General features: G+C 45.2%; 1 protein-coding gene across 1 annotated transcript; it reads right to left on the bottom strand.

Annotated features, from left to right (window-relative positions):
• Positions 1-70,862: 70,862 nt before the first annotated feature.
• Positions 70,863-136,087, bottom strand: dhx8 (DEAH (Asp-Glu-Ala-His) box polypeptide 8). The gene is made up of 23 exons (XM_070864388.1): positions 135,864-136,087; positions 129,634-129,719; positions 126,690-126,765; positions 126,406-126,491; positions 125,256-125,356; positions 119,710-120,039; positions 118,299-118,443; positions 117,301-117,504; positions 116,721-116,808; positions 115,744-115,841; positions 114,502-114,649; positions 113,615-113,796; positions 110,553-110,747; positions 103,854-104,039; positions 103,002-103,212; positions 101,627-101,808; positions 99,980-100,120; positions 98,759-98,914; positions 85,845-85,982; positions 84,822-84,950; positions 83,970-84,166; positions 80,957-81,136; positions 70,863-72,263 (listed from the first exon to the last, which is right to left on the bottom strand). The coding sequence occupies exons 1-23, from the start codon at positions 135,970-135,972 to the stop codon at positions 72,044-72,046; spliced, it is 3,588 nt and encodes a 1,195-aa protein (XP_070720489.1). The 5' UTR covers positions 135,973-136,087; the 3' UTR covers positions 70,863-72,043.
• Between the last annotated feature and the right edge of the window lie 8,092 nt (positions 136,088-144,179).

Here is a 144,179-nt window from a genome sequence, read left to right as displayed (position 1 = left end):
CCTCTGCCCTTTCCCCGTAGCCCTGCAAATATGCACCTTTGACTTCCCACAATGCACACCATATGAAAGTAGAAGTGGGGAAACAGTCCTTGAGGGATTGAGTTTGGGATCCTCCTGGTCTGTTTCACGGTGAGGAATATATTTACCAACTGAGCTATTGCAGCCTTCATCACGTGTTGTTGGGATTTAAAATTATCACAGAGTACAGTTAAAGATGTTTAGATAAGGCAGTAATTAATTTGTCTTTCTTAAAAAAAATACGCACTTACAATTAAAGGCAAATATTTTTTTTCCAAAAAGTAATCCTTAACTTAATCTATGAGAAAGTATGTGGACACATTTAAAATCCCATATTATTTTTCATTGATGTTTTGGCTGGAGAGGCACTACTCTCAATAAAGGAAACACTGTTTGAGTGTTTGAATATCCATATAATGATGGTTTTACAAAGTCAATTTTCCGTAATTTGTTACAGATTATATTACTGTCCTGTGTGAGCTGGACAGAGTTTAGGCTGCCATTTAAAGGGTTAGTGTCCCTGTCTGTGGCTCTGTACATGTCGAAACGTGCCTGAGCAGATCCACAACATACATTTTTATGGACCAAATCAAACGAGTTTCAGTGCATTCCACACGACTGGCTTTCAGGACAAATTTAAGTAAATTGATTTTTCCCTGGAGACTGGAAGAAGCTCAGATATTTTTGTGTGGCAGCCAGGATTAAACAGTGTCTCTCCGCTACATTTTTACAGTGACAACTTTTAATCGTTAAAAAAAATCTTTTAAGCTCGAGGGAGAAGTTCGAGAAGTCTGTTTCATGGGTATTTTCCGTCCAATTAGATTACTGTCTTGGAAAAAATTATCTTGCAGACCAGAAACTGCACCAAGCCTTTTTCGGTGTCCTGTGTAGCCTGCTGTTGTTTGGAGTTTGACATTTTTGAATAATCTCAAAGATACAATCGATATTACTTTCTTTTCTCCTAAAAAAGGAGACTGATTCATGCTGGGGTTTGATTCCATGGCCTTAGGCTGCTTTTCAGTACCTCCGTGTAATTGGCTATTCTTCACGTATGAGCCCAAACAGTGAACATTAGGTCATTCAATCAAGGGGTGCATCACAATCAATTCTAGTTGATTTTTTCCTTTCCTAGCCCAGGAGTGCCAAGGTCAATTGTCATCATCATCATCATCATCATAGGCGGTCCCTCGAACAAGGATGACTTGCTTCCACGAGTTCACAGGTGTTTCGATGAAGGACCCGATGTTCTAGCCCTGAACTCCAATTGAGAGGGTGGAAGATGCCTGTGCGTGGATTTTTTTAACGTGTAGTGACCGTTGCACACCAGCCACCACACGGGCTTGACAGATCTAGGTCTTGGTCCAGTGGCAAGGATTAATCAAGACGACTGCAGACCTGCTCTGCCGCACAGACCTAGCGCGCGCACACATAGCGCAGTGTGGGCTGGGCCCGTGCTGCCCCTGGGCCCTCGGCTCTTCTGGGCCCCGTACCCTCATCTGTTGCACCTCCGCCACGATCTCTCGCCGCTCATCCGCCCCGACCTTCCCACTCCTCTGTACCTGGGCCCTGCCGATGTTCCTGCCCACGCTACAAAACGGCGACCGGGGTTTTGATGAAGCCAATTGTAGCACACCTACCACTATGTCTGGTAAGGCTGAAATTGGCTAACTCTGCACAGTTGAAGGATTGAGTTTGGGATCCTCCTGGTCTGTTCCACAGTGGGGAGTGTATTTACCAACTGAGCTATTGGAGCTGTCATCGCTTGTTGTTGTTATAACCCTAGGAAGGACTACAGGGCTACCATGTTGGAGATTTATGCATCAGCCCCACGCAGCGCCTTGGATGAATTTCCAGCCGCAAAACAGGAAAGTAGACTCAACATCCACTGTCCCCTTTCATGATGGCAGTGGGAGGTACTTGATAATGTTACAAGGAAAAGAGGAGTCATTCTGTGGCTATGTGCAGTGGGCCTGCTGAAAGCACATATTGGAAACGTGAGCATGTGCAGCACATGATTTTCCATCCATTATCATTGTTAATGATTGGAAAATAGTGGGCAGTGTGAGTCCGGATTCCCGATATATGATCCCGCCAGGTGAGGCTTCCCCCACTAGCAGTGCAAAGTGGTACAGGGACCAAGTTTCAGTTATGGCGGATATCAGAAGGGAGGCACGGCCAATTTTTATGGTTGGACCGCATTACCATTCCATCAGTGAGCTGCTGATGCGTTTCAGCCAGCTCGCTGATTGGAGGGGCCCAAAAGTCCAACAGTTCCACCACAGGGCACAGCCAGTCCAGGTAAGTCCACGGCCCCACAAAAATCATTTTTCTGAGCATCCCCTTTAAGAACCACTGACTAGACTGTCCAGTGCCAAGTACCAATGGATGAAGCCTGCACCATGCATGCTACACCTATTGGTACCTGAAAATTGCACTGGGGTCCTATTGACATCATAGGACCCAGACTTGCATGGGCTAACAAGGCGCCCGCTGTGTACAGTGGGTGGCTGGGCCGCCTATATCAGGGATCCCACCAAAATGGCAGCATCCATTGGGGATAGTGCAGGAAAGTGGAGTTGAGGTAGAAGATTAGCCATGATCTCATTGAATGGCGGAGCAGGCTCAAGGAGCCGAATGGCCTACTCCTGCTCCTAATTCTTATGTTCTTATGTTCTTATCTCAGGGCCAGCACGAAAAGAGCAGTAAGCACTGCGCCAACATGACTTTCATCAATCCATCACTCTATTCCCAGCAGGCGGTCACGCTAATAACCAGGGTGGGCGGAACTCAAGCAGGCTTCCCACTCCTGGTTGCTAACCAGGAGCAACAGGAGTGAGGCACCATTCTGGGCTGCTGCAATATCTGATGGCTGCTTGGACTTTGCTTTCAGCATTGCCACAGTTTACTAGTGACAGCCTGGTGGGAAAGTAAAATCAGCAGTGGCTTACGGCATTTGGAATTCCACCAAAGACTCAGGCTTTTCCTGGAACCACTTGCTTACTAGGGTAAACAGGAGCCAAATTATAGGTCAATTTGTTCCTATTTAGTGACATAAACAAATAAAAAGCAACTGGCCACAGTCTTACTCTAGTGCTTAAAATAAAGAACAATTTAACAGTGCACTTCAAAAAACTGCTTAAAACATTGACAAATTCAGAATTTATTAAAAGTTACTGTTGATAATGATCTGCTTCCCTCTTTTAATATAAATTGTTCCACTGGTTCCACTTGGGTCCTGGATTTAAAAACTTTAGAATGTTATAGTTCCCACAAGTTATCCATTAATTATTAGAATGCTGCACACTGGGTATCAGTAGTTTCGGACAAGCTAACTAATTGTTGGAAAAAGCTCAAGTGTCTGATTCAGGGCAGTCAGCCACAGTTGCTGTGAGTATTTATGCCTTTAAAAGGTTATGAAGTAAAGCATTGCAAAGATTCATGGGAGTAATTTTCTGTGTGTCCACAATCTTTTTTTCATGAAAGTCACCCATGCAGTATATACTGACCAGCACATCAGGAAGTTAAACCATCAAACCAGCTATTGGCCGCCATGATCACCCAAGGCAGCAGGGAAAGAGCCACTTTATCCCGAGAAACCAACCAGTTCTCCTGATGTGCTGATTAGAAAATCACAGAGTGGCGCACAAAACCAGGAAAGCACATGTCACGGGCCCAGTGCGCCTCGATTTTATAGGTATAGCACCACATGTGCCCTCCTTCAACCATAAGTTCAACCAACCAACCTACTCTGGGCAATGGGCTCTTCATGATCATCAGTAATGCGGGTCTCATCAATGGGCAAAAACACAAGAGCGGGGAATTTTAACCTGGAGGAGAGCATGTTTGGGTGCGGGTGGGAGGGTAAATCTGGCAAAAATGTCAGCTCGGCGATGAGCCGGCTCCTACCCGCCAACTGCCGCGTTTAACTCGACCGCTTTAGACCGGTTGTACGTAACCCCCTCGGGAGAGGCGGCTTGTCTATTAACATATGCTAATCACTCAATTGAAGCGATATTTCAACACACTTGTATTTTTAAGGTCGCATCCGAGAGTTTCCCAGGCTTCCCGAAACGCACCGGTGAAAGCAAGGTGGGAACACAACAGCAATTGAGGGGGCTGATTAAAACGCGTGGACTTACTGCAAAATATACTCGGTATTCACAGCAGCCTTCTCACCTATGAGTGGGAAAGGGTTGGTTCACAGTACTTTTGCTGAGAATTTTACTTTCTTCACTCTGGAGTTTTCCTGAATCACACCGGGAAGGGTGGTGCCTTGGCTCCTTAGTTTGGAGCTCGGGCAAGGAGAGTATTTCAGCTGGACAGCAAAGAGGGGAGCGGCCCAGGGGTGCAGCTCGCAGGAGGCACTACCCACGACGCAGGGTGTACCAACAGAGGCTGAGTTTCCTTGACATGTCGGAACAGCAGTGCAACCGGAGGCTCAGGTGGTCACGCTGAGCAGAGCTTGGAGAGAGCTGTGCCTTCCGACGCAAACTCGCCACAGCTGTTCCAGTCACCAGTGTCTGCTCTTGCTCACTTGTGAAGTGAGAGTCACCAGGTGAAAACACAGCTTTCTGTCTAACTGGTCCCACTGAAGTGTGAGTTGCTAAGCGTGGGCCCGATATTGGCGGCCTTACCGCCTGTTGCCGCCGACTGCCGCTGAGTTTTGCCTCCGGTTTCCTCTCTCTCCCAGTTTCCGCTTGGGCTGGAGCGGGCGGGAGGGGAGTACCGCCAGGAACCGCCTGCTGACGTCCTCTCGCGGCAAATGGCCTCCCGCCCGTCGAAATGCCAGGTTGGTGCGGGAGGGAGTCAGCGCCAGCAGGGGGAAGGACCGCTAAAGTGGGGGCTGTTCTAACCCCGACGGTAGGTACAAAGAAGGGGAAAAAAAGGTTAGTGAGAATAATTTTTTTTTAATTTTCACAGTGACTTACCTGGATGGGGTCCACTGAAGGTGTTCCTGTGGTTTTTTTTTTCGTTTCCTATGATTTTTATTTCCAGCTCTTCCACCCTCCCTGGGCCCGACTCCATTCTCGATGGCACTTGGGCGGCAAGAACCTTTGCTGCCGAGATTGAGAGCTCCTGCCCACTGCCACCCAGATTGACGGCGTAAGCCGTTGTTTGGCCGCCGGGCGGTACTGCCACCTCTTTTAGAGGAATCTTCCAGGCAAAGTACCGCCCGGTCTCTCGGCGGCCATCGGCGCTACTTTGGGCGGCACTTGGGCGGGCCTTGGCCTTCACCGATTTCGACCCCCATGCGTCCTGTGATGGTACACCCTCAGAACGTATCATCCCCTGTGAGGATTTTCATCATCTGCGAAGGCCTAGCTGGAAATAAATGACATGAATTAGTACTGGCAAGTTAAGAGTATTGCAACTTATCATTATGAAGATGATCACATTTCACTCACTGTTGAAATCAAGTCAACATGACTGAATGTTGTATGACATGCGTGTGCATTATATTTGATTCTGCCACCAGGTAGCTGCACAGTGCCCATCCCCACTGCCCAGGGATGTAGGGCTGTCACTGATCTCCAGCGCTTCCTCCTCGCCTCTTGACAATGTGGAGGTTCACCTCTTGTTCTCTCCCTCTCCCTTGTGTTTTGCGCTCTTTTCTTCTGCAACAGGGGAAAGAGCAGGACCTATGACTGGCTGTAGTGGCATATGTTCACCCAATGGATGCAGTGCATTTGCTGAGAGTGACTATCAGGGAGAAGCCTCAAGTTTCATAAGGACGAGGGCAAGCGGCAGATGGGGATGTGAGGAAGTGCATAGAAAGAGAAAGGTGGGTGCAAGGTAATTGGGTGACCAGGCTTGACAAGGCAGAGTTGGGTGGGGGGTGGGGCGGCGGTGTGATATGCATAGCAGATGTAGGTGAATGTGCAACTGTACTCACCTTGCCTAATCTGGTTAAGTCATTAAAGCACTTCTTGCACTGAATCCAGGAACGTGGCACGATGCCCCTGCTGCTGACCTCCTGCGCCGCCTCCAGCCACACCTCCCTTGTGGCAGCAGCAGGTTTCTTCCTCCCATTGCCGGGGAAGAGTATCTCTCTCTGGCTCCTCACTAACCCCAGCAGTACATCAAAAGAGGTGTGATAGAAACAGGAGGCAGTCTTTTACACTCCTGCATCCATTCGTACAGTTTGTCTTCCCTTGCTTCTCACTCCCAACTCCTCCAAATTCCGTCTTTAGATTGGCCCTTTAAATACCAGAGTTGAGATCACGTCTTGTGGGACCTCATCACACCCGCTGCCACGCAATTGGCACCAAATCTGGAAGTAACATGATAATGAGGTGGCTGTGTTAAAATGCCACTGGCAAACGCACTTTCGTGCTTATCACGCAATATTGGACCCCACCCCACCTCTAATGTGCCTCCTAGTTATTACCGGGACCACAGCCGAGGTGTCAGTTGCATCACATCTCCCACACTCTCAAAAGGTTTGTCTCGCCTCTGAGTCAGAAGGTTGTGGGTTCAAATCCCACTCCAGGGAATTGAGCACAAAAAAAAATCTAGGCTGACACTCCAGTGCAGTGCTGAGGGAGTGCTGCACTGTTGGAGGTGCTGTCTTTTGGATGAGACATTAAACCGAGGCCCCGTCTGCTCTCTCAGATGGATGTAAAAGATCCCATGGCATTATTTCGAAGAAGAGCAGGGGAGTTAATCCTGATGATCTGGCCAATATTTATCCCTCAATCAACATAATAAAAAAACAGATAATCTGGTCATTATCACATTGCTGTTTGTGAGAGCTTGCTTGTGCCTGCCGGCTTTCCTACATTACAACGCTGACTACACTCCAAAAGTACTTCATTGGCTGTAAAGCACTTTGAGACGTCCGGTGGTCATGAAAGGCTCTATATAAATGCAAGTCTATCTTTATTGCTTTTCTTTCTCCACACAGTGCTGGCAATAAAACAGCCCTGGCAAAAGTTAATGAATCTCACTTCAATGTGGTTGTTGGTTAGGAGTGACAGGCAGCCTAACTCCTTGTTCTATCAGGCCAGCAATAGATTGTACACCATGATGTCACTCCTAACCAATTGGAAACAGTGGTAATGATCATGAGGACACTTTCCCTTTGAAACATTTTACACAAGGTTAAAATTAGGTGGCACATGCATTATTTTGCATAATTCTGCACCTTATTCTGTACCTCATACATCCCACCAACTGCTATTAGTCATCATTTAGCTGTTAAAGTTACATTTTGTCAACAGTCTGCTCTATGACGCACACCTATTTAAATAATATTTCAAGGTTTTATTTTCCAATTTGCTCCCGAGGGTGCTGACTCTTGCTGGCATCCATTTCCAGAGGTGAGCATGTCTTGCAGTGCTTTACCCCAGAGGCCATCTATCAGCACAGCAAACCCAATCCTGTCTTCACCGTATATGCACATGTGCACTCTTCAACAGGGATCACTGGATAGCGATGAGGAACGGAAGTCCTGGCTACTTTACTCTCTCCCTAGCCCACAGGAATTAAGGCCAATTATCGCCACCCAACTGTTGGCTCAGCTGATATTCACTAATTCAGCACAAACGGTGAATGAAACCCAGGACCTTCTGATCCGTAGGGCTCAGTATTACAGAGAGCATGGCCTTTATCTGCTATTACAATATTTTTGTTTCTCTGTGACACAGCAAGTAAATCGGATACATTGGGAAGAAATCCAAAATTCAGATTCGGTGCATATTCCTTTTTGCTACATAACTATGGAACAAACTGTGCAAAAGGTCAACAACTGCCTTGTCTCCTGTATTATTTCCCACTTTAACAGAAATCAAAAAGTTAGATTTTAAACTTTCTTTTTTATATCACAAATGAGATGTTATTTTTTGCCTAGCATTCGGTTTAGACATTTGGAACGTTGCCAATCCAGATTTCATCAGCATTGGCTCCATGTTTCCCTGGACTCTAACAGCTTCCAAATCAGAAGTACAGCAAGACAAACAAATGATCATGGAGGGAAATGCAAAGTCTAAAGTGAAAGTGCATTGTACTTTATTGTCCAATAATGAAACAGCTCTTGCCAGCCCACAACAGGATCTGGAGAATGTCCACATTTTAGGGAGACAAGTGGCAGGTAACATGCACGCAACATAAGTGCCAGGTAGTAACCATCTCAAACAAAAGAAAAGCCAGCCACCTCCCACAACCTTCATCACTGAGTCCACAACCATCAATATTTTCACCATTGACCTCAAATTGAACTGAACCAGGAATATCACACGATTGCTCCAAAATCAATGCAAAGGCTGGAAACGCTGCAATCAGTGGCTCACCTCTGACCACTCAAAGTCTTTGCACCATCTACAAGGCTAGTGCACCTGTGAGTATGCTCACAGGTTTGTAGAGCTGTTGCAATATTTAAAGGGGCTACTCCTCAATTTCTGGCTGCACTTCAGTCCCACACTCCTGATCTTTGGGCACCCTGTGCGGAGGGGAGCGGGTAGGTCCGAGGGCCTCCTCGTAGGACTGCTCCTGGGCACGGCCAAGGGGGCCATCAGCCGGTCCAGGCAGCGGGCGGTCAAGGGGGTCGTTCAGCCTGACTGCCTGCCTCTCTTCCGTGCCTACATCCGGGCCAGGGTGTCCTTGGAGATGGAGCACGCGGTGTCCACCGGTACGCTCGCGGCCTTCCGCGAGAGGTGGGCGCTGGAGGGACTGGAGTGCATTATCACCCCCGGCAACCAAATTTTAATTTGATTTTATGTTTTAAAGTTTAATTTGTTTTCATTGCCGGGTTTTAATGTCCCCCTCCCCTTTTATAGGGGGCACTTGTAAATCATATGATTTTAATGCCCCAAAAAAAATCACAAAAGAAAAAAAAAAATTTTTTTTAAAAGAGGGCAGTTATAAGTGTCTGGAGTGTCCCCCAGATCAGGGGGAACTCGATCTAATGTTTATTTTGTACCCCCCCCCCCAAAAGAGTTGTACACTCGCGGCCTTCCGTGAGAGGTGGGCGCCGGAGGGACTGGAGTGCATCATCACCCCCGGCAACCAAATTTTAATTTGATGTTTTTTTTATCTAAAGTTTGATTTTTTATTGTGCCAGTTTTAGTGCCCCCCCTCCCCTTTTAGTCGGGGGGCACTTGGATAATTTGTGCTTTTAGTGCCCTCAAAAAAAAACAAGGGGGCACTTGTTTGAAAGTATTTGGAGTGTTCCCCGCACCCCCCCCACCTTTAATCAGGGGGGAACTTGATTTAATGATTTAATGGTTCACAACAAAATAGTTGTATGTTCACGGCCTTCCAAGAGAGGTGGGCACTGGAGGGACTGGAGTGCATCATCACCCCCGGCAACCAAATTTTAATTTGAATTTAATAGTTAAATTTAATTTGTTTTAAGTTGTCAGTTTTTGTATCCCCCTCCCCCCTTTTAGCCAAGGGGCACTTGTATTATTTGTGTTTTGGTGCCCTCAAAAAAAACAAAAAAACAAGGGGGCACCTGAAAAAGGTTTTGGAGTGCACGCCCCCCCCTTTAATCAGGGGGCACTTGATTACTGATTATAACAAAATAGTTGTAGAGCTGTTGAGTTGGGAGTGGCTTAGCCAGTCACATGTTGTTCAATAAAACCCCAGTTCAGGGAATCCACGATGAGGCAGGTGGTTGTGAGCCTGGTGGATGAACTGGTAATGTGCAGTGTGATTGTTAAACCTTTGATAATAAATAAACTAGTTCTTAATAGCAATGTGTTGCTATGAATTCTTAAGCAAAGAACCCATGAAGCAAATATATTACACCACTGAACCCAATATACACCCTCTTCATCATCAGTGCAATGTGGCTGCAGTATATCTACAGGATGCATTGCAACAACTCACCGAGGTTATTTTGAAAGCACCTCCCTCTCCTACAAACTCTCGCACCAAGAAGGACAAGAGCAGCAATGCCATGGGAACCAAGCTACAAACCATCCTGACGTGGACATTAACACATTTCTTCATTGCCATTGGATTAATACCCTGGAATTCTGGACCGAACATCCTTGTGCCAGCAACATCACTAAAACGACTGCAGCGGTTCAAGGAAAAGGCCCACCAGCACCTTCTCAGGTAAGCTTGGGATGGACAATAAATGCGATTGTCATGTATTCAACTGTCATTGTAACCCATGTATAAGCTGACCTAAGTTGTACACCTTGAGAACACTGACCACGGGGGGCGAACGTGTGAGAGACACTCCTAACCTGGACTTTCCGGTATAAAAGGGGAAGCTCCACCCACTGTCGGTCTCTTGAGGTCTTGGTAATAAAGGTAACAGGTCACAGAGTGACCTTCTCTCAAGTATGCGCCTCGTGTGCATTTGTACTGTATAGTAAGGACATATTATTGGCGACGAGAAACTGGGATTTAAACCACGCGAGCATGGCCACTAGCAGCACAGAAGAGAGGTACTGTGTTGGTGATGATTGGGACGACTTTATTGAGAGACTACAGCAAAGTTTTGTCACTAAGGAATGGTTGGGACAGGATTCGGCCGATAAACGCCTGACGGTTTGTGGATCCAGAATGTACTCCCTGATGAAGGAGCTTCTAGCACCAGAGAACCCGGCAGTTAAGACGTTCGAAGAGCTCAGTAAGTTGATCGGGGAACACCTTAAACCAGCGAGCAGCATGCACATGGCGAGACACCGGTTTTACACGCACCAGTGGCGAGAAGGGCAAAGTGTTCCAGACTTCGTGGCAGATCTCCGGCGACTGGCGAGCCTATGTAAGTTCCCAGATGCATGCAGAGCGGAGATGCTGCGAGACTTTTTTATTGAGGGCATCGGGCATGCTAGGGTTTTCAGGAAACTGATTGAGACCAAAGACTTGACCTTGGAAGCGGCAGCTATGATGGCCCAGACAATTATCTCAGGGGAGGAAGAGACCAGAATAATTTATGGCAATAATCTTGGCTCAAATGCGGCAAACGACCAGGGAGTCAACAATGTTAACGCGGCACACAGTTCTCTAGGCAGACAAGAGCAATCGGACATGCCCCAGCATGCAGTTGAACCCAAAGGGGGCATTCCACAGAGACAATGGCTTGCTGAACAGCGATTCATGCCATCGCAATGGACAATGCGGCCAGTAATGGGGCCATCAACACCTGTTATTGGTGCGCTAAAGGACAGTTACAGAGACAGTCAGAGACGATCGACTGGTAATGGAACTTTTGTTTCCGACAATGGGGCCTCTAGCTCATGCAGAAACTGCAACGTCAGCTGTCACTTGGCGCGTATGTGCAGGAAGCCTGCAACCAGGTTGATGTACAAGGAGGATGGGCCCGATGTAAGCCCTACGAGGCTAAATGAATACTGGAGGAAATCGCTGGAAGCTGAAGTTCAGCGAGTTCATGTGGAGCACATATACAGTTCATATACCAGGACGCCACCGATAATGATGAAAGTGCTCCTCAATGGCATCCCAGTACTAATGGAGCTAGACACGAGGGTCAGCCAGTCCCTGATGAGTATCAAACAGTTCGAAAGGTTGCAGGTGTCCAAGGCCAGGAGGCCAAAATTATTGCTGATTGATGCACTGCTCCCGACATGCACAAAGAAGATCATTCCAAAGGAAATTGTGTTGGGGAAATTAATGGGATTGAAGGCCGATAAATCCCCAAGGCCTGATGGACTGCATCCCAGAGTACTTAAGGAGGTGGCCTTGGAAATAGCGGATGCATTGATAGTCATTTTCCAACATTCCATTGACTCTGGATCAGTTTCTATCAAGTGGAGGGTAGCCAATGTAACCGCACTTTTTAAAAAAGGAGGAAGAGAGAAAACAGGGAATTATAGACCGGTAAGCCTGACATCGGTAGTGGGTAAGATAATGGAATCAATTATTAAGGATGTCATAACAGCGCATTTGGAAAGAGGTGACATGATAGGTCCAAGTCAACATGGATTTGTGAAAGGGAAATCATGCTTGACAAATCTTCTAGAATTTTTTGAGGATGTTTCCAGTAGAATGGACAAGGGAGAACCAGTTGATGTGGTATATTTGGACTTTCAGAAGGCTTTCGACAAGGTCCCACACAAAAGATTAATGTGCAAAGTTAAAGCACATGGGATTGGGAGTAGTGTGCTGACTTGGATTGAGAACTGGTTGTCAGACAGGAAGCAAAGAGTAGGAGTAAATGGGTACTTTTCAGAATGGCAGGCGGTGACTAGTGGGGTACTGCAAGGTTCTGTGCTGGGGCCCCAGCTGTTTACACTGTACATTAATGATTTAGACGAGGAGATTAAATGTAGTATCTCCAAATTTGCGGATGACACAAGTTAGGTGGCAGTGTGAGCTGCGAGGAGGATGCTATGAGGCTGCAGAGCGACTTGGATAGGTTAAGTGAGTGGGCAAATGCATGGCAGATGAAGTATAATGTGGATAAATGTGAGGTTATCCACTTTGGTGGTAAAAACAGAGAGACAGACTATTATCTGAATGGTGACAGATTAGGAAAAGGGGAGGTGCAATGAGACCTGGGTGTCATGGTACATCAGTCATTGAAGGTTGGTATGCAGGTACAGCAGGCGGTTAAGAAAGCAAATGGCATGTTGGCCTTCATAGCGAGGGGATTTGAGTACAGGGGCAGGGAGATGTTGCTACAGTTGTACAGGGCATTGGTGAGGCCACAACTGGAGTATTGTGTACAGTTTTGGTCTCCTAACCTGAGGAAGGACATTCTTGCTATTGAGGGAGTGCAGCGAAGGTTCACCAGACTGATTCCCGGGATGGCGGGACTGACCTATCAAGAAAGACTGGAATAACTGGGCTTGTATTCACTGGAGTTCAGAAGAATGAGAGGGGACCTCATAGAAACGTTTAAAATTCTGGTGGGTTTAGACAGGTTAGAAGCAGGAAGAATGTTCCCAATGTTGGGGAAGTCCAGAACCAGGGGTCACAGTCTAAGGATAAGGGGTAAGCCATTTAGGACCGAGATGAGGAGGAACTTCTTCACCCAGAGAGTGGTGAACCTGTGGAATTCTCTACCACAGAAAGTTGTTGAGGCCAATTCACTAAATATATTCAAAAAAGAGTTAGATGTAGTCCTTACTACTAAAGGGATCAAGGGGTATGGTGAGAAAGCAGGAATGGGGTACTGAAGTTGCATGTTCAGCCATGAACTCATTGAATGGCGGTGCAGGCTAGAATGGCCGATTGGCCTACTCCTGCACCTATTTTCTATGTTTCTGTTTCTATTCCGATGCCAGGCAGCGCCACGGTAGTCATGACCCACAAAGATTCGGAGAACAGGTTGCCACTCTGTATTATCCCAGGGGATGGTCCCACACTACTGGGGAGGAGTTGGCTTGCTGTCATGAACTGGAAATGGGGCGATGTCAATGCAATTTCTTCTGTGGAACGAGTACCATGCTCACAGGTCCTGGACAAATTTGACTCATTATTTCAACCCGGCATCGGCACTTTCATGGGGACCAAGGTAGTGATTCAGTGATTCACATAAACCCGGACGCCAGGCCAGTACACCACAAGGCCAGAGCGGTGCCGTACGTGATGCGGGAAAAGATAGAATGCGAATTGGACTGCCTGCTGAGGGAAGGCATCATCTCGCCAGTCAAATTCAGTGACTGTGCCGGTGCTCAAGGCGGATGGGTCGGTCAGGATATGTGGCGATTACAAGGCCACCATCAATTGGGTGTCACTCCAAGACCAGTACCCATTACCGAGAGCGGAGGACCTCTTTGCGATGCTATCCGGTGGCAAACTTTTTTCAAAATTGGACCTGACCTCAGCTTACATGACCCAGGAGCTGACGAGTGAGTCGAAGAAGCTGACCACCATCATGACACACAAGGGGTTGTTTGAGTATAACAGATGTCCGTTCAGGATTCATTCGGCCGCCGCGATCTTTCAGCGAAATATGGAAAGCCTCCTCAAGTCGATTCCAAGGACAGTGGGTCCTCATCACGGGTCGCGATACTGAAGAACACCTCCACAACCTGGAGGAGGTGCTACGCAGACTGGACTGGGTAGGGCTGCGACTGAAAAAGGCGAAGTGTGTCTTCTTAGCTCCAGAGATAGAATTCCTGGGGCGGAGGGTAGCAGCAGACGGGATCAGACCTACTGCGTCTAAAACGGAAGCAATCCAGAGAGCACCCAGACCCCGTAACACGACGGAACTGCGTTCGTTCCTGGGGCTCCTGAACTATTTTGGCAACTGTCTTCCCAAATTGAGCACGCTGTTAGAGCTGCTACAAGTGCTCCTATGCAAAGGTCACGATTGGATCGGGGGAACAGCCAGGAAAGGGCTTTTGACAGAGCACACAATTTGTTATGCTCCAACAAATTGTTAACGTTATATGACCCGTGTAAGAAACTAGTTTTAACGTGTGATGCGTCGTCCTATGGGGTCGGGTGTGTGTTGCAGCATGTGAATGCCAATGGTCAGTTACAGCCGGTAGCTTATGCCTCCAGAAGTCTGTCCCAGGCAGAAAGGGGCTACGGGATGGTAGAAAACCAAGCGCTAGCATGTGTATATGCAATATAAAAAAATGCACCAGTACCTGTTTGGCAGGAAATTTGAGCTGGAGACAGATCACAAACCCCTAACATAACCCTTTTGGCCAACAACAAGGCCATAAATGCGAATGCATCGGCCCGCATACAGAGGTGGGCATTTACGTTAGCCGCCTATGACTACACAATTCGGCACAGACCGGGCACCGAAAACTGCGCCGATGCACTCAGCAGGCTCCCACTAGCCACCACTGAGGGGGCAGCTGAGCATGATGCTGAGATGGTCATGGCTGTTGAAGCTTTTGAAAGTGAAGGCTCACCTGTGACAGCCCATCAGATTAAAGTCTGGACAAATAAAGACCCGCTACTGTCTTTAGTTAAGAAATGTGTCCTGAATGGGGACTGGGCAGCCACGTATGGAGCATGCCCTGAGGAGTTTAAACCATTTCATAGGCGCAAGGATGAACTCTCGATTCAGGCCGATTGCCTACTGTGGGGAAACCGAGTAGTCATGCCCCAGAAGGGCAGAGAGGTGTTTATCAGAGAACTTCACAACGAGCACCCGGGCATTGTCATGATGAAGGCAATTGCCAGGTCACACGTTTGGTGGCCAGGGATAGATGCAGACCTGGAACTTTTGTGTTCGCAGGTGCAACACGTGTGCTCAGCTGGGCAACGCACCCAGGGAAGCCCCCCTTAGCCCCTGGTCCTGGCCCGCCAAGCCATGGTCACACATCCATGTGGACTGCTCAGGTCCTTTCATGGGAAAAATGTTTTTGGTTGTAGTAAATGCCTATTCCAAATGGATTGAGTGTGCCATTTTAAATTCAAGCACATCCTCTGCCATGGTAGAAGGTCTACGGGCAATGTTCGCCACCCATGGTCTACCGGAGGTCTTGCTCAGCGACAATGACCCGTGCTTCACAAGCACTAAATTCCAGGACTTCATGGCAGGCAATGGAATCAACCATGTCAGAACGGCACCGTTCAAGCCGGCCTCAAACGGCCAGGCAGAACGAGCAGTGCAGATAATCAAACAGGGGATGCTCAGAATCCAAAGGGATTCCCTACAAAGCCACTTATCACGCCTTCTGTTGGCCAATAGATCCCGACCACACTCGCTCACAGGGGTTCCAATGAAAAGGACGCTCAAAAGCAGGTTATCCCTTATACACCCTACTATGAAATAAATTGTTGAGAGCAGGCGTCAGACACAATGTGACTACCATGACAGGAATGCGAGGGCGCGATGTATTGACGTCAATGATCCTGTTTTTGTCCTTAATTACACTGCAGGGCCCAAATGGCTTGCAGTCACTGTGATTGCCAAAGAGGGGAATAGGGTTTTGGTAGTTAAACTTACCAATGGACAAACACGTGGATCAAACTAAAAGGAGGTTCAACAACCCCTTAGAAGAAGCAGAGGAAGAACACGACGTAGAGTTTACTCCACCACAGGTGACCGAACACCGGAACCAAGTGGAGGAGAGCCCAGTCACTGTGGGCAGTCCGGACAGGCCCGAGGCACCGCAAACAGCAGACACTCAGGCCAGAGCCCAACAACCGGAGCCCCAACTCAGGCACTCTACAAGGGAGCGTAAACCACCAGAGTGACTTAACCTGTGATCCCAATAAGACTTTGGAGGGGGAGGTGATGTCATGTATTCAACTGTCATTGTAACCCATGTATAAGCTGACCTAAGTTGTACACCTTGAAAACACTGACCACAGGGGGGCGAACTTGTGGGAGACACTCCTAACCTGGACTTTCCGGTATAAAAGTGGAAGCTCCACCCACCGTCGGTCTCTTGAGGTCTTAGTAATAAAGGTAACAGGTCACAGAGTGACCTTCTCTCAAGTATGGGCCTTGTGTGCATTTATACTGTATAGTAAGGACATATTAGCAATCTTGTCAGCATCATCCCTATCCGAAGAATATACAGGAGGCTTCCTCTTAACTATGCAGTTTACATCTTCCCCATCCCTTCACTAATTGCTATCACCTTGCAGCCCTTCCTGTGTGCACCAACTTCTGAAGCCCCCTTCCCTGAAACTTCGCGCACACAGCATCCAGACCTTCCCAAAAAAAAACGTCTGCACCCACAAAAACGTTACCGCCACCATTACGCATATCAAAGCCTTGGAGAGGGTGCAGAGGAGGTTTACCAGAATGGTACCAGGGATGAGGGACTTCAATTACGTGGAATGACTGACGAAGCTGGGATTGTTCTCCTTAGAGCGGAGAAGGTGAAGGGGAGATTTAATAGACATGTTCAAAATTATGAGGGTTTTTTTTTTATAGAGTCAGTCAGGAGAAACTGGCAGGAGGGTTGGTAACCAAAGGACACAGATTTAAGATAAATGGCAAAAAGACCAGAGGCGACACGAGGAGAAATGTTTTTACGCAGCAAGTTGTTATGATCTGGAATGCACTGCCCGAAAGGGCAGTGGGAGCAGATTCAATGGTAACTTTCAAAAGGGGATTTGGATATATATTTGAAAAGGGAACATTTGAAGGTCTATGGAGTAAGCGCAAGGGAGTGGGATTAATTGGATAACTCTTCCAAAGAGCCGGCACAGGCATGATGGGCTGAATGGCCTCCTTCTGTGCTGTAAAATTCTATAATAACTTTATTATCTACGATAACAAATATGTTAAAAATCCTAAATGGAGATAAGTGACACAGCAGGGAACATTGGCTCCCAGTTAAGCAATGCCTCAATTTCAAAATGTTCATCCTTGTTTAAAACCCCTCCATGGCCTCGCCCCCCCCCTCCCTATCTCTGTAATCTCCTTCAGCCTTACAACCGCCCCACCCAGAGATGTCTGCGCTCATCAAATTCTGCCCTCTTGAGCATCCCTGATTATAACTGCTCAACCATTGGTGGCCGTACCTTCAGCTGCCTGGGCCCTAAGCTCTGGAACTCCCTCGCTATACCTCTCCGCCTCGCTACCTCTCTTTCCTCCTTTAAGATGCTCTTTAAAACCTACCTCTTTGACCAAGCTTTTGGTCATCTGCTGTAATTTCTTCTTATGTGGCTCGCAGTTAAATTTATTTGTTTTGTCTTAAAACACTCCTGTGAGGTGCCTTGGGATGTTTTACTGCATTAAAGGCACTATATAAATACACGTTGTTGTTGATCCATGTTCAATCCTTGATCTACTCTGAGTTGGCTCCTATAAGGGCACTGTGATTGACCTCTGCATCCCTGAGTTAGAAAGGGTAAAGTGCCATTGGAATTTTAATTCCAATGGAAATCAATATCTTGAAGAAAGATGCAACAAATTAAAAAGGAAAAAAATATAGTGATACCTTTAAACTTAGCAGCACCTCTTCATTTACGAATTGCAGGTTACACTTTGTGCAGAATTTCTGCTCCTATGGCATTCTGAAGCTTTGTCCACTGGTATTATGATTGGGAAGTCTACCCAGAATGTACTGTCTTCATGCATGGTACTAAGAGGAGTTCTATACAAAATGGTCACTCATAGGCTGACTATACCAGAAAGAGGAGGAAAAGAGCATTCTAACCGAGGTTCAAGTGGAGGACACAATTATGTTGGACGAGGATAGTGAAATGCATCTGGATGGACCAAAGATGGAGACTGACTGTAAGCAGCCCACCAAAGAAAAGGTGAAGACTGAGAAGATGGATACGACTGAAAATACGAGCGGGACGGAAAGTTACCAGAAGAGGCAGAGGCTGGGAGCACGGAGAAAGAACCACAGCCAGGACCTGAGGAATGTAAAGACGATGCAAGGAGACTAGAAGGTGAAGGTTCTGATGAAGCAGCTAAGAAAGAAGCTTCGATTGTAGAGGGAAGTGATCAGAAGAAGAGGTTTGTTGTTTATTAGTTCTAGACCAGATTTTCATTGATGCTAGGATGACTCCAAACTTGTCTCGTGAATTAGCCTGTGCAGTGGTGGTAATTTTAGTTGATTTTATTTTTATTTGAAAGCTCTGGATAATCTTTTCCCTGTACCATTAAAGGGTGTTGTTTTTGTTTATTCTTCCCACTCTCCACCGACCTGCCGAGAATGCTTACAAACAGGGACTTTGCTCTGTGTGTACTCTTCACTGATGGTATCAAAATATAATTGAGGCAATTCCTGTTTGTAACTGGGTCTAAAATGTCATTGATGTTCACTTGCAAACAAGTTTGTAAGTGTTTCATTCACTTTTTTGAGGATGTAACTAGTAGAGTAGACAAGGGAGAACCAGTGGATGTGGTGTATTTGGACTTTCAAAAGGCTTTTGACAAGGTCCCACACAAGAGATTAGTGTGCAAAATTAAAGCACATGTGGTATTAGGGGTAATGTATTGACGTGGATAGAGAACTGGTTGGCAGACAGGAAGCAAACAGTGGGAATAAACGGGTCCTTTTCAGAATGGCAGGCCGTGACTTGTGGGGTATCGCAAGGTTCAGAGCTGGGACCCCAGCTATTTACAATATATATTAATGATTTAGATGAAGGAATTGAATGTAATATCTCCAAGTTTGCAGATTACAATAAGTTGGGTGGTAGTGTGAGCTGTGAGGTGCTCAGAGGCTGCAGGGTGACTTGGACAGGTTAGGTGAGTGGGCAAATGCATGGCAGATGCAGTATAATGTGGATAAGTGTGTGGTTATCCACTTTGGTGGCAAAAACAGGAAGGCAGAATATTATCTGAATGGTGACAGATTAGTAAAAGGGGAGGTGCAACGAGACCTGGGTGCCATGGTACATCAGTCATTGAAAGTAGGCATGCAGGTACAGCAGGTGGTGAAGAAAGCAAATGGCATGTTGGCCTTCATAGCGAGAGGATTTGCGTATAGGAGCAGGGAGGTCTTGCTGCAGTTGTACAGGGCCTTGGTGAGTCCACACCTTGAGTATTGTGTGCAGTTTTGGTCTCCTAATCTGAGGAAGGGCATTCTTGCTATTGTAGGAATGCAGCGAAGGTTCACCAGACTGATTTCCAGGATGGCAGGACTGACATATAAAGAAAGACTGGTAGGCTTATATTCACTGGAATTGAGAAGAATGAGAGGGGATCTCATAGAAGCATATAAAATTCTGACGGGATTGGACAGGTTAGATGCAGAACGAATGTTCCCGATGTTGGGGAAGTCCAGAGCCAGGGGTCACAGTCTAAGGATAAGGGGTAAGCCATCTAGGACTGAGATGAGGAGAACCTTTTTCACCCAGAGAGTGGTGAACCTGTGGAATTCTCTACCACAGAAAGTTGTTGAGTTCAGTTATATTCAAAAGGGAGTTCGATGTGGCCCTTACAGCTGAAGGGATCAAGGGGTATGGAGAGAAGGTGGGAGTGGGGTACTGAAATTGTATGATCAGCCATGATCATATTGAATGGTGGTGCAAGCTCGAAGGGCCGAATGGCCTACTCCGGCACCTATTTTCTATGTTTCACTGAGATGTACAGCTAATGGTAGCTGCAGTACTTCGGCAGTCATCCAGTCACTCTCCTCGAAGCTGTTACCCTCCTGGTGGCACGCTGCTGCGATGTCCAGGGCCGCCACTCCACTCCTCCTCTTGTAACCCCAACCTGTGGCTGGTGCGTCACCAAAACCCAGGTCTCCGATTGGAATGTGGGCAGGACCACTGGCGGGGCCCAGGTACAGCAGAGGAGCGGGGAGGTCGGGGCGGAGGAGCGGCGAGCGATCGTGGGGGGAGAGATCAGGGCCCCAGAGCGTCATGATCGGGGCCCAAGAGAGGCGAGGGTTCGGGGCCCAGAAGAGGCGAGAGCTCAGGGGCAGCACGGGCCAGCCCACACTGCGATCTATGGGCAGTAGGAGTATGTGTGCGCACTAGGTCCGTGCAGCAGAGCTTGGTCTCCAATCGTCTTGGTTAACCCTTGCCACTGTATCAAGACCTAGCTGTCAAGCCCATGTGATGGCTGGTGTGCAATGGCCACCCCACGTTAAAAGCATCCACACACAGGCATCTTCCACCTTTTAATATCTAGTTCGGGACCTGGAATATCAGGTCCCTTATTGAAACACCTGTGAACTCATCCCTTTTGGTGCGGAAGCGGGAGGGACTGCCTAATACTATACTATAACCAACAATTTCAAAATGTAAAACAGAACAAGAGGTTACTGGAAATCAATGTTTGCAGATGGCATGTGAAAACAACAAGCAAAGCTGAAAAATGTCCTTAATACTTTACGGGCTAAATTATATTGTAAGATGGACCTTTTCTATATAGAAGTTCAGAAACTCTAGTTTTCCAGCGATTGCTGGCATGTGGTCCCATAGACACCATTCACTTAAAAATCACAAGGCTTTCCTAAAAGATTGGTATTTGTTGCAGAATTACTCTTTGATCTCTGCGTTGAACACACTTGAGTAGGCTGTGCTTCTTCACCAATAAACTTTATTAGAGATAAGGCAAGTTCAGCCATGTGAAGAAGGCAGGATAAATGTGGGAGGAGTGGATCAGGTAGTTATCATTCGATGATGACTTTGAACAATGACTGAATATTCATATCTGCTGTCTATAAAGACACTTCAGGGCAGATCACTGAGTAGGAGTGGGGAGCAATTTGTATCCTTTATTCTTGCACAGACCACAGTTTACTTTTCTCTAGAGCATCTCCAGCAATGGCTTCCGTTTCTACCCTGCACCGTTTTCCCCAAGGATCTATCCTAGGTTTCCTCCTCTGCCCCATCTACATGCTGCCCATTAATGGTATCATCCGCAGATCATAGGGTTAGCTTCCACATGCATGCTGGTAACATCCAGCTGTGTCTCTCCACCGCCTCTCTCAACCCATCCACTGCCTGTATTGCCTGACATCTTGTCTTGGATGAGCCTCAATTTCCTCCAGCTAATATTGGGAAGACCAAAGCCATCATGCATTACAACATGCTGAGGTGCAGAGGGACCTGGGGGTCCTTGTGCATGAATCCCAAAAAGTTAGTTTGCAGGTGCAGCAGGTAATCAGGAAGGCGAATGGAATGTTGGCCTTCATTGCGAGAGGGATGGAGTACAAAAGCAGGGAGGTCCTGCTGCAACTGTACAGGGTATTGGTGAGGCCGCACCTGGAGTACTGCGTGCAGTTTTGGTCACCTTACTTAAAGAAGGATATACTGGCTTTGGAGGGGGTACAGAGACGATTCACTAGGCTGATTCCGGAGATGAGGGGGTTACCTTATGATGATAGATTGAGTAGACTGGGTCTTTACTCGTTGGAGTTCAGAAGGATGAGGGGTGATCTTATAGAAACATTTAAAATAATGAAAGGGATATACAAGATAGAGGCAGAGAGGTTGTTCCCACTGGTAGGGGAGACTAGAACTAGGGAGCACAGCCTCAAAATACGGGGGAGCCAATTTAAAACCGAGTTGAGAAGGAATTTCTTCTCCCAGAGGGTTGTGAATCTGTGGAATTCTCTGCCCAAGGAAGCAGTTGAGGCTAGCTCATTGAATGTATGCAAGTCACAGATAGATAGATTTTTAACCAATAAGGGAATTAAGGGTTACGGGGAGCAGGCGGGTAAGTGGAGCTGAGTCCACAGCCAGATCAGCCATGATCTTGTTGAATGGCGGAGCAGGCTCGAGGGGCTAGATGGCCTACTCCTGTTCCTAATTCTTATGTTCTTATGTTCTTGTGTTCATCGTCTTCAGCTTCCACTACAAACTTAATTCCCTTGTCACTAATTTCATCCCGACCTTGACCACTGGCTCAGGATCTTCATAACCATTGCATCCTATTTCACCCCGAGCTGAACTTCTGGCCCCATTTCTGAGGGTATGGCTGAAATACTAAATACTTTGCATCTAGCTTTAAAAAAGAATATGCTGCCAAAGTCATACTGAAAGAGGAGGTAGTTGGGATACTGGATGGGATAAAAATTGTTAAGGAGCAGGTTATAGAAAGGTTGGCTGTACTTAAAGTTGCTAAGTCACCAGGACCGGATGGGATGCATCCTAGGATGCTGAGGGAAGTAAAGGTGGAAATTGCGGAGGTACTGGCCATAATCTTCCAATGGCTACAAGGCTGGTGTCAGAGGACTGGAGAATTGCAAATGTTACACACTTGTTCAAAAAAGGGTGTAAGGATAATGTTATCTATGTAAACTTGTACTTTGTACTTTGTACAGCCACCAGAGGGCTCATCCCCTAAAGTCCCAAGAGATCCCATAATCCCTGAGGAGCACAGATACATAAGGAGGCCTCACAGGCTGGAGAGGCACTCTGGAGACCTGCAATAAAAGACTACGGTCACACTTCACTTTGAGCTCACAATATCCAGTCAGATTCTTTATTCATATATAACAACTGGCGATAAGATATAAATGACAGACCCAACGATGCAGAGAACAGTGGGCATCCTGGACAAATTCTCGGAGGGAGATGATTGGGAAACCTTCGAGGAGCAAGTTGAACAATACTCCGTGGCCAACGAGCTGGAAAGAGAAGCGAATGCTGCCAAACGAAGGGCGATCCTCCTCACCGTCTGTGAGGCACCAACGTATGGCCTCATGAAAAACCTGCTTGCTCCAGCGAAACCCACAGAGAAATCGTACAATGATTTGTCCACACTGGTCCGGGAGCATCTGAACCTGAAGGAAAACATTCTGATGGCGAGGTACCAGTTCTACACCTACAAAAGGTCTGAAGGCCAGGAAGTGACGAGTTATGTCGTCGAGCTATGACGCCTTGCAGGACTTTGTGAATTTGAAGGACATTTGGAGCACATGCTCAGAGACTTTTTCGTGCTTGGCATTGACCATGAAATGATACTTCACAAACTTTTGACTGGAGAGACCCCAGCCTTGAGTAAGACCATAGCGATAGCCTAGGCGTTCATTGCCACCAGTGTCAATACTAAGCAAATCTCTCAGCACACAAGTGCTGTTACAAGTACTGTGAACAAAGTAATGTTGTTTTCAAATCGCAACATACAGGGCAGGTCACACATACCTGCAGCTGCACGTCCACAGATGTCTCAGAGTCCACCATCAAGGGGGATGAATACAAGGCCATTAACACCTTGTTGGCGCTGCGGGGGTGATCATTGTTTCCATTCATGCCGATTCAAAGGGTACGTTTGCAAGGGCTGTGGAACAATGGGACACCTCCAACGTATGTGCAGGCGAGCGGCAAATCCTGTTAATCCTGCAAACCACCATGTTGCAGAGGAGGACAGATCCACGGCAGATCACGACAAACCAGAGCCTCAGACCGAGAAGGCAGAGGTATATGGGGTGCACACATTCACCACAAAGTGTCCCCTAATAATGCTGAAGGTTGAACTAAATGGACTCCTGGTGTCAATGGAGCTTGACACGGGCGCGAACCAGTCCATTATGAGCAAAAAGACTTTCGAAAAATTGTGGTGCAGCAGGGCCTCAAGGCTTGTCTTGACTCCAATTCGCACAAAACTGAGAACTTACACAAAGGAACTGATGCCCATAATAGGCAATGCTACTGTAAAAGTCTCCTACGATGGAGCGGTGCACAAGCTACCACTCTGGGTGGTACCGGGCGATGGTCCCACGCTGCTCGGCAGGAGCTGGCTGGGAAAGATTTGCTGGAACTGGGACAACGTCCGAGCGCTCTTGTCCGCTGACGACACTTCATGTGCCCAGGTCTTAAACAAGTTCCCTTTGCTGTTCGAACCAGGGCATCGGGAAGTTCCAAGGAGCAAAAATGCAGATCCATCTAATTCCGGGAGCACGACCCTTCTATCACAAGGCGAGAGCAGTACTGTACATGATGAGAGAAAGGGTAGAGATCGAGCTAGACTGGCAGCAAAGTTCGGAATTCGATCAGCGGCGGCGATATTCCAGAGAAACATGGAAAGCTTACTGAGGTCGGTGCCGCGCACAGTGGTCTTCCAGGACAACATCTTGGTTACAGGTCGGGACACAAGTGAGCATCTGCAGAACCTGGAGAAGGTTCTTAGTCGACTCAACCACGTGGAGCTCAGGTTAAAATGCTCAAAGTGCGTTTGCCTGAAGTGGAGTTCCTGAGGAGAAAAATTGCGGTGGACGGAATCAGGCCCACCGACTCGAAGACAGAGGCAATCGAGAACGCACCGAGGCCACAGAACGTGACAGAGCTGCGGTCGTTTCTCGGACTCCTGAACGATGTTGGTAACTTCTTACCGGGTTTCAGCACACTGTTAGAACCACTGCACGCCTTACTTCGTAAAGGAGACGAATGGGTATGGGGCAAAAGCCAAGAAAATGCCTTTGTAAAAGCTAGAAAATTGTTATGCTCAAAGAAATTGCTTGTGTTGTATGATCCATGTAAGCGTTTGGCACTAGCATGTGATGCGTTGTTGTATGGCGTCGGGTGTGTTTTGCAACAAGCTAATGATTTTGGGAAATTGCAACCGGCTGCTTATGCATCCAGGAGTCTGTCTAAGGCTGAGAGAGCCTACAGCGTGATTGAAAAAGAAGCGTTAGCGTGTGTTTATGGGGTAAAGAAAAATCATTATATCTGTTTGGGCTAAAATTTGAATTGGAAACTGACCATAAGCCACTGATATCCCTATTTTCCGAGAGTAAGGGGATAAATACTAATGTATCAGCCCGCATCCAAACATGGGCGCTCACTTTGTCCGCATACAACTACGCCATCCGCCACAGGCCAGGCACAGAAAACTGTGCTGATGCTCTCAATAGGCTGCCATTGCCCATCACAGCGGTGGAAATGGCACAGCCCGCAGATTTAGTGATGGTTATGGAAGCATTTGAGAGTGAGCAAGCCCGACAGATTAGAACCTGGACGAGCCAGGACCCCTTACTGTCCCTAGTTAAAAACTGTGTGCTTCACGGGAGCTGGTCCTGTGTCCCAGTGGAAATACAGAAAGAGATAAAGCCATTCCAGCGGCGCAATGATGAAATGTCTATACAGGCAGCCTGCCTTCTGTGGGGAAATCGGGTAGTGGTTCCCAAGAAGGGTAGAGACACCTTCATCAGTGAACCCAACCAGGCATCGTAATGGTGAAAGCGATAGCCAGATCCCACGTGTGGTGACCCAGTATCGATGCAGATTTAGAGTCCTGCGTGCACAGATGTAACACATGCTCGCAGTTAAGTAATGCACCCAGTGAGGCGCCACTAAGTTTATGGTCTTGGCCCTTCAAACCGTGGTCTAGGGTACACGTCAACTATGCAGGCCGTTCTTGGGTAAAATGTTCCTTGTGGTTGTAGATGCGTACTCCAAATGAATTGAATGCGAGATAATGTCGGCAAGCACATCTGCTGCCACCACTGAAAGCCTGAGGGCCATGTTTGCCACGCACGGACTACCCGATGTCCTTGTGAGAGACAACGGGCCATGTTTTACCAGTGCTGAGTTCAAAGAATTCATGACCCGCAACGGGATCAAACATGTCACATCTGCCCTGTTCAAACCAGCATCCAATGGTCAGGCAGAGAGAGCAGTGCAAACTATCAAGCAAGGCTTGAAGAGGGTAACTGAAGGCTCACTGCAGACTCGCCTATCCCGAGTCCTGCTTAGTTACCGCACGAGACCCCACTCGCTCACTGGGATTCCTGCTGCTGAACTGCTCATGAAAAGGGCACTTAAGACAATTCTCTCGTTATTTCACCCTGATCTACATGAACAGGTAGAGAGCAGGCGGCTTCAACAAAGTACATATCATGATAGCGTAAATGTGTCACACGAAATTGAAATCAATGATCCTGTATTTGTATTGAATTATGGACAAGGTCCCAAGTGGCTTCCTGGCACTGTTGTGGCCAAAGACGGGAGCAGGATGTTTCAGGTCAAATTCATTCACCGGAAACACTTGGACCAAATCAAACTCAGATTCACGGACTATCACTTTGGACCCTACCTTCTTTGACCCCCCAATATACACACCAGTGGCAACCGATACCGCGGTTGGCCACGAAACAGAACACATCATCCACAGCAGCCCAGCAGGACTCACTACACAAGGCAGCCCAGCAAGGCCAGCTGCACAGCAGCCCAGCAAGGGCCCAACAGGTGGTTCACCAATACCAACATCTGCACCGAGACGATCAACCAGGCAAAGGGCCCCTGATCGTCTCACCTTGTAAATAGTTACACTGTTGACTTTGGGGGGAGTGTTGTTATATATGTAAACTTGTATATACTTTGTACAGCCACCAGAGGGCTCATCCCCTGGAGTCCCAAGGGATTCCATAATCCCTTGGGAACACAGGTACTTAAGGAGGCCTCAGAGGCTAGAGTGGCACTCTGGAGACCTGCAATAAAAGACCATGGTCACACTACACTTTGAGCTCACAGTATCCAGTCAGACTCTGTATTCATATATAACAGATAAACCCAGCAACTGCAGGCCAGTCAGTTTAACCTCGGTAGCGGGAAACTTTTAGAAATGATAATCCGGGACAAAATTAACAGTCACTTGAACAAGTGTGAATTAATTAAGGAAAGCCAGCATGGATTTGTTAAAGGCAAATTGTGTTTAACTAACTTGATTGAGTTTTTTTGATCAGATAACAGAAAGGGTTGATGAGGGCAATGCAGTTTGTGTGGTGTACATGGACTTCCAAAAGGCGTTTGATAAAGGTGCCACTTAATAGACTTGCCAGCAAAGTTGAAGCCCATGGAATAGAAGGGACAGTGGCAGCATGGATATGAAATTGGCCAAGTGACAGGAAACAGAGAGTAGTGGTGAATGGTTGTTTTTCAGATGGAGGAAGGGATACAGTGGTGTTCCCCAGGGGACGGTACTGGGACCACTGCTTTTATTGATATATATTAATGACATGGGGCTAGACTCTCTTTAAAGCCCCTGAACGCCCGATTGCCCACTGAGAAGAACCGCTAACATTCGGTGAGTAACGCTGGCGAGAATTTCCATTTTTATGTTTATAAAGTAATTAAAGCTAATTACCCGGCGGAAAAATGGGCGTGGCACACTCATTGTCAGCAGTTTTCTCAGCAGTTAAGTGGAAAGTTAATACCATGGGCGGTCGTTACCGGAATGGACGGTAGGTACTAAAATTTAGTCCAAGGCTGCGGTTGGGCCTAGGGAGGGGGGGAAACTTTAAAAAAAAAATTTAAATTAAAAAAAATAAAAACATACAAAGCATTCCCAAGACAGTTTTAAACCTAATCGGCATTTTAAAATTTAAAAATAAATAAAGAACCTTTAACTTACCTTTCTTTGCTCGGTACTAACCTACTGCCCTGTTTAAGCAGCTTTTCCAGGGCGGGTCTCTCGGCGATCTGGACGTTGGCGGTTGAGGCCAAACTTACGCCCTGGCGATTGTACTCGGCGTTGCATGTGGGCGGTTCGGTCCCAGCGGGCATGTGCAGATGTGGACGATAACATTGAAAAACTTAAGTGGAAACTTTCGCTGGGTAGAAAAACAGCTGTACCGCCGAGAAAATCGCCGACAATGAAGGCGAAAGTCTAGCCCTTAGACTTGGGTATACAGGGCACTATTTCAAAATTTGGAGATGAAACAAAACTTGGAAGTATAGTGAACAGTGAGGAGGAGAGTGATAGACATCAAGAGGACATAGACAGGCTGCTGGAATAGGCGGACATATGGCAGCTGAAATCTAACGCAGAAAAGTGCGAGGTGATACATTTTGCTCGGAAGAACAAGGAGAGGCAATATAAATTAAAGGGTACAATTCTAAAAGGGGTGCACGAAAAGAGAGACCTGGGGGTATATGTGCACACATTCTTGCGGGTGACAGGTCAGGTTGAGAAAGCAGTTAAAAAAGCTTGTGAGATCTGGGGCTTCAGAAATAGAGGCACAGAGTACAAAAGCAAGGAAGTTATGATGAACCATTATTAAAGACTGGTTCAGCCTCAGCTGGAGTATTTTGTCCAATTATGGGCATTGCACTTTATGAAGGATGAAAAGGCCTTAGAAAGGGTGTAGAAAAAAATTTACAAGAATGGTTCCAGGGATGAGGAACTTCAGTTACGTGGATAGACTGGAGAAGCTGGGGTTGTTCTCCTTAGAGCAGAGAAGGTTGAGAGATTTGATAGAGGTGTTCAAAATCATGAGGGGTCTAGATAGAGTAGATAGAGATAAACTGGTCCCATTGGGAGAAGGGTCGAGAACTAGAGGACACAGATTTAAGGTGATTGGCAGAAGACCTAAATGTGACATGAGGGAAAACTGTTTTACGCAGCGAGTGGCTAGGATCTGGAATGCGCTGCCTGCAAAGGTGGTGAAAGCAGATTCAATTATGGTTTTCAAAAGGGAATTGGATAAGTATCTAAAAGAAAAAAATGTACAGGGCTACAGGGAAAAGGTGGGAGAGTGGGACTAGCTGAAGTGTTCTTGCAGAGACCTGGCACAAGCTCAACGAGCCGAATGGCCTCCTTCCATGCTGTAATCATTCTATGATTCTATAGTTGTATATAATTCTACCTGTTTCCACCTCTGCAACATTGTCTATCTCCACCCCTGCTTCAGCCTATCTGCTGCTGAATGCCTCATCCATCCATGCCTTTGTTACCTCAGACTTGACTATTCCAATCCTCTCCTGGCTGGCCTCCCAACCATTACCTTCTATATAAACATCAGCTCATTCATATCTCTGCAGTCCATATCCTACCCCACACCAAGATACTGTCACCCCTCGCCCATATCCTCACTGACTTACATTGGTTCCCATTCCCCCAACACCCCCATCTTAAAATTCTCAACCTAGTGATTAAATATCAATGGTTTTGCTCTTCCCTATCTTGATAACCTTATTCTGGCTCTACAGCCGCCCTCCTGAATTCTCCGTTCCTCTCAATTTGACCTCAAGTGCACCCTACCTCCCTTCTCTCTATCATTGGGAACCATATCTCCAGCCACCTATCTCTGGATTTTCCCCAAAACCCCTTCACCTCTCTAGCTGCCTCTCCGCCTTTAAGATCCTCCTTAAAAACATCCATTCTAATATTTCCTGCTTTGTTTTGGTGTCCATTTTTTTGATTACTCTTCTGTGAAGGTCTTTGGACATTTTTGTGTGTTAAAGATGCTATATAAATGTAAGTTTTTGGTTTGTCATGATGTTCTTCTTGGTCTTTTTTTGCCATCCCTACACATTTTTGCCAGTTTCCCCTCATTCTTTCTCACTTACATATATTTTCCTACATTCTTTTTTTATAACAGTGATCCTCTCCCCTCCAGACCCTCAATGTCCTCTTTGTCTTCATTATTCATTCCTACTTCTGTTTTTTGACTTTAATTTTTGGGAAACAAGTTCCTGGGATCCAGTGTACAAACCTTATGTATTTATTTAATAAACTTTTTAGTGTTGATTTGTATATAGGCATATGCTTAAGGTTTTTCATTGGATCAGCATTTGTATCATTTTGGTTGTTAGGAAAAAAATTCTCAGAGTTACAGCCATCACAATAGTTTCCCAATCTACAACCAGCCTAGTATAGATATAAAAATAAAGAGATAAATCCTAATTTACAACAACAACAACTTGTATTTATAAAGCACCTTTAACGTAGTGAAACGTCCCAAGGCGCTTCACAGGAGTATTATAAGACAAAAATTTGACACCGAGCCACATAAGGAGAAATTAGCGCAGGTGACCAAAAGGTTGGTCAAAGAGGTAGGTTTAAAGGAGCGTGTTGAAGGAGGAAAGAGAGGTGGAGAGGCGGAGAGGTTCAGGGAATTCCAGAGCTTAGGGTCTAGGCAACAGGAGGCACGGCCCACCAATGGTTGAGCGATTATAATCAGGGATGCTCAAGAGGGCAGAATTAGAGGAATGCAGACATCTTGGGGGGTTGTGAGGCTCAAGGAGATTACAGAGATAGGGAGGGGCGAGGCCATGGAGGGATTTGAAAACAAAGATAAGAATTCTGAAATCGAGGTGTTGCTTAACCGGGAGCCAATGTAGGTCAGCGGGCACAGGGGTGATGGGTGAATGGGACTTGATGCGAGTTAGGACACTAATTTACCTCGCTAAGTCCTTGGGCCTCCCACTACTAGATTGCACCTTTTCTATTGCTTGCTTCCCAGCCCTACAACTCTGATAGGCCTTGACTCTTGCCTACTGCATACTCCCCACCTTAGCTCAGCACCTCCATGATCCCAGCGTCTGCATCCATCACAGTTTGCCTGGCATCATCCTTGTCCCAGGAATAATAAAACAAGAAGACTGAAAATTAGCAGAGACTGTGGGAAACAACAGAGACATAATAGAATACAGAGAGACTGAGAATGAGCAGATACGATGGGAGACATAACAAAAGCAGGGCAGAAAGAGACTGAGAATGAGCAGAGACAGCAAGGAGAAGGGTTAGAGAGCAAGAAATTAAATAAATATGGAAAAGAGGACTGCTGAGGAAAGACAGGGGATCCAATGCCTGTGTTTGCCGCTTGCACATCCCGGAACAAATAACATACATAACCTTTAAAACAAAGCTTGTTTGGCCCCGCTTAAGTACAAATATCTGAAGGTAATAACTGAAATCAAAGCATAGATGAACCTCGTAATTTAAAAATACTCCTGGAACCTTAGAAAAGCATTCAGTATTTTTTTCAGTAGCACCATTTAATGTTCCTGGCTCCCATTTGTAATTTGGTCAAACTCCAATTCTGCATATTTAGAAATTTATGGGATTCAAAAGAAGATCCAAATTCCGAGTGGAATGTCACTTCTAAAAGTGACAGATCCAGGCTCTGTAGGTTGCATTTTTTTAGTAGACATTACTCCCCCAGCTCCCAACACATCCTTGACGCAAGTAGACCAGAACGCCTGTATTTCTTGTAGAAAGCAACTCCTTGGTTCTTGGCCGAGTTTCGTTTTAATGTATAAATTGGGATTTGGGCATTTCCCCAGGAATCTAACATGGAGGAGAGTCTGTGAGACTGGGAAGGTAAACAGTTCCTGAGCGAGAGAATTTTATTTTCAATGTTGGGAGGAGAGAAGTCACAACTTTGCATTTAGTGAGATACGCAAGTGCTGGGAATTTAACATTTTAAAATCATTCGGTTTAAATCTCCATTTTTGGGCAACATGACAGCACACGGTATTGAAGCGTCAAAGATCATTTTGGATACTTCGCAGAACTAACACTTTTTTAAAGTCAACAGTTGTTCACTTTTGCTTTAATCACACTGGTTATTAGCAAAGAAGCAATTTTAACAGCAAGTAACACTACCAGAAACCGGCCATGAAATATCCCTTGGGGTTAAATGGAAACAGCTTACTTTTATAGCTGACTTTTATTTTGAGAATGAAAAGCATCAAAAGTTTAACTTTACATAATGAATATCACACAATGACAATCAAAGAAAACTGATTGTCTTGTCCAGAGGGCAGTGGTATGGAGTGCTGAAATTTTCACTCGTGCCTGTGATCTATCACCACACTGAATTGCTCAGCCGAACTCCCTAAGTGGAGATCGGGGGCTGGGGGAATTTTAACCTAAAAAACCGGCTGGGTTTGGAGCGTTGGGGTAGTTAAATAGTTAAAAATCAGAATCCCGACCTGAACCCGCCTCCAATCTGTCCACTTCTGGTTTTAATGGAGGTGATACAGGGGGCGGGGCAGCCAACCCATTCCCAGGAGGCTGGACCTCTGGTGATTTAACTGTTACAATGTGGCTGGAAGCCTCTTCTTTAACCTCCAATTCGTCTTTAACTCTAACTGGTTGGGTTTTATACACTTCGTAAAACCCAGCAGTTACAGCAAGGCAAAGACTGTTGCATCCAGGAGGTAAATGCCTTTATACCTACCTCCTAGATCCAGGGTCCCTGCCTAACCCACCCCCCGCGATCAGAGACCCCCCACCATGAGGCTGCCGATCACTCCCCAAGGCATCTGATCCCCCCCCCCCTCCTCCAACCTCCAACCCACTTCAGATGCACCCCCCATTCCCCGATTTATTCCTGTGCCGACCTCCGAACTACTCCTAGGACAACCTCCTCCGTCCACCACCCCGCCCTCCCCCCCCCTCCCTATCTATTGCTGGGCTGATCTCCCTTCCCCTCCCCCCTCCGATCTATTGCCCCCACTCGAACCCTCCCCTCCTTCTCTGTGCGGCCTAGTGCCCGGTGCCAGCTAACCTCTAAATCTGGCTGTCTGCAGGTGGGAAACAGAGATCTCTCATGCAAATCAGGCCCTGCCGTTAAAGTCCCACTTTATATTAACGTATCCAATAGTGTGCATGGCAGATATATAACAACAACTTATATTTACATAGCACCATCAGTGCCTGCGGGAAACCTGTTCTCTCGGGTTTCCCATCCGCATCGGACCCCCCCCCCCGCCCTATCCCACTTCCCAACCTGCCGTGCCCATGAAACTCCAGTTGCAGAAGGCAAAATGAGAGGAAGAGTTCTGGGGGTGGGAGGGGCAGTTCACTGCTCACTTGGCTACAGTTTGTATATTGTTTAGGAAGACTTGAATAAGGAGATATAGAAAATTAGTTGAAACTGAATCAATTTCCTCAGATGGTCAGAGCGTTGTATTCTTACCCCAAATGTGTCACGTGTGAATGAGATAAACTTTTAACTCTTCATTCTCAAAATAAATCTCACTGTGAAAACTAGCTGTAGCGTTACTTATTGGTATGTGTATTTCACAGTAATAAGTGTGACAACAGCAGGAGTGAAGTCCTGTTCTAGAGAAATTAAAGTTCCATGGAACATCCGGAATATGGTCAGCACAATTCAGGAGAAATCCCTTGCTGATCCAGGCTGGTAAAGTGTGCTTCTCATTTCCAATTGTGCAGGTTTGGGTTTCTCTTTAATGGCTTGAGATCTTTGTACAGCAAAGGACACTGACTGCAATTTGGATATTTAGTAATGAGATCAAGCTAATCTGAACATAAATATCTTCAATTATTATAAGCCTTCTTGCCTGGATGTACATACAGTGTGGAGTTTATATTAACATATCCAATGGTGTGCATAGCAGATATACAACAACTTGTATTTATATAATGCCTTTAAAGTAGTAAAACGTCCCACGGCGCTTCACAGGAGTGTTATAAGACAAAAATTTGACACCGAGCCACATAAGAAGAAATTACGGCAGATGAGCAAAAGCTTGGTCAACGATGTAGGTTTTATGGAGCGTCTTAACAGAGGAAAGAGAGGTGGAGAGGTTTAAACAGATGTAAACAGAATGCCAGGCATTTTTGGTACTTGTTTAGGGTGGTAAAATGATTAAGTTTGACAATTTATTGCATCATAATTAATTCTATGCTAGAATATCATTATCATAACCTGGGGGAGTTCATTTACACCAGCAAGCAGCAGTTAGAAATGAACGGGTGTCCGGAAGTGTCTGCCAGATATAAGTCATACATATGGCAGACTTATGGTGTGTTAGCTGCTGTGGTCAGACGTTTCCTCATAAATCAGGTAGGATCATTTCAAGCAAAGCACAGGCCTTTGTCTGAAGGGACTCACTGAATAAATAAGCTGTCTGTCATCAGTTCATTATTCTCCTGGCAAATGGCACTTCCTCTGAACAGCTCTCCAAGAAAAGTATGCTACATTTTGAAGATGCAGTGCCCTACAAATTAATAACAAGCCCATCAAAAGCATGGCACCGACATAAAAAATGACCTGAAATGTGATCCATTCAGGTTTGACATTCTGTAGCGCAAGTCTGAATGCTGAATAGTACAATTTACAAAAACTGAATGAAGGTCAGCTGCACACCACCAGTTCAAGGCTCTGTGACAGGCAAGCACGTTTCAAGCACAGCACAGGTCAGCATCCTTCATCAATAAAACATACAATTCAGGATCTCAACCTCTTATGATGCAAATGTACCAATCTCCTAAATGGATCACATTTTAAATGCAACTGCGAGCAAGTAACATAAACCTGGAAAAATCGGATCATTCATTTGTAGCAACTGCTGCTTTAAAACCCCGAGCTATATTGAAAACCTTCTTACTAAATTCCAATATAGTTTATAAGGAGAATATAACAACAACTCGTAATTATATAGCACCTTTAACATAGCAAAATGTCCCAAGGCACTTCACAGGAGCGTTATAAAACAAAATTTGACACCAAACCAAACAAGGAGATATTGGGCCGGCTTGGTCAAAGAGGTAGGTTTCAAGGAGCGTCTTAAAGGATAAAAGAGAGGTAGCGAGGGAATTCCAGAGCTTAGGGCCTTGGTAGCTGAAGGCACGGCTACCAATGGTTGAGCGATTGAAATCGGAGATGCTCAAGAGTCCAAAATTAGTGGAGCACAGATACCTCGGAGGGTTGTGGGGCTGGAGGAGATTACAGAGATAGGGAGGGGCAAGGCCATGGAGGGCCATATTACTGTCAAGTAGCCAGGGATTTCTAGGCATTCAATTGTTAATAATCAGTTGTATCACCTTACTCTGTAAAGTTATACAGTTGACTGTCAATCTCATTAGATTTTGGTTAAATATGAGAAAGGACATGATTATAAACTGGGGTACTATCAAGTGAAACTTATAGTAACAACTTCACGTTCAGAGTTTCTCAGTAATGGGAAGTCTGTTACTTGCTTCAATGGATGCAGGAGGGTTAACGGAGATCTGATTTCACAGGAAGTAGAATGATACCGTTTAGTGTACAAATGAGACAAAAATGTTTTAAAAAAACAGTTGAAGCAGGACCAATACAGAGATCCTACATCAGGGAAACACTGATGGACTGAACTTCTCATCTTTTCTACCTTCTTCCATGCCAAGTGTAAAACAAGATGAAAATTAAAGTTAGCTCACATGTCATGTCCTGCATCTTTCTCGTGTTTAATGGTTCTTTAGAATCATAGAATAGTACAGCACAGAGGGAGGACATTCGGCCCATTGAGTCTGTGCTGGTTCTTTTGAAGAGCCATTTAGTTAGTCCCACTGACCCGCTCTTTCTCAATCACCTTGCAATTTTTTTCTCCACGTATTTACCAATTCTCTTTTGAATGCTACTATTGAATCTCTATCCATCACCCTATCAGGCAGAGCATTCCAAATCCTAACCGCTCGTTGCAGAAAAAAGTTCTTCCTTTTATTTTATCGTTCCTGGGATGTGAGCATTGCTGGCAAGGCTAGCATTTATTGCCCATCCCTAATTGCCCCCCAAGAAGATGGTGGTGAGCTGCCTTCTTGAACCATTGCAGTCCCTGTGGTGAAGGTACTCCCTTAATGATTTTAGGTAGATGGTTCCAGGATTTTGACCCAGCGACGATGAAGGAACGGTGAAATATTTCCAAGTCAGGATGGTGTGCAACTCGGAGGGGAACTTGCAGGTGATGGTGTTGCCATGCGCCTGCTGCCTGTGTCCTTCTAGGTGGTAGGGGTCGCGGGTTTAGGAGGTGCTGTCGAAGAAGCCTTGGCGAGTTGCTGCGGTGCATCTTCTAGATGGTACACACTGCAGCCATGGTACACACATGGTGGAGGGTGTGATTGTTTAAGGTGGTGGATGGGGTGCCAATCAAGCACCTCATGTCACCTCTGGTTCTTTTGCCAATCACCTTAAATCTATATCCTCTCATTATCGACCCTTCAGCTATTGGAAACAGTTTCTCTGTATTTACTCTATCTAAACCTGTCATGATTTTAAACACCTCTATCAAATCTCCTCTTAACCTTCTCTGCTGTAAGGTGAACAACCCCAGCTTCTCCAGTCTGTCCACCTAACTGTAACCCCTCATCTCTGGAACCATTCCAGTAAATCTCTTCTGCATCCTCTCCAAAGCCCGCACTTCCTTCCTAAAGTGCGCTGCCCAAAACTGGACACAACACTCCAGCTGGGGTCAAACTAGTGCTTTGTATAGGTTTAGCATAACTTCCAGGCTTTTGTATTCTATGCCACTATTTATAAAGTCTAGGAACCCATTTGCTTTATTAACTGTTTTGTTAACCTTTCCTGGCACCTTCAAAATGTTGTGCACAAGCACCCTCAGGTCTATCTCTTCTTGCATCCTATTTAGCTTGAATTGTCTCACCTCGTTCTTTCTACCAAAATGTATCACCTCACACTTTTCTGCGTTGTATTTCATTGCTATGTGCCCGCTCACTCCACCAGCCTGTCTCTGTGCTCTTGAAGTCGATTGCTATCTTCCTCTTTGTTGACTACACTTCCAAGTTTTGTGTCAGCTGAAAATTTCTAAATTGTGCCCTGTACCCCCAAGTCTAAGTCATTAATGTATATCAAAATGTATATTTATGTTTATGGCTATTACTTTTCAAGAAAGGAACCTTGAGAATCTACATCCATTTTAAGTTTAGTCCATTTTAAGCAACAACTTTTTTCTGCCATATTTCCACATGTGGATTATAATAAGAACATAAGAACATAAGAAATAGGAGCAGGAGTAGGCCACTTGGCCCCTCGAGCCTGCTCCGCCATTCAATAAGATCATGGTTAATCTGATCATGAACTCACCTCCACTTCCCTGCCTGCTCCGCATATCCCTTTATTTTCTTATCGCCCAAAAATCTGTCTATCTCCACCTTAAATATATTCAATGACCCAGCCTCCACAGCTCTCTGGGGCAGAGAATTCCATAGATTTACAATCCTCTGAGAGAAGAAATTTCTCCTCAACTCAGTTTTAAACGGGCGGCCCCTGATTCTAAGACTAGGGGCTAGATTTTACACTTCTGTGCTTATCGCCCAAAAATTATTTCCAGTGTGAGTGATAAAAATGGGTTTTCAGATCTCACTGACCTTCTGCCGTAAAGTGTCGCTGTCCTTAGCAATGGCATGGCAACGCTCGATTCCTGCGATTCAGGAGGTCAAGGGTCATCATGACATGCGCAGAAGAGGAGACAGAGAGAGAGGGAGCTGAGAGGGACTGAAGGCATGTCTGGGTGTGGTGTGGCTGCTTTGTGAGGAAGGAGGGAGAGTTTAGAGCTTCACAGCAAATAGGGAAACAAAAATTAGCTGTTACCAGCCACATATTTGCCCAAATTTGGGCTATAATGGAGTGAGAAGAGGAGGCATCACAGCATGCTGTGGAGACTGATGCTGGAGAGAGCAGTGAGGTGGGAGAGGAGCACATTGGAGGCCGCAAAAGAGCCAGTAGGTTCTCGGACGAGGCAAATGCTTCCCTCCTACAGGAGGTTGAAACACACTGGGGTGATTTGACACAGGGAGGGCGTGAGAAGCCCACCTCAAAGGCCTACCAGAAGATATGGACCGAGATAGCAGAGGTGGTCTCGTCGGCGACCAATGAGGTGCATGAGGGCAACTTATGCCGCAAACGATGGAACGACCTTGTGGGATCCGCAAGAGTAAGTATTACATTAATTTACATGTACTTATGTATTTATATAATTTGATTTGTAACAGTCATGAGTGACTATCAGCAGATGTGAGGTCTTCCACTTTTACCGGGAATGTTTTACTCAAAGCCTGCGGTCACCCTGCATGTCTTTAGGTAAAGAGTGATATAATTATCATAATGAGCATGATTACATCTGTCGGTTATGCGTTGTATCAGTCTCTGTGACAGTACCTACCAATGATATCGCGCAATGATCTCATGCCATGTCGTCCTGTCACCTTTTACAGAAGAAGCTATCGACGATGAGGTCCGTGCAGAGGCGAACGGGTGGGGGGCCACCAGTCCCCAGCGACATCACAGAGATGGAGGAGCCGGTGCTCGCACTCGTGGGGAAGCACCCCCGGACAGCCACGGATACATCTGCAGACCCTGAAGTGATGCTGCGTGATGTAAAGTCAATAGATGTCACACCCACTCATATCCGAACAATCATATATGACAGATGATTTCTAAAATTGTCATAGAAATAATGCTGGCCTAATGATAATCATTGCAATGCAAATGTGTTGATGGTCAAGAAATCTGATGTCTGTGATGATTTTGAGAGTGGTGGTGCTTTTGTCGTGCATATGCCGTGTGTAGCGCTGGACTCACCTTGTGACCCTAGCACCCTTTTTTCCTCTAATAACCTTATTTGTGTTTTGCAGTTCAGCCACCAGCGCGGCCCCAGGCAAGAGGCCAGAAGGTGGGGGCACGGGGCCTGACTCTCCGGACGATCCTACATCTGCTGAGGAGCTCCGATTCTCGCCCGTCAATCCGCTGGGTCGGTTCTCCACGGATGAGAGTGTGGACTTCGAGGAACCTGCATCGCCACGCTCCGGAAGCCATTTCACCCCAAGGCCATCTAGTGGTCCTCCGGTCATTCCCGCCTCCACTCTGGAGGTACCTGTAAAGTCCTGTCCCCTCAGTACAGATTCACATGAGGCATGTAGTGAAGTTAAGATCACTCTGGACCTGCACCTTTATTTCACAGCTCTGGAATGCTGCACTTGCCTGAGACCTGTCCTTATATACCTGTCTCTTGCAAGTGCACCCCTGGTGGTAAGGTATGCTGGTGGTTACAGGTCATATCTTATTACAGTCATGTATAGCATGTTAGGATACAGTTATATATAATAATGTTCCTATGGAGTGGAGGGTAGCCAATGTAACCCCACTTTTTAAAAAAGGAGGGAGAGAGAAAACAGGGAATTATAGACCGGTCAGCCTGACATCGGTAGTGGGTAAAATGATGGAATCAATTATTAAGGATGTCATAGCAGTGCATTTGGAAAGAGGTGACATGATAGGTCCAAGTCAGCATGGATTTGTGAAAGGGAAATCATGCTTGACAAATCTTCTGGAATTTTTTGAGGATGTTTCCAGTAGAGTGGATAAGGGAGAACCAGTTGATGTGGTATATTTGGACTTTCAGAAGGCGTTCGACAAGGTCCCACACAAGAGATTGATGTGCAAAGTTAGAGCACATGGGATTGGGGGTAGTGTACTGACATGGATTGAGAACTGGTTGTCAGACAGGAAGCAAAGAGTAGGAGTAAATGGGTACTTTTCAGAATGGCAGGCAGTGACTAGTGGGGTACCGCAAGGTTCTGTGCTGGGGCCCCAGCTGTTTACACTGTACATTAATGATTTAGATGAGGGGATTAAATGTAGTATCTCCAAATTTGCGGATGACACTAAGTTGGGTGGCAGTGTGAGCTGCGAGGAGGATGCTGTGAGGCTGCAGAGCGACTTGGATAGGTTAGGTGAGTGGGCAAATGCATGGCAGATGAAGTATAATGTGGATAAATGTGAGGTTATCCACTTTGGTGGTAAAAACAGAGAGACAGACTATTATCTGAATGGTGACAGATTAGGAAAAGGGGAGATGCAAAGAGACCTGGGTGTCATGGTACATCAGTCATTGAAGGTTGGCATGCAGGTGCAGCAGGCGGTTAAGAAAGCAAATGGCATGTTGGCCTTCATAGCAAGGGGATTTGAGTACAGGGGCAGGGAGGTGTTGCTACAGTTGTACAGGGCATTGGTGAGGCCACACCTGGAGTATTGTGTACAGTTTTGGTCTCCTAACCTGAGGAAGGACATTCTTGCTATTGAGGGAGTGCAGCGAAGGTTCACCAGACTGATTCCCGGGATGGCGGGACTGACCTATCAAGAAAGACTGGATCAACTGGGCTTGTATTCACTGGAGTTCAGAAGAATGAGAGGGGACCTCATAGAAACATATAAAATTCTGACGGGGTTAGACAGGTTAGATGCAGGAAGAATGTTCCCAATGTTGGGGAAGTCCAGAACCAGAGGTCACAGTCTAAGGATAAGGGGTAAGCCATTTAGGACCGAGATGCGGAGGAACTTCTTCACCCAGAGAGTGGTGAACCTGTGGAATTCTCTACCACAGAAAGTTGTTGAGGCCAATTCACTAAATATATTCAAAAAGGAGTTAGATGAGGTCCTTACTGCTAGGGGGATCAAGGGGTATGGCGAGAAAGCAGGAATGGGGTACTGAAGTTGAATGTTCAGCCATGAACTCATTGAATGGCGGTGCAGGCTAGAAGGGCTGAATGGCCTACTCCTGCACCTATTTTCTATGTTTCTATCTATGTTTCTATGTAAGATACATGACAGTACTGGCCCCAAGCACTTCGCCTCAGGGCATCCCATTTGTTCCCAGGATGGCATTGACCCCGTGGAGGCTTCGTGGACGCGACAGGTTTGGTCCACGTGTGCCACACGAGAGGGGAGAGATGGTACAGTTGTCCAGGAGGACTGTAGACATTGGTGACCAGCTCATTGAAGCATTGGGGGTCATATCCCGACAGCTGGCCATCATGACCGAGTACATTCCGCGGATGGCGGAGGCCCTGAATGCGATAGCCAGGAACACTGCTGGCACAGGCCTCCCAGTGGTCGCCAAGCACGGCACTCCACCCCTAGATTCCGCATCACCACTGCGAAAGACAGATGAGAGCAAGGACCAAGATCCTGCTTCTGCATCAGAGAATGTTGCCCCCTCGGCACCCACCATTCCCGTACCCGTCCAACCACCGCCTCTGCCTTCATCCCCCCCAATGAGGCACTGCCTGAGGAGCTCCTCGGCCAGGCGCCCATGGAGCGAGGAGGGGAAGGGGTAGAGGTGGGGAGAAGAAGGGGAGGGGGGAAGGAAAGTGAGGTGCATGTCCGCAGGTGATGGCTGTGTTTTCTCTCCATCTGGGTGTATGCAGTTTGTTGTAATGTATGGGGGCTAGGGACCATGCTCCTTCTTTGCCTCTGTATTCTGTGTTGCTGGACATGTTGAACATTTGATTGATGTCAATGGTGGAAAAAGTCGGGTTTGGGCGGGGTTTGGGTGTTACTTATGATTTCAGACCAATGTTGGTATAATTTTTTTTTTATTGAACATAACCTTGTTGCGCATTGTCTCAGATAGCTGGACCGTTGCATACTGGTGATTCCTTAACATGAAAGGGTTAAATAAAACTTAACTTCAATCAACGTAAACTTTAACTGGCACCAAGGTGATGGCCACCATTGATATCTGAGCTGCACACACACAGCAGTGTGTCAGCAATGTTCTTTCAGGCAAATTGTTTAGATATCAATTCCTCACATAAGAGTCTTGCAGCTATGTAGCCATCATGGGCCCTTTTCTGTGGTCTGGAGGGGGCGTGGGCATGGTTGCATAGCCAGCCTGATTGTCTGGCCCTAGGTCAGCATCCAGCCCCTCGTCGTCCTCTTCCTCTCTCTCTTGAGGTGGAGCATCAGTCCCTTCAAGGCAATTCTTGGCCCCTCCTGATAGCCAGATTGTGCAGCATGGAGCACATGACCACGAATTTACCTACTTGCTCAGGGTTTGTATTGTAGCCCTCTTCCTGAGTGGTCCAGACATCTTAAGCGCTGCTTAAGCACATTTATTGTTTTCTGGACCACATTGCTTGTGCCTCTGTGGCTCCAGTTGTATCGCTTCTCGGCCTCAGTGTGGGTGTCACACAGGGGGGGGGGGGGTCATCAGCCAGGTGGCTAGGCCATATCGGTTATCACCAAGCATCCAGCATTGTCCTTGTGGCTGACTCTTAAACATGTCAGAGACAGCGCTCTCACACAGGATGTGAGCCTCATCGAAGGTGCCCGGACATTTGGCATTCACTGCCAGTATGATCTGGTTGTGGTCAACAACTAGTTGGACCTTCAGGGAGTGAAATCCTTTTCTGTTACGAAAACGCTCCGGGTCCTGAGAAGGTGGCCACATGGCGATGTGAGTGCACTGTATAGCTCCCTGAACCCTGGGGAACTTAGCAATGTGGTAGAATGCTCCAGCCCTGTCAGTTTGAGCCTCCATGGTCATGGGTGTAATGCCCACACTGTGTTACTGCAGCTAGTGCTGTTTAATAAAGAGCAGGACACCTGACCAGCAGGTCACGTGACTCCAGAATTTGCAGCCACCTTACAGGTTGTGTGTTAGTGTGCTCTGAAGATGTGACATTTGGCGGCGAGAATGGGATGTAATCGGATAATACAAAGCTGAAATTTTTGTTGGTGAAGGATTCAGCCAGCCGACAGAGATACTTTGAGAGCTTCTCTGTTTTTGGAAACAGCTACAAATCCGAGGTAAATTACGAGCACACTTGGTTAAACTGCCAGATTCAAAATGACTGCTCCTATGGGAGTTATAGGGCATGTGGAGGAATTTCAACGCGACTGTGAAAGTTTCAGAGCATATGTGGATCGGCTAGAAATGTTTTTCACTGCAAATAATATCATCGAAATTCCCGGTAATGAAGACAATAACCGGGCGGTGTTGGAATGAAAAAGAGCTATATTCTTAACTGAAGCTGGGCCCGAGTTGTATGAAACGCTGATAAATTTGCTTGTGCCTGACAAGCCAAAGGATACAATGCTGAAACAGATTCTAACTAGGTTAGAACAACATTACAGCCCTGTTCCGTTAGAAATTGCTGAAAGTTATCATTGCGGAATACAAAATCAGAAGGCCGAAGAAAATATCAGTGAGTACATTGTAGCATTAAAAAAGCTATCTATTCACTGTAATTTTGGAGACTTTCAGAACCGAGCATTGCAAGACCACTTTGTTTGTGGGATGAAAAATGATGCGATCAGAAGAAAATTATTGACGACGCCTAACTTGACTTTTGATTTAACTTTGACAGCTAGGTCGATGAGCATGGTCGACCAGTATTCCCAAGAATTTCATACAAATTTCAGTCATCACACAACTGAGGTGAACCGCCTGCAGATTCAAAGTAAAAGGCGGTGGGGCCCCAAAGTCTCAGAAACTGGAAATGGGAACAGAGCATTGAAGTCCTGCTATCGGTGCCTGGGACAACACATTGCTCAAAGTTGTCCATATGTGAAGGCAGAGTGTTTTGTCTGCAGGAAAACTGGGCATCTTGAGAAGGCATGTCGACTGAAGGGTAAACCAGCTTTCAAAGCTATGAGTAGAAACCCCCCAGAGGCTACATAGCATGGAAGAACAACAGGACGAGGAGATGTTAGAGTTAAACGTCATCAGGAGCACGAGGTTAATGGACGACGATTCGAAAAGTATCATAATCCACATAGATGTTGCAGGATTCAAGATACCCATGGAAATCGATACTGGTGCATCCGTGAGTGCAGTACCGGAGTCGCTATATCTCAACAAATTGTGGGGTTTCCCATTGGAGAAAGCCAAGATAGAGCTGCAAGGCTACTCGGGAGAGAACATTCCGGTGGTAGGTCGTATCACCGTACCGGTGAAATACAAGGATCAAGTTCAGAGCTTGCCTCGAATAGCAGTGGCAGGAGACAAGCCTGCCTTACTAGGAAGAAATTAGTTGGGATCACAGAAGCTGGATTGGAGTGAGATTTTTCGTGTTGAAATGAGATTTGCGTCAAAGGATGATGTCATCAAGAATTATCTGTTCTGCGAAATGGGCAGTCCGATCCAAGGCTTCAAGGCGAATGTCAAGGTACAGAAGGACGCTAGATTGGTTTACTACAAGCCACGTTCCGTACCATATGCACTTAAGGAGAAAGTTGAGCAAGAACTCAAAAGACTAGAGACTGAGAACATTATTTCTAAGATAGATCAATGTAATTGGGCTACACCCATTGTTGTTGTACCTAAGTCCGATGGTAAGGTAAGATTGTGTGGTGATTATAAAGTAACTGTAAACCAGGTTCTAGAGGGTAATGTCCCCAATATATTGCAAAATATAGAAGATTTGTTCATAACACTGACAGGGGGTCAGATTTTCTCAAAGTTGGATCTGACAAATGCCTACTTATGGCTTGAACTAGATGAGGGGTCCAAGTCATGCTTGACTATAAATACCCATCTAGGCCTATATCAATTTAATAGGCTACCATTTGGAGTATCTTCCACCCTGCCATATTCCAAGGGGTAATGAATCAGATTTTGCAAGGTATTGAAGGGTAGTATGTTATTTAGATGACATACTAATTTCAGCACCAAATAGGCAAATTCATAATAACATATTGAATGAAGTCCTCAAATGGCTAGAGAAGCACAGAGTACGAGTGTCTGCTCACAAGTGTGAGTTATTTCAAAACTCTGTGGAGTACTTAGGGTACAGAGTAGACAAAGATGGGTTAAATCCAACCAAGGAAAAACTGGATGCAATCAGAAATGCACCCACTCCCAAGAATGCCACTGAACTTCGATCATTTTTGGGTCTTTTGAACTATTATGGGAAGTTCCTACCAAATTTGGCTACAGTATTACATCCACTGAATGACCTATTGAAAAAACAGGTCCATTGGAAGTGGTCAAAAGAATGCGATACAGCATTCAAGGAGTATAAAACCAATTTATATGCCTCTTCCTTGGATTTAACACTGTCCCTAATTTCCCTAGTTAGCCACGGTTGAGCTACCTTCCCCTTTTTATTTTTACTCCAGACAGGGATGTACAATTGTTGAAGTTCATCCATGTAATCTATAAATATCTGCCATTGCCTATCCACTGTCAACCCTTTAAGTATCATTTGCCAGTCTATCCTAGCCCATTCACGTCTCAGTTCGCCGATGAGGATGATTGGGACACCTTTTTGGAGAGGCTCTACCATTTCTTCACAGCAAATGACCTGGCAGGCAATGATCTAGCCACACTGGCTGATAAGCACAGAGCTATCCTGCTCACCAGTTGTGGGCCCACCGTCTATGGCCTCGTCAGGGACTTGCTGGCACCAGCGAAGACAATGACCAAGATGTACGAGGAGCTTGTAACGCTGATCCAAGAACAGCTCAAGCCCAAAGAGAGCATCGTCACAGCCAGACACCGGTTTTACATCCACCAACGGCCCGAAGGCTAGAAAATCATGAAATATGCTGCAGACCTCAGGAGGCTGGCGGCACTGTGTGATTTCGGCGAACACCTCACCGAAGTGCTGCGTGATATCTTTGTCATCGGAATCGGCCACGAGGACCTTCTTCACAGGCTACTATCTGCGGATACCACAGTCACACTGCAGAAGGCCATCACCATGAGCGAGGCATTCAAGGACCTCGACCTGCGGCTCTAGGCGGATGACTCATCCTCAGGACTCAAACCCAGCAAGTACTGTACACAGAATGGCGCCTTTCAGAGGCTGGACTGTAGAACGTGAACCTCCTCAGGGGAGAGAGAACAGGCCCCCGAGTCCCTTAACTCTGAGTCTGCCGAGGGGGGGCTAATCGGTTGGCACCATGCTGGCATTGCGGAGGGAATCACCGGGCTCACCAGTGCCGTTTTATGGACTATGTGTGCAAAGGGTGCAGCACAAAGGGCCACCTCCAGCGAATGTGTTATAGAAATATTACTCACCGTGTTGATGAAGAGTCTGCAGAGGGCAATGAATCCAGCGCGGATTATGAAGAGGTGGTCAGAAAGGCAGCTCAGCCCCACGATGAGGTGTACGGAATGTTTACCTGCACCACAGAATGTACCCCGTTGAGAATGGAAGTCGAGATAAACGCGCCCCAATCTTCATGGAGGTGGACACGGGGGCGAGCCAGTCAGTAATTAATCAAGAAGCCTTTTAGAGGCTATGGAACAATCAAACTTCTGGAATTTTTTGAGGATGTTTCCAGTAGAGTGGACAAGGGAGAACCAGTTGATGTGGTTTATTTGGACTTTCAGAAGGCTTTCGACAAGGTCCCACACAAGAGATTAATGTGCAAAGTTAAAGCACATGGGATTGGGAGTAGTGTGCTGAATTGGATTGAGAACTGGTTGGCAAACAGGAAGCAAAGAATAGGACTAAATGGGTACTTTTCAGAATGGCAGGCAGTGACTAGTGGGGTACCGCAAGGTTCTGTGCTGGGGCCCCAGCTGTTTACATTGTACATTAATGATTTAGACGAGGGGATTAAATGTAGTATCTCCAAATTTGCGGATGACACTAAGTTGGGTGGCAGTGTGAGCAGCGAGGAAGATACTATGAGGCTGCAGAGTGACTTGGATAGGTTAGGTGAGTGGGCAAATGCATGGCAGATGAAGTATAATGTGGATAAATGTGAGGTTATCCACTTTGTTGGTAAAAACAGAGAGACAGACTAATATCTGAATGGTGACAGATTAGGAAAAGGGGAGGTGCAACGAGATCTGGGTGACATAGTACATCAGTCACTGAAGGTTGGCATGCAGGTACAGCAGGGGGTTAAGAAAGCAAATGGCATGTTGGCTTTCATAGCGAGGGGATTTGAGTACAAGGGCAGAGAGGTGTTACTATAGTTGTACATGGACTTGGTGAGGCCACAGCTGGAGTATTGTGTACAGTTTTGGTCTCCTAACTTGAGGAAGGACATTCTTGCTATTGAGGGAGTGCAGCGAAGGTTCACCGGACTGATTCCCGGGATGGCGGGACTGACCTATCAAGAAAGACTGGATCAACTGGACTTGTATTCACTGGAGTTCAGAAGAATGAGAGGAGATCTCATAGAAACATTTAAAATTCTGACGGGTTTAGACAGGTTAGATGCAGGAAGAATGTTCCCAATGTTGGGGAAGTCCAGAACCAGGGGTCACAGTCTAAGGATAAGGGGTAAGCCATTTAGGACCGAGATGAGGAGAAACTTCTTCACCCAGAGAGTGGTGAACCTGTGGAATTCTCTACCACAGAAAGTTGTTGAGGCCAATTCACTAAATATATTCAAAAAGGAGTTAGATGTAGAACTTACTACTAGGGGGATCAAGGGGTATGGTGAGAAAGCAGGAATGGGGTACTGAAGTTGCATGTTCAGCCATGAACTCATTGAATGGCGGTGCAGGCTCGAAGGGCCGAATGGCCTACTCCTGCACCTATTTTCTATGTTTCTATGTTTCTATGACCCAAGTTGGTTCCGGTTCAAGCAAAGCTGCTCACCTGCACCAATGAACTCATCCCAGTTGTTGGTAGTGCGAATGTTAAGGTACTCCATGATGGCACAGTGCACAAGTTACCACTGTGGATTGTTGCAGGTGATGGACCAACGCTACTCGGAAGAAGGTGGATGGAGAAGAGCTGGGAAGATTTCATCCCTTCACGTTCCCCCGTACTCAGAGGCAAAGCAAGCCCCCACCTGAAGTTGGATCCGGCACCAGAGAGCAGACCAGCACAGCACCCGAGGCACAGACCGCTCAGCACGACTGCGCAGAGATGATCCAGCTGAGACGACCTGAACGCACCTTCCAGGCTCCAGTGGCAGGACTCCGGAGGAAGAAAATCGGATCCAAAGACCACTTCCCAGCTTCGGTGGCAGAACCCGGGGAGAAGAGGATCACAGCAGCCGACATCATGGATGGAAGAAAGATGGCGCCCAAACCACGAGGTGAAGCGCTGAAGGAAAAGATGGCGGTGGCCAGACCACGAGGTGCAGTGCTGATGGAGCAACACGTAGTACCAAGCGAAGAAGAGGATTGGGGTAAAGATAGCAAAGGAGGCCAGAAACCCACCACATTTAAAGGAACAGTCCCACATTCTCACACAATGTAATAATAACTGTGAGCAACTTGTAATTGATGATCAGAGCTTTTTACATGTAGTAAGCAAAGAAAAGTCAGGCGATAGCGATCGGAGCTACAGTTTATCTACAATAAGCAATGAAATGTTGTGCGAAGCAGGATTTCAACTGTATTCTGATTATGTAGCGTGCATCGGAAGAACACAGGTCCAACGGGCTATCCAATGCTGTAACCTGCACACCCTGGACCAGGGTGATGCACCACGGAGCGTGGCCACAAGCAGGTAAAATAGACAAGCTGCAGAGCAAGTGATCTCGGAAGGGCAATGGCACCGGTATCGATACCCTGCCCCTGAACGGCTCCACCTCTCAGGCACCCGATGCACCAACCGCTACGAGCCTGAAAGAGCAAACTGCGCTAAGGCGCAGCCCCCAGACCCCACCGCCGTCAAGGCTATGCCCGGGAGCGAGGGGTCACCCGCGGCGGTTCTCCCAATTGGGACCGGGACCAGTCAGGATCCCAAACCAAATAACGCCCAGACAAGCGACCTAGCAGTTCACTGCGCACTGCTGGACGACTGCTCCTCTGGGAGCAGCAGCGACCCGGGGTGCAAGGAATGGACAGGGAGGTTACAGGCATCTCGCAACCTGCCCGATGCTAGGAGCAACGGCACAGGCCCCGAAAGCGGACAACTCGAGCCAACCGGGTTCCCACTGCCAGCACCGGGCAACATGCCACCACCAGGCTGCCTGGACATCATCCAGCAGCTCTGGAACTAGCTTGTCCTTACGCACCGGTGCTGACCTCAGCACTGATCCTAAAGATGTACCATCAATGTATCTCACCAGTCAAATGTACTTGCTTTACAACTGTACCACAAATGCAATGATGTAAATACAAATTTCCTTTTCTGGACTTGAATATATATGAATGTATATGAATGTGATGAGCCACCGGCATGATCTACATGTGGGGGGGGGGGAATGGATGCATGTCGCTATGGACACACACATGGATCACACCCAGAACCCACTGAAGTCCCACTGCATCATCGAACCATCCCAACTGGTAACCACTACCCAACATTGTGGCAATAAGGACTTGGGGATTAACAGGGAGAGAGCCAAGCCAAAGCACAGCCAAGGTGCAAGGGCTATTGGCACTTAAGTCTGGGGAGAGCCAAGCCAGAGCACATAGTGCAAAGGTGTTGGCACAAAAGACTTGGGAGAGAGTGATGTTATATAGGTACAGTATAAATATATTCTCTGTAGTCACTGTATAGTTGCATAAGATGGAGACTCATCAACAAGGTTCACACTGTTTACACTATGCTGGCACCACCAGAGGGCGCAACTGGTGGAGGCCCAGGGGTTACCTGTACACCACAGGTTACCCAGGTATAAAAGGGAGTCCATCATGTGGTATCCTCACTCTGGAGTTATATTAAATGGACTAAGGTCACTACAGTTCAAGTGCAATACTTTGCTTTGTGGAGTCATTATCAGACATAACATCTTGGAGGAAAACTTCCCTCAGGATCAGCGTCGAATGAGTTTAAATTCGACACCATGTTTGGAAGGTTCTGTTTGAGAGCAAAGGTATGCTCTTTGAAACAGAAAACAAATGGTTAAGTTAAGTTTGTAAATATGGCAAAATAAGTCCATATCATTTGTTACGTATAACCATGCAAGTTATGTATGATGATTGTTTGTTATACTAGCTCTTCATTAAGGAGGGAGAAGTGTAATGTCTGTAGCTCCACACTGTAGATGCCTGTGTTACTGCAGCTAGTGCTGTTTAATAAAGAGCAGGTCACCTGACCAGCAGGTCAGGTGATTCTGGAACTTACAGCCATCTTACAGGTTGTGTGTTAGTGTGCTTTGAAGATATGACAATGGGGAAGCTGATAAAGTCCATCCTTCTCACGTACAGGGCTTCTGTAAACTGTCTAAAGCAGCGATGGGTTGCAGGGTGAGACAGAGAGCAAATCTTGACCGCGGAGGCTCAAAAGGAACTGGATGCGTAGAAAGACAGTGCCGTGGTGACCTTGACTTCGACCAACACTGATGTCCTGATGGCAGGCTGCATATGTGGCCTGATGAGCTCACATATTTCATTGGTGGAAGCGCAGTCTCCGAAGGCAGGTGTGGGCGGAGAAGTCGAGGTAAGACCTCTTTTCGCTGTACATGTGGAGTGTGTATGGTCTGGCCCTCCTCATTCTTGCATGTCTTAAATTGGGTACATAATGATGTGCATCACACATTGAGCCATCTGCACTCTGCAGCATCTGCGTATTAATCGATGCAGGCTGAGAAATGGCTGGCCCCCATTGCAATGAAAGTATAATAGCGATTGATCAGAAGCAATAATTTCCTCACTAAAATACACCCACAGTAAACCCCCAATAGTCCAGTGTCAGAAAATATGTCTGTTGAGATGGTCACTTCACCTGAGAAGAACTCCAGAGTCAATGCAAACTCCCCTGAATGTGAAGCAGCCTTTTGAATGAAGCGACCTGCGATTTTAAAAATGGCAGCCACACCACTGGCTTTAGTTCAGAACAGTTCCACTTTTTCCGGGTATTTTTTTGGGCGAGCGATATTATGGGCGATATGTGTGCGAGGTGGTGAAAGTGGTGGTGGGCAATCTCCTGGGTGTTAGTTTTGCCAAATGTGGTCTTTACGACAACAAAAATGGGCGGGCAGTATTATTGAATCTCGGCGTTAATTCCGTGCGGAAAGTGACGCTGGGTGATATTATGGGCGTTGATTTCGCCCATTCTGATGATTCCACCCAAAAAAAGTGGGCGGGCGGTATTATTTTTTTCCCGGTGTTAAGCACATGGGGAAAGTAACGCTCAGCGATAAGTTTCTGAAAAATGCCTGTCTGTTTCCATTTTGTGGCTAACTGGGCGATATATGGGCGTTATACGTCATTTCAGCGGTAAAATGGGCGTTAAGTGGGCATTAAGCTTGCAAAAAACATGGAAAATCTAGCCCCAGGTTCCCTAGTTTTAGTTTCCTCTTTGTGGAAATATCCTCTCTGCATCCACCATGTCGAGCCCCCTCATTATCTCATAAGTTTCAATAAGATCACCTCTCATTTTTCTGAACTCCAATGTGTAGAGGCCCAACCTACTCAACCTATCCTCATAAGTCAACCTCCTCATCTCCGGAATCAATCCAGTGAACTTTTTCTGAACAGCCTCACTGTTCACTAATACAATGGGCACAAAATTCGGTTGGGTATCGCCTCCCGTCAGCACCCTAGAATGGAGGTAAAGTGTTGCTCATGACTTAATGCCCGGCCGTGGACACCAGGAAAATTTGATTTGCTTTTATCGGTGGCGATAAGAGTTATCACCTCGCCATCTTAACGCCAGCCAGATCATGACGTCATTATGCGTGCAACGACCCGCTAGTGCCCCGGATGCAAACTTTGATTTGTGCGCCTCACTTACCGACAGCTGCTAAACATGCCAGAGAAAGCAGGCAGTCACAGCTTCTTTGGGCGATGCCGGGAGGGTATTTAAAGGGATGAGCAACCGAGTTACTCAGAGTTCACAGTGAGTGCTACGTTTCCATATAGCACAGTGCGTGTATCTCTTGGATTGCTGCGGCAGATTATCTTCAAAGTTACAGTTAAATAGTGACGTCAGTTGTGCATTTAGATGGGTGCAGTGCTAACATGCTGCCTTCGTCTCCTCCAAGCAATTTGTTGGCAGTGTCTACAGAGAAGGGAGCTTGGGAATGTGGGGCCACGAATGAGAAGAACCCATAGATGTCGGGGCAAGAGGCTTTAACCCCCATGGGTTTAACGGGAGTGTTATATATGCAGACTATAGATATACTCTCAGTGTAATCACTGTATAGCTGTATAAGATGGAGATTTGTTTACCTGATGTACTTTCAATAAGCTTTACACTGTGTATATACTATGCTGGCACCACTAGAGGGTGCAACTGGTGGAGACCGGGGTTTCCTGCCCTGGTGGCAAGGGCTGTATAAAGGGGTGGCCACCATGCGACTGCCTCACTCTGGAGTTACGAATAAAGGACCAAGGTCACTACAGTTTGAGTACAACACATTGCCTCGTGGAGTCATTCATAGGTGCATTACAGACATAACAGGGAGCACTTATCATACCTAGACATGTCTCAGGAGCAGTGCATTAGAAGGTTGCGGTTCTGCAATGAGTTAGTCACCGAGCTTCTGCAGCCAGATCTAGAGGTTGATATCGGGACCAGGACTTCGCTGTCCATCGCAGTAAAGGTCACTGTGATGCTCAGTTTCTATGCCTCCAGCTCCTTCCAGGCTACAGCAGGGGACATCTGCAGCGTGTCGGCAATTTGCTGCTTGTTGCTGCATCCGCAAGGTCACAGACGCTCTGTATCGCAGGAGAGTGGACTGCATAAAGTTACCCATGACGAGGGAGAAACAGGAGGAATGGTCAAGGGGGTTCGCCAGGATAGCAGGCTTTCCGATGGTTCAGGGCACTATTGATTGCACCCATCTGGCATTCATCCCCCACACCAGAAGGCTGGGGTGTTTCGCTACCGCTCTCTATGTACACGCAGCGCACCCTCGCACCCTCGCTGTGAATGCCCGCTATCCTGGCAGCACACACGATGCCTTCATCCTGCGGGAGAGCATTGTGCCACGACTCTTCCAGCCACCACGTGAAGCTAGCTGCTCGGCGACAGAGGCTGTGCTCTAACCCCCTGGCTCATGACACCCCTCCGCAACCCAACACCCGTGCTGAGCGTCACTATAACGAGAGCCATGCGGCCACCCGGAACCTCATAGAGCAGACAGTCGGGGTGTAAAGCAGCGTTTCCATGCCTTGACCACTCGAGAGGCAACCTTCAGTACTCCCCTGATCAAGTCTCGCTCTTCATTGTGTTCTGCTGCATGCTGCACAACCTGGCCATCATGAGGGCCTAGGCATTGCCACTGGGGATTGTAGCTGTGCCTCAGGGCGGAGGAAGAGGAAGATGAGCATGACGATGCACAGCATGGTGAGGCAGAAGAGGAGGATCAGCAGCCACAGAGAAGGCACCGCGCCAATGCTGCCGCTGCAAGGGCTGCACGTCAGTGCTTCATCCTGCATCGATTCCGATAAATTAACGACCAGATGTCCACTGAGCCTCATAGGCACATCGCTGTGAGCTAAGCTCCTGGCACAGCTCTGTGAAATTCTCAGTTAATACACATCATGGCAATGCAAACGGTCAAATCAACATTTTATTATCTCTAACTAGAGTGTGCCCTCAAGCAGCACACCAATAATCCTTCACCAGCAACTAATAAAGAGTGTAACAAATTCCCCTTGAAACAGAGTAACACACAAGCAACTTCATGATTATACATATATATACAAATGCCCCTTCCATCTGAAATGCAAGACCAGCTCCCATGAACCATATTATGCCAAGACCCTTCCATAAATAAGAGGCGTCAAACATCAGCAACAAAATATGTACAATTATATTTACAAGATGTGGACATCCGGCCATAGTCGGAAAAGTCATTATTGGTACTTGCTCATATGTTTCCCACCCTTTCCCTTAATCGCCACTCCCAAGCCTACTGCTCCTCCTTAATATGTCCACAGTGCCTACAGCAAGGCTGCTGTATCTGTGAGGCAGAGAATGCAGACGGCCTAGCAGGACGCCCTGGGCCAGCTCTGGGCCTGGAAGGCCCGGCTGCAGACTGCACCACCTCAACATGGGCAGCAGTAGTCGGGATGGGTGGGGTGCAGACTGCAGTATGTGCAAAGACGGTGTGGCAGTGGTGGGATCCGGAATGCTGTCATCGTGAGAGAGGACAGTACCTTCCATTTCCATCCACACACTGCCACTCCCCTGGGGCAGAGCCTCAGCATCTGGAGCAATCAGCTGGAGCAGAGATTGCTGGCCTGCTTTGGCACCGTGAGTTCCCCATTGGACTGTGGGGATTCCAGAGAGGATGGCAGCAGTCAGTGCTTGCGTGCCATAATCTGAGTCTGCATGAGAACAGAATGAATCTGCAACACAGCAGACTGAGAATTGGTGCCACCAACCAGTGACTGCATTACATCACGAAGTCCTCGCATTGATATGCATGGCCAATCAAAATGTTTTTGATGGTGTTGGTTGAAGTAGGAATGATAGACAAGACAGCGGGAGAACCTCCATCTCTCTTTCGGGGAGTGCCATGTGATCTTTAACATCACCTGAACCAATGGAACAGACAGCTGACGCCTCACTTTAATGTCTCACTCCCTCAACACTAAACTGCAGCGTCAGCCTAGATGATGAACTCATATTCCTGCTGTGGAGCTCAAACCGATAACCTTCTGCCTCCGAGGCAAGAGTGCTACCAACTAAATTGAGCCGGCACACATTGAATGTAGCCTGTGGGAAAACATTTTAATAAACATCGTTTGGTAAATGGAATGTTGACCTTCATTGCGAGAGGGATGGAGTACAAAAGCAGGGGAGGTCCTGCTGCAACTGTATAGGGTATTGGTGAGACCGCACCTGGAGTACTGCGTGCAGTTTTGGTCACCTTACTTAAGGAAGGATATACTAGCTTTGGAGGGGGTACAGAGACGATTCACAAGGCTGATTCCGGAGATGAGGGGGTTACCTTATGATGATAGATTGAGTAGACTGGGTCTTTACTCGTTGGAGTTCTGAAGGATGAGGGGTGATCTTATAGAAACATTTAAAATAATGAAAGGGATAGACAAGATAGAGGCAGAGAGGTTGTTTCCACTGGTAGGGGAGACTAGAACTAGGGGGCACAGCCTCAAAATACGGGGGAGCCAATTTAAAACCAAGTTAAGAAGGAATTTCTTCTCCCAGAGGGTTGTGAATCTGTGGAATTCTCTGCCCAAGGAAGCAGTTGAGGCTGACTCATTGAATGTATTCAAGTCACAGATAGATAGATTTTTAACCAATAAGGGAATTAAGGGTTACGGGGAGCGGGCGGGTAAGTGGAGGTGAGTCCACGGCCAGATCAGCCATGATCTTGTTGAATGGCGGAGCAGGCTCGAGGGGCTAGATGGCCTACTCCTGTTCTTATGTTCTTATAAATTTTTTTCAAAAGTAAAATAAATAGTTCCATTTCCATAACACTTGATGCTAAGCGTCGTATGCAATTAATGACTATTACCTTACAGTGACTTATCAATGAGATACTGTTCCCATTGGCGGAAGGGTCAAGGACCAGAGGACACAGGTTTAAGGTGATTGGCAGAAGAACCAAAGGCAGAATGAGGGAAAACATTTTTACGCAGCGAGTGGTTATGATTTGGAATGCACTGTATGAGAGGGTGGTGGAGGCAGATTCAATCGTGGCTTTCAAAAGTACCTGAAGGAAAAAAAATTGCAGGGCTACGGGGAAAGGGCGGGGGAGTGGGACTAGCTGAAGTGCTCTTGCAGAGAGCCAGCACGAGCTCGATGGGCCAAATGGCCTCCTTCTGTGCTGTAACCATTCTATGATTCTATGATTCTAATGCAACAACCATTCTGCAGCAACAATCTCCATCAACAGCAGGGAGGTAAATGACCTGTTAATCTGTTCACTCAACGCAATGATGCAGTTCATGTTCAAATATATCACTGCATCAAAAAAAGGCCACAGTGTCATTTGTGCCTGATGTCTCAAACAAAATATAAGATGCTGTTCTAGCTTTCTTCAGCTCCCTCTGCTATCAGCTGTGCAATTAGACAGTTTTAAAATGTATTCATTCACAGAATGTGGGTGCCAATGGCAAGGCCAGCATTTATTGCCATCCCTAATTCTCCTCGAGAAGGTGATTGTGAGCCCCCTTCTTGAACTGCTGCAGTCCGTGTGGTGAAGGTACTCCCACAGTGCTGTTAGGGAGGGAGTTCCAGGATTTTGACCCAGCAACAATGAAGGAATGGCAATATGTTTCCAAGTCAGGATGATGTGTGACTTGGAGGGGAACTTGGAGGTGGTGATTTTCCCATGCGCCTGCTGCCCTTGTCCTTCTGGGTGGTAGAGATCGCGGCTGTCGAAGAAGCCTTGCCAAGTTGCTATAGTGCATCTTGTAGATGGTACACACTGCAGCCATGGTACACGAGTGGAGGGAGTGAATGTTTAAGCTGATGGATGGGGTGCGGATCAAGTGGGCTGCTTTGTCCTGGATGGTGTTTAGCTTCTTGAGTGTTGTTGCAGCTGCACTCATCCAGGCAAGTAGAGAGTATTCCATCATTGTGTCGCTGTTAGAGGTTACAAAATTGCGGACTGCAGCACTGTGACTGAAGAATCTACATTGCTATCATGCAGGGAGTTATCACCATTGTTACGTATGTTTGCAGAGCATGGAGCACAATGGGATGTATGAACCATGTAGCTACTTTTCATTGGATTGAGTCGGAATCTGAATAAACCCAAGAGGGATAAAAGAAAAATATGTAGTCATTTATTTTTGATCAAAAATTATCAGCAAATTGTTATACATTGCATATTTATAGCAGCAAAAACACTGAAAAGTGAAGACTAAGGAGAAGATCTGATAAGTCTTTAAAACCATGACGAGGTCTGATCGGGATGATGTAGAGACACTTTCCACATGTGGGGGAGCCCAGAACAAGGGGACATAAATGTAAGATAGCCACTAACAGATCAAAGAAAGAATTTAGGAGGAATTTCTTTACACAGAGAGTAATGAGAAGTTGGAAGTCAATGGCACATGGAATGGTTGAAACAGATAGCACTGACTTCAACCACTTATGTGAAGATTACATCGAATTACATAGAATATACAGCACAGAAACAGGCCATTCAGCCCAACTAGTCTGTAATAGTGTTTAAACTCCATACGAGTCTCCTCCTATTCCATCTACCTCATCTCAGCCGTTTAACATATCTTTCGATTCGCTTTTCTCTCATGTACTCGCCTAGTTTCTTTTTGAAAGCATCAAAAAGTGATTTGCCTCAATCACTTCCTGTGGTAGAGAATTCCACATTCTCACCACTCTCTGGGTAAAGAAATCTCTCCAAATTTCCTTATTGGATTTATTAGTGACCATCTTGTATTTATGGCCCCTAGTTTTGGATTCTCCCACAAGTGAAAACATTCACTCCAGATCGATCCTGCCCAAACCATTCATAATTTTAAAGACCTCTATCAGATCTCCTCAAGTCTTCCCTTTTCGAAAGAAAAAAACCCAACCCACACAAGAGATTAGTGTGCAAAATTAAAGCACATGGTATTGAGGGTAATGTATTGACATGGCTAAAGAACTGGTTGGCAGACAGGAAGCAAAGAGTAGGAATAAATGGGTCCTTTTCAGAATGGCAGGCAGTGACGAGTGGGGTACCGCAAGGTTCAGAGCTGGGACCCCAGCTATTTACAATATACATTAATGATTGAGACAAAGGAATTGAATGTAATATCTCCAAGTTTGCAGATGACACTAAGCTGGGTGGCGGTGTGAGCTGTGAGGAGGATGCTAAGAGGCTGCAGGGTGACTTGGACAGGTTAGATGAGTGGTCAAATGCATGGCAGATGCAGTATAATGTAGATAAATGTGAGGTTATCCACTTTGGTGGCAAAAACAAGGCGGCAGAATATTATCTAAATGCTAACAAATTAGAAAAAGGGGAGGTGCAACAAAACCAGGGTGTCATGCTACATCAGTCATTGAAAGTTGGCATGCAGGTACAGCAGGCGGTGAAGGCAGCAAATGGCATATTGGCCTTCATAGCGAGAGGATTTGAGTATAGGAGCAGGGAGGTCTTACTGCAGTTGTACGGGGCCTTGGTGAGGCCACACCTTGAATATTGTGTTCAGTTTTGGTCTCCTAATCTGAGGAAGGACATTCTTGCTATTGAGGGAGTGCAGCAAAGGTTCACCAAACTGATTCCAGGGATGGCTGGACTGTCATATGAGGAGAGACTGGATCAACTGGGCCTTTATTCACTGGAGTTTAGAAGGATGAGAGGAGATCTCATAGAAACGTATAAGATTCTGATGGGACTGGACAGGTTAGATGTGGGAAGAACGTTCCCGAAGTTGGGGAAGTCCAGAACCAGGGGACATAGTCTTAGGATAAGGGGTAGGCCATTTAGGACTGAGATGAGGAGAAACTTCTTCACTCAGAGAGTTGTTAACCTGTGAAATTCCCTGCCGCAGAGAGTTGTTGATACCAGTTCATTGGATATATTCAAGAGGGAGTTAGATATGGCCCTTATGGCTAAAGAGATCAAGGGGTATGGAGAGAAAGCAGGAAAGGGGTACTGAGGGAATGATCAGCCATGATCTTATTGAATGGTGGTGCAGGCTCAAAGGGCCAAATGGCCTACTCCTGCACCTATTTTCTATGTTTCTATGTTCAATATTTGCTGATAGCTGTAATCTCTCAGTTCTGGTATCATTCCTATAAATCTTATTTTGCACTTTCTCCAGTGCTTCTTTTTATAGTATGGAGACCAGAACTGTGCAGTGCTCCAAGTGCAGCCTGACCAGGGTCCTATACAATTTAACATAACTTCACTACTTTTGAATTCTGTACCACTAGAAATAAATCCCAGTGCTTTGTTAGCATTTTTTAATTGCTTTGCTGACCTACGATGCTGCTTTTAACGATTTGCTCACCTGTATCCAGAGATCCCTTTGCTCTTCCACCCCATTCAGCTTCTTATTTTCGAATGTGTAGATGTTCCTACCAAAGTGCATCACCTCACATTTATCTACATTAAAGTTCATATGCCATTTAACTGCAAGTTTTCTAATGTCTTTCTTGTATTATGCTGCATTCTTCCTCAGTGTTAGCTATACCCCTCAGTTTGGCATCTTCTGCAAAGGTTGATATTGAGTTATTTGATCCTTAGTTCAAGTCATTAATGTAGGTTATGAACAGTGGTCCCAGCATTGATCCTTGTGGAACACCGCTTTCTATCTTCCTCCAAATCTGACTGATTACCCTTGTCCACTACTCATTGCTCTCTATTTTTAGCCAATTTTCTCCCTGACTCCACATGCCCTAACCCTTGTTATGAGCCTACCGTGTGGAACCTTATCAAAGGCCTTTTGAAAATCCAAGTATATGACATCAACTGCATTATCCTTGCCTACTCTTTGTTAAGATCGGAAAATGTTCCAAGGCACTTCACAGGAGTGCAATCAGACAAAAATTGACACCGAGCCGAGCCAAAGGAGATGTTAGCACAGGTGACCGAAAGCCTGAGCTTGATGCATATGTGAGGGAGAATGGAATAGAGGGATATGGGAGCAGGATGGGAAGAGGCTCCTATGGAATATAGACACTGGCATAGACTAGCTGGACCCAATGGCCTGTTTCTGTGCTGTCAATTCTATGCAAACATTGCACCAAATCACATAACAACATTACTAAATGCAGCATCTATAAGACGTTATTTTTGTAGCGCTCGCCCTCCTCTACTCAAGACTTTTATTGGATAGTGATCAGGAGGAAGATCCCTGGCTCATTATAGAAGCACATCACCACCACTTTAACTGAGAACGGATAGCCTGCTGCAGACTAAGGATCCTTCCTGCTCTGCATGGCTCAGCATTATACCATTTGGCGCATTTGCCCATTGCAGTATCAGAGCACCAGAAGAAAACTGCTTCGAACACATCCAAAGTAAATTCTTCCAAAGGAAGCACAACAAATCACAAGATGGAAATTGGACATTGTAATGTCTGTAAACTTGTAGCTCCACACTGGGGATGTGGACGTATTGTGTACTGCAACTGTATAGTTAATCATTAAACAGAACAGGCTTTCCGGAGAGTTCTGAGAGAGCAGCCTGCATGTTAGGAAGCTGTGTGTGCTGTGTGTGCTGTGTTTGGCGACCGAGGATGAGATTTTTCGGATGTTTAAAGCTTAATTTTTGTTGGTGAAGGATTCAGCCAGCTGACAGAAGACTTTGGAAGTTTCTGTCTTTGAAAAAAAAAGCTACAAAAACCGAGGTAAAAAAACAGCACGGTGTAAACAGCTAGAGATTAAAAATGGCAGGTGTAATCGGACATTTGGGGGAATATAGACATGACCAGGAATGTTTTAAAGCGTATGTGGATCGGCTAGAAATGTATTTCATTGCAAATATCATCGAAGTTCCAGACAATGCAGTCCAGAACCGGGCTGTGTTGGAACATAAGAAAGCGATCTTCTTATCAGTGGCAGGTCCAGCATTATACTAAACCCTTGTAAATCTGCTTGTGCCTGACGAGCCAAAGGACACAATGCTTAGAGAGATTTTAACGAAGCTGGAGCAGCACTATAACCCCAAACCGTTAGAAATTGCTGAAAGCTATAGTTTCGGGATTCAGAATCAAAAGGCTGATGAAAGTATCAGTGATTACATCATAGCATTAAAAAAGCTATTGATGCACTGTAATTTTGGAAACTTTCAAAACCGAGCATTACGGGATCATTTTGTTTGTGGGGTGCAAAAATGATGCGATCAGAAGGAAGTTATTGACGACAGATGACTTAACTTTCGAGATTGCTTATCAGACAGCGAGGTCAATGAGCATGGCCAAACAATATTCCCGAGAATTAAATAATAATTACGGTCGTCAATCAACCGAGATAAATCACCTGCAGGTTCAAAGTAAAAGACGGCCATGGCCGAAAGTCTCAGAAACTGCAAATTCTACCAGAACGTCGAAGTCATGCTATAGGTGCTTGGGACAACACATTGCTCAAAGTTGTCCATACGTGAAGGCAGAGTGTTTCTTCTGCAGAAAGACTGGGCATCTTGCGAAGGCATGCCAACTGAAGGGAAAACCAGCTTTTAAAGCTATGAGTCCAGCGTTCAAAGCTACGAGTTGAAATCCAAAGAAACTTCATAGCATGGAAGAAGAACAACAGGACGAGGAGATGTTAGAGTTACACGTCATCAGGAGCACAAGGTTAACACACGATTCGGAAAGCATCAAAATTCACATAGATGTTGTGGGATTCAAGATACCAATGGAAATTGACACGGGTGCCTCTGTGAGTGTAGTACCGGAGTCACTGTACCTCGACAAATTGCGTAATTTTCAACTGGAGAAATCCAAGATAGAGCTGCGAGGCTACTTGGGAGAGAAAATTCCTGTAGTAGGCCGTATCACCGTACCGGTGAAATATAAAGATCAATTTCAGAACTTGCCTCTAATAGTAGTGAAAGGAGACAAGACTGCCTTACTAGGAAGAAATTGGTTGAGCTCACTAAAGCTGGATTGGAGTAAGATTTTCCCTATGGAAGCGAGATTTTCATCAACGGAAGAGGTTATCAAGCAGTATCCGAAGGTGTTCTGTGAAATGGGCAGTCCGATCCAAGGCTTCAACGCGAGTGTCAGGGTACAGAAGGATGCTAGATCGGTTTACTACAAGCCATGTTCCGTATCATATGCACTCAAAGGGAAAGTTGAGCAAGAACTCAAAAGACTAGAGCCTGAGAACATTATTTGTAAGATAGATCGATATAATTGGGCTACACCCATTGTTGTACCCAAGTCTGATGGTAAAGTAAGATTGTGTGGTGATTATAAGGTAACCGTAAACCAGGTTTTAGAGGGTAATGTCCCCAATACATTGCCGAATATAGAAGATTTGTTCACAACACTGACAGGTGGTCAGATCTTCTCAAAACTGGATCTTACAAATGCCTACTTACAACTTGAACTAGATGAGGAGTCCAAGTCATGTTTGACTATAAATACTCATCTAGGCCTATATCAGTTTAATAGGCTACCGTTTGGAGTGTCTTCCACCCCGGCCATATTCCAAGGGGTGATGAACCAGATTTTGCAAGGTATTGAAGGGGTAAGTATGTTATTTGGATGACATACTAATTTCAGCACCAAATAGGAAAATTCATAATAACATATTGAATGAAGTCCTCAAACAGCTAGAGAAGCACAGAGTACGAGTGTCTGCTCGTAAGTGTGAGTTATTTAAAAACTCAGTGGAGTACTTAGGGTACAGAGTAAACAAAGATGGGTTACATCTAACCATGGAAAAATTGGATGCAATTAGAAATGCACCCACTCCCAAGAATGTCACTGAACTGCGTTCATTCTCGGGTCTTTTGAACTATTATGGGAAGTTCCTACCAAATTTGGCTACACTATTACATCTACTGAATGAACTTTTGAAAAAACAGGTCCAGTGGAAGTGGTCAAAAGAATGCCATTCAGCATTCAAGGAGTGTAAAAGCAAATTGGTAGAGAGCACCATGTTAGTTCATTATGACATATCCAAGGAGATTAAGCTAGCATGTGATGTCTCTCCGTATGGAGTTGGGCAGTAATCTCTCATGTATCAAGTAGTAGGGAGGAGAGACCAATTGCTTTTGCTTCACGCACTCAATGCCAGTGAGAGAAATTATGCGCAAATTGAAAGGGAAGCTTTGGCATTAATTTTTGGGGTCAAGAAGTTTCACAAATACTTGTATGGTCATAAGTTTACCATTGTTACAGACCATAAGCCCCTAACAGCAATCCTCCATCCAACGTCCCCAGTTGCAACATTAGCTGCAGCCCGAATGCAGAGATGGGCTTTGATTTTGTCAGCATATACATATGATATTGAATACAGACGATCAGCTGATCACAGTAATGCTGATGCAATGTCTAGATTGCCTTCCCCATCACAAGTTACACCCGATAGGGAAGAAGTGTTTTATTTTTCATACATTGATGAACTGCCAGTCACAGCTGAAGAGATTGATAGAGCAACCAAATGTGACCTAGTGAAATTAAACCAGAAGGTGAGAGTGAAGAACCATCACCATAAATGGTTAAAGTGGCTACCCGGAAGAGTAGTGAAGATATGTGGTCCTCGCACATATTTGGTAAAGATGTTTGATAATGGACAGATTAGATTTGTTCATATTTTACCTACAGACATGGAAGGAGTTGAAGGTGGGAATGATTCAATTATTTCTGACTTTTCAGATAGTTTTGATATACCAGTAGCAAATCTAAATCCAATGTACTGGGAACTAAATCCAGGAGAGAATCAGAATGAAATTCTGAGTCCGAGTCAGGAAAACAAAGAGCCTGAAGTTAGAGTGAATGCAAATGAAAATCAAGGAAATTCCGTGGAGGAAAATGTTCCTCAGGATGAGCCTCAAATGAGTGTGAAATCAACAGCGTGTTTGGAAGGTTCTGTTCGAGAGCGAAGGTATCCTCTTCGAAACCGAAAACAAGTGGTAAAGTTAAATTTGTAAATATGTATAAAAATGAAAGTTATTTATGATGTTTGTTATGATGGCTTTTTCATTAAGGAGGGAGAAGTATAATGTCTGTAAGCTTGTAGCTCCATACTGGGGATGTGGACGTATTGTGTACTGCAACTGTATAGTTAATCATTAAACAGAACAGGGCTTTCCGGAGAGTTCCGAGAGAGCAGCCTGCATGTTAGGAAGCTGTGTGTGCTGTGCTCTGCTCTGTGAAGATATCAGACATCTTTCAATCATAGAATGATGGGAACTACTCTGTCCTTAAATCATCTTAAAGAATGGAAAAAAAACACTGCAGAGACTAAAATTAAGTTATATATTATTGCCCAAACATCTTAGTAGACCTAACAAATGAACCAAAAAGTACCTATTTTCAAGGGTTGAGGCATCTACAGTCCCGAGTGTCGTGGCCTGTAGAAAGAGTTGGCCTGTCCAAGTTATGGTAAATTGTGAGGCTGCACTGCCTACTTTCTGTAGTTAGAGGGGGCTCTATTATTTACTTGGCTCATACGGGGCCTCTAGTGGTAAGAATCAGATGCTGCACTGGTACAATATTGATTGGATATTTTTACTTTTAGGCCAGGACGTAAACAATTTTTTACTGCAGCAGCACTTGGAGCAGTTCACCAACAAAACTGTTTTCCAAATCCTGTAATGTTTTTGGACCACGGGCTGATCACAGAAAGCCATTGTTACACGCTCTCCTAAAGGACTCAACCTCTTGCCCCCAAACACATGAACAGAGCTGCCATTGTTTTTTTTAATAGGAGGGAGAAAAATGTACTAACAGGCTCTGTGCAGAAGAGCATTCAAAACAACCCCCCACCCCCACCCCCACTGCAGATTTCTAAAAATAAGACTTTGTTGATTTGGCCTATGACACACTTCTTTGTCCCCAGCCCTTTTGCTGTACAATAACATGTTGTCTCTTTCATCAGCATTCATTCCTAGCATTGCATTCATTGCTGCCTGGTGAATAATCATTTCATTTATTGTTAGTCATTATTTCAGAGCTCAACATACAGTGACATCACAATTCAGAAGTGTCAAGATAAGTGGCTATGTGATTGTCCTGGTAAAACCCATTCATTATTTGGATCGAGTGACTGCTGCACGGGCATGTTCTATGGTTTGTAAGGACATCATTTCAGTATATGGTTCTAATATTACAACCACGCCCTCTTTATACACAAGACAAACACATTAGTTAACTGTAATAATCCATTTACAATCATAATCATGACCTCATGTTAACTTTCGGAATTGGTTGGTGTTTTGTGGGTTATAAAGGTGATTACTTCCTACTGCATAGAATTTGATAGAAATCAGTGCACAGAAACAGACCACTCGACCCAACTGGTCTGTGCCAGCATTTATGCTCCACACGAGCCTCCTCCCCCCTTATTTCATCTAACCCTATTGTATATTATTGTCTCTTGAGCACCTCTTAGTTCAATTTAACTCTATTTTATTCTGGAGATCAATCAGCCATGTGCAGTTAAAATGGCAATCATCACACGGCCATTTTCTAAATGACAGATCCAGGGCGCTATACCTCCTCGTTAGGTGTAACGATATAATGTATTGCGCCCTCTATCAGCATAACCTTCTATTCCTTCCTCATGTACTTATCCAGCTTCAGCTTAAATGCATTTGTGGTATTCCCCTCAACTATTCCATATATCAGCGAGTTGAACATTCTAACCTCTCTCTGGGTAAAGAATTTTCTCCTGAATTCCTTGGTGTAGTTGTTGCTGATTGAGGTGGGTATAAGCAGGTCATCTCGTCACCCCAACTATAACAAAATATACAAACAAGGAATACATTTACATCTGAACCATGCAGGCCTCTGTTCTGAAACCATGAGAAAAAAGTCAATTGGAATCACAGCTAGTTAGCAATAAATCATCTGATACACCATCAAAACAAGGCTTTGTGGGGATCTTGGTGGTGTTCTGTTGCAAGCTGTAGCCTCCGGGGGCTTTTAAGCTATTTGTGCGCAGCGCAGAAAGCCCCTTCATTGCAACATATGTTGATCGTACCACACAAAATGAGAGATTTTTAATTTACCCTCTCTTTCTTTTATTCCTCTCAATAAACTGAATTCTTATCTAACACTTAAGTTTAACATGAGAACGCTGGTTGGGATGGAATAGCAATCACCCACATAACAAATCTTTCTTGCTGAAAGACAGCCTTCAAAACAGAGGGAAAGAAACTTTTTGGATTGTTACAGAATTACTCATAATTCAAGTAAGGGTGTGCTCAAACTTGTGCAGCAGGAGACTTCTTAAACCTGAAGCACAACATTAGCAATAAATTCACTCTGATTTTTTTTGTGATTTTATTAGTTTGCATAATCTCCCCCTCTGCACTGGTAGTTTTACAGGTTTCCATTCACCGTTTTAATAAAAGCCAACAGGATACTTTGTTGTTCTGTAGGAATCTCAAAATGAAGTGCCGACTGCCCTAGGCATGTCACTGACAAATACATTTCTTCAAGCCTTGGTGCAACTTGTTTCTGTGGTGAATAATTAACTCCTTCATTGCCGCATGCCAACACAACCAATTTATGCCGACGTGAGTATCTGAGGTGAATATCTATTAGCAGATCTTCCATTAAATTGCTCAAGGTGTGTCAGAGCTTTTACAAGAATAAGGACATGATGTCACGTAACGTTACATGGATACTAACCTACCAGCAATGGGGGCGACCCCTAGATCTAGTAGCACTGGAAATTGGCCCCAAGGTCTGGCAGTACTGGAATCGGGTCTCGGGCAATGTCCCCATTTAGCTGTGTAGTCGTGCAACTATCTAAAGCTCCCGCTCGGGCCGCTTGCCGGTTTAATGGAAAAACCGCGCATGCGTGGAAGTTTGAAAGGGCTGCACAGCCCCTTAAAGGGCCCGTGCACCCGAAAAGATGTACAGGAACATTGGTCTTGGAGTCTAGCAATATTTTGAAGGGAGTTTTCAGGTTCTGGGAGCACTGGGAAGGGAGCTTCTAGGGACACTGGGGCAGATGCTGACTGAAACAAAAACTATTCTCTATAAACAATTTTTGTTTTTATTTTTTAACCATCAACTTGGTAACAGCTGTGTTCTGTTGTCACGCACTGCCTCTCACAGGTATTTGTCGGTGATGAGTTCATAATAAAAACGCAATATTTTTAAGATATTCAACCCTTACCTGAAATTAAAGCTTTGAAAATTGATGCTTCAGTTTCTTTCAAAGTTTTCTGGGGAAAAAAAGTAAAGACATTTTCCAATCCTCACAGAAAGAGAAGCACACTCTCCCATCGACTTCGGTCAATACATGGATTGCATGCTGGGAAATTCTGAGAACTGCCCAAGCTCAGAGTGCGTCCTGGAGAATTCGGCAACTTGCAATTGAAATCTCCCGCTTAACTCCGGTAAGATAAAAAATATACATATAATCAAATCCCAGGCTTTTGTGAGGTTTGTAGACAGGAAATATGTACAGAGGTATGATATATATATATGTTGTAAAAATTCCCTACACTACAACCCCAATGGTTTAGTGAGTAAAGACATCAGCAAGGAGCAGTAAACCATATCGACCTAAAAGGTCTTAGGCCATTGCTAAATGAGCTAAAAATGGAACAGCGAGTGGGGTTCTCCAATTGGCCTCAACAATCCTGATCTACGGGGGGGGGGGCGAAATCAGCAAGCATTCCTGCTCTTCATTCCACGACTCCTTCTGGAAAATGCCCATGTAAACAAATGGTGAGCTCATCTGTGATTTGACCACAAATAGCCCGCCATCACTCACAGTCTAGAATGATCACCTGTTCAAGGGGCTGAAGGGCTGCTTGTGCCATGAAACCATATCCCAGTATGTCAACGCCACAGGAAGGGAGGAGATTGAAATATAAAAATATGCTCCCAATAAATTGACAGTAATGGTGCTGCAAAGAAATTGAATACCTTACTGTGAATTGTACATTTCCAGCAATCAGTGGATCTTGTAAACCCAGAATAGACAAAAAGCAGCACCTCAACTCGAAGGCAAGAATTTTTAATGCAATTATATAAATAAATTGTTCAGTATTACAAATGGGGTGCAATTTCAGGATAGTACTTGAATGACAAAATTAATGAAGCTTTAATCCTATGAACCTCTGGATTAGACTATACATTGCCATCACCACACATATCTAATTAACATTCTACCCAGCTTAAAACACAGCCATCAATTGCCACAAGTTATGGGAGGGCAAAAAAATGCCAGATTTTAAAATAATCTACTTTTAATGAAATCATTCATATTTGATTCCCAAGTTTAGTATAAATCAAGAACTCTTTTTTAACCAGCAAGTTTAGATTTCAAATGATTGCATTAAACACCAATATTTTGATAGTTTGAAAAGGTTTACTTTCATGGACATGCTTCTTTGTACTGCAAAAATGGCCAACATGCTCCACCCTTTGCTTCTGATTGGTCCCCTTGGAGGATAAGCCACACCCTGAAGTTTCACAAGAATGTGTAACTGGAACCGCCCATCCCAAGGTCTCACTGAATTTGCAAATTGTAACTCGAACACTTTGACTTCCTGAAGCGACAGAGAAGACAGCAAGGGCCAGCCAAAGTGCCTTACTCTAATCCAAGTACATCCCTCCCCCAGCCAAAGTGCCTTACCCCAGCGTAAATGCATCCTCACTGCCCAATTGATGGAAAAGGCAGTGTGTACAGATTGTTAACAGGTTTATTGGGTATGAAGTGAATAGTGACAGTCTCGTGACTTCTGGATATCATCCACTCCAAACGAAGTCCCTTGTAGGGGATTGGAAGAACGTGATCCGTCTTCCCCAACCCATGTCTCTCTTTCCCCCCCACCCCTCTCTGCCCCCAGCCTCTCTCTTCCCTCCCCCCCCTCCTAGCCCCTCTCTCACTCTTTCCCCACCCCCAGCCCCTCTTATTCTCTACCCCCACCCAGCCTCCCGCCAGTCACTCTTGGCCCCACGCTTGCCCGGGGGGGGAGGAAGAAGAAAGTAAGTCGGAGTCTCAGGTCCTCCCTCTCGGCAACATGTGCAGGGAGTGATTTGACCGGGAGGGGCGGAGCTTAACAGGGGCGGGGTTCGTCGCCTGTCAGTCAAAAAAGTGCGGTACAAATAGTTACATCTACATTCATACAGAAACTTCGAATAGCTCAAGTTGAAGCTGAAACTCTAGGAATGGGAAAACTATCTGCCTTCAGGAGTAAAGAGTTAAAGACGTCTTTATAGTAACCAAATTAATTTGGGTGGAGTATCCAAAACAAGGCTAAGTAAAGAGAAAATCCTATATTTAGAGGCAAAACTGTGTACACACTGGGTAAACAGCTACAGTGGCCAAATGTTAACCACCCACAAGCTCATGAACAGCCAAATGTTATGTTATGTTTCAGAAAATCTGGTAAAGAAACAGTACTAGCAAACCAGCTTAGTCAATTGATTTTATACAAACTTTGAATCAATTAGAAATATACTAGGTTTGACCGATGCGACTTTTCCAACAAATAATTGTACATGTTCGAAGAACTGGGTCCTTAAAAGGGAAAGAAAATGTAGGAAACCAAGCATTTTTCCACATAAGTTTAGTTATGGCACCTTTAATTAAAATGTCAGGAGTGGGTCACAACATGGGGATGGCTGTTATTACGATGAAGTGAGCGTGAAGCCTTCCTGTCAAAGCAGCAAACTCAGATGGACAATTGACGTTCTCTGCTAATTGTGATACCTTAGGCAGGAAAACCAATTAAATGGTGGCACCCACGGCCCAGCTCCTGACATTAAAGAAAAAAAATATTTTTACAAGGTACATGCAATTGTTTTTAGTAAAGGTGCCAAGGCAACAAAAATGGGCTTTTGTGCAAGAAAGTGCACATTTCTGACAATTTCCCTTCTCTTTAAGTCCTTCTAAAATCCCAAGATCACAGGTTTTGGATCTTACTAAACATTTTAGTCCCCAAGCTTTATAATTTCTCAAATAAAGTATATGGTGTGATGTAGATCAACCAATCAATATCAAAGAACCAGGCGCTCTTTAAACTATTTCATATCCTGAAGTAAAAGCTTACTATTGCAGTTTAGAACACTCATTTGATGGAGCTGGATCAAAGCCTAATTATTTCATCTTTATAGGACAACAACATGTTGATGGAGTGCCTGTGCTTTAGTCTGTCCTAGAGCATGCTTGTGTGTTTCAAAAACCAAGTTTGGGCTTGTAGTTGTTATAAAAACAAACACATTTTACTCCAGGACCATTATCACGTCGTTAAAAGTTTGGATCCAGCCTCAATTGACATTCAAAAAGTACCTTCTACAGATAGGTAATAGGTATACAACTTGAAATAAAGAGATAGGAAGGCAGTCATCTAGAATGTTTATCCAGGTTTCCTGTTCCTCAAAGTCTGAAATTTAAAATACTCATCCTCCTGTTTAAATCCCTTCATGGCCTCACACTCTCCTCCAGTCCCAACCCCACTCTACCCCTCAAAACTCTCCATTCCTCTGTGTACTCCTCCTACCTTTGCCTTACCATTGCTGGCCATGTCTTCTGCCACCTAGGCCTCTTGCTCTGGAATTCCTTCCCTAAACCCCTCTGCTTCTCCATGTCCTTCTCATCTTTTACGACCTTCCTTAAAACCCACCTTTGTGATGCTGCATTGGTTTCTCCCCCCCCCACCAAAGAGTACATAGGGGAAGGAACCATGAGTTCCTTAAAGTAGGAATCAACAGGTGGTGTGGGATGAATGGCTCAAATATAATGAAATTTAGAAGCCCTGGATGAAGTGAGTTCTATCAGCCAATGGCCATTTCTTGCTCAAGACTATGTTCTAATCTTCAACTGGAAATACAGCTCACTACCATTACCAAATGACTGCTATTAGAATTGGTCATAGCATGTGCCCAGCAATTGTAGAACAAAGATGAGATTCCAGAACTGATTAGCATTCAGGAACCTTCTTCTTCTGGTAGCCACTTAGTACCAAGGGTCAGGAATCTATGTTTTGTTTGAAGAGCCTGCAGGGACTGAAGAGATCATCCCAGCAACTTCACTCTGTAACCCAAGGATGACATCTGAAAATAAAACTATTTTCTTCAACAAGAATGATTTCTCCAATTGCAAATATCTATCTGAAGCAGGACAAAGGATCTAAGAATTCTAGGAGAGAATGGTCAATATGTCATCACTCAAAAGAACTTTCAGTTCCCTGAATCGCCTATGAAGGACGTGGATAAGGTCGCAGATTTCACGCTTAATTCCCAACCTGAGCCTATCTCAACAACTGGGGACCTACATTTTCCTTCAGGAAATTGGGCTTGGCAAGGGAAAAAAAACATTTATTCCTGTTACTCTTTCCATTGGCCCCCTTGCTTAAAGGGGAGTGTGGAAATCGGATGTCCACTATGGGTCAAATAACTTAACACTCACAGTCTAGGCTTGCACATGAGGAATGTACAATTGAGCAAGGCACTGCAAGGCTTCCAGCATTGAGGATAGTGCAAGAGTCAACATCTTTAGAAGAGGATAGTAGAAAAGAGGGTGAACATCTAGGACAAGTATCTCATTGATGGCACTGGGCACAAGAGTTATAAAGTTAATATAAATCATTATCTCCCCAGTAAATCGGGTTAGCACCACAGCAAACCTTCATTATGTAAAGTTCAGTAATGACACTGTGCATCAATTACTTGGAGATTCTGGCTGTCAATATTCATCATCTAAAACAAAAAAACCTCAGTAAAATTGTATCCTACCAACTCCAGTAATTACTATAAAGGACTGAACACGTGGGAGCATTTCCTGGTAGTAATCACATATTAGCACACACGATAATAATGAACTGGTCTTGCGGTTCCTGGCAGCATCTGAACCCACAGATGAAATTATTACATGGCAATCATTCACGAAAGCATTGCAGGGTTGGTGGTAAAGGAGAGGAACACGCATGCACGTACCATACAAAATATACAGCTGTTTTTATTTGCGTCCTTGAGATACAACATCATAAAAGAAAAACGTGTTTTTTTTTAATTTTTTTTTTTTACAGTGTATCTGTACATTAAATCTAATATAAATATATCTGAATTGTAAATGAAACTGGCACGAGTCTTTCAATGGAGAAAATTCCCTTGGTTACTCATTCCCAGCTGCTGCCACACCTGCTCTTTGAAACCACTAGTCAGGACTAAACACCGTACATAAGAAATGTTATCAGTTTTTTTTTAAAGTATAGTATTTGCCATTTCCTTTTGAAATTAAACACATTAAAAAAGTTATATCACACTTAGAGCAGCGATACTGTTTATACCTCACAGTGCTGTGGAAAAATCATTAAACTCTTAAAGGTAATGGCCAAGAGGCATGTTTTACATTTAAATGTTTAATCCATTTTCAATTATAATTACAGCTCTCGAGAGTCATAAAATAACTTGAGGGATTAAAAAATGCTATTACATTCTGGGTAAAACAAATCTAGGAAGATGTGGGGTTGAGATTAAGGAAGATTTAGAATTGTGCCAGATCTTTCGTTAATGAGGACAGGAAAAAAAAAGTCCAACTACAATATTAATCCAGTTTCTCCTGATGCTATCCACCGTTCCAGATTTATATTGTAGTTGACTCTACAGAGGTTTCAAATATTTCAAATATTAAAAAATGGTCAAACACATTCTCAATGGCAATTTGTGGCGGCTTCCAAAATATTAGCTATGTTAAATAAACAAACGTAAAAAAAGTAAAGGCTGTGTTTTTTTTTAAAAAGTAAGACATTTCTGCCATATTCTATTTGATGCAGTGGAAAAGTATTTTCTTGGATTCAATTACTACTATGCATTAGTATAATACACAGAGACAGATAAAACAGCAGCTTCTGACCAGGCTTACATACAACAGATATGCGTAACAGTAATACATCACGAATAAAGTGGGACATAGAAAATATTTCCTTGTATAGGAAACTGGTTCACATGAGGTTTTTAAACGCCAAGAATACATCATATAGGGCAGCACACAAAATAAGTCTTTGGGGGGGTACCAATTTCCGGTTTGTAGGGTGCAGCATTGAGTACAGCTTTTCAGCCTGCAATCTACCCAAGCAATTTCTCTCGCTTCCTACTCCACCCTCTTCCTCAAGAAATTAAGGTGACCAGCAGCCTATCGTCGCCTGAATGCTCGGGAGATTCTCCAGGCATTGGGCTCTTCATAGCGGTTGTACAGGGGTTCCAACCTCTGTTGCTTCTTTTGCTTGCTGAGTTTAGTAGGGTCAGACACTTTGAAGAAAGCGGGTGCAAATTCCACCAACCAGCGTGGGTCGATTGTGGTCACTTCTCTCATGTATTCCTTAGTCGTCAAGACAAGTTCATGATATACAACCCTGAAAGAAACACAAATATTTTACACTCTACTCTCTCAGTTTGCTATTTTCTTTTGTGCGTTTCATCTTTGGGAAACAATTTCAGTTTTACCACATGGTTCAAAATAGCTCAAGAGTAAAGACAATCACATACAGAATCTCTAGGTTGCATCTTTCATAAATGGATTCCATGGGCCAGTTCTTAACAGTGCATCTAACAGTGTCAATCTTTGTGGGTAAGGACAGGAGGGAGAAAGAGCTGCAAAGAAATACCAACATGGTCTTTTCATCTCCAGAATCTGGGTTTGAATCAACGCAGATTGATGAACTGAAAGGTTCTTCCCTCTTGTTGGCTGTTGAGGCTTCCTGAAATTAGTCTGCTGAAAGCTTTCTGTAACTCAGCACAAATTGGCAATCTGATTCCGAAATATCACAAGGATGGCTGGTAATAGAAATGGAAATGGTACACTGGTGCAGTAGGTGGTGTTCTTCAGCTGGAGCTTAGGCACATTGCTGGGAGTTATGTAGAGGTAGCTTTGACTCAGTGGTAGCACTTGTGCCAAGTCAGAAAGTCGTTGGTTCAAGCCCCATTCTAGAGACTGAGCACATAATCTAGGCTGGCATGTCAGTGCAGTATTGAGGGAGTGCTGCACTGGTGCGGGTGCCGTCTTTCAGATGAGACAATAAACCAAGCCCCTATCTGCCTTTTCACGTGGACATAAAAGATCTCTTGGTACTATTCGAAGAGGGGCCAGGGAGTTCTCCCAGTGTTCTGGCCAACATCTACCCAACAACCAACATCACTAAAATAAGATAGATTATTTAGTCATTTATATCATTGTCGGGCTTTGCGCTCCACAAACCGGCTGCCGCATTTCCCTGCATTGCAACAGTGACTACACTTCAAAAAACCTATTTCAAAGTGTTTCACAGCCAGATGTTGTGAAGTCATGAAATGTGCACTGCAAAAGCAAGTTTTTTTCTTTGGAGTTAACCCGTACTAATACCTGCCCCGGGTGCACTTAACTGGATCCCAAAATTAGAAAATATTCCATCATTTGTCTAGCACTGTTCAATTTTTTAATTACTTTAGAAACCGGAGGCCTGGGAGAAATTTAGAATCCAGTAGAGGAGGCAAAGTGTTTAAATAGGAGGGGGAAAATAGAGTATGAGAAGAAGCTTGCTGGGAACATAAAAACTGACTGCAAAAGCTTCTTTAGATATGTGAAGAGAAAAAGAGATTAGTGAAGACAAACGTAGGTCCCTTGCAGTCAGAATCAAGTGAATTTATAATGGGGAACAGAGAAATGGCAGACCAATTGAACAAATACTTTGGTTCTGTCTTCACAAAGGAAGACACGAATAACCTTCCGGAAATACTAGGGGACAGAGGCTCTAACGAGAAGGAAGAACTGAAGGAAATCCTTAGTAGTCAGGAAATTGTGTTAGTGAAATTGATGGGATTGAAGCCAATAAATCCCCAGGGCTTGATAGGCTGCATCCCAGAGTACTTAAGGAAGTGGCCCTAGAAATAGTGGATGCATTGGTGATCATTTTCCAACAGTCTATCGACTCTGGATCAGTTCCTATGGACTGGAGGGTAGCTAATGTAACACCACTTTTTAAAAAAGGGAGGGAGAGAGAAAACAGGGAATTATAGACCGGTTAACCTGACATCATAGTGGGGAAAATGTTGGAATCAATTATTAAAGATGAAATAGCAGTGCATTTGGAAAGCAGTGACAAGATCGGTCCAAGTCAGCATGGATTTATGAAAGGGAAATCATGCTTGACAAATCTTCTAGAATTTTTTGAGGATGTAGAGTGGACAAGGGAGAACCAGTGGTGTATTTGGACTTTCAATAAGCTTTTGATATGGTCCCACACAAGAGATTGGTGTGAAAAAATAAAGCACATGGTATTGGGGATAATGTATTGATGTGGATAGAGAACTGGTTGGCAGACAGGAAGCAGAGAGTCGGGATAAACGGGTCCTTTTCAGAATGGCAGGCAGTGACTAGTGGGGTGCCGCAGGGCTCAGTGCTGGGACCCCAGCTATTTACAATATACATCAATGATTTAGATGAAGGAATTGAGTGTAATATCTCCAAGTTTGCAGATGACACTAAGCTGGGTGGCAGTGTGAGCTGTGAGGAGTATGCTAAGAGGCTGCAGGGTGACTTGGATAGGTTAGGTGAGTGGGCAAATGCATGGCAGATGCAGTATAATGTGGATAAATGTGCGGTTATCCACTTTGGTGGCAAAAACATGAAGGCAGAATATTATCTGAATGGCAGATTAGGAAAAGGGGAGGTGCAACAAGACCTGGGTGTCATGGTACATCAGTCATTGAAAGTTGGCATGCAGGTACAGCAGGAGGTGAAGGCGGCAAATGGCATGTTGGCCTTCATAGCTAGGGGATGTGAGTATTGGAGCAGGAAGGTCTTACTGCAGTTGTACAGAGTCTTGGTGAGGCCTCACCTGGAATATTGTGTTCAGTTTTGGTCTCCTAATCTGAGGAAGGAAATTCTTGCTATTGAGGGAATGCAGCAAAGGTTCACCAGATTGATTTCCGGGATGGCACGACTGACATATGAGGAGAGACTGGATCGACTGGGCCTGTATTCACTGGAGTTTAGAAGAATGAGCGGGGATCTCATAGAAACATCTAAAATTCTGACGGGACTGGACAGGTTAGATGCAGGAAGAATGTTCCCGATGTTGGGGAAGTCCAGAAACAGGGGTCACAGTCTAAGGATAAAGGGGTAAGCCATTTAGGACCGAGATGAGGAGAAACTTCTTCACTCAAGAGTTGTGAGCCTGTGGAATTCTCTACCTCAGAGAGTTATTGATGCCAGTTTGTTAGATATATTCAAAAGGGAGTTAGATATGGCCCTTATGGCTAAAGAGATCAAGGGGTCTGGAGTGAAAGCAGGAAAGGGGTACTGAGGTGAATGATCAGTCATGATCTTATTAAATGGTGGTGCAGGCTCGAAGAGCCGAATGGCCTACTCCTGCACCTATTTTCTATGTTTCCCCTCCCTATGCCTTTTTTTCCAATCCCGTTTCCCACTTCAACGAGTGGTTAGGATTTGGAATGCACTGACTGTAAGGGTGGGGAAAACAGATTCAGTAGTAGCTTTCAAAAGGGAATTGGATAAATACTTGGAGAAAAAATTGCAGGGTATGGGTAAAGAAAGAAGAACTTGCATTTATATAGCGCCCGTCACAACCACCGAACATCTCAAAGCGCTTTACAGCCAATGAAGTATTTTTGGAGTGTAGTCACTGTTGTAATGTGGGAAATGTGGCAGCTAATTTGCACACAGCAAACTCCCACAAACAGCAATGTGATAATGACCAGATAATCTGTTTTTTGTTATACTGATTGAAGGATAAATATTGGCCAGGACACCAGGGATAACTCCCCTGCTCTGCTTCGAAATAGTGCCATGGGATCTTTTACATCCTCCTGAGAGAGCAGTTAAACATCTCATCCGCAAGACGGCACCTCTGACAGTGCAGCATGCCCTCAGCACTGCAGTGGTGTGTCAGCCTAGATTTATGTGCTCACGTCCCTGGAGTGGGACTTAAACCCACAAGCCACAAGAGCGGTGGGAGTGGGAGTAACTGGATTACTCTTCGAAAGAGCCAGCGCAGACTTGATGAGCCGATTGTCCTCCTTCTGTGCTGCACAATTTGATGATTCTCTTTCTGTTCTATCGCTTGCAGGGCCAAATCCATCACTGTCAGGCCATAAATATTATGAACTAACCCATGCAGGATATTAAGCTCTCCCACATTTTTTTTCACTAACATTAATTTCATTTACCATACACATCAAAAAAATTATGAAACCGCTGTGATTTGAAGATTTGGCCAAAAAAAAAATGAAGGGAAAACTTCAAGCACAATGTTATATTGGCTAGAATGCAGAACGGCAGGAGGAGAAAAAAAAACACCTCAACTAATGAGAGATTCTATCCCATTTCCCAGCTTCACTCTAGGCTTCAGAACTCAACATCTAATTTTCATTGTTTGAACATTTTATACCAGATGTTTGCCCGAACAAGAACTAACTGGTGGAAAATCTGGAGACACCTACCTGAAACAAGGCCTGGGATTAACAGGGCTAACCCCAAAGGAGGGAAATGAGATGAGATATTGAAAGTTCACAAACCAGCTATGCAAAGACTAATTGAAACATGTGATGAGGGAGCAAAACACCTTACAAAATATGGGCAACTTGAAACTAGACTGCAACATATGCGAATGGAAAAGAAAAAAAAAATCGATTAAATATACAAAGCTAGTTTGCAGAAATCATAAAGCAAAAAAAGACGGGTTTATAGAAGTTTACTTATTTCTTCAAGTGAAACAAAGGCCCGCAAACAGACATCTGCACAGGGATATTCGTGCTGTAGACAGAATGTCAAGTCAGGCTGCCAAATGTAGCAAATCAATTAAATACATGGGGGATGTGACTCACTTAGCCCAAAGGGCTTACCATACCACAATTCCCTGTGGAATATAGGCTGACAATATCTGCAGGCCAATCAGAAGTCAATCCATGTATTGAAATAAAAAATACCATCATGGAGTTAATAACGCTTTCACCCACTGGAACTTTGTAGAGGGATTCCTGTTAGTTAGTTCTTAACACTGTATCCTTTTTCAAATCTGCTATAGAAAGTCAACTCTCAAATTTTAAACAATTTAAGATTTACTCTCCCCATCATCTGCTTCAGTGGTTGTCCACTGACTGGAGAAAGGACAGCTGAGAAATTCAACATCTCCGTGGTCCCCAGCAATACTGTTCTGTGGCTAGTGTGACCCAAGTACTGAACCTCAGTCAGCTTGTTGTTTGTTCTCTTCCCACCACCTACGTACCTCACCTTTGCTTGGTGCTGTGCGCGACAGTCACCATCTATCTTGGGACAGTAAGAATCCCATGGGCTCTGATGGAGATTTTCCAGTCCATTACTCAACATCTCATTTTCATTGTTCAAGCATTTTATACCAGATGTTTGCTCAAGACCACATGATTTTGTTTTTGTGGTCCCTCCATCACCTCGCTCCTCCCAGTCTCTGTAGCCTTCTCCAGCCCTACAACCTTCCGAGACATCTGCGCTCCTTGAATTCTGGCCTCTGGTGGATCCTCGATTTTAAATGCTCCACCATTAGTCGCCGTGCCTTCTGCTGCTTAGGCTCCAAGCTCAGGAATTACCTCCCTAAACCTCTGTCTCGCTTTCTTCCTTTAAGACGCTCCTTAAAACGTGCCTCTGCCCTAATATCTCATATGGTTTGGTGTCAGATTTTATTTAATAACTTTCCTGTGAAGCGCCTTGGGGTGTTTTACTACTTTAAAGGTGCGTCACAGGAACTTTACAAATGCAAATTGTTGTTCTTGTATATAAAAACTCACTATGTTGTTGTAATGAAGTGTTTCAATTTTTTGTTTTGTGATCATATTCTAGCTTATTTTGAGATGTATTTCACATTGATTCATAATGACACACATTTACGCCCAAATTGCACCAGTAGTCCCGGTGGTGATTCTCACTCGTACCCATTGCATGTAAACATCAATTTAAAAACTGAAATAGGTAGGAACAAGGGACAGAGGGAGTACAACATGCCCTTTCACACGTGATTCAGGTTTGAAATCAGTCCTGGCTAATAAGATGAAGTTTACTCTCTGTGGTTAAACAAAATGGAGTTTGGCCAATCTTAACCCAATTCCCAGTAAGCACTGGTCAAATGGTACAAAACTCACAATTGAGCCGTTAATTACATTTTCATGCCCTGGATATAGCTCCCATTATTATTAAAACAGCGAAGGCTATAAATTACTACTGAGATCAACAGACAAATTCTTGACACGTTCGTATGACCGCTCTTGATCTGCTATTTTAATGGAATCGTTAACCAGTTTATTTCACTGTCCAGTAATATCGGTGCCTAGGAAAGGTAAGCACAGGCCAGCAGCGAAGTCCAGCACGGGCCAACAGCGAAGTTGGACCCGGGAAAGGTATAGCAAGGTCCTGTAGTGAGGTCTGGACCCAAAAAAGGTTCAGCAAGCAGCAGCAAAGTCGGACGTGTGCGTGTGCGTGCGTGCATGTGTGTTAGGCCCATGCAGCAGAGCCTGGTCTCCAAGCGTCTTGGATCCCTTTGCCAACTGACCTGGATTCCCTTGCCAATGGACCAAGATCTTGCTCTGTCAAGTCCGTGTGGTGGCTGGAGTGCCACGGCCACCACACATTAAAAGAATTCACACACAGGCATCGTCTACCCTTTACAATGAAGTTCGGGACCTGGCCTCATCAGTCACTTTAGAACTCATTTTGGTGTGGAAGCAAGTCACTCTCAGCTCCGGGGCACTGCCTAAGAAGAAGGAATATCGGCAACAATATTTTCTCGGCTCTATAGCTTTCCTTTGTTGCTACAAAAAGATGCAAACTCATGCTGGGGTACAGTCCCCACTGTTATCAACCGTTTTCCAGTATCTTCCCCTGAGCTTTTAGTGAGCCTCAGCAGTGAATGTTAGCAAATTATTCAGAATGGTTGGGATAACAGCCAAGCCAGATGTTGCTCCCACCTTGCACCTAAGCACACAAACTTTGCAGCTGGGGTCACTGGACAGCAATCAGGAACAGGAACTCAAGCCACATTTTCCTCTTGCTAGCCCACGGACATAGAAACCAGTTGCAGTGCCCCCTCTTCCACTGTGATCAGCCACCTCTGCTCAACCCCAGGACCTTCCCAGTCCGTGTAGCTCAGTACCATACATAATGCTTTTATTCAGAAAGCCATCAAGAGAACTTTGTCATCCTTATAAATACCACAAATATGTAAGCAACATGTAATGTAAACTGTTTATATGTACTACAGACACTGTAGTAAAATGCTACTGTCATGCTGGCTATGGAAAATCACTATGGAAAAAAAAAACACCAGAATTTATCTTTTAAGAAAAGGCTATACCATAGGAGAAATCACATCAGCATCTCACTTGTGAAATGGACTTGCTGGAATATTCGCAAAATATTCCAGCAACAACATGCAAACTGATGATGGTATTGCATTGGTGCTGTGAAATAAATGACGGTTCAATTTGTAACTCAACTCAAAGGACAAGTATATGAGCTGAAAAGGGACCTTGCCCAGATTAATTGGTTGTTAAACAAGGAATGGCAGATCAAAACAGTGGGAGGTATTTAAACAAGTGATGACTAAGGGGCAGGTTAAATACATTCCTGCTAGGTATAAAATAGATACATCAAAGTCTGGGGTCCCATGGAGAGAGAGAAATGATGGCAAAAATTATGTTTGAAAAGTGGCGTATGATAAATAAAAGGGGTAAATAATACGAGAAAACTATGAGAAATATAAAAATAACAGGAAAGCAAATGAGATTATGGCAGGTGAAAGGGAGTATGAAAAAGGATTAGCACAAGGGGAAATGGCAAAAGTTTTTATAGGCATATAAGGAATTAATGGAGTCAAGGTTAGGGTGGGGGTACTTAGAGACATCGGAAACCATCTTGTAATTGAGAGTGATTTATGTTTGTAAATAAGTATTTTGTCTCAGTTATTAGACAGAAAAATGAATCCAAAAATGTGAATGATTTTGGACATAAACAAAGAGGAAGGAAGTTTGTTGATGACACCAAACAAAAGGTCTGGCAAAGTGAGGAAGAATGCAGGAGAACATAGACTGTTTGGTGGAGTGAGGAGCTAGGTGGCAGATGCCATTCAATCCAGAAAAATGTTTAGTAGTATATTTTGGGATATGACTATAAAAGCATGCAATTAGTGTTGAATTTGTAAATGCCATTGTTGGAGGACTGAGTGCAGTTCTGGTTATTCCATCAGTGGAAGGATATTAGAGATCTCGAAAAGGGCACAACAAAGATAGGATAGAACTATACAAGGAATGAGAGGTTATAGATATGAAGAACGGCTCAAAAATGGGACTGAGAAGATTAAGGGGGATCCAAGGGGCTTTTAAAATTATGAAAGGTTTGAAAGGGCAAATAGTGAAAAATTGTTTTCACTGGTTGGCAAATTGGCAAGAAGGGGTATAGTTTCAGGATAGAAGGATAAAGGCAGAAATGAGGAGATTGCTCATCCTATACGCACACACACACACACACGCAGGCAGGCAGACACACACACATGCAGACAGACAGCGACAGAGACAGAGAGACACGCGCACACAAACACAGGAAGACAGATAGGCAGACACACACACACACTGACACACACGAGTGCTCTACCATGAGTAGCTACTGAGGCAGAGACTGTGTCATTTAAAAAGTTTAGAGGTGTTGGCTGGTCAAAAGACCAACATGCAGACCTACTAGAGAAGTGAGGAGTGGTTAGAAAAATGCCCAAGCCTTGTGTGGCTGCTCACAGGGCAGTGTCATTTCCCCCTCTCCTACTTCCTTCCTCCCAGAAAGGAAAACAAGTTTGCCAGTGATTTAAGTATCTTTTCCTTCAAGCAAAATGGTTGTCGAGAGCCTGGCATAGTGTGCTTTGTTTGCCATTTGAACAATCTTAAAATTGATCAAAAATGTAATTTGCAGTATTTTTTCATTGCTCGCTGGTAAACACATTCCAGCAGTAAAACACGAGCCAGACCGACAGTCCGCAGAAGTGTGCGACACAGTGGTTAATTTTGGCATTATGATTATCTCAGTAACATTACATACCATTCAGGTTGCCTGTTGAAGAGAGCACTGGAGGGGTGAATGTACACCACCTGCTGGTCAATCAGTGTACGGTATCCTTCCTGTGGGTCCTTCTTAGCTGCATTGCGGAAGAAGCCGCTGCAGATTGCTTTCTGGACTCGCACCGTGGCTTTTCCACATGAAACAACGTCCAGTTTATGTCTGTCAGAAAACATAAGCCAAACTAACAAATGAGTAAATTGGTTACAACACAAAGCATTCATTACAAGGCATGAATTTACTTCAAAGACCTAGCCTAGACTTTTACCCACCCCATTGTTTTTTGGGCACATCCAGACTGGGCAGGTGGTGGACAGTATGCCTGCCCATATGCAGGTGGGCATGTGAAAAAGAAATGCAAACAGGGGAAATACATCCTCCAATATATTTCCCATATTGTGTCAGTTGAAAGCTGGTGCAAGAAACACCCGTCAGGCCCGAGCCTCCAACACTTAGTGGTCAGCCCTCAGAGGTCCCTCCTTCCCCTCCCCGCAGGAATTTACCTGGCAGCTAGGGCCTGAATACGCAGTATTAGAGCATGGCTTTGTACAAGAGGGGGAGGTCGGAGGTTGTGAAAGGCACTATATAAATAAAAGTTATTTCTTTCTTTTGGGGTTAGGGGCACATCAACATAGCAGGCGATAGTCATGCCCTGCTCCCTGACGAGAGATGCTTCCCAATTAATGGAGGTGATGGAGGGGCCAAATTAACTGAGCTCCCATGTCTAACTCAACAGAAGTTTCTAATGTAATGAACGAAGAAATGAACTAGTTCATAGATTAGATAGAAAATCACACTGAATACCGTGTCAGTTTCACAACCCCATCTAAACTGTGCTTCAGTGTTTGAAACTTTAACAGGGTGTCCATTTTAGTTGTGTACCCATACAACCAGAAACAGTACACATATCATATAAAGCACGATACAACGGATAGCAGGGCATGTATTGCAAGACACAAATCTAAGAAATTGAAGGATATCATTAACCACAAGGTTACTGCTCCTTTTCAGAGATGCCTACTATATTAAATTACACTTGAAAATTCACTCGCCAGTGTCTTACCATGTACCAAAAGAATGTAAGTACTTAGAAATAAAGATTCTGGGGGATGGAAAACAGAGTGGGACAAACTGACGTTCTTCCAATTAGCAAAATACGAATTGTGCCGTGCCCCATGGATCTCTGCTGGGACCTCTTTTGTTTTCCATTTATATACATTATTTGGACATAGGCACAAAAGGAATGATATAAAAGCATGCCGATACCACCAAACTAGGAGGCATGGCAAACTGCAAAGAAGAATGCAGGAGATTTCAGAATGACATGGACTTGTTAGTGGGCTGGGCAAATACGCAGCAGATGCAGAGAAATGTGAAGCAATACATTTTGGAAAAAAGATTTTGATAAGTTGTTTTAAAGAGAATAGAAGAACAGAGGTTTAGGATGTAGATACATAGATCTTTAAAGGTGAGAATCTAGATAGACAAGGCCACAAAAAGACAAATGTAATTCTGGAGTTTATATATAAAAAGAAAGTGATGATGAATTTGTACAAGACATTACAGGCCACAGTTGGAGTACTGCATACAGTTCTAGATACCCTATTGCAGGAAGGATAATAAAGCTATATAAAGCATGCAATGAGAAGTCACTATAATGATACCAGGAATGGGAGATTATAATATATCAAGATAGATTTGAAAACTTGGGGCTTTATTTACTGGGAGAGAGATTAAGGGACATCGAATGAATGTTTTAAAAATTATGAAAGGCTTTAGAGGTTAAATAATGAAAGGTTGTGGTGTAAATTTAGGATCATCATAGAACAAAAGGGGGAAGTTAGCAGAATCTTTTCACAGTTATTAGAATATGGAATGTTTTACCACAAGTGGCCATGTCATTTAGAAGGGAATTGGAGAAATAAGATTAAAAAAGGGCAGTGCAAAGGTAGGGAAATGGAATTGGAGTAGACAGCGCAAGTTGAAGAGCTCGCACCAGCACGCACACAATGGATGAAATGGCCTTTCTGTACTACAGATTTTTATGATTCGATGCAAATTAAAAGTATAATTCTTACTATTTTAAGCTGAAACACTAAATTTTGCTCAAGTTTATTCCTGGTTAAAACAAACTAATGTTGTGCCGTGCAATACAAATATAGACAAGAATTGTTTCCAAATGATACTATGTCCTCTGTATAACCATACATCTACAGTACAACACAATCAAATCTGTGTTTTTTCTCATTGTGATAGAACAGGACAACTTTAACAACCATGACCATTTTTGGCAGGGGTTACGAATAAGCTTTCCAAAAACTCAGGCAAGAGATGTACATTTTTTAAATGATAAAACACAGAAGGAATGCCAGTAAATCTAACTACTGCTGCAATATGGATAAGGAATGGACACAATCGTAAGCATTCTTCCTTTTACGATTTCCATATGTTGTGGATTTATTATTCTCCCACCTCTCCCCAACAGGTTACCCTTACTTTTCTCGTGAATTATTACTAACTTTGTGTATACTACAAACACTCTGTATGAATAGTATGGAGTGGTGGGAACAGGGATTCACAGAATGAGGGACCATTAATAGCCATGCCCTCGTGGGGAAGCTGGACAACTCCCCCCAGCAAGTTAACAGAACTGAAGCAGAGGTGATTCAGACTGCATTTGTGCACATTCCAGCAGCTAATCATAAAATGCCAGGAGGCTTGGAGTGTTATCGGCCCATTCACCTTCCTAGCTAGGGTTACTGCACATCCCATGGAGACCACTGAGAAGGGAAGAGGAGAAAAATGTCTAGTAATGCTATAAATTAAAACTACATACTATCTAAACTGCCCATGTAGTGCGAATACATTATACATACAAGTGCATTTATTTGTTTTGTTCATTGGACCAATAACTAAATGAATAGATTCAATATTGAGTATTAACTTAATTTACTCAGGCATGCACTCCAGAGATTGACAAGACATTTTCCTATACCTGTCCATGATGCCGAGCATCTGTTTGCGGATATCCTGTGCTCTGCGGAGAGAACGTGCTTGGATGAAGTTCTCATAGCACCATGGGTTGGAGAATTTATTGTTTTTCCATGAATTATAGACAGCAAGCAAGGTGAGGTGATCCCCTTCTGCCTGATGAAACTTGGCCTTCTTTTGGTCTGCAAGAGCTTGTTTATCCTAGTAGTGATTGAACAGCACATATGAACAATAATTGGCTGAAGGCAGATTGGGTTGACAACTGCGACTGTTTAAATAGAAAGAAAAAAAAACTACAAAACGCTGGAAACCTGGAATAAATACAGAAGGTACTGAAAATGCACAGGTCAGTTAACATCTGTAAAGATAAAAAGCAAGTTAACAATTTGGATGTTGATCTTTTGTCAGTACAGTTCTGATGAAGTTTCTACAAGTGAAACGTTAGTCTGTCTTTTCTCTAAAGAGATGCTGATGGAGCCGCTGTGCATTTCCAACATTTTGCTTCCAACTTTTTCAATTCTACTGGTACCACTGTTTACTTTTGTTGGATCAACAATTGCTGTGTTGCGTTCTTTCACTTGCTTTAAGAATTTTTTTTTTTTTAAATACTGGTTTCTAAATTCAATCAAGTGGTAGAAACCCAGGTAACTTGCAATAAACCCTCTTATTTCTAAAATATAGTTTCTCCAGAATATCCTAGCTTGAAAAAAAAACTAGCAGTATCAATACGTTTAAGATCTCAATTCTATGGATATGCTGTGCATTTACTAAGAGCGATTTATAATTTTGACACATTAGCGATTGACAGGAGGTTTTAGTTAGCACTTTTATTATCAGTCCAGCTAGATTTGCTCACCTTTGGTCGGTAGAAAACATTCTGCACAGACAGCATCGACACAATTGTCAACATCTCTTCACTGCAGCCAAGATGTACAGACATGATCAGCATTTTACATAACATGGGCTCCAGAGGAAACTCTGCCATCTGTAAAAGGTGTGTAAAAATGTAGCAGCTTAGTACTGAAATGAATCAGAATTCAACTTTTAGCATCATTTAGTGATTTGAAAGGGGGCAGGATGCAATACTCTCCTGTTAATTCAAAGTGATTTTTGTTTAGAAAAAGAACACTTTGAATTATCATTCTTTGGATGATATCAATTCTAATTGACAATTCAAACTTTGAATTAGGAGCGAACTATATCAAGCTCAGAAGATTGATGCAGTACATGTCCATATGTCCAAAACAAGACTTCAGTCTCCGTGAGACAAAATGAGTTATATACAAAATGCCGTGCGTTATAGATCCTTTTTCCTGAAAGACTTGAGTATCCGATTGGGATGAGCTCATAGCTCAGCACTGCCAATCAATCAAAATAAAATCAATACAAAAACTTAAATCAACAGAAAATTTAATAAGACTAATCACCTTGTCCACCCAGCCAATTTGGCATTGAAAAATTGTGCAGACACATCTCATCCTGTTCTATGATAGACAGTTTTATTATCACAACGACATCAGCAAACACTGCAAGGTTAATAGCTGCATGACTGACCTATGCATTGAGTAATAAATGGACCAAAATGAGATGTGATGAGCCTCACTTCAATCACTTCCTGCTTAGTACTTAAGAGTACTGATATTAAAATGAACAAACTTCAGTCATTAATATTCATTTAACCGTCTAACTTCTTAAATATTCTATTACAAAATTAGCGACCTGCACAACACCCCAGTCACAACATAGTCACATTAATAATCTTAACTGATTCCCAATTCATTTATTACAACAGTAGCTATAAAAGTGTAATCATGTTTTCAAGTCAAATTTGAAAGGGGAAAGCGTTTTGGTGTTTAGACTGCCACGAGGTTCTCCTTACCCTGCGTCCAAGTCTTGTCAGCAAACCTTCATCATCCAGTGCTCCTAATGTGTACAGCTGTTCCATGGCTGTGATGAGGGTCTCCATAGGAGGGGCATCCATAAAATCAAATGAAAGCAGGTCATTGATCCCCATAGCCTGAGACAGAGAGAGGTTTCATTGTGAAAGTACACACATCTTGAACTCCAGTCGACAGTTAATAAAACAAATAACCCATACTGTGATGAGTGCTTTTATTAATGTTATATCCTGATAGTACAGACTTCCTCAGACTTTGCTTGTGAACTATAAAAAGCAGTATGAGCCCCATCATACAAAATTTACTGTACCACAACAGACCAGTGGTGGTCTTTACATTATAAACACCACAAACTTTCTGTAATTCCTGCTTTTTCTTTAATACCAAAATGACACCACAGGGCAGATTTAAAGAACACACAATCCTGACGTACAGCTGTGCATACTGCAAAAGCAGAGTGTATTTGGGCACCAAGTTCAATACACTTGAGGGGATAGAAAATCCTGCAGGGCAAGCAGACTTTTGCCTCCAAGTTCCTGATGTGTTCCCAGCATGTAAAGCTCTGTACCAGGAGTGGGAATTTGTAAAATCTGTTTATACATGTATAAAATTGTTCTAGGTCACTGAACTCTTGTTGGAAAACTTTTTCCTTCACTATACCTTGGAATGATAACCACCGCTGTGCTCAGTAGCATGTAGTAAATGATTTGAGTAGCGAGATCAATCTCGCAAAATCAACCCAACAATAGCATTTAGATAGCACCTTTAATGTAGAAATTATCCAAGGTACATTACAAAACAAGAAAGAGACACCGGGCAATGGTGGGAAAATTAGGCGAACATAATGAGGACCAAGGAGTGGGCCATACGGCCCCTCGAGCCTGCTCCGACATTCAATAAGATCATGGGTGATCTTTGACCTCAACTCCACTTTCCCGCCCAATCCCCATAACCTTGATTCCCCTAGAGTTCAAAAATCTATCTCAGCTTTGAATATACTCAACAAATGAGCATCCACAGTCCTTTGAGGCAGATCATTTCAAAGATTCACAACTTTCAGTGATAAATTCCTCCTCATTTCAGTGTCAAATGACTGACCCCTTATCCTGAGACTGTGCCCCCTAGTTCTAGACTCTCCAGCCAGGGGGGAAACAACCTCTCAACATCTACCCTGTCAATCCCCCTCAGAATCTTATATGTTTCAATGAGATCACCTCTCATTCTTCTAAACTCCAGAGTATAGGCCCATTCTACTCAATCCCTCCACGTAAGACAACCCTCTCATTCCAGCAAGCAATCTGGTGAACCTTCATTGCACCGCCTCTAAGGCAAGTATATCCTTCCTCAGATAAGGAGACCAAAACTGTGCACAGTACTCCAGAGGTGTGATCTCAACAAGGCCCTGTGCAATTGTAGCAAGACTTCCTTTCTCTTGTACACCAACCCCCTTGCAATAAAGGCCAAGATGCCATTTACCTTCCTAATTGCTTGCTGTCCCTGCATGCTAACACAGGGGGCCTGAGTTTGCGGTCGGAGGGAACGGCAAGAAAAGTATGAACCTACCTGATGGTCCTGGAAGTTCGAACTCTTGCGCCCCTGGGCCTGGGGGCATACATAAGCGTAAAGGCCCACATGTCCTGGGGGCGCACGCGCTTCGCAAGTGCCCCTGGGATCACATGGGCCAGGCCAACCAATCAAAAAGGGGGATCCCCATATGCTTATGGGGATTCCATTTATGTACAGAATCCCTATAAGCATGAATAGGAATCCCCTAAAAAACACAATGATACACCAGTTAAATAAAAATAAATGACATGTTCAAAATTAATTAAAATACAATTTAATTAATATTTAAAACAAAAATTTAATTTCTGAAAAATGTAAACATTTTAAAGAGGCTAAAAATAACCTAAACTACATTTAAAGGTTTTTTAATGTTTAAAGAATTTTTAAAAAATGATTTTACTCTTTATTTAAACTCTTACACTGGTAAAAGAAGGCCCTTGCCCCCTTTTTTTTTAAACGAGGCGCAAGAGTTTCACCCAACTCCACCAGTGAATGTCCATTTGCCGAGGTGCAATGGACCTGTCAAGCTGAAACTTGACAGATCGCATGTTCCAGATATCGTGCATGTGCATTGCACGCGGAAACCCGAAACTTGCGGGGCACTTACGGTCATAGGCTCCGGAAAATCTGGGCCACCGTGTTTCTTATACTAGGACACCTGAATCTCGATATCTTTGCTCACCTGCATTTAATAGTTTCTCACCATTTAAAAAATATTTTGTTATCCTATTCTTCCTACCAAAGTGAGTAATACCACATTTCAACTATAGGGCCCAATTTTCCCCAGTTATCTGCGCCGTTTTTTTGGCGCATGGTGCTTTTTTTGGCCTAAATTAAAGTATCCAAGTTTCCCCAAAGATTGCCGCCAGCATAACTCAGTCACGATTTTTTTAGGTTAGTTTTTTTTGTGTCATAGGGGACGTAACCTGATGTCTGCGCCAGTTTCTCACATTTATGCAAGTTTGGCCAACTTACATTTTTCCTAGGACGGTGTACGTGACCACTCCCCAAAAAACCTTCTGGGCACTTAAGAAAAACCAGCGCGCATTAAAAAAATCAGCACAGAAAGACGCTGATGTTTTTAAGGCAGTTTTGGAGGGAGTCAAGAACACATTAAATATGAAGCTTAATTTTTTTTAAACTTAAAACACAGAAAATAGAAGTCGAATGCAATTCTTCAATTTTGGATTTTTTTCAAAGTGCCACGCCACCAGCGAATGTCTCCAAACCGGCCTCAATGGTCGGAGCATCGGCTGGCAGAATCAGTCACTGGCCCGGACATGGGCTCGGCTTCAAAAGAAGCCCAGGACTGGGGGAGGATGGCGAGTGTAAGCCGAACTGAAGGGATGAGAACCCTTCATCATCAAAAGCAGTCCCTCGAAATCGAGGAAGACTTACTTCCACTCTAAAAGGCGAGTTCTCATCCGAGTCCAATACGGGAATTACAGTCTCTGTCACAGGTGGGACAGACAGTGGTTGAAGGAAAGGGTGGGTGGGGAGTCTGGTTTGCTGCACGCTCCTTCCGCTGCCTGCGCTTGTTTTCTGCATGCTCTCGGTGATGAGACTCGAGGTGCTCAGCGCCCTCCCAGATGCTCTTCCTCCACTTCGGGCAGTCTTTGGCCAGGGACTCCCAGGTATCGATGGAGATGTTGCACTTTATCAAGGAGTCTTTGAGTTGTCCTTGAAACGTTTCCTCTGCCCACCTGGGGCTTGCTTGCTGTGTAGGAGTTCAGAGTAGAGCGCTTGCTTTGGGAGGCTTGTGTCGGGCATGTGGACAATGTGGCCTGCCCAACGGAGCTGGTCAAGTGTGGTCAGTGCTTCGATGCTGGCCTGATCGAGAACACCAACGTTGGTGTGTCTATCTTCCCAGTGGATTTGCAGAATCTTGTGGAGGCAGCGTTGGTAGTATTTCTCCAGCGATTTGAGGTGTCTACTGTATATGGTCCACGTCTGAGTCATATAGGAGACCGGGTATTACTACTGCTCTGTAGACCATAAGCTTGGTGCCAGATTTGAGGTCCTGGTCTGCGAACACTCTCTTCCTCAGGCGACCGAAGGCTGCGCTGATGCACTGGAGGCGGTGTTGGAACTCGTCGTCTATGTCTGCCCTTGCTGATAATATGCTCCCAAGATATGGAAAATGGTCCACGTTGTCCAAGGCCGCACTGTGGATTTTGATGACCGGGGTGGGGGGCAGTGCTGTGTGGTGGGGTCAGGTTGGTGGAGGACCTTTGTCTTACGGATGTTTAGTGTAAGGCCCATGCTTTCATATGCCTCGGTGAATATGTTGTCGATGGCTCGGAGTTCAACCTCTGAATGTGCGCAGACGCAAGCATCGTCCGCGTATTGTAGTTCGATGACATAAGATGGGACAAACTTGGATCTAGCCTGGAGGTGACGAAGGTTGAGCAGGTTCCCATTTGTTCTATAATTTAGTTCCACGCCAGCAGGGAGCTTGTTGAGCGTGAAATGGTGCATTGCAGCGAGGAAAAGAGAGAAGAGCGTTGGCGCGATGACTTGACCCCGGTCCGGATGTTGATTGGCTCTGTGGTGGATCCGTTGGTCAGGATCATGGCTTGCATGTCATCATGGAGCAGGCAGAGGATGGTGACAAACTTTTGGGGGCAGCCGAAACGGAAGAGGATGGTCCATAGTCCCTCGCGGTTGACAGTGTCAAAGGACTTTGTGAGGTCAAAGGCGGTCATGTACAAGGTTGGTGCTGTTCCCTGCATTTCTCTTGTAGTTGTCGTGCGCTGAAAATGTCCGTTGTACCCTTTAGAGGACAGAATCCGCATTGTAACTCTGGGAGGAGCACTTCAGCCACAGAGAAGACGGTTGAGGAGGATTCTAGAGATGACTTTCCCAGTGGGCGAAAGCAGGGAAATTCCTCTGTAGTTGCAGTAGTATGACTTGTCCCCTTTTTTGAAGATCATCACGATTACAGCATCTGGGATCTCCTGGCATGCTCTCCCCCTTCCAGTTAAGAGAGAGGAGGTCATGCATTCATGTCAATAGTGCTTCTCTGCCATACTTTAGTGCCTCAGCGGGGATTCCATCTGCTCCAGATGCCTTGTTGTTCTCGAGCTGATGGATGGCCTTTTCTACCTCGTGCAGGGTGGGGTTTTGCTGAGATGGTGGCGGGTAGTATGCTGCCGGATGGAGTCGAGGACACTCGTGTCAAAGTCTGAGTCTCGCTTAAGGAGATCTTCGAAGTGCTCCTTCCAATGATCCCTGACTGCCTCGGTGTCCTTAAGGAGTGTCTCCCCGTTCTTGGCCAGCAGTGGGGTGGTGCTTTGGGTGCTTGGGCCGTAGGTGGACTTAACTGCGGTGAAGAATCCTCGCACATCATGGCTGTTGACCAGCTGCTGAATCTCCTGTGCTTTCTCCACCCACCATCTATTCTTTAGGTCACGGTTTTGTTGGACCTCGGCCTTCAGCCACCTGTAGAGCTGCTTCCGAATTGGGGTGCTGCTTTACGTTCAGAAATGCACTGCGCTTGCGGCTTATTAGCTCCTGGATCACCTGGTCATTCTCGTCAAACCAGTCTGGTGTTTCCTGGTTGAGTGAACGAGCATCTCTTCGCAGGCACTGGTTATGGTGACCTTGAGGGTAGACCAAGTGCTTTGGGCACTCTGCGTCTCGGAGTCATCAAGGGTCGCCAGTTTGGCAGTGAGGCGCTTACTGTATAGGGCTGTCTTAACTGGGTCTGAGTGTCCTGGCATTGATTTTTCTGCGGCATTACTTCTGTTGCCGTCGCCGCTTTGGAGCTATATTAATGTTGATGATGGAACGGATTAGGCGGTGGTCCGTCCAGCAGTCGTCTGATCCTGTCATGACGTGGGTGATGCGCACGTCCTTGGGTCCCTCGCTCGGACGATGACGTAGTCGCGCAGGTGCAAGTGCTTGGAGCGAGCGTGTTGCCACGATGCCTTGCACTTGTCCCTCTGGTGGAACAAGGTGTTGGTGATGACAAAGTCGTGTTCTATGCATTTTGTCAGGAGCAAGGTACCACTGAAGTTGGTTTTCCCTACCTCCTCTCTGCCGATCATGCCTCCCCAGAGGTCTGTGTCCTTACCGACTCTGGCGTTGAAGTCGGCAAGGAGGATCAGTTTGTCATCCGTAGGGACTCGGGACAGGGATTGTTCGAGGCTAGAGTAGAATTCCTCTTTGGCCTCATCTGTTACATTGAGTGTTGACAACCTTTACACTATGCAGCAGCATCAAAAGCCCGGGGGGGCGGGGGCGGAGGGGGGTGTTTGCCAAGCCTGTGCCCAGGCGAGTGAGTGATTCTGCTGGCCGACCCTCGAGCCCGGTGAGGAGACGTTCGGTCGGTGATGGGGTGGAACTATGAAAAAAATCTAAAATTTAAGAATTGCATTAGACTTCGTTGCCCCAAATGTCCTAATTTGAAAGCCTAGCTATGCGTTTTAAGCAAGCCTATTGCGCATGCGATATGTGGTCTATACTAGGGCGTCGACCTTAGGGAGAGAGAGAACAAAGAAGCTTGTCCTGCTGTTTTGAGCTTCTTGTAAAGGTACACTTTGATCATGGGGGCAATACTGAAAATGCCATACCTCATGCAAGCCTTCTGCATGATGGTGCTGCGGAGACGACGAGTGATTAGACATCATCACATGAGAAACCTCAGAGTAAGATGATGGGCAGAAGGCCTTACCCACCTTGGGTATATCGAGACATACCTGCACCTGAGTGATGCAGACAGTGTCAGAAGGCAGCGTTTCTGCAAATAAGTTGTAACCAAGATCTGTGAGTTATTAAAAGCAGACCCGCAACCTAGCAACATCAAGAGGACTGCTTTGCCAGTTGCAGTGAAGGTTACAGCTGCACTTTCATTCTATGCATCTGGATCATTCCAGGCCACAACTGGGGATATGTGCGCCATTTCTCAACATGCAAAACATATCTGCATTCGGCAGGTGACTGCTGCACTATATGCCCGGAGGAATGACTACATAAAGTTCCCCATGACTGCCCAGACAATTCGTGAAAGGGCTGTGGGCTTCTCCAGGATTGCTGGCTTCCCAAAGGTATAGGGCTGCATTGATTGTACCCACATTGCCTTGTGAGCACCTTTGGAAGATTCCGAGATGTACAGGAACAGAAAAGGCTTCCACTCCGTTAATGTGCAGCTCGTGTGTGACGACATGCATCACATCATGTCAGTTGATGCGAGATACCCTGGGAGCACCCATGATGCATTCATCCTACACAAGCGCACTATACCAAGCTCTGGGAGACAAAGGGTACGGCCTCGCCACCTGGCTCATGATGCCCCTATGTGTAACCCAGAAGGAAGCCAACCAGGAATACAACATAGAAATTTACAGCGCAGAAGGCCATTTCAGCCCATCGTGCCCACGCCGGCCGACAAAAAGCCACATGATCCTCAGTCAGCAGCCCTGAAGGTTACGTATAAACCTATGAACAATAGCGGACAGGTAAAGAGCATCCGGCCCAGCCAGTCCGCCCCACACAACTGCGATACTCCATGTATCGCAACACTTTACACTCCACCCCACCCGGAGCCATGCGATCTCCTGGGAGAGGCAAAAAAGATAAAAACCCAAGCCAATAGGGGGAAAAACATTTGGGAAAATTCCTCTCTGACCCATCCAGGTGATCGAAACTAGTCCAGATCACCACTCTGGCCTCATTAGATTCTCTAAAGTACTTACCATCGTATCTGCACCAGCCAACAAGAGCTTATCCAGTCTAATCCCACTTATCAGCTCCAAGTCCACAACCCCGCAGGTCACGGCACTTCAAGTGCCCATCCAAGCACCTTTTAAATGTAGTGAGGGTTTCTGCCTCTACCACCTTTCCAAGCAGTGAGTTCCAGACCCCCACAACCCTCTGCGTGAAGAAACGTCCCCTCATTTCCCCTCTAAATCTTCCACCAACCACCTTAATCTATGCCCCCGCATAATTGACCTCTCCATCAAGGGAAATAGGCCCATGCTATCCACTATATCCAGGCCCCTCAAATTTTTATACACCTCAATGAAGCCTCCCCTCAGTCTCCTCTGTTCCAAGGAGAACAAACCCAGCCTATCCAATATGTTCTCATAGCTAATTCCAGGCAGCATCCTCGTAAATCTCCTCTGCACCCTCTCCAGTGCAATCACGTCCTTCCTATAATACGACGACCAGAACTGCACGCAGAATTCCAGCCAGAGTATTATACAATTTAAGCATAACCTCCCTGCTCTTGTATTCTATGCCTCAGCCAATAAAGGCAAGCATTCTGTATGCCTTCTTAACCACCTTATCCACCTGGCCTACTACTTTCAGAGAGCTGTGGACAAGCACTCCAAGGTTCCTTTGTTCATCTACACTTCTAAGTGGCCTACTGTTTAATGTGTATACCCTTTCTTTCTTTGCCCTCCCCAATTCTCCAAATTAAAATTCCATTTGCCACTGTTCTGCCCACCTGACCAATAGATTGATATCCTCCTGTAAACGCACAGCATAATAGAGAGGACCATTGGCATCTTGAAACAGCGTTTCAGATGCCTGGATCATTTCGAAGGTGACTTGCAATACTCCCCTGAGATTGTCGATCAGTTCACTGTTGTGTGCTGCATGCTGCATAACTTATGAGGCAACATGAGGCAGCAGCAGCTGGTAGTGGAAGACCCACCTGAGGTGAGAGTGGCTTATGATGAGGAGGAAGATGCAGATGACGAGGAAGCCATGCAACTACTTGAACCGGGAGCACGACGGCAGAGGAGGGCGGGCCGTCGTGCCCCTTTAACGATTGCTCGAGCCTTGCGCCAGCAGCTCATCCGTGAACGCGTTTGCTGCCTGAAGGCTCAGCGGCAACTATTCCAAATGGACCATGTTTACTATTTGGATCTGTTCCATAACGTTGTGTTGTGTTAATGGAACAAATAATTGAAATTATTCTTCTTTACTTCAAAAAGTTGTGTTAATAATGGAACAAATAATGGAAATGATTGAGTTATAATTTCAAATATATATTATTCAAAAGTTTAACACTTGTTTGTACTTAACTTAAATAAAAATATTCTTGTATCAAACTTTAAAGTTTTCAGTTAAGATCACTTACAAACTTTGAGATCACTTACAAATTTTTAAACTTGTAAATTTACATTACTTACAAAAAACTTTTAATTTGAGAACAGTTATAACAGTAACAACAACAACAACCACAGCACAGAAAGGCTGCACCCATCTCTCTTCCACCTTATATCAAGGCCGCCCGCTGTGCTTGGTCTTGTTAACTCCCCCGCTGCCCGCAGGCAGTGGCGCAGCGTTTCTTGGATTGGTACCAAGCTTATTTTTCCAAACATCTCGGGTAATGCCACTTCTTGATGCGGTGGGGGGGGGGGGGGGAGCAGGCAATAATGTGGAAGACTGGGCTTGGGCCTCTTCAGAGGCTGATCTGGGGATTGGAGTGAGAGTGGCAGTTGATTCCGTCAATGGGTGCGGCATCTGGGCATGTTCCTTTATTGCAGCAGCTAACTTCAACATTCCCTCCCTCATGTGCCCTGACAGTGTCTCAACTACCTCCAACATTTCCCCCCCACCTCATGTTCGCCGACAGTGTTTCAGCTACCCACGACATTCCCTTCTTCATGTGCCCGGATAGTGTTCCCATTTCTCGTGAGAGTGTTGTTACTTCTCCCAACAGTCCCGATACCTCATCACCCACCCCACTGATGGTGTCCAGGAGAGATCCTGTAAGGTCAATGCTCTCTGCACTCATTGCCATCATCTGAACCACATCTGTTAGATCTTGCACCTCAGGAGAGCGCTGTCGAGCTCTCCTTCCCCTCCTCACCTTGGATGTGGCTCGCTGTATCCCACTGGAACCCGCAGTCTCGGACAGTGGGGCCCTGGGTGTGCCTTGAGGCAACCCCACTGGAATCCCAGCCTTGGAGTGAGAGAAACCATGGCATGTCCCAACAATCGTACCACTCAGGAAAGGGCCTGGCACCTCAATGGGTGGCACCTGCACCTCCTCCAGAGTGAATACAACAGTGTGGGTTTCATCCATCTCCTCTTCAGGCTCGCCCGGGTCTGAATGTTCTTCTGCATCGGCTTCAGCCTCGTCAGGGTTGGCCTCAAGTTCTGCAAAATATAACAGAACAGACAAATGGATAGCAGCAGCGGAGCGGCAGGGTGGTATGAGTAGGCTCACATAGCACAGGCAGCAGGCTCATTCGAAGGACCATGAAGAATGATAGCACATTGCATCAAATGAAGCGTAGCTGACGGAGACATCTCCAGGAACCGATGCGTGGCTAGCCCACACAGTACTTAACATTTAGCAAAGCCAGACTGTGGAATTTGCAGGACTTACCCTCTCCCTCGAGTGTGGGCCCAGCTTGTGCAGTGGTGGTTGCTTTTCTCCAGGCAGGACCCATCAAAGCAGCGACCCTCTCTTCCAAATGTGTGAGTGGCTGCAGATTTGCCGGGCCTCCTCCTGTTCAAGTTCTTTTCCTTTTGCTGTGTGCCACCTTCCTCTGCAAAGATGAAAATATAACTTTTTAGAGAGGGTGTCTTTCTGCTGGGTGGGACATTTACAATTGTAATTCCATTGAATAAATGAAAACATTACTTACACTATCTACTTGACCAAGGTCCTGCCACTTCTTTTTGCACTGGCCTCCAGATCTCGGGGTGGTCACCACTGCACAGTAATCTTCTGCAAGTTGGTTCCAGCGTTTCTTCATTTCTTTTGGTGAAACTTGTGTGACCTCTGCTGGTGTCCAGCTCGTGCCATCTGGCCTCAATTATAGTAACCAATGCCTCCATTTCATCCTGTAAGATATTCTTGGTCCTTGAGCCGTGTTGCATCTTGTATTGCAGCTCCGATTTTTGCAATAAGAATTAAAGTTCTCACACACAACTGGCTCTTTAAAAATGGCCGAATGCAGACCGGGAGCTGTACTGGGAGTGCGCGCCCATAGCTTCAAAAACTTCATTTTTTTCCCCGCACATGCGCAGAAGGGGGGGGCGTCGTATTTTTCAGTGCAGACATTAGGCTCCACCGCCCCAAAGCTAAAGGACAGTCTGCACGGTGACAATTTCAAAACATAGAACGGGGAAACTTGCTAGTTATTTATTTATTTTTATTATTATTTTTTTTTATTTTATTTTTTTTTTGAGTAGCCGGGGCCAAAAAACAAACGTGCGTAGCTGTTGTAGTACTCAAAAAAACGGCATTGGGGAAAATTGAGCCCATAGAGAGGTGATCAAAATCTTGCTCAAAAAGATGGCCAACAGCACAATATAAGCAAACAGGGTTCAATAGCTCCATGGGGCTCAGAAGCTAACTATTTACACATGAAGATTTAAATGCCAAATGGACTTATTCAATTAGCAAATGTTACAGTTTTGAACAGATTAGAATCGAAAGTCCCTGGCTTATTGGCAGATCCAGAAGATGATCGAACCAAAAGAGAGATCAATAGCAGCAATCTGGCCATGCAAAGTTTTGGAGGACTGTAGAACAGGTGATTTGAGTTTAGGAAAACTGTTGGCTGGTTATGAACCTCTAAAATGTCCACTTTCAATACTGCAACTCAACTTCAGTTTAGTAACTGCTTTGAATGTTTCTTTCATTAATTTCAAAGACACAAAATGAGCAACACTGAGGAGTCAATTACAAAGCGGCAGGAGTCCTGCCCTCAGAGGTGATTATCTGGTACATCCTGTGACACATGAGCCATAGTCTACCAAGAACTTGCGTTATATATATATATATATATATCCTTTCTTTAAATCAAATACAATTGTAACTAAATACATCACTTTATTCATCATCATTGTCCTGGGTTACACTATCTACCAGCTTACAAATACACGAACATTCTCAATTCGCAACTGCCTGGTAACACTTAGATACCAATGGCATTTTGGGGTTTTATAAATAGGGACATCATGTAGAAGAGAAGGCGGTAATAAGTTTGTACAAAGAAATGGTTAAGCCAAAGTTAGAGAACTGTTTGCAGTTTTCAAAACACCATTATAAAAAAGGACATTAAGCACATACAGAGCTGAGTCATCAGGATACCAGAAACATAGAAAATAGGTGCAGGAGTAGGCCATTCGGCCCTTCTAGCCTGCACCGCCATTCAATGAGTTCATGGCTGAACATGCACTTTAGTACCCCATTCCTGCTTTCTCGCCATACCCCTTGATTCCCCCTAGTAGTAAGGACTTCATCCAACTCCTTTTTGAATATATTTAGTGGAATAGGAAACTATAGTTACAAGAGCCTTAGGATACGGAGATTATTTCAATTTGAGTAGATAAAGCCAAGAGGAAATTTAATAGAGGTTTTTAAAATTATGAAATGTTTTAATAGTGTGAATGACGATTCAATGGAGACAGCAGTGGGATCAAGTTTTGGATTGCTGCAGCAAAAAGCCAGCACAGACAAGAAGGGTTCCTTCTATGCTGTAAACTTCTATGGTTTTATGATTGTTGAGGTAACTGAAACTTTCAGGAGTCTATGGGCCTGAAATCGCATTCCCCATGGACACGTTTGAGGTGTGCATGCGCCCGTGGGGTCCCCGCAAGTTCCAGGTTTAGGTATGTGAAGCGCAAGTGCCGGATCTGTCAAAATCCTTTTGATAGATCCCACGCATGCGAAGGAAAAAGGCCTCCACGGGCAGAGAGTTGGGCTATTTGCCCAACGAATGTCTTTCAAATTCTTACGCTGGTAAAAGCAGGCGTAAGGCCTCCTTTTACCAGTGTAAGAGTTTTAAAAAATAGAAAAATAAAATGTTACTAATTTAAATTAAAAACCTTGTCTATTAAATTAGGTTTATTTTTGCCCTGTTGAAACATATTTTAAAAAATTCAAAAAAATACATTTGTGTGTAAAATATTTAATTAAATTGCATTTTAATTAATTTTAAATATGCAATGCATTTTTAAATTTTATCAGTGTTTGTGTTTTGGGAGGTATTCCCATTCATACTTATGGCGGCACCGTACATACGGAATTATCAAACTATGAATGGGAATCCCCCTACACTGCCCACTTGATCCCAGAGATCCGTATGATCCTGGGATACGTAGGCACCTACACTGGCCTTCGCGTAGAGCCCCAGGACCACAAGTCGCCAAACCTCCGGGACCACCAGGTACTTTCGTAGAAATTATTGTGGTCGGAGACATCTGCCAAGCCTCTGACCACAATTTCTGGGCCATTATTTTAAGGCGGGAGGGAGTGCAATCCCAGAATTGTCTCCTTTCCCCACACTTAAACCTCATTACATCCAGAGCATTTAACAGTGTTTTAAGATGTAACTGTAATTTGTATTTAATTTACCTTGAGTGACAGTACCGTACTTGCAAGATTAGTTCTTTGAATTTCAGGAACATTTGTGGTCAACATTTCGTCCCGGTAGGCACGCTCGGTGTACAGTCTGTAACATTTCCCAGGTCCTGTCCTTCCTGCTCGGCCAGCACGCTGCTTAGCTTGAGCCTGAGGACAACAGACAATATTCAAACCGTTGGAAATGGGAAAGGTATTTAAAATTACACCATTATACCTTTGCTTAAGAATTCATAACAACACATTGTTAATAAACCAACTAGTTCTTAATAGCAAAGGTTTAATCACACTGCACATTACCAGTTCATCCACTAGGCTCCCAACTGCATGCCTCATCGTGAATGACCTAGACTCAAATGACTGGGGTTTTATGGAGTCTTGTGAACAACACGTGACTGGCTAAGCCACTCTCAATGCAACAGCTCTACAAACCTGTGAGCATCCTCACAGGTGCATACATTATAACACCAAACAAAATTTAGCACTAGGTGAGGACTTTACAATTTGGGATGTTTCTTCCTCCTTTTCTGTTCATTACCTTTCACATGTCATGAACAATTACCAGTTTTGAAGATGAATTTAAAAAAATGTTTGATTTTCCCCATTAATTGTTGTGATTAGGAATATTTTTACTTAAATAGTGCAAGAACAGTTAAGGAAAAGAAAAGGATATTCAGCATAAAGTTCATCCCTCTGGCATCCTAAATCACGCAAGCTAGCATCCAATGAGGATTTTGAACGCCTTCACTATGTGTCTTTATTACCGTGGTGATTCCTGGTGGACGTGGTTGTGTGTGGAGGTCAGGCAAAGACAGGATCTAGCTTGGCTATGAATCCTCTGCAATCAAACTGCTTCTATCAATCACCATCAATATTCACACAGAACAATGCCCACTTGGAGCAAGGTACCACACAGTAACGGATACCCGCAGCACCATATCCCAGCAAAGAATTAATAACTTCAGGAGAGGAGCAAAGAAAATTGGCTAGGGAGAAATAAAAGGAAACTATAATACTGGTGGAGTAGAAGATGGCTTTTTAAGTCTGGATTAATACACACTGTTGGCACAGTATACAGAGAGCCCTGAATGGCACTTAACCTGTGTCGGAGTTAATCTGACGCATTGTACTGGCTTTGTTTATAACAAAAAATATAAAGAATGAAGAATATGACCAATAATAAATGACATTTAAAACGGAGGTTTAAAAAAGAACCTGTGAAATTGGAGTCACGACTAGCTGGTCAATGCCAGTCTTGGAGTTGTAGACTTTCTGCTTAACAAACCCAGGGTCCACAACATAGTAGATGCCGTCAATGGTCAATGATGTTTCAGCAATGTTGGTGGCAATTACAACCTACAATTAAAACAAAAGTAGTTATAGACAGAAATTGTTTAGGGGGGAAATATTGGGGATGAACAAATTAAAAAAGATAGAACCACAAAATAGTCTCTTTTTTGGCCCATTCCAATCCCCCGTGGCACTGGGAGCAACTGCCAACTATCACCACCATTGCTATAGTGCTCTTAATGTGGAGGATGGCTTCTCAAAACACTTTACATTAAAAAGATAAAACCTGCAGATGCTGAGCAGTCAACAAAAGGGAAATAGCAATAGGGAGGGAGCTGGAGGCAGCTGCTGATGGCCTTACTGAAGAGAAGGATTTTGAGAAAGTTTTTGAAACCAGAAAGGGAGGTGGCAAGGCAGAGGGAACCAGGCAGGTGGGACATAGTGAACGATCAGGTCTACATGGTGGAGCAGAGGGAAAAGGTGCCTAGCTAGCAGAGCATTACAGAGATCAAACCATGTGATGAAGAAATGAACCAACATTTCAGTAATTTTGCTAAATAGCAAACAGAAAATATTTCCTTTGTGTGCAATTGTACTACTGAATAATGCAGACCAGGAAAGCCCTCTGCATCCATGCTGAGTTAGCTTTAACTCATTTGGAATGATGATGAGAGCAATACACTTGGCTTGGACTAACGCAGGAAGGGAAAACAAAAATTATTAGCTAGAGTGCGTGATCTTGATTACTATCCACCGACGCCTGCTGGAAAGCCCATGATTGCGGATTTCACGCAAGGAGAGGATCTGGCTTGACTGCAGCGGTTCAGGAAGGCCTTCTCAAAAGGCAATAAATGCTGGCCTTGCCAGGAATGCCCACATCCCATGAACGAAAAAAAACTTTGGCTAGAAAATTGAACATGTGAGTATATCTGTGAAGAGAAGATCAGGCACAGCTCGGCCATCTCTCCAATCTCGGCTCACACATGACAAATGGCCACTTGAGCAAAATATGAGAGAGTGCCACTGGAATTGTAACTCCCACACAAGTCAGCACTTTCACAAAGTGAGGAGAGAAAATTGAAGGGAAACAAATAGCACCTAGTGTGATTAGTGAGAGGTGGAGCGTTTAGTATAAATGTAATCATAATTCCATGAATGGATGTTAAAGTAAACACTGGTACCAGAATGCCAAACAATGTAATGATCCTTGTACACCACTATACAGTGGGCTTTTTAAATGTAGCTATCAAAAGAGGAAAGTTAAGAAAGGTTTTTTTTTGAAGGAGTGGCGATAGCCAGTTAAATCAGGCAGCAAGAAATCTACTCAAGTTCCACAGATGCTGGGTTTCTTTACAAGGAAACATGTAAATCTACAAACAGAAAATACCAGATATTCAGTGCTCCTTTTTTTTTGAAGGATCTATGGCCAAAGATTCAAATAACTTTGCTTTTCGTTCCATCTTAAACGCATTCTTAATTCTGTCCTAAATATATTCTTAATTCTACCCAAATAGGCTTTAAGTTAAATGAAACAACATTGCCTGTTTAATTATAGTAAGTCTGCATTTTTACCTTTCTGCTGCCAGGTGGGGCGGGATCAAAAATTCTGGTTTGCATCTCACTCGGCAAAGCAGAATATACAGGCAGAATAATCAACTCCGGCACATCAGGTCCCATGGATTTCATTCGCTCATACAGAATCTCACATGCAGTGTCAATTTCTTCCTGACCAGTTAGGAAAACTAGGATGTCACCTAAATAAGCAAAAATATTTTTAGTACAAGCTTTAAAATTGCACCAAACGTTTTGGTACACATGGCAAATATTAATGGGGTATTAAAAAATTTGTTTATGACAACTTATATTTATAGACACCCTTAATGTAATAAATCATCTCAAGGCGCTTCACAGGAGTGTTATCAAAGAAAAAATTTGACACTGAGCCATATAAGGAAATTTTAGGGCAGAATGACCAAAAGCTTGGTTGGGTAAATTTTAAGGAGCATCTTAAAGGAAGGGAGAGCAATGGAGAGGCAGAGAGATTTAGGGAAGGAATTCCAGAATTTAGGACCGAGGCAGCTGAAGGCACAGATAGGTCCAGAAGGACAAGAAGGGAGTCAATTCGGATGTTATTGATATTAGGATGCAAGAACGATTTCAGAACGATTTCAGTACTATGGCAGGGCTGAAGCCTGATTGGAGAAATTTAAATAAGGAGTTCTGGGAAAGATGGGCACGGATTCGGGAGGCGAGAACACATTCAAGAAACGTGGAGAGGGAAGGGGGTGGTTGGAGTTGGAGCGATTAGTTTGCAAAGCCGGAGGGATCAGGGGTTGGTTATTTGAGAATAGGGGTGATTACGGCAGATTTGATGGAATGGGGAACAGAATAATTGACCTGGACAACGATAAACCTGCTCAGAGAAAGTGATCTGCAGTAGGCCGGGAGGGGCGTGGTGGAAACAAGCCGTAACTTTTTCTGGTGCGTTTACTGGGCATCTATCATGCAAGTACAGCAAAGTCACGCCATCGCATGTACTTGAACACCGAGTCTCTCGGCGAGGTACTGGTGTAGCGAAGCTTCTGGAGGAGCAGGGCAACTCGGACAGCAACTTCCTGATTCCCGCGTTTCACTACGCATGTGCAGTCGCCGGAAGTTGCCGTCCGACTTACTCCTCAACAGTGAGCACTGATAGCCTCACCACTTATGTAACCACTAAATCCAAGACAATATCAAATAATTTTGCCCTTGAGATTATAAATTGGGAATTCAATTATGAAATCTTTGTTCAAGCCACTGGGAGGAAGGGACAATGCAGATCAGAAACTTAAATAATGTTTTTTTTTTTGCAACTGCTTTTGTGAGAATGTTGGGTCAGAAGTAAGATTAATCAGTATCACAACGGATTCAATAGTGTAACATCGGAGTACTGTGCAACAAGAAATACCTGGTGGCTCCGTTAGATGAATCTGCATCACTGTAATTAGACTAGCATCTAGATAATCGGTCTCGGGTTCCTTAGTATAAAGCACTTCCACTGGGTATGTTCGGCCAGGGATTGTGAAGATAGGTGCCTCATAGAAATACTGGGAGAATTTAACTGCATCCAGTGTGGCTGATGTTACAATCAATTTCATATCAGGACGCTTTTTAACAGTCTACAAAGGAAAAATAAGCGTAATTTGAATTTAAAAATACTTGTTTTTCTCAGCACTGTACTAATGAAACATACATAATAGACAGTACTATTCATTGCTTTTGAGTCATAGCAACACTATTCAACACTGCTACCTATAGAAAGCAGCATATTTAGTGCTTCCACAGGATAAAACATATATAGCACCTTGGGATGTTTTACTACGTTAAAGGCGCTATATAAATAAAAGTTAATATTGCCGTACCAGTAACTCTAACCCAATTTGTATAATTTAGCAATACAAAGATGAACTTTGAATATGCTGAGCTATTAAACCCTTGTACATTTGAAATAGATAACTGACTGAGTTCAAGGTCGTAATCTAATCGAGGTTTAGGGATGGTCATAAAATCAAGCTTCACTCTCAGAATTTAGGATGTCATCTGAACCTCTTGATCAAATCACTTCTGCTGACCATTATTCTGCATGTCACGTTCTAAATGTTGTCTTTTGTGGCCAGTAAGCAAAAGCAACACCAGTGTGAAATACTATACCCAGGCAAATTAGTTCAGCGTGGGGCTGGCTGAATTTGAGATTTTTAATACGCTATGCTCACCATTTTAATGGCTTTGCGACAAAGAAAAAAAATCAATGACAGCTTACCTTCTTCAGAAGGCCAAACAGTACGTCAGTGTGGATGGTCCTCTCATGGGCCTCATCCAACATGATGATAGCATACGGAGACAGGTCAGGATCTATTAGGCACTCTCTCAGCAGCATACCATCAGTCATGTACTTTATCACCGTCTCTGGGCTGGTGCAATCCTCAAATCGAATGGTGTAACCAACCTGCAATGTTCAACAGAAGCAGTGAAAAGGAGTGCTCTCTCCCAATTCTAGTATCCCACCTGCTGCTGTCCCCGGCTAATGCTGTCACACACCATTTAAAGTCACCTATACAGTTGCACATAATAAAATACACCTCAGTCAGCTAAAAATACAAATTTGCAGAGCAATCGCTGGGTTTTACATGGTTTCTCTCAGTAACCTTGAAGCATGAAAACAGAAAAAAAATACATGGGTGGAAAATGATTGGAAAGAAGAGCTGCAAAGCAACAATATCACTGCAACCTGATCGACACCATTAAATGGAGCACAGTATTCACAAACTCAAAAAGGTCACAGTTTTATAGGTCGCATCCTGCAGGTCCGTCAGAGCATATTACAAGGTTAGAACACGCTCATGATTCAACCGTTTCTTGTGGCTTGCAAAGTCATTTTGTTACAGCTTTGCTATATACTGTAGAGGGTACAGGAAATACAAGGGTAACAATTACTGCGTGATATTATCATATGAATACTGAACCTGCTTGTTCCAAATTTTCCCCTCTTCTATTTTAATGGTGGCACTAATCCACTTCAAATAAACAGCTTAATTCCTCAGTTAAAATAGTGGGGAGGGGAATTAAGTCATCGCTGGAGCAAAAGGCTCCATGGAAAATATCAGTATTGCAGGGTTGAACAGCAGAGATCAAATAGGTTGGATAAAGACCAGAGTAGTGTACACGGGCGGTTGAAAGAGCAGGGGTGATGGACTGAACCTATTGGCACTCCATCCTTTTCTCGGTTCTCAAAGATAATGGCCGAGATTTTAGAATCTTGGTGGGTCCATGGCAGGCGACGTAGGTGGCAGGTCCCGACCCCGATGCTGTCTTCATCTCGGCCTCTGAAATGAATTTACCATGATTGGGCTTGTTAAGCCTGCCCAGCGAGTTTCCTGGCCAATTAGAGGAACTGGGTCTGATAACGTCATTTGATGATGCGTCATCAGCCGATTTCCTTAAGGGGACCATGGCCAACTTTGTTTTGACACTTGCGCTGTCAGTGTTTTACAGCATTATGGTGCTGCAAACACCGACAATCACTGCACAGAGGTGCAGGGCTGCACCCAGGCTATCTCATGACTCCCTCTATATGCTTCTGGAGGGAGTCACAGCACGCAAGGAGGACCTCTTCCCTTCCAATGAGCGGAAGAGATCTCCCTAGGAGATCAACGCAGCCTGCTCGCACATTGCAGTCCAGGGCACAAGTAGGGATGTGGTCAGGAGGACCTGGGTGCATGTCGCAAATGTTTCAATGATCTAAATGTTAGTACAAAGCCACACTCAACTTCATCCTGCTGTGCCTCTCATCACATCCTCATCACTCTGCCTTCCCTACTCCTGCACATCCTTACTCACACCAACTTACCTTACAACTCCACCCTTCCCTTTCTCTCTACCTACATTATCACATCCCCATCTCACTAGCCACTCACATTCACCATCATCCTAGTGCAATCATACCAACTAACAATTCACAAGTTTTATGCAATGTTCATGTAAAATTTCTATTAATGTGGCGTCAAACATTGAAACCTTTATTTTCAACACTTTACATTCTTGGACAGATTTGTGCGCACCTTTGGCTTAGTGAGTTGCAATGAATGGTGAGACATAACGGTAACCTCCCCGTAGTGGTGATGATTGTGAAAGGAATGGGTTGGTGCATCATATGGCAGCCAAGGTGTACAGCATCAAGTGAAGTAAATTTGGCCATGATGAGGCCATCCTTGGCAGCAATGTGGTCGGGTGCTGATGTCCTGTGTAGCATCAGTTGATTGCGGAGAAGTTTGGTGGTGCTGGTGAGCCTGGTACTGGGGCTGATCATGGTGGGATTCTGAGGACCAAGGTGAGAGAGTTTCAAGGGCACTCATGCTAATGGAGTAGATGGCAGGTGAAGTAATGATGACAGGAACGATCTGTCAATGGTGGGAGAGATAATGAGGTCAGACTGGATGGAGACTTGTGTAAAGACTTGCAGCATGGTAAATCTGTAGTGGAAATGCAGTTTGGAGAAGCTAGATTGAGGGAAAATGGGCTAGATTTTCCACTTTTTTTTGCATGCTCAACACCCATTTAACATCCATTTTACCGCTGAAATGATGTATAACGCCCATTTAGCCAGAAAATGGAGACTGGCGGGCATTTTTCAGAAACTTATCGCCGAGCGTTACTTTCCACACGGAATTAATGCCGAAATTCAATAATACCGCCCGCCCATTTTTTTTTTGTCGTAAAGATCATATTTGCCAAAACTAGCGGCCATGAGATCACCCGGTGTCACTTTCACCACCTCGCACACATATCGCCCACAATATCGCTCGCCCAAAAAACCGCCCAGAAAAAGTGGAACTAACCGGAACTAATCACAGCGTTATGGACGCCATGTTCTACATCACATGTCACATTCTTTAAAAGGCTGCTCTGCTTCAACTTCGGGAGTTCGGATGTACTCGAGATCTTTGGAGATGATGTGAACATCTGTAGAAACATCTTGACCATACTGTGACCGATTGGAATTTAATAGGTGTCTTCGTCGGGACATTCATTGTTTGTGACCAATCGGTGAAAAACAGAGAACTACTGCAATGGGGCCTGTCCTTTCTCATCCTCTCTTGATGACCAATTACATGCTACAGACTCGAGATGGGCGAAGGTGCGCTCCACAGCATTATGTGCCCAATGTAAGACGTGCCACACTGATGAGGAGGACCAGACGTTACACCCCCCGCAAGTACAGGGAGAAGTATTCTTACCTCGACTTGCCAGACACCACCTGCCTTCGGAGACTGCGCTTCCACAAAGAGATCATCACTGAGGTATGCCAGCTCATAAGGGGAGATCTGCAGCCTGCCAGCACCATCGATACTGCACTGTCCGTCGAGGTCAAAGTCACCGCGGCACGGTCGTTGTTTCCACGCGTCGGGTTCTTTTCAGGCCACAGCTGACGACATTTGCGGACTGTCTAATGCAGCAATGTGTGGCATGCTGAGACAGGTCACTGAAGCCCTGTACGCAGGAGGGACTTGATCAGCTTCCTTATGACCAGGGAGGCACAGAGCGAGAGGACTCTAGGATTCTCCAGAATTGCAAACTTCCCCAATGTTCAGGGAGCAATAGACTGTGCGCACATCGCGATGCGGGCACCTCTTCAGGATGCTGAGATTTTCAGGAACCGCAAGGGATTCCACTCCCTGAATGTCCAACTCGTTGTCGACCACCAGCAAATTATAATGGCAGTGAATGCTAAGTTTCGGGACAGCATCCATGATGCTCACATCCTGTGTGAGAGCACTGTATCTGACTTGTTTAACAATCAGCCACAAGGTCAATGCTGGATGCTTGGTGACAAAGGATATAGCCTCATCCCCTGGCTGATGACCCCCCCTGTGAGACACCCACACCGAAGCCTAGAGGCGATACAATGAGAGCCACAGAGCCACTTGCAATATCGTGGAGAAAACCATTGGAGTGCTTAAGCAGCGCTTTAGATGCTTGGACCACTCAGGAGGCGACCTCCAATACCACCCTGAGCAGGTGGCTCAATTCGTGGTGGTGTGCTCCATGCTGCACAACTTGGCTATCAGGAGGGAACAAGAATTGCCTGATGAGTCTGACAGTCCCCCTCACCAGAGAGAGGAAGAGGAGGACGGGGAGGCGGACGCTGATATCGGCCCACACAATCAGGCTGACGCTGAAGCCATGCCCCCTGCAGACTGCACGAAAGGACCCGTGGTGGCATGATAGCTGCAAGAGCTTTACATCAGGAGCTCATCAATGAGCGCTTTGCCTGAAAGAATGTTGTTGTTGTTTACAAGGCTGACACACTGCTGGGTGTGCAGGTCATACATCAATGGTGGGCATCACCTTGGTGACAGTTAAAAGTTTAAGTTGATTGAAGTTAAATGTAATTATATCCTTTGATAAGGAATCACCAGCGTGTAACGGTGCAGCTATCTGAGCCAATGCGCAACAAGGTTTTGTTAAATAAAAAACATTTTTTTAAAAACCAACCCCCCACCCCACCGCTTCTCCTCCCCACCTCTACCCCTTCCCCTTCTGACTCCAAGCCGCCTGGCCGAGGAGCTCTTCAGGCGATGTTCCAATGGGGGGTGGTGGGGAAAAAGCTATGACGGCTGAACCGTTGCTTGGACGGATACGAGAGAGAGAGGACAGTCCTGAGGTGGGAACGTGCTCCGAGCCAGAAGCAAGATGTTGCTCCTGGCTCTCGTGTGTCGTTGGCAATGGGGGTGCAGTGCCACGCTCCGGGACCACTGCGAGCCCTCTGCCACCAGTGTTCCTGGCTACCAGCTCCAGGACTTCCACCATCCCTTCCATGTTATATCTTATTTGTTGGACACAAACTCGGTGCCAACTATGTTGGTGCTTGGTAAGCTTTTTGCTGCTGGTGAATCTCCCTCGTGCCTCCCACAACAGCCAAACAAGCACACACCACAGCCACACATGCCTTCAGTCCCCCTCAGCTCCTTCTCTCTTTCTCTCTGTCTCTTCTGCGCATGTCAGGATGACCTTTGACCTCCTGAATCGCGGGAATCAAGCGTTGCCATGCCGTTGCCAAGGACGACGACACTTGACGGCAGAAGGTCAGCGAGATTTAACACTACCGCCCATTTCATATCGCTCGCGGTAACGCCCAATTTCAAAAATGGAGACTAGGTGCTTTGAGAATGGGAGAGAAGCCGGCGATTTGAAAACCCATTTCTACTGTCCACGTCAGAAATAAGGCCCATTTTGGGCGATATGCACAAAAGTGTAAAATCTAGCCCCATATCTCAATCAGCTGGGAGCTTTGACTTGACACTTGAAGCTGTCAATTCATCAGCTGACTCAATGGCCACTGACCTCCCGTCTCAGCTTCACAGATGAGATCTAGGCACAGCGGAAAACCGGTGGGCAACCTGTCAAATCCAAAAAGCTGGGATACAAAAACACTTTCCCACCTGACCTGCCACCGATCGTTATCGCTGATCACCCTCCAACCCCCATACAATTTAGATACACAATCTTAAAAAAAAAACTGATGGACTGAGAACAGCAAGAAGGATCAGTGCGTGACCAATGTTCCCTCTAATTTATTTTTCCTGCCTGGGCCCTTTAAATTTGCTCCACGGTATCTCTTCCAGCGGCAACGCTGGTGAGCGGCCTGTGGGGACCCGGCGATTGGTGTACAACTGCGCACCTTAGGGGGAACACTGTCCGTAACTAAGGCTGCGATGTTCAAGTTTTTTGTCTTTATGAGCTGCGAAAGTATGTATTATGGACCTTCAGGGGCCATATAGAACGCTATTATCAACATTTAAATCCATGTCCCCACTTATTTATATAGATGTCAAGCAACAGGTATTGATACTAAAAGATTCCGATTTAGAACGTATCCTCCAATGAGGTAACAAAGCTAGTCAAACGACATCACAAATTTCCAGGCTCACAAAATTCAAAACTGGAGAAAACCAGTTATTAAGAGCTGGAAAGTGGGATTAAGCTGGATAGCCCTTTCTCAGCCAGCACACAATGAGCCAAATGGCCTCCTTCTGTGCCGTAAGCCTCTATGATTCTACATCCACATATAGAACTGATATGCGTGGGCTTCAAGGGCTGGATTTTCCAAAGCTTAGGGCTGTACGTGGCCCATGGGTCAGAGTTAGCACATTTCAGTTATCAGGAGAAACTCAAGTCTATGATTGGATAGATTGTACAGGTACATGGTTTCTGGGGTGGGGGAGGAACAGCATTTTCTCACACCATGCATCATATTCTTAAATAAATTCCAACATATCTTTTTTAAGAACCCTTTTAAAGATTGTTACAGCTTAATAATGAGCAAGAGCATCGGACACCCCTTTAAATGGTCCTTAAAAGCGATATACTAGCATCAAGGTCCAGGTTGGTGATTGGAGCGTGGGCAGGTACAGCAGGAACGGCGAGAGATTGTAGAGGGACGTGATCGGGGCCAAGGAGAGGCACGGGTTTGGGGCCCAGAAGAGGCGAGGGCCCAGGGGCAGCATGGGCCAGCCCACACTGCGATATGTGTGCGCACTAGGTCCGTACAGCAGAGCTGGTCTCCAGTCGTCTTGGTTAACCCTTGCTACTGGATCAAGACCTAGCTCTGTCAAGCCCGTTTGGTGGCTGGTGTGCAACGGTCACCACACGTTAAAAAAATCCAAGCACAGGCATCTTCCAACCTTCAAGATGTAGTTCAGGACCTGGAATTTTAGGTCCATCATTGAAAGATCTGTGAACTTTTTGACACGGAAGCAAGTCATACTCGATTCGAGGGACTGCCTATGCTGATAGCATTAATCTAGACAAGAGAATATGCATTTGAAGATTGTTATACTATAACAATTGAAATATTCATTTCAGCAATTCAAAATGAGAGCAAGGGGTTAACCATTAAAAAATAAACAAGATCTGCAATGGAAATTTAAAATTGGAAAACAGCTTTAAGATTTCAGCTTACCTCTTGACCTAAACAGCAACCATACTCTTCTGACACTCTCTTAGCTACGGACATTGCAGCCACACGCCTTGGTTGCGTGCACCCGATCTTTCCACGGGTTGTGTACCCTGCCTCTGCCAAGTACTGGGTGATCTGAGTAGTTTTACCAGAACCAGTCTCTCCAATGACAATCAGCACTTGGTTGTCATGCACGGCCTACAACAAAAAGGAAACCATTTCATGGTCAGAAATTTAGTTTCAAAATGGAGTTGTGTTTATAGTAACTTAATTGCATTTTTGAAAAATATTACAATAGAACCACAATGATTTACAAAAGGAAATGATGGAAAATGACATGGGATTGGGGTTGCATAATACGCTTGAAAGCAGGTCATTCACTATGGGACCCCAGCTTATTATTATATTACTACATCTGAAAAAAAACACTGCCCAGTTAAAATGAGAACGTTGATTTCAAAATGAAAGCTGTTGGTTACAGCACTACAACATTCAGTGACAATAGTTAGGACTTAATTTTGAACCCAATTTTTAAAAATTAAATAATCAGATACAAGTACAGTCATCACCACCTCGAATATTACTTGACTTCCAAGTTTGAAATACCATGCTTATTCAGCAATCTGAGTAATGAGTTTTTCCTTCAAATACTTGAATGGAGTTTTTCCATTAGATTTTAACTGTTTACAACATTAAGAAAATAAACATTTTAAACTTGGTTGCCAAAATACCAAGTTTACAAAGCAGTGAAAATCCCTGGTTTGAATATTCCATGAACTCCGCTTCATAATTGAAACATTTTCAGAATATAACTTTTGCGTGTATTACCAGATAGAAAATGGCAGGCTACATGATAAATTAGAAGAATTTAATGATACTGGGTCCATGCCTCAATAAAACCCACTGTACAGACCCACAACATGCTGTATATTATTAGATCAAAGGAACATTAATCAAACAGTGCGCTAAGTGCACAGTTATAACTTGTTACCAATATCAAACACAAAATGCATTGACAGTTATGATCTTGGCTAACATAATGTGTTATTTCTTGGTCCCAATAGATCTAATAGACTAATGCTACAGCTCAGTGAAGCACAATGCTTTAGGTTGCTAGGCTATACACTGCACTGATATAGCACAGCATGATAGTACGTCATTATAAATTACAAGTTCACACCCAAGATGCCTCACATAGGAACTTCCTGGTATGTACCACGCATCAGAAGGAGGGGACGCCAAGCAGTTACATTTGCACTTCATAGTTGGGCCATAGGCAGCATTGGCAGATGACTAGCAACAGGTTGCATACTGTCCTTTCAGCCAGTTAATTACATCTGTAGAGTAGCTAAGCACTTCACAAAGAGGAAGTGGGGGAGAGAAGCAAGGTACACACAGAATAATTGCCAAAAAGTTTAGATTCCCTGCTTTGGAAATTTCAAAATTAAATTAATCTAACTCTGTAAAGTACATAGGATGTACAACACAGAAACAGGCCATTCAATCCAACGAGTCCATGCCGGCGTTTATGTTCCACTCGAGCCTCGTCTTTCCTCATCTAAATCTATCGGCATAACCCTCTATTCCCTTCTCCCTTATATGCTTGTCTAGCCTCCCCTTAAATGCATCGATACTATTCGCCTCAATCACTCGCTGTGGTAACGAGTTCCACATTCTCACCACTCTGAGTAAAGAAGTTTCTTCTGAATTCCCCATTGGATTTGTTGGTGACGATCTTATATTGATGGCCCGTAGTTTTACACTTCCTCCACAAGTAGAAACACTCTCTCTGTGTCTACTCTATCAAAATCTTTCATAAGTTTAAAGACCTCTATTAAGTCACCCCTCAGCTTTCTTTTTTCAAGAGAGAAGAGACCCAGCCTGTTCATCCTTTCCTGCTGGGTATATCCTCACATTTCTAGTGCTGATTTTTGTCCTCTTCCTTCATCAGACTATACATTCAATCTCTATGCCTACGATATCATTCCAACGCGGATAGGTACAACTATCCCTGAGCAAAACATTGGATATAGTTTTAATGCATCCCATAGATGGTGCTGCTCACGATGCGTTACAGCACAACATGGTGCAATGAGACCTGGGTGTCATGGTTCATCAGTCATTGAAAGTTGGCATACAGGTACAGCAGGCGGTGAAGGCAGCAAATGGTATGTTGGCCTTCATAGCTCGGGGATTTGAGTATAGGAGCAAGGAGGTCTTACTGCAGTTGTACAGGGCCTTGGTGAGGCCTCACCTGGAATAGCGTGTTCAGTTTTGGTCTCCTAATCTGAGGAAGGACATTCTTGCTATTGAGGGAGTGCAGCGAAGGTTCACCAGACTGATTCCAGGGATGGCTGGACTGTCACATAAGGAAAGACTGGATCAACTGGGCCTTTATTCACTGGAGTTTAGAAGGGTGAGAGGGGATCTCATAGAAACTTTTAAGATTCTGATGGGACTGGACAGGTTAGCTGCGGGAAGAATGTTCCCAATGTTGGGGAAGTCCAGAACCAGGGGACATAGTCCTAGGATAAGGGGCAAGCCATTTAGGACTGAGATGAGGAGAAACTTCTTCACTCAGAGAGTTGTTAACCTGTGGAATTCCCTGCTGCAGAGATTTGTTGATGCCAGTTCATTGATTATATTCAAGAGGGAGTTAGATATAGCCATTATGGCTAAGGAGATCAAGGGGTATGGAGAGAAAGCAGGAAAGGGGTACCGAGGGAATGATCAGCCATGATCTTATTGAAGGGCGGTGCAGGCTCGAAGGGCCAAATGGCCTACTCCTGCACCTATTTTCTATGTTTCTATGGTATAGGATACAGTGGAGCTATGACGCCACCTAATGGCCATAACTTGCAACTACAGCGCCTGTTGGGCCAATTTACACAGGGAATTGTCTTTACAACTGATCACAGGTATTTTTAATGTTATAAAGTGTGACAACAGGAAAGGGAAGCCTGTGGGGGGGGGGGGGGGGGGGGGGGGGAAAGAGAAAGAGATCTATAGAATATGATTGCAAAGATTAGTATGTCTATGTAAAGATTTGATGCAATTTTTCATACCTGAACCAACTGTTCTTTAAGTCTATAGATGGGTAGGCTCTCTCTCTGTTCAAGGATAGACATTTGAGTTTTACGGCCATATGATGCCTTGTTTCCTCCAAAGGCATGCTTCTTCCACTCGGGTATGTCTTGGGGCATCATTCCTATACCCCTCATGTTTGCTGCAATCTGTCGGCCATCAACTAGAAAATAAAGTGCACATGCTATTGATTTGTCCCACAATCTTTCAGGTACTTTCTGCATTCGCTACAACAAACATGACAATTTACTGCAGTCACACCGAAAAATAATATCTTATTTGGGACGAAGGAGGGAACTGAAAGGTGCATGGTTGTGACACTGTTTTTACATTAGGAGATTGAGTGCAAATCCAGCCAGACCAATGAGCTGAAATGCGGGCTGTAAGGATCGAATGTGAAAAGTGTACGGCTAGTTCCTAGTTTGCCCACAAGACAAAGCTGCCATCTCACTCAGAGAAACCATAAGGTGGCGGTGTGAAAAATGCCACACTGAGGCAATGGGGATGGGTACATAGGTCTTAGGCACATTGTTCGAGTCAAGTCTCAGGGCTTTACTCAGCTTCCATTTCCACCATACCTGACCTGTGAGTGTATGATACTGAGTGGGTCAAAACAGAAAGCGTTCCATTCCCTCGCATTAACAGCTCTCACTTTGAACAACAATAAATTCACATAGAAAGTAAAAATAACAAATCTACAATAGTTTTAATAATTCATCTAATTAGCAACTTAAAGCTAGAATAGCAAAAAAATATTGCATTACCAATCACTGAAATACAAGATCAGCAGAAACCAAAAACTATTTACAATCAATACCTTTCCTTCCCCATCCTCTGCACAAAGAAAATACTTTAGCCATTAACTTACCATCAGGTAGTGGATCAACCCAGTGTTTATTGAGTCCCATTGGGATCGAGTCCATTTCTGCCTCTCGCTGTGCTTGCTTCATCTCCCGTCTTTCCTTAGCCAGAGCGCTTTGCATCATGGCAGCCTGGGATAGTGAGCCATCGGGATTCTAAATCAAGCATAAACCAACACATTTAGCAGTTCAAGTACATTTTGAAAACACTGCACCAAATAATTGGGCGTTGAAACTTTTTGAAGGTTTTAACTTAGCACAAAAACTATGCCAGAGAACACGCCTCAGGAAACATTCGCACTCCATCCAAGATCTCACCTTGCTGTCACTAGTCACATCTCTGCCTAATTAAGGCCTACAGCAGCTATGATCTCACGCTCTGAAGCTCTGACTGTTTCACTGGTTTTTGATATGGTACCTTTTTAAAAAGAATCGTTCCTGGGATGTGGGCGTCACTGGCCAGGCCGGCATTTATTGCCCATTCCTAACTGCCCTCGAGAAGGTGGAGGTGAGCCACCTTCTTGAACCGCTACAGTCACAGTCATCTGCAGGATTCAAATGAGCTTAAAGCTTCATTGCACAGATATATCCATTCTCCCACAACCAAACAAAAAAGTTGCCTTTACAGAATTATTACAATGAGTAATGTACAACATATGGACCTTCATGGCTCGATGATAAGTCGTGGATTAATTTCTAATTTGGTACATAGGATATACGGCACAGAAACAAGCCATTCGGCCCAACCAGTCCATGCCATCGTTTATGCTCCACTCGAGCCTCCTCCAGTCTTTCCTCATCTAAATCCATCAGCATAACCCTCTATTCCCTTCTCCCTCATATTCTTGTCTAGCCTCCCTTTAAATGCATCGATACTATTCACTTCAACCTCTCCCTGTGGTAGCGAGTTCCACATTCTCACCACTCTCTGGATAAAGAAGTTTCTTATGAATTCCCTATTGGATTTCCTGATGATGACCCTATATTGATGGCCTCTAGTTATGCTCTTCCCCACAAAACATTCTCTCTGTATCCACTCGATCAAAACCTTTCATAATTTTAAAGGCCTCTATTAAGTCACCCCTCTGCCTTCTTTTTTCAAGAGAAAAGTGGTACATTTAACATGCCTGTTAAAAACAAGTAGGAAACAAGCTTCAAATGGAGTTTAAAATATATTTCACAAATTTAGTTGACAGCACTGAAACAAAGATATTAATGGAGATCGTGGATTTAATCATTGCTTTGCATACCTTTACTATTTTAACAGGACTCATATCCATGCTCTGTTTGGTATGGCCCCTGAGGAATGGAGGCTCTTCTTCCACTAGCTCAATCTCAAGGTCCTCATCTGCAAGATAGTTGACAAAGTCATCCAAAAACTCAACAGGCTGCATATAAAATATCACTCAATTTTTACTGTGACAAGTGTCTGGCGTCTTCATTTGTTAAATTGTCTTTTCTCAACTAATCCACAATACTGCAACATAGACTGAAGGTTGAGATTTTTACTGCATCAATCCAGCGTCTGAGTGCCATTGGGATCAGGTACATATCAATCTCTCCTTTCACACGCTTCCTCACCTACCATTGCATGGTATAAAGCAGGAGATGTATGTAAACTCAATAAACCAATTGATACGAGTTAACTGAATCTGTTCTGGTTTAAGTTATACAATACAGATAACTTTGTGTATATTAAAGTGTCCAACGCGAATTTAACAATTTAAAAGTGACTTTTTTTTTTTAAAAAAGGATTTGAATAAAAAGAACACAAATGCAACAATAACTTTTAAATTAGTGAAAACCAACCAGCAACAAATTGTATTTATATAGCACCTTTAACACAATAAACATCCCAAGGCACTTCACAATAGCATGATCAAACAAAATTTGACACTGAACCACATAAGGAGATACTAGGACAGGCTTGGTCAAAGAGGTAGGTTTTAAGAAGTGTCTGGAAGGAGGGGAGAGAGAGAGAGAGAGAGAGAGAGAGAGAGAGAGAGAGAGAGAGAGAGAGAGAGAGAGAGAGAGAGAGGGATATACAGAAAGACAGAGGGGTTTAGCTAGGGAATTCCAGAGTTTAAAAGGCACTGCCACCAATGGTGGAGCGATAAAAATGTAAGCATGAAGTAAGTAAATACATAGATGTGATTTAATTGTTAGTGTATTTAAAAAAAAAAATCAAAGTGCTCAGTAGAAGGAAAGAACACAAGGTGGGTTATACCTTCTTCATCATCAACTTTCGGAAGGATGCCTGTTTCTTCATCAAAGTCGGGATACTCTTCCTTTGAGATAACATTTGCTGCAATCATCTGAAATGTTAATTACATACACACAACAAATTATAAGAGCACTCCACTTAGTTTTCAAAAGTAGTGTGTCCCTGAAAAATATAATGGGTCAACTGAGCAATCCTGATGCACATTATGAATTAGCGCTGCCTAGTGGCAGAAATACACTATTACAGGAACGTCACCACTGCTTTGTTCTTGTAAAGTAATCTTCTCTGAAATACCACCTCAGTACTAGTTTCAGAAAACGATTATTCAAAATATCGCTAAGTATTATGTTCAACATTTAGCCGTTGAGATAAAAGAAGAGAACACTGGAAATCTGGGACACAAATGCACAAAGTCAGTCAGTAACTAAGTGAGAAACGACAGGTGAACACAGCGACTTGTGGTATAGTTCCATCTGAAGCGGCAACCTATCTTTTCTCTATAGCAGCTGGTAGATATGCTTTGTGCTGTTCGGTATTTTCAGTTTTGATTCTGGCAGATTAGACTGTGTTAACTGGGCCCCACCTGTTTGATCTCCCACTTCTCGGGATCAGAGATTTTTGTGAGACGCTTGCGTTCTAGTACGTCATCCTCAATCTCCGGGGTGTTCACCAACGACAGGTTACTGGGCCGGTCAGGGTTCCTCATGGTAGTTTCCTCATTGTTTTCTCCGCCAACGTTTCGCCGCCGGTTTGGGTTTAGATCTTCTCCAGTCTCTTGGTCGACATCCTAAGGAAACAAATTAAAACAGGAACAATTTTAATTCAGAGCTAACCAAGTAGAAAGCGATTTGTTTAAAGAAAGTTGGCTCAAAATAAAAGGCTCTGCCATCTGTTCACTCCGTCAGCTGTCATCATCCCCTCGGAATCGAGGGAGACTTGCTTCCGCTCTAAAAATGAGTCCTTAGGTGGCTGAACAGTCCAATACGAGAACCACAGTCCCCATCACAGGTAGGACAGCCATACGGGGATCGCAAGGATGGGCGCATCACCCGCGCCATGACAGGAGCTGACGACTGCTGCACGGACCACCGCCTAAACCGATCCATCATCGACATCAACATAACCCCAAACCAACGAGGGCAGCAGAAGCAGTGCCACAAAAGAGTCAATGCCGGAGCACTCAAAAACCCAGCTAAGAGAGCCCTATACAGACAGCCCTATACAGACAGCTAATCTGGCATGCCTTGATGACCCAGAGATGCAGAATGCCCACAGCGCTTGGTCTGCCCTTCAGGCCTCCATAACCAGTGCCTGCGAAGAGACGCTCGGTCACTCAACCAGGAAACACCAGGACTAGTTTGATGAGAATGACCAGGAGATCCAAGAGCTAATAGATTGCAAGCGCAGGGCATTTCTGAGTCTTGAACAACCACCCAACTCGGAGCTTCAAGGCAGCATTACAGACGGCTCAAGGCTGAGGTCCAACAAAAAACTCCGACAGCTGTACCGAGCCTTAAGTTCAAATTTCACTTTCAGTAATTTCAATCCAAAATTGAATGCAAATTTAGTCTTTATAATTACCTTCATACTCAAGCTGGTCTTGGAGCCAGTGAACGATAACACCTTGATCTTTACTCTCTGACCTTTGCTAACAACGTCAGCAACATTGGCTACACGCCCCTCTCGCCTGAGCTCGGAGATGTGTACCAAGCCCTCCCATCGTTTCCTTTATAAAAAAAAGGGGAGGGGGGGGAGAAAGCATTTATTTATTAGTAAACTGACTGCAAATACAAGAGTTATACACAATTCCTTTTACATGGTGAATGAAGCATTTTGAAATAAAAATGGAAAATCTACATTAAGTTTTTTTTTTAAACCAGTTACTTTAATGCATTCGGAGACACACCTGGGAAATGGTTGATATCTGAAACATCCAAGAAAAACACAACAGAGATAAAAAAAAAAAAATCAATAGACAGGTTTTTGCTTTACAGGTTAATATTTTCACATTAGCAATACGTATTCATATTTAGAGGCAATATCTACATTTAACTGTATTCAAAGATTTTTAAAATGTTAAAATCAGGATTCAAGACACATGGGAATCAAAGACAACGCCATGCCCCAGTAATGATTACAACTTATTTATCTTAATACAAGACAGGGTAGATATAGAGCACTTCCACAGCTCCCTACTGTGCTTTTGGCATCCTGTGACATGCTTCTGCCCAGGAGCTCTGACCCCTGCCCCCCTCAGCTGCACTTTTACTGTGTTCCAGTTGCTGCCAAAGAAAGAAAAAAATTGCTGCCCCTGGTACAGCTAAAACTGAAATACTGTCAGCACCTCAAAAGGTTGGCAGATGTTGAAACGAGTGTTGTCAAGTCTCAAACCTTGTCGATGTACTGAACTGGAACAATTCTAACAAAAACTCAGCTTCACAGAACTAATTTCTATGATCTTATCAACTTCGGTCATACTTATGTAATGTGAACCCATTCTTGCACATTTTTTTTTTTTAAACCTATTAGTTTATGACCCATGTGGACCAACAAAAAGATAGTTTGGTTATAATTTTGTAATGGAAGATTAAGCCTTTAGTTTTGAGCACATTCGATGTCTCCTTTGGCCCTACTGAACTCGGAGGTATTGGTGGAGCAGTACATGTGGTAGGAAACACACACCTCCATGTACCAAGTAACTTTTATAAACTGTTTGGACAAAACTTAAAATTAAAACACTTAAAAGGAGATTTGGAAAGCTTTGCTCAAATGCAGGAAATTGATGCAAAAAAATAAAAACATAGGTTTGAGAGCTGTCTTGACATTTAATCGCAGTGCTATTTACTGGAGTCTATTGAGGCATTTCTAAGCCTGTCAAATTTCAGAGTTTGAAAAAAATAAAAGTGCCCCTCCCTAAATTGGTTAGGATGCTGCAACCATTTGTGATCAACTTGCTACATTGTGCACTTCTTCCTTTGTGGTAATACTGTACCTCAGCCCTTCCAGCTGTACAAAGCATCCAAACTGCATGATGCTGGTGACCTTGCCATTGTAGATCTCGCCCACTGATGGTTCCTCTGGTGGCGGCCGGTCTACATGTCGGTCTTTCCTTTTCTCACAGCTCTTTTCATTGGCTCTGCCCCGATCCTTATGGTCTCGACTCGGGCTACAACTCCTGCTTCTGGATCGCCTGCTGGATTTACTTTTGGTTCGGTCTCTGGAGCGTGATCTGGACCGGGACCTGCGACGCCGTTTCCGGTCTCGGTCGCGTTCTCGGCTGCGGCTACGACTCCGTTTCTTTTTCTTTCCCTTTTCATGAGACCTTTTTTTTTAAAAAAAAAACCCAGAATAACTCGCTTTTACAAATGTCAAATAAATCATGATAAAAGTATTGACCAGATAGCCAATGTCATGAGATGCACAGATGAGAAAGACCTGCAAAATATTAGTGTTCCCCCTATTACAGCACCCAATAGATTCCAGGGTCTTTTCTCCCTACCAGAAAGTCCATTCACATTGATTATACTCTGTGTGAAGGACAACTTCCCGATACCAGTTCTAAATCTGCCTTTCACTAGCTTGAACTTGAGCCCCATGTCCTACCATCGTAGATTCATCTTGAAATAGTGGATTTATTATCTTCTATACATCTATGAGCTCGCCTCTCAGGTAGCTCACTCTCTACTGCCATGGCTTAATTTGAAAGAAAGCCGCAGCTATGCCTGTTACACCGTTCTATTTCTCAACAAGGTGCTGCTCACTGTCCTGTCTGTTTTATTCCATGCGGCTAACAGAACTGGTGAAAAGACTCCAATTATTTCTAGCCAAGGGTATTATTGGAGTCGACTGAGGAAATTGTAGATCCTCTTACTAAATTATCCTTCAATGCTCATTATAAAGAGCTAACATCCGAACAGATTGGAAAGTAGGGAATATCAGTCCCTGTTTAAAAAGGGGGCAAAAGATCAACCCTGAAATGACAGACTTGCCAGCCTAACCATTATTGCGTGGAAAGGATTTGAGGTTTTGTTGAGGTATCATCTGACTGGGCAGGTTCTGATTAGAAAGAGTCAGCATGGGTTCAAAAGGGTTTGACCAGTTTATTGGATTTCTTCAAAAAGGTTTGAAGTCTGATTGCTACGGGTGAGGCAGTGGATGTTATCGAATTGGATTTCAGCAAGACACTATTGACACTGCTTCACAAAGCAGACTGATTCACAAAGATGTAAGGCCACAGGACAGATGGCAAGATACTAGACTGGATCGATCAGTGACTAAAAGGTAGCCATCAAAGGGAGGTGGTGTCTGGAAACTGGTTGCCGGTGGAGTGCTACAGCATCTGGGTTGGGGCCACTGTTTGCATAAGTGATTTAGAAAATGATGGAAGTTTGTGGGCGACACCAAATTGGGAACACTGGCCAATGATGCTGAGCAACATGCAATAATCTAAAGGGATCTGGACCAGGCTAGATCAACTGGCAAAGAGGTATGAGATGGAATTCAACCCTGTGTGTGTAAAGTCATTAGATGAGGTAGAGAAGTGAGAGGGTGGATTACGTATTAAATGGTAGTAAGCTGGAAGTCAACAGAACAGGACAGAGATCTGGGGTGTTGGTGGATAGGTCATTAAAACCATTGGTTCAGTGTTCACAGGTGACAAAGAAAGCAAATAAAATATTGGGATGTATAGCTAAAAGGAACAACGCAAGTCAAAGGAAGTGATGTCAAAATTGTACCTGACCTTGGTCAGGCCACATTGGGAGTACTATGATGAAAGGCAATTGACGTGAAACATTAATTCAGTTTCTCTCTCCACAGATGCTACCTGACCTACTGAGTATTTGCAGCATCCACAATATTTTGCTTGTGTTTTGATCTGGAGTACGATGTTCAGTTTTAGTCGGCGTATTACAGGAAAGCTGTAAAGCTATTGGAGGGAGTCCACAGTAAAGTTACAATGATAATTTCTGAATTTAGAGGGCTGAGTTTTAAAGCAAGTCTTTCGAGCTGGAAGAGGAGGAAAATAGAGATTACTTGATTTTAATTAAGTACAGGTTTTAATTAAGGTTTTTATTGGAATTTTTTAATTGTTTTATTTTAAATTCAGCATTTCTGAGGCCCTACAGATTTAGTAATTGGGGCACTACTGTGCACAGAATGGCTGCTGTGTTCACCTCCATAACACTGTGACTGCACTTCAAAGTAATAGGGAATTCAGAAGAAAATTCTTTACCCAGAGAGTGGTGAGAATGTGGAACTTGCTACCACAGGGAGTGGTTGAAGCGAATAGTATAGAGATGCAGACAAGCGCCTGAGGGAGAAGGGAATAGAGGAATACGCTGATAGAGTTAGATGATGAAAGACAGGTGGAGGCTCGAGTGGAGCATAAACGCCGGCATGGATTGGTTGGGCTGAATGGCCTGTTTATGCGCCATATATCCAACGTAATTCATAGTATGTGAAGCACTTTGCAATGGTTATTAGAGATGTGATAATGCACTATATAATTGCAAGTCTTTCTTTAATACAACTTTCTCATACCATAACAAACCCCAAGATAGGATAACATTTGCATTAATAATCAAGGTCTTACTGCTTCCAGTGCAGAAACTAAAAGGGCAAACGGAGCCAACTTTAGTAACCAAAACACCAACAATCATGTTAACCAAAACTCTCATTATAAACTTCAACTAAAATGGTGCTTTGAAACTCTTGTCAGATTATAAAGTAATCTAACTTTACTATTTCTTATGATCCATTATCTGATGCAAGGCAACATCAACAATAAACTGGTTACTCCCCACCCATCTGATGCTCTCGCTCCTAATGAAAAAGGAGATTGGAGCTCAGTTTGTTTCTGCCTGTGTCTGAAGAACAGTTTCAAACTCTCCCCCATCCCCAATGTTTGCTGTTTGCACGGGAAAAGATTTCCACTGTTCACCATTTATAGTAAAATGGTAACAAAGTTCTTTTACAATTTTCCCCAATTTAACAAACAGTTTAAATAAAGTCTAATTGCCAATTAAAATGAATTGCACATAACCTCAAAGCCCAAATGTCCTCCAATTCCAGTAGTCAAACATTAGATGGATGCTGAAAATTTAGAATCAAATTAAATGTTCCGTTGATTAAGATAATCTTTCCCATACTATTTTCCCGAGAGTCCTTTTGAACTATTATATTTTCAACAACTTGCTTTGATAAAGTGGGCTACACAATTCAGGCTCACATATTGTCAACTCAAAGCTACAGAACCTGTCGCAAGCTTTCTCATCCAGAAAACCCAAATGACCATCAGGAAAGTATGCCCCCTTCTGCTCACTTTGGGGATTGCATGCACAGCATCCCACCTTCCTGAAACATTTCCACTCATGTTACTACAGGTTGGACCTCCTTTATCTGGGACTCCCTTATCCGGCACCACCGCTCGTCCGGCATGATTCTGGTGGCCGGGGGCGATGCGCAGAACCCCGGACTTTGGGGTCCGCTGACACTTCGGGCCCGCCCAGGGCACCGACCTCCTCCTTCCTCCTTCCCCCACCGCCTCCTCGGGCTGACCTCCCTTTATCTGGCAAAATGTCCCTTATTCAGCACAGGCCAGGTCCCGAGGCTGCCGGATAAGGGAGATTCAACCTGTACTTCTCCTCTTACTCGAGAAGTGATCAAATCTATTAAAAAAAAGCCCTCCCTTAAAAAGCTGTAGATGTCAATCAATTCAATACTAGAGCTGGTAATATTACTGTATTGACAGAAAAAAAACAGATACTACTGTAGTACAGTCCAGCTATACCCTAGCCTTTAACTATCACTTTATCATATCAAAAAGCTACCACTCCTATATAGCAGCTTTTCAAAAGAACTACAAGAACAAATTTCCCAGAGTTTAAGCAGCTTTCCCAAATAATATAGGTTTTATCAACAATAAGATGTATATTTCTTAGTGAAATGCTTTGTGAATTAGAGCCAATTATCCTTTGTGAAATTATGGTTCTTTAAATGCACAATTTACTAATTGTTAAAAAAAATTCTAATTGCCAATTAAAATGAATTGCATATAACCTCTTAAAGCCCAACTGTCTTCCAATTCCAGCCATCAAACATTAGATGGATGCTGAAAATGTAGAATCAAATTAAATGTTCCGTTGATTTTCCAGTCAAAGTTTTTCCATTACGTGCATTTCTGAAACGCAAGTCTGAGATATGATTCTGAAAGCGCCCCCTCTCCCATCCCACCTTTTCTAGTTTATGTAGGCTGGGACTGTTAGTCAACATTCACACTAGGCCATGCAGCTATCTGCCGGTCCCACACAGCCCGGATACGGTTTTTCCAACGTGAAATTTTACTCAGAAGCGAAGCTTTGAATAACGGGCTGTAAGGGCCCGTTAAAGGGCCCATGCGTCCAAATTTAAAATTAGGAGGAAACATCGCTGTTAGTGCGATTCTGGGTTTTGTGACATCAGTTAAACCATTCTCATATATTTATGAATCTCGGAGCTTCTTGAATCAAAAGGGGATCAATTTTGTTGGAAGGATGAGGATGATGAAGAGTGAAAGAAACACTTAAAGAAGGTACCTCCTGTTCTATCCAGGAAAAAACGCAGCCCATAACTGGCTGAAAAAACCCACTTAGATAGCAGGACCCTTTCCAACCAGCTGTCTCTGGTCCTAATGGGAATGGGAATCAGAATCCTTCTCAGACCTGAATGCTAATCTTAGGGCTGAAATGTAAATATAAAATTCAATACCATTATTACTTAAGTCCCAAATTAAAACTACTCCACATTGAATTCGCTGGCAGCCATTAATCTTTATGTTTATAAATATTATGCTGTTGAGGTATAGTTTCATATTAGAACCCTTCCTAACAACTTGTATTTATATAGCGCCTTTAATGTAGTAAAACGTCCCAAGGTGCTTCACAGGAGTGTTAGAAGACAAAAAAAATCAATTTGACACCGAGCCACGCGAGAAGAAATTATGGCAGATCACCAAAAGCTTGGTCAAAGAGGTCAGTTTTAAAGAGCGTCTTAAAGGAGGAAAGAGAGGTAGAGAGGCGGAGAGGTTTAGAGAGGGAGTTCCAGAGCTTAGAGCCAAGCAGCTGAAAGCACAGCCACCGATGGTTGAGCAGTTATAATCAGGGATGCTCACGAGGGCAGACTAAGTAGCCATTCACTTCTGAATCTAGACTGTAAGCATCTACAGAGTGTTCTATCATTGAGGGCATCACAGGCAAACCTGGTCTGGTCATCACCCAGTGATCTCATCCACACTTTTCAGCTGGAGTCACTGGACAGCAATCAGGAGTGGGATCCCTGGCTGATTTCCCCACCAGCCTTAATCCAGGGTGCAAAGGTCAACAGCTGCACTCCTAGTGCTGCCCAACTGAGACCAGGTAACCCAGCACAGACCAGGAAGTAAACCTAGGACTTTCTGGACTGTGTAGCTTATTATTGTATCAGGTGGTGCCTTTTTCCACTCATCTGTTGAAGAAAAAGGGATTATTAAACCATGCTTAAAAGAAACTGCCCATTGCATACCTGCGCTTACTACTCTTCTTATCATCCTTTGATGGCATCAAGGCCTCAAGCTCCTTCAATGCATCTGCAGCTATTTTCATATCATCTTCATCCAGCAGATTCTGTAAAACAAACAGCGGATTAGGTTTCTACCAAAGCACCAACAAGTAGCAACAGCCATTATGGAGCTGTGTCCACACGGTAACAGAGTAACTCATAAAATTCTCCAGACCAGGCAACATTCTCTTAAATCTCCTCTGTACCCCCTCTTGTGCAATCACATCTTTCGTGGAATGTGGTGACCAGAACTGCCGCAGTACTCCAGCTGTGGCCCAACTAGTGTCCACGCTGGCCGACAAAGAGCTATCCAGCCTAATCCCACTTTCCAGCTCTTGGTCCCCAGCCCTGTAGGTTACAGCACTTCAAGTGCACATCCAAGTACTTTTTAAATGTGGTGAAGGTTTCTGCCTCTACCACCCTTTCAGGCTGTGGCCCCCACCACCCTCTGGGTGAAAACATTTCCCCTCTAAACCTCCTACCAATTACTTTAAATATATGCCCCCTGGTTGTTGACCCCCTCTGCTAAGGGAAATAGTTCTTCCTATCCACTCTATCTAAGCCCCTCATAATTTTATACACCTCAATAAGGTCTCCCCTCAGCCTCCTCTGTTCCAAAGAAAACAAACCCAGCCTATCCAATCTTTCCTCATAGCTAAAATTCTCCAGACCAGGTAACATCCTCGTAAATCTCCACTGTACCCTCTCTTGTGCAATCACATCTTTCGTGGAATGTGGTGACCAGAACTGCACGCAGTACTCCAGCTGTGGCCCAACTAGTGTTTTATACAGTTCAAGCATACCCTCCCCAAGTCAATCCAGTGCACAAAGCAGTGATAAGAAATACTGAATGCTGCAAATCACAACTCAGCACTGATGAAAGGGCACACTAGAAATGTTCGTCTGTTCTTTCTCTTTCAGACACTGACTGGGCCCACTTCCAACATCTCTTGTTTTGATTTCAGTGCAAGAATGAAAGTGAGTATGTTCAAGAATGAAAGTTACCCTCGACTGAGTGTCAAAGGACGACTTCAAGTTAGAACAAACGGCCGACCACAGGAACAGTCAAATTCCCCTTTAATGGAACTGGAAGTGAAGTAAATGTCGATCTTACCCTTGCTGCTGGGTTATCAGGCATACAAAGAACTGGAAACAGCTCCTTCATTTTCTCCTTTTCTGTCCTTGGTTTGGCTATTTCAGCTGTACAAAAATAGAGAGAAAGCAATAAGGATTTAGGTAAACATAAAAGGATGAAGATGGAAATAAGACTAAGTGGACAGCTCTTCCAGAGAGCCAGTGCAGCTGCGATGGGCTGAATGGCATCTTTATGTGTTCTGAAATTCCATGATTCTATTAAAATCTAATCAGTTATACTAGGACAAGGTGAGCCTTTCTCACCTTTGCTGGAAGTGGAGGGCTTGGCTGGAGGTCGCATAGTCTGTATTAGACGTAACAAATTGCTGACGAGTGAATCCTGGAAAACAGCGAAAAGTACGGATATTAAATCAGACCAAAGAACTTAAGAGTCCAAAATAAACTGTATTACTCGTATGGGGATGACTCTTGGCAACAACTTACCGCATTTATTCTTATAATTTGCATGAAAATGTTATAACCTTAGATATAGTCGTTCATGAGAATGCGGAGGCGAGAAAAAATTACAGTCTACTCCTGATCATGTGAATTTGTTTTCGGAGCCAGAAAAAAAATTTGAATTATTCAGTAATTTGAATTAAGTAACTTCAACTTAAGAGGAGTGGACTGTATCTAACAAAAAACATTGACAAGAATTATGTGCAAACACTGTAAAAATAGTGCAAAATCTTGCAGTGGGGGCCTCAAATAGACATTAAGCCCCTGCATATGCAAAGGGTCTAACGCCTGTTTCAGGCGTGGGCACTGCATGCTGATTTTTTTGGCATTCACCAATATGGCGGACAGCACAAATCTAGCTCGTAATGAGCGTGCGCTTCCTGCCCGCCATATTGGAGGCTTAGGAGGTCGTTTAGCGCCCAAACGATGGGTGCTACACAGCCGAATTTCTAGGCCTATGATTCAGCACTGTTGGTAGAGAGCTTCATGCGATGGTAATGTGCATCAAGAATTTACATTAATGGATGTAGAATTCTGTGGGTTTTGAATCAGGCAATCTGACCTTGGTGCTTGAATTTCCAATACGCTCCTCTATTGCGCAAACCTCTGCAAAGTAGCATTACGTTACAAACTTATCCTTTATGTATATCAGATGGTGAGAATCTTAGCAAACAGTAAGTCCACTTTCTTGTCACAGTACCATGCCATTTGTTTCTATATATCTTTAAGTCAGTTGTGAAAGTTACACACTTGAACAGGAGATCTCGAGTAGAAGAGTTTACAGTAGTGAAAATAGCAAATAGTGGAAATAGCATTCGGCAAGCCAGTGAATAAAGACAGTAAGGTAGAACCATTTAGGAAAAACCCCTTCTGTTCAAACTCTGCAAAAGAGCTCTGCTTCACTACTGCTCTTGCGGTCAGACAACTGTATTTCAGCTCCTCACTGAAGAACAGGCGGCTTAGTTGGGGGCAGGATACTGCCGATGCAGGAGAGCCTGCAAACGGACCCATTTAATTTATTCAAAAGCGAAATACTGCGGATGATGGAATCTGAAATAAAAAACAGAAAATGCTGGAAATCTTTTTTCAAATTAGTACACTGTATTCGCTGCTCACGATGTGGTCTCCTCTACATTGGGGAGGCCAAACGCAGATTGGGTGACCGCTTTGTGGAACACCTCCGTTCAGTCAGTAAGCGTGACCCCGCGCTTCCGGTCGCCTGTCACTTTAATTCTCCGCTCGACTCCCATTCTGATCTCTCCGTCCTCGGCCTACTACTAAGGTTTGGCAGATGGAATACAATGTCGGAAAGTGTGAGGTCATACACCTTGGAAAGAAAAACAGTAAAAGGGAATATTATTTGAATGGGGAGAAATTACAACATGCTGTGGTGCAGAGGGACCTGGGGGTCCTTGTGCATGAATCCCAAAAAGTTAGTTTGCAGGTGCAGCAGGTAATCAGGAAGGCGAATGGAATGTTGGCCTTCATTGCGAGAAGGATGGAGTACAAAAACAGGGAGGTCCTACTGCAACTGTACAGGGTATTGGTGAGGCCACACCTGGAGTACTGCGTGCAGTTTTAGTCACCTTACTTAAGGAAGGATATACTAGCTTTGGAGGGGGTACAGAGACGATTCACAAGGCTGATTCCGGAGATGAGGGGGTTACCTTATGATGATAGATTGAGTAGACTGGGTCTTTACTCGTTGGAGTTCAGAAGGATGAGGGGTGATCTTACAGAAACATTTAAAATAATGAAAGGGATAGACAAGATAGAGGCAGAGAGGTTGTTTCCACTGGTCGGGGAGACTAGAACTAGGGGGCACAGCCTCAAAATACGGGGGAGCCAATTTAAAACCGAGTTGAGAAGGAATTTCTTCTCCCAGAGGGTTGTGAATCTGTGGAATTCTCTGCCCAGGGAAGCAGTTGAGGCTAGCTCATTGAATGTATTCAAGTCACAGATAGATAGATTTCTAACCAATAAGGGAATTAAGGGTTACGGGGAGCGGGCGGGTAAGTGGAGCTGCATCCACGGCCAGATCAGCCATGATCTTGTTGAATGGCGGAGCAGGCTCGAGGGGCTAGATGGCCTACTCCTGTTCCTAATTCTTATGTTCTTATGTACACTATTCCAATGAAGCTCAACGCAAGCTCGAGGAACAGCACCTCATCTTTCGTTTAGGCACTTTACAGCCTTCTGGACTCAACATCGAGTTCAACAATTTCAGACCATAAGCTCTTCCCAATATTTTGTTCCCTTTCCTCCCTCCCTTTTTGTTTTACAAAGCCCCCCCTCTCCCTCCCTCTTATCTGTTTCCCATGGCACTGGTAATTATTCCGCCATTCACACCCTATCTAGACTCATCTTTTGTTTCCTAACTTGTGCCATTATCATCTCAATTCGGCCCATCATCCCTTTTATCTCTCAAATCTCTCCTGCCTTCCATCCCATCACAGAACTTCCATTTTGTTCTTTCCCTCGCCCTTTCACTGCCCCTTGCACTTCCTTAAGAACCTGTTACATTTTGAACTTTTGCCAGTTCTGACGAAGGGTCATCAACCTGAAACGTTAACTCTGTTTCTCTCCCCACAGATGCTGCCTGACCCGCTGAAATTTCCAGCATTTTCTGTTTCCATTTCATTTATTGTCAGACTATTTGGGGTTTGTGAAACATCTCCGATCACTTTGGTCAAAGTGACCTGCACATCGCCAGCCGATCAGGTTGGAAACCTCTCTCTATGGACCTTACCATGAACTCAGCTCCATTCTTCAGTAGTGCCCCTTTAAAAGTCTCAAAAGTAATATTCTTCTCAGCTAGATTGATGACAAACTCAGCTGGAAATAGAAAAACAATGTTACATTGGATAAACCAGCATTTTACATTTCACATAGCTCATTGCAAGTAAATCAAAGACACCCTTGCATTAGAAGTCACAAATAAATAATTATTTTTTATGATGAAACAAATGCTAATGATTTTTAATGATTCGATCACTAATATTGGGCCCAATTAAAGAAAGACTTGCATTTATATAGCACTTTTCATAACTTCCGGACATCACAAAACATTTTACAGCCAATGAAGTACTATTTTGAAGTGTAGTACCTGTTGTAATGTAGGAAATGTGACAGCCAATTCCCACACAGCAAAGTCCCACAAACAGCAATGTGGCAATGACCAGTTAATGTGTTTTTAGTGATGGTGGTTGAGGGATAAATATTGTCCAGGACACCGGGGAGAACTCTGCTGCTCTTCTTCAAAATAGTGCCATGGAATATTTTACGTCCACTTGAAAGGGCAGGTTTGACGAGTCATCCGAAAAACAGCACCTCCGACAGTGCAGCACTCCCTCAGCACTGCACTAGAGTACCAACCTAGATTTTTTTGCTCAAGTCCCTGGAGTGGGACCTGAATCCACAACACTCTGGATCAAACTATTGATATTCACTTGCTTCGGATTTATAAATAATGCAAATTTACCAACCTTCATCATGTTAGTTTAAAGGAAAATCTCTACAAAAAGAAATATTATTGACAGTTCTCAGCTGTTATGAGGCGAGACAGTATTCTACAAAAGAGATGCACTCACAGCAGCGTACATGCTACCTCTCGCAGGCAGGTCGGGTTCATAAGAGGAGCGTGAGCGGCAGCCATGGGCAACGTGGTGCTGACCACTTCAAGGTACAGCGCGAGCTGGTGCAGGAGGGAGATGGCAGCAAAGAGGGACGTCATCAAAGTCCAGGTCGGTGATTGGAGCGTGGGCAGGTACAGCAGGAGCGGCGAGGTTGGGCGAAGGAGCGGCGAGAGAATGTAGAGGGACGTGATCGGGGCCCGGGAGAGGCGCGAGTTCGGGGCCAAAAGAGGCGAGAGCCCAGGGGCAGCACGGGCCCAGCCCACACTGTGCGATATGTGTGCGCACTAGGCCCGTGCAGCAGAGCTGGTCTCCAGTCATCTTGGGTAATCCTTGCCACTGGACCAAGACCTGGCTCTGTCAAGCCCGTGTAGTGGCTGGTGTGCAACGGCCACCGCACGTTAAAAAAATCCACGCACAGGCATCTTCCACCCTTCAAGATGTAGTTCGGGACCTGGAATATTAGGTCCTTCACCTGTGAACTCATCCTTTTTTGGCATGGAAGCAAGTCATCTTCATTTCGAGGGACTGCCTATGATGATGACATGCTACCTAACTAATTTAAAGATTGTTGGCAATTTCTAAATTCCCAACTATTTGCTAATTATAACAAAATTATAAACATGCATTAAAAAGAACTCAAACGGTAAAGTCTTCCACTTACGTAGAAACAATTCTGAAATTAACGTGACTAAAACCAGTATTAAATCGTCACCTTTTACCTGCTTCCTTCCTACCATCCAGAGCCCCAAACACTCCTTCCCGATGAAACAACGACTTACTTATACTTCTTTCAACTTACTATACTGTATTCGTTGCGGTATCCTTTACACTTGGGAGACCAACGCAGATTGAGTGATCACTTTGCGGAACACCTCTGGTCAGTCCACCAGCGAAATCCTCAGCTTACAGTCACTCTGTTCCACTCTGACCTCGACCTACTACACTGTTCCAATGAAGGTCAACGGAAGCCCGAGGAACAGCACCTCATCTTTTGATTAGGCACTTTACAGCCTTCTGGACTCAACATTGAGTTCCAACAACTTCAAATCAAAACCACTGCTCCCATTTTTTCTGGACAGCAGGTTCTGGTAATGGCTCTGCTATTGCTATTTACAGCTCCTTTAGACACATCTTTTGTTTCTTAACTAGTCCCAAATAAAACCCCCATTTGCCTTGCACTATCGTCCCTTTTTTAATAGAATCAATCCTCCCCTCCACCTTGTCACAGACATTCCCTTTTGCTTTTTCCTTCCCCTTTTTTTCCTGGCTCTGTACTTGTTTATAAACTATTAAATCTCAAACTCAAAATCTCGACCTGAAACATTGGTCTGAATTTTAATGGGGAAGATGGGTTGGGAGCTGAGGGGGAGGGGGAAAGAGGGGGTCTCCAACACGGCCAGCAAACCCAAGAAAACTGGTTTCCCGCAGGCCCTGCCGAATGTAACGGCAGGGCATGAATTGCATGGAAAGCCACTGATTCCCACCCACAGACAGCCAGATTGACAGGCTGCCTGGCTCCGGGCAGGTGGCAGCTGGCGAAACACCGAGGGCGGGATCAGAAGCGATTGCAGGCTGGGAGTACCACTGGGGAGGGAGAGGTGGTGAAAGTAGAAACAAGCACTTGCCCATAATATTAAAAAGGCTCTGAATAAGTGAATAAAGTGGCCCAACAGATCACCTGAACATTTTTAAACCCAGCACTGGAGCTATACTCCAGAGTGCCAAGTGCAAGCGGATTGAGAACCCGTCTTCCACTTGATGTAAATGTGGTCTGCAGTCAGATCAAGGCCGATACTGCGGTTATATTGCCACTTTAATGTTAATGTGCACCCAAATATGTCAGCCGTGGCTCAGTTGGAAACACTTTTTGCCTCCGAATCAGACATTTGTGGGTTCAAGTCCCGCTCCAGAGACTGAGCGTATAAATGTAGGCTGACACACCAATGCAGTACTGAGGGAGTGTTGCACAGTCAGAGGTGCCGTCTTTCGGAGGAGACATTAAACCCGACCCAAAAAGATCCCACGGCACAATTTCGAAGAAGAGCAGGGGAGTTCTCCTCAGTGTCCTGGCCAATATTTATCACTCAATCAACAGCATTAAAAACAGATGATCTGGTCATTTTCACATTGTTTGTGGGAGCTTGCGGTGCGCAGAGTAGCCGCCCGTGTTTCATTACCTAACAACAGTGACTACAGCCCAACCAGTACTTCATTGGCTGTGAAGTGCTCAGTGGACGTCCGGTGGTCGTTGGAAGGGCGCTATATAAATGCAAGTCTTTCTTTCTAAGCCTCTGGCCACTGATGCCGGGAGTAGGAGGGGTAGAGGGAGGGGGTGAGGGGTGTAGGAGGGGGGAGGGGGTGTAGGAGGGAGGGGGAGGGGTGTAGGAGGGAGGGGGAGGGTGTAGGAGGGAGGGGGAGGGTGTAGGAGGGAGGGGGAGGGTGTAGGAGGGAGGGGGAGGGTGTAGGAGGGAGGGGGAGGGTGTAGGAGGGAGGGGGAGGGTGTGGGAGGGAGGGGGAGGGTGTGGGAGGGAGGGGGAGGGTGTGGGAGGGAGGGGGAGGGTGTGGGAGGGAGGGGGAGGGTGTGGGAGGGAGGGGGAGGGTGTGGGAGGGAGGGGGAGGGTGTGGGAGGGAGGGGGAGGGTGTGGGAGGGAGGGGGAGGGTGTGGGAGGGAGGGGGAGGGTGTGGGAGGGAGGGGGAGGGTGTGGGAGGGAGGGGGAGGGTGTGGGAGGGAGGGGGAGGGTGTGGGAGGGAGGGGGAGGGTGTGGGAGGGAGGGGGAGGGTGTGGGAGGGAGGGGGAGGGTGTGGGAGGGAGGGGGAGGGTGTGGGAGGGAGGGGGAGGGTGTGGGAGGGAGGGGGAGGGGGTGGGAGGGAGGGGGAGGGGGTGGGAGGGAGGGGGTGGGGGTGGGAGGGGGTGGGGTGGGGTGGGAGGGGGTGGGGTGGGAGGGGAGGGGGTGGGAGGGGAGGGGAGGGGAGGGGAGGGGAGGGGAGGGGGTGGGAGGGGAGGGGAGGGGGTGGGAGGGGAGGGGAGGGGGTGGGAGGGGAGGGGAGGGGGTGGGAGGGGGTGGGAGGGGGTGGGAGGGGGTGGGAGGGGGTGGAGGGGAGGGGAGGGAGGGGAGGGGAGGGGAGGGGAGGGGAGGGGAGGGGAGGGGAGGGGGTGGGAGGGGAGGGGAGGGGGTGGGAGGGGGTGGGAGGGGAGGGGAGGGGGTGGGAGGGGGTGGGAGGGGGTGGGAGGGGGTGGGAGGGGAGGGGAGGGGGTGGGAGGGGAGGGGAGGGGGTGGGAGGGGAGGGGAGGGGGTGGGAGGGGAGGGGAGGGGGTGGGAGGGGAGGGGAGGGGAGGGGAGGGGAGGGGAGGGGAGGGGAGGGGAGGGGAGGGGAGGGGGTGGGAGGGGAGGGGAGGGGGTGGGAGGGGAGGGGAGGGGGTGGGAGGGGAGGGGAGGGGGTGGGAGGGGAGGGGAGGGGGTGGGAGGGGAGGGGAGGGGGTGGGAGGGGAGGGGAGGGGTGGGAGGGGAGGGGAGGGGGTGGGAGGGGAGGGGAGGGGGTGGGAGGGGAGGGGAGGGGGTGGGAGGGGAGGGGGGGGGGTGGGAGGGGAGGGGGGGGGTGGGAGGGGAGGGGGAGGGGGTGGGAGGGGAGGGGGAGGGGGTGGGAGGGGAGGGGGAGGGGGTAGGAGGGGAGGGGGGTAGGGGGAGGGGGGTAGGGGGAGGGGGGGTAGGGGGAGGGGGGTAGGGGGAGGGGGGTAGGGGGAGGGGGGTAGGGGGAGGGGGGTAGGGGGAGGGGGGTAGGGGGAGGGGGGTAGGGGAGGGGGGAGGGGGGTAGGGGGAGGGGAGGGGGGTAGGGGAGGGGAGGGGGTAGGGGGAGGGGAGGGGGGTAGGGGGAGGGGAGGGGGGTAGGGGGAGGGGAGGGGGTAGGGGGAGGGGAGGGGGGTAGGGGAGGGGAGGGGGGTAGGGGGAGGGGAGGGGGGTAGGGGGAGGGGAGGGGGGTAGGGGGAGGGGGGGGGGAGGGGGTGGAGGGGAGGGGGGAGGGGGGTGGAGGGGAGGGGGGTGGAGGGGAGGGGGGAGGGGGGTGGAGGGGAGGGGGGTAGGGGGAGGGGAGGGGAGGGGGGTAGGGGGAGGGGGGTAGGGGGAGGGGAGGGGGGGAGGGGAGGGGGGGAGGGGAGGGGGGGAGGGGAGGGGGGTAGGGGAGGGGGTAGGGGAGGGGGGTAGGGGAGGGAGGGGGTTGAGGGGGGTAGGGGAGGGAGGGGGGTAGGGGAGGGAGGGGGGTAGGGGAGGGAGGGGGGTAGGGGAGGGAGGGGGGTAGGGGAGGGAGGGGGGTAGGGGAGGGAGGGGGGTAGGGGAGGGAGGGGGGTAGGGGAGGGAGGGGGTAGGGGAGGGAGGGGGTAGGGGAGGGAGGGGGGTAGGGAGGGAGGGGGGTAGGGGAGGGAGGGGGCTAGGGAGGGGGGGGTAGGGGAGGGAGGGGGGTAGGGGAGGGAGGGGGGTAGGGGAGGGAGGGGGGTAGGGGAGGGAGGGGGGTAGGGGAGGGAGGGGGGTAGGGGAGGGAGGGGGGTAGGGGGGTAGGGGAGGGAGGGGGGTAGGGGAGGGAGGGGGTAGGGGAGGGAGGGGGGTAGGGGAGGGGGGTAGGGGAGGGGGGTGGGGGAGGAGAGGGGGGAGGGGGGAGGGGGAGGGGAGGGGGGTAGGGGGAGGGGAGGGGGGTAGGGGGAGGGGGGGAGGGGGAGGGGGAGGGGGAGGGGGGGGAAGGGGGTAGGGGGAGGGGGGAGAGGGAGGGGGGTAGGAGGGGGAGGGGGAGAGGGAGGGGGGAGAGGGAGGGGGGAGAGGGGGGAGAGGGAGGGGGGAGAGGGAGGGGGGGAGGGGGGAGGGAGGGGGGAGGAAGGAGGGGAAGGAGGGGGAGGAGGGGGGGTAGGAGGGGGTAGGGGTGTAGGAGGGGGAGGAGGGGGTAGGAGGGGGGGAGGGGGGTAGGAGGGGGAGGGGTGTAGGAGGGGGAGGGGTGTAGGAGGGGGAGGGGTGTAGGAGGGGGAGGGGGGAGAGAGAGGGAGGGGGGGGAGGGGGGAGAGGGAGGGGGGAGAGGGAGGGGGGGGAGAGGGAGGGGGGGGAGAGGGAGGGGGGGGAGAGGGAGGGGGGGGAGGGGGTAGGAGGGGGAGGGGAGGAGGGGGGGAGGGGGGTAGGAGGGAGGAGGGGGGAGGGGGGTAGGAGGGAGGAGGGGGGAGGGGGTAGGAGGGGGAGGGGTGTGGGAGGGGGTAGGAGGGGGAGGGGTGTAGGAGGGGGTAGGAGGGGGTAGGGGTGTAGGAGGGGGAGGGGAGCCTGCACACGGAGCCAGAGGGTGAAGGGGCGGCCTGAGAGGCCGGATTTCTTACCCAGGTCCTTGTCGTTGATGCCCAGGTGGTTGTCCAGCTCTGTGCAGACCTTGGACACCAGGGACAGGTACTCGAGTTTGCTCAACTCGTCCAGCGCCACCTCCGCCATCCCCAGCTCCCGGGCCTGTGGCGCCAGCTGTTCTTATTGTTGTTATTTTCGGCAAAGTAATCAAAACAAAACACTCTTCGCCCGAGCGCCCAGCGCAGCCGCCATCTTGACGCACGATCTTCACCTTTCACCTTTTTGACGTGAGTCGAGTCGGGTCGGGCCGACCGCTTTCGGCCGTTTCCGGAAACTCCCGAGCGGAAAGTCCCGCCGCTTCACCACAAGGGGGCGCCATGTACCAGCGCTGGAGGAGCAGCAAGTCAAGGACACGTGATGGTGGCACCCCAAGTCATACTGGACCCAATTAAACATCATCAGCTTGGATTTATATAGTGCCTTTGACTGTGTCACATTGTTTTATCTCATAATACTCCTGTGGGACATTTCACTACGTTAAAGGCGCCATATGAATACAAGTTGTCATTGTAGTGAAACATAAGAACATAAGAAATAGGAGCAGGCCGTTTGGCCCCTCGAGCCTGCTCCCCCACTCAATAAGATCAGGGCTGATCTGATCATGGGCTCAGCTCCACTTCCCTGCCCGCTCCCCAGAACCCTTTATAAGAACATAAGATAGGAGCAGGATTGGGCCATACGACCCCTCGAGCCTGCTCCACCAGTTAATACAATCATGGCTGATCCAATCAAAAATCTTTCTATCTCCGCCTTAAATATATGAAATATCCCAGCCTCCACAGCTCGCTGGGGCAGAGAATTCCACAGATTTACTGCCCTCTGAGAGAACGCTTCACAGGAATATTATGAGACAACAAATTTGACACCGAGACACATCAGGAGAAATTAGCGCAGGTGACCAAAAGATTGGTCAAAGAGGTAAGTTTTCAGGAGCGTTTTAAAGGAGGAAAGAGAGGCGGAGAGGTTTAGGCAGGGAATTCCAGAGCTTGGGGTCCAGGCAACAGAAGGCACGGCCACCAATGGTTGAGGGATTATAATCAGGGATGCTCAAGAGGGCAGAATTAGAGGAGCGCAGACATCTCGGGGGGTTGTGGGGTTGAAAGAGATTACAGAGATAGGGAGGGGCGAGGCCATGGAGGGATTTGAAAACAAGGATAAAAATTTTGAAATCGAGGCATCACTTAACCGGGAGCCAATGTAGGTCAGCGAGCACAGAGGTGATGGGTGAGCGGAACTCGGTGCGAGTTAGGACACGGGGCAGCCGAGTGTTGGATCAGCTCAAGTTTACGTAGCGTAGAATGTGGGAGGCCAGCCAGGAGTGCATTGGAATAGTCAAGTCTAGAAGTAACAAATGCATGGATGAGGGCTTCAGCAGCGGATGAGCTGAGGCAAGGGCGGAGACAGGCCATGTTACAGAAGTGGAAATAAGCGGTCTTAGTTATGCTGCGGATATGTGATCGAAAACTAATTTCAGAGTCAACGATGACACCATGGTTGTGAACAGTGTGGTTCAGCCTCGGACAGAATTTGGGGAGAGGGATGGAGTCAGTGGCTAGGTAAAGAAAGATTTGTATTTATATAGCAGCTTTCGTGACCACCGGATGTCCCAAAGCGCTTTACACACAATGAAGTATTTTTTGAAGTGTAATCATTATTATAATGTAGGAAACGCGGCAGCCAATTTGTTCCCACAAACAGCAATGCCATAATGACCAGATAATCTGTTTTTGTTATGTTGATCCAGGCATAAATATTGGCCAGAACATCAGGGATAACTCCTCTGCTCTTCTTCGAAATAGTGCCCTCGGGATTCTTTACGTTCACCCCAGGACTGAGAGGCTTCGGCTTAACGTCTCATCCGAAAGACGCCACTTCCGACAGTGCAGCATTCCCTCAGCACGGCACTGGAGTGTCAGCCTGGATTTTTGTGCTCCAAGTCCCTGGAGTCTGACTAAGAGGCGAGAGTGCTGCCCACTGAGCCACAGCTGACTGCTATACCCTGGGATAGGCCACGGTGAGGTGATTGGACAGCTGCACAAAACAATTGAAGTTACACAGAGAAGTGGAAACTACAAATGCGAGAAATCTAAAATAGAAAAGTCAGAAAATACTGAAATACGCGCAGGTTCATCAGCACCTGAAAAAACATGAAAGGTGATGTCCCTTTGTCAGACCTTTCCTTTCAACTTTTATTACACTGAGAAGAATAGAAAAAGATGAAATGAATTATTCACAAAAATGCATTGAAGTCTCACCTGAAATAAGTGAAACTCGGCAGTTATTAGTTGATGCATTATGTCCCATGTTTCTTTAAGAGTGTGTTGATTTTTTCCTGCACATCACTGTTGCAGTTGCACTATATCAAATTTCATCTGATGGAGTGTCTTCACCCATGACATTAGCCTACATGTTCTCTTTTCAGACACTGACAGACATGGCATGAATTTCTAGCAGATTCTGGTTTCAGTATTTCTAGGCTTAAAAAAAAAAATCAAATTAAATATTAGCATTTTTGAAATGCACTTTCCAGAAATGCCAAGAAATGAATGCGCAGCCTATGGGTTCTGAAATGCAGCAGCAGAAATCAAAGCAAAGCCACAATTTGCGTTAAGTCAAATTTCAGCATTTAATCAATCAAACTGAAATAAAACTAAGCCTTTCTCTGAAGGGTTTAGGATTAGATTTGGATATTTTGAAAATATAAATAACCAAACATTCCAGATGGACTTGTGTAGAGGCTGATTGAGAGTTTGGTGGTCTGAAACAAAGTGCTCAGTAATGCAATATTGCAAAGACAGTAATTGGAAAAAGTGCTCATTATCGCACATATTTTTGATGTCTTAAAACTTCATTTAAAACATTTTCATGGGATGGCTTGGCCAGAAATATGAATACCGGATATCTGAACTCAAAACAGAACATGTTGGCACTACATGTAATGTATTTGCTTCATGGATTCTTTGCTTAAGAATTCATAGCAACACATTGCTATTAAGAACCAGTCGGTTTATCAACAAAGGTTTAACAATTACATTACACATTACCAGGCTCACAACTGCATACCTCATTGTGGATGACCTGGACCCAACTGGCTGGGGTTTTATTGAGTCTTGTGAACATCACATGACTGGCTAAGCCACTCACAAAGCAACAGCTCAAGAACTGTTTTAAAGTAGAACATTCAATCAAGTGCCCCCTTTTGGCAAGGGCATGAGAACAAAAAATTTCCAAATAAAACTTTAACGGAGAATTAAATCAAATTAAAATTTGGTTGCCAGGGGTGGTTGCCAGCAGTTCCTCTGGTGCCCACCTCTCGTGGAAGGCCACGAGCGTACCAATGAGCATACTCACAGGTGCATACAATACACTACACAGCAGGTAAAAAGAAAAGGCAGGTTAATATTTGGGGTGTAGATTCTTTGTCAAACTGGAAGCTGAAAGATAAGCAAGCATAGACATAGAAACATAGAAAATAGGTGCAGGAGTAGGCCCTTCGAGCCTTCACCGCCATTCAATAAGGTCATGGCTGATCATTCCTTCAGTACCCCTTTCCTGCTTTCTCTCCATACTCCTTGATCCCCTTAGCCGTAAGGGCCATATCTAACTCCCTCTTGAATATATCCAATGAACTGTCATCAACAACTCTCTGCAGCAGGGAATTCCACAGGTTAACCACTCTCTGAGTGAAGAAGTTTCTCCTCATCTCAGTCCTAAATGGCCTACTCCTTATCCTAAGACTATGTCCCCTGGTTCTGGACTTCCCCAACATCGGGAACATTCTTCCCGCATCTAACCTGTCCAGTCGCGTCAGAATCTTATATGTTTCTATGACATCCTCTCTCACCCTTCTAAACTCCAGTGAATAAAGGCCCAGTTGATCCAGTCTCTCCTCATATGACAGCCCAGCCATCCCTGGAATCAGTCTGGTGAACCTTCGCTGCACTCCCTCAATAGCAAGAACATCCTTCCTCAGATTAGGAGACCAAAACTGAACACAAATGTTTTGTGATCTACTGAGATCATTTTAAAGGTTTGTGCCACTGCAGCCAGGTCCTCCTGATGAGATCCCTGCTTGAGCCCTCCTGCGCAATGTGCAAACAGGCTGTGTTTGCCTCCTGGGGAGATCTCTTCCACCCATTGGAAATGAAGAGAACCTCCCTGCATGCTATGATTCCCTCCAAAAGGATATGAAGGGAGTCTAGCGGTGCATCCAATGGGCTGACCAGAGTGAAGAAGGGGAGACGAGAACCACAGGTAGACGTCAAGAGCCAGACCAGTCACAAGCACAAAGAGTTAATGGGGTTAATACCCGAATGGCTTCTGCTTGGCACCTGCCCTATATTGGGAGGTTTTGAACTAAGCCAACCCAAACCTGAGAACCTCAGTTGGTTAACACCCAGCACCCCACTCCCTGACCAAAGAGAACTTAGCATTAACTGAATAGATCATTGTAAGTAAACTAAAACACCAGCTGAGCCCTAGACACTGTTAGGCTGCTGCACTGACACCCATCGGTTTAAAATACTGGCAGATTTCCCGTGGCATTGCTCACGGTACGTTGCAAAGTTGTGACATCTGAAGTTTGACAGTTAAGCTGTGATGGCTAAAGTGTTACAGCAAGTAAGTGCAAAACTCGGCTGCCCATGTCCCAACTGACACCAAGTCCCGCTCACCCATTGCCCCTGTGTTCGCTGACCTACATTGGCTTCCGGTTAAGCAACGCATCAATTTCAAAATTCTCATCCTTGTTTTCAAATCCCTCCATGGCCCTCGCCCCCTCCCAATCTCTGTAACCTCCTCCAACCCAACAACCCCCCGAGATGTCTGCACTCCTCTAATTCTGCCCTCTTGAGCATCCCTGATTATAATCGCTCAACCATTGGTGGCCGTGCCTTCTGTTGCCTAGGCCCCAAGATCTGGAACTCCCTGCCTAAACCTCTCCACCTCTCTAGCTTTCCTTCCTTCAAGACGCTCCTTAAAACATACCTCTTTAACCAAGCTTTTGTTCACCTGCGGTAATTTCTACTTATGCCAAATTGTCAAATTTTTAAAATCTCATAATACTCCTGTGAAGCGTCTTGGGACGTTTCACTACGTTAAAGGCGCTATATAAATACAAGTTGTTGTTGTTGTTTACACACAGCCCTTTTAATATATTATATATCTAAATAGTAACTTATACTTGTTCTGCGTTGAGTCCTTGCTGCAATCATGGTCCAGGTATAACAGTTGTTTGATAGGTCCCGAAATGTGCAATTTTATGGAAGAGCTTTAACTAGTCAAATTCTGGCCCAGTTATTTGCTGATCAGAACCATTTGAAAAAGCTAGCAAGCACTCGACAATTATTGGATTCTGATGCCAGAGATCTAGTGTGGAAGCCTCCTGAGACATGGATACCTTTTCCGCACTTTCATGATCGTGAATATTCATACATACTCCCTTATACATTGGCAACAATTAGATGTAAACACCATTGTAATATCAGGGATTGAACAAAGATACCAACCTCCACTTCTCACGTGATAAACTGCGCTCTCAAAGGGAAACAGTTACAATACCCAACAGGAAGTAAGTTGCCCACAGCCAGCTGTTAATGAAAGGATCAGCAATAAGAGGAGTGATGTCTCCTTCATAGGCCTGGTGCCAGTAATATACAATTCCAGCAGACATTGTGTGTCAGCTGTGGCTCAGTGGGTAGCACTCTCGCCTTGCAGTCAGAAGGTTGTGGGTTCCAGTCACACTTGAGCACCAAAATCTAGGCTGACATTCCAGTGCAGTGCTGAGGGAGTGCTGCATTGTCGGAGGTGCCATCTTTTAGATGAGACGTTAAACTGAGGCCCTGTCTGCTCTCTCAGTTGGAAGTAAAAGATCCCATGACACTATTTCAGAGAAGTGCAGGGGAGTTATCCCCAGTTCCTGGCCAATATTTATCCCTCAATCAACATAACAAAAACAGATTATTATCACATTGCTGTTTGTGGGAGCTTACTTGTGGGCAAATTGGCTGCTGTGTTTCCTACATTACAACAGTGACTCAATTACAAGAGTAATTCATTGGCTGTAAAGCACTTTGAGATGTCTGGTGGTTGTGAAAGGTGCTATATAAATCCAAGTCTTTCTTGCTTTCTCTGGGACTCCTGTTAAGCTTCTCACAATGCAGGCACCCATTCAGAGTAGACCGGAACGCACTATAGGTGAGACTTTGGCTCAAGGGGGTTGCTTGTGCAGCAAGTCTTTGAAAGTCAGGGGGCTTAAATGGGAATGCTGGTTGAAAAATCTAGCACCATCCAAGTTCAGGCAGATGAACCTAGAAGAAGGGCAGAAATAAATACATTTAAAATAAAATGTAGCTCCGTATAAGGAGGAATAGTAGATTACCAAGTTACCGCTCCTAAATATATCAAGGAATACGTTTTCAAGCAAATTTTTTCTTAAATAACGATTTAAAATGCTGCTGGATTGCACTGGTTCATGGATGATTTTGCATTGGGCAATATGCAAATGAGTTTGGGTGGGGGTGGGGGGAGGAAGCATTTTTCAAAGCAGGCGCAATTTGCACTGGAATCACCGATTGCACCCAAGGCACAAACTCTACCTGTATCTTCTGGTGTTGCGGCTGTAGCTACAGGCCAATGCCACCCAACGATTGTGGTGCTGGAAAAGTAATGGCGGGTCTCAGAAACAGAAGCACCAGCAATGGGAGCAATGCCACGTCCCACTGTTGACACACGCTCCGCCAGTATTTTCCTATCCAGACTGAACTGGAGTCAACATGGACCGAGTTAGTACAGCAGCACCTTGACTTGGGCCTCTGGATTGCTCTTGCTGCTCATCTTAGGCAGTGGCCACATTATCTAGTTTCCCAGAGGTGCTTCCTTTCCCCTGATAAAAATGCAGGAGTTAGAGACAGGCTGGGTCTCTTTTCTCTTGAAAAAAGAAGGCTGACGGGTGACTTAATAGAGGTCTTTAAAATTATGAAAGGTTTTGATAGAGTGAATACAGAGAGAGTGTTTCCACTTGTGGGGAAGAGCATAACTAGAGGCCATCAAAGAAGATAGTCATCAAGAAATCCAATAGGGAATTCAGAAGAAGCTTCTTTACCCAGAGAGTGGTGAGAATGAGGAACTCGCTGCCACAGAGAGTGGTTGAAGTGAATAGTACAGATGCATTTAAGGGGAGGCTAGACAAGCATCTGAGGGAGAAGGGTGTAAAGTCCTGTCCCCTCAGTACAGATTCACACGAGGCATGTAGTGAAGTCAAGGTCACTCTGGACCTGCACCTTTATTTCACAGCTCTGGAATGCTGCACTTGCCTGAGACTTGTCCTTATATACCTGTCTCTTGCAAGTGCACCCCTGGTGGTAAGGTATGCTGGTGGTTACAGGTCATATCCTATTACAGTCATGTATAGCATGTTAGGATACAGTTATATATAATAATGTAAGATACATGACATCACCCTCCCCCAAGGTCTTATTATCTTTATAGGTTCAGTCTCTCAGGTGGTCTACGCTCTCGCGTGGAGCGTCTGAGTTGTGGTTCAGTTGTTTGCCTTGGTGTCTGTTTTTCTTTGGGTGTGGTTGCTGGTATCTCGCCTGGGCTGTCTGTTTCGATTGGTGTGATTGTTGTTGACTCGCCTGGGCTGTCTGTTGGGATTGCCCTTTCCTCAGGTTGTTCCCTCTGTCTGTCCACCAGGTGTGGTGTGAGTTCCACATTGTAGTCTGCCTCTGGTTCCGCAGTGTTGTTGGTAAATCTGCTTTTGACTTGGTCTACATGCCTCCGGAAGGTTTTGCCATTGTCCATTTGTACTACCAGTAGCCTGTTTCCTTCCTTGCCCATTACTGTCCCTGCAAGCCATTTGGGACCCCTGCCATAGTTTAGTACAAACACTTTGTCCCCTATCTCATTCCATCTCCCCCTCGAATTTCTGTCATGGTACTCAGTCAGCTTACTGCGCTTTGCCTCAACGATTTCGTGCATGTCTGGGAGGATTAATGAGAGCCTTGTTTTTAAATTTCTTTTCATCAACAGTTGCGCGGGGGAGATCCCAGTCAGTGAGTGCGGATGAGATCTGTATGCCAGCAGCAGTCGCGACAGGCAACCCTGCAGCGTGGGACCTTGGATTTTAAGCATGCCTTGTTTAATGATTTGCACTGCTCTCTCCGCCTGGCCGTTGGAGGCCGGCTTGAACGGTGCCGTCTTGACGTGATTTATGCTGTGGTCAATTATAAAGTCTTGGAATTCTGCGCTGGTGAAGCATGGACCATTGTCACTGACCAATATGTCAGGGATTC

Source organism: Pristiophorus japonicus, chromosome 21, assembly GCF_044704955.1.
Source record: "Pristiophorus japonicus isolate sPriJap1 chromosome 21, sPriJap1.hap1, whole genome shotgun sequence".
Lineage (NCBI taxonomy): Eukaryota > Metazoa > Chordata > Chondrichthyes > Pristiophoridae > Pristiophorus > Pristiophorus japonicus.
Note: the sequence above shows the minus strand (reverse complement) of the source record. Positions and strands in the feature narration are given on the sequence as shown.

Coding starts and splice junctions, on each gene's coding strand:
- dhx8 (XM_070864388.1), bottom strand. CDS start 135,972: ATGGCGGAGGTGGCGCTGGACGAGTTGAGCAAACTCGAGTACCTGTCC. Junction 126,492..126,689: donor GCCCTCCACTTCCAGCAAAG/GTGAGAAAGGCT, acceptor ATTTTTGTACAG/CTGAAATAGCCAAACCAAGG. Junction 81,137..83,969: donor ATGCTCGGCATCATGGACAG/GTATAGGAAAAT, acceptor GTTTTCTGACAG/ACATAAACTGGACGTTGTTT.